Source organism: Gallinula chloropus (assembly GCF_964237585.1).
Source record: "Gallinula chloropus genome assembly, chromosome: 5".
NCBI classification, from domain to species: Eukaryota; Metazoa; Chordata; class Aves; order Gruiformes; family Rallidae; genus Gallinula; species Gallinula chloropus.
This window is the reverse complement of record NC_140090.1, coordinates 65282891-65427069: the sequence shown is the minus strand read 5'-3', so window position 1 is coordinate 65427069 and position 144179 is coordinate 65282891. Positions and strand designations below refer to the sequence as shown.

General features: G+C 38.9%; 2 protein-coding genes across 2 annotated transcripts; one reads left to right on the top strand and one right to left on the bottom strand.

Moving 5' to 3' along the window:
• Positions 1 to 70960: 70960 nt before the first annotated feature.
• BLNK (B cell linker) lies at positions 70961 to 118273 on the top strand. The gene is made up of 23 exons (XM_084265077.1): positions 70961 to 71085; positions 86037 to 86102; positions 91698 to 91754; positions 93646 to 93695; positions 94684 to 94724; positions 95546 to 95702; positions 96866 to 97035; positions 97554 to 97635; positions 98373 to 98453; positions 100062 to 100087; positions 101979 to 102010; positions 102337 to 102432; positions 103218 to 103260; positions 105496 to 105523; positions 105815 to 105887; positions 106441 to 106471; positions 107496 to 107538; positions 108282 to 108360; positions 108824 to 108855; positions 111562 to 111641; positions 115412 to 115495; positions 116477 to 116632; positions 117582 to 118273. The coding sequence occupies exons 1-23, from the start codon at positions 71039 to 71041 to the stop codon at positions 117699 to 117701; spliced, it is 1674 nt and encodes a 557-aa protein (XP_084121203.1). The 5' UTR covers positions 70961 to 71038; the 3' UTR covers positions 117702 to 118273.
• Positions 118274 to 122878: 4605 nt separating this feature from the next.
• ZNF518A (zinc finger protein 518A) lies at positions 122879 to 128381 on the bottom strand (the record flags this gene model as incomplete). The annotated part of the gene is made up of 1 exon (XM_084264870.1): positions 122879 to 128381. One exon carries the CDS (start codon positions 128379 to 128381, stop codon positions 123765 to 123767), a length of 4617 nt encoding a protein of 1538 aa, XP_084120996.1. The 3' UTR covers positions 122879 to 123764.
• Between the last annotated feature and the right edge of the window lie 15798 nt (positions 128382 to 144179).

Below are 144179 nucleotides of genomic sequence, written 5' to 3'. Positions count from 1 at the left end.
ATACTTGTGTATCGGTTTCAAAGGGGCCACCAGACAAGATTTAGTCTGGGCCAACAGCCTCCATTCACTATGGGTGATGCAGTTAACCCATAGCAACAGTCAGGTTAGGGTAAGTATAGGTATTTAGGAAAACAGACCACATTTGTCTGTGAATTAGTCTGGAAATGACAAAATTGAGCACTGACACCTGTAAGGGTCTGAAACCTGTGCTAGGGTTTTGTCTAAAGGAATCGTTTTTCAACATTAATAAACAGATTAAATCTTTAGAGTTCAGAATTCAGTAAGGTTAAGAGTTGAAGTCAAAAGGATCCTATGGCCTATGTCCAACAGGAATATTGGGCTAGCAGTTCTGGGCATGCAGACAATATTAGGGTAATAGGGGTCAGGAATGTTGGTATTATTTATCCACATTACCAAATGGGTTTATGGCTAATTAATTCTTGTGCAAATAAGGAAACTCTCCTGTTTTTAACAAGTGTGTTAGGTGTGGGGAAGGAACAGCTGTGTTTTGGGCTAACAGCATCTGACAGACTGGAGTCAGATCTGACTCAGAAGCAGCCACCTGGCTTGGTTTTGTGGTAACACAAGCAAAACTTTCACCTCTTCAGAACTCTCAGCTGAGCTTTTGCACCTCTTTTCTATTTAATCTAACTTTAACCCTTTTCTTCAACCTGTAAAATGACCATTAGGCCTCAAAGTAAATGTAGTTCTTGAGCAAATCAGTGTACTAAATGTTGGCAAGGGCTTTATACGGAATGCAAAAGAGCACACAATGTAGAAATGCAATCAGGTAAGGAAAGTGTTTTCAGTTCATTCGCTGGATAATTTCTGAAAGAAATATTTTATTGGAAAGAGGAAATGTTTTCCATAAAATGAACCCAAAATATTTCTCTATGATTGAAAGTCTTCATTGAACCAAAACAATGAAACTCCTTGTATCAATTATTCAAAAATATTCACATTCAGTTTAGGTTGAACAATGTATTTCGTTTTGTATGAATCCAAGCAGCCTAAAGCAGTTTCATAATACTCAGTTCCCTAATTCCTCATTTTTAAATTTAGGGCTATTATTCTTATTTTAGATTATTTTAAAGTAAGTAATGTATATATTTAAAAAATAAATCACAAATCTTAAACCAAAGTATTTAATCTGTTTCCAATTTTTTTCCAGTATTTTCTGTAACACAGCACTGGTTCCCATGCTCTGCAGATGCTGGTATTATTATGTACTTCAAGTTCACTAAAAAGAAATTGCACCATTCTTCAAAAGGTGACTAAAAGACAAGTCAACATAGAAGCCCGTCCTGATCAAACATCTCAGAGGTAATGCTGCTGAATTTAGCAGAACAGTAGCACTGCTGAAGAAATGGTAGCTAGATGCAATGCTAATAAGGATATGACCCCACTGCTTTATTTCACCTCATACTGCTGGTGACAACAATTTATTTACATAAATCGTAATTTCCTTTATGCAAAAGGTCACACTCTGTAGTGACTGCTCCTCACTTGTAAGCTTAACACCTATGAAATTATGAACCTCTATTTAAAGACGTAGTGAAAAAAGTGACAAAGATAAGTACTGTGATTTCTTCACTGAGTATTTTTCGTTTTCATGCCTGGTTTTAGACCAGCTTCTGGATTATTTCTGCTTCAGCTGGTATTCCTAAATTGAATACATAGCAAAAAACCCTCATGTTTCAATTCTTGATTACTTGTATGACCCTTATATGTATCACAGAAATGTTGGTACTGCCTATATATGTTTAATTTCTTTCTTCATGGGATTTTTCTAGATGTAAAGTCTTCTGAAACTAATCTCATACTTTTTAATTGAAGCTTGTAAACCAAGTCATTTTGTCCATGGAAATAAATCAAGCAAAAGATTTTCTCCTCTTAAAACCAGATTCCAGTGTTAGATCTAGCAATATTTTATCCAACATATGTCTGAACAGTAAACTGAAATGGAGGTATTTGTTCAGTAAACGATTTGGAGCAAATACTTTAAAACAAATGGATAATGTTCCTGTATTAGGACAATTCTATGCTAAGAACAGCTCAGCTAATTTCCCATACTTTTGTGATAACTGGTTTTGGTGGGAAAAAGAAGGAATGTCAAATACTCAAATAGTTTGCCTGAGAAAGGAGTATGAACTAATCACCCAACTGAGACACTCTCCCTATTTCCCCTAGACAGAAACTCACACGCAAGAAAATGTAATTCTTTTTTAAAATGCAACAATTGTCTATTGCTCATTGTTAAGAGAGAAACCTCTTTCAAGATTTTGGCCATTTTCAGAGACGACTTGACAGAGATTAAGGTATCATTTCCAATATAATGTTGACACACTTCTTTGAAATTCACTTACTGAAGCATGAAAACGTACGTGGAATGTCTGTGTTCGATATCACTTATTCCCAATTCTCTAACTCAGGAATCACTGTTTAATCAATCTAAAAGCAGAGAGAAAATCCATTAGGCTTACAATCAATGGCTATATATCATCTTCAAATAAAGCCTTCATTTAAGACCTCATTTCAAACTGAACAAATATTAAGTCCTAAAATGCTATCATCAGCAAACATCTATTCACTGGAAAGTGTATCAAAGCCAGAATTTGGCATATCATGATGTAGCTTCTATTTACAAGGTGATGTACCCACATTGGGAATATCAACCCTGGCAGACAAAGAAGAATGTGAAAATAAGCATTTTAATATTTCTCTCCCTTTTGTATGCTAGTTGCAATGAAGAGCCGATTTTGAAAATATCTTCTACAGTTAGCACAATATTTACCTATTAAGGCACAGTGAAAGATTGTTGCAGTTGTACAGAGCAAATATCTGATATTGCATTTGTTATATTTCCACTGCTAAATAATGAATAAATAAATGGGGGAATATTAAGGATCATCTCTAACTTTGGTAATTATGACCTTCTTAAATTGTATAAATAGCATTTAAGAAAAACATGAAGATTCCCAAATAAAATTCAAAGTCTAACACTTTCTTTTGAAAGTGTTATATTACTCTAGTATTGTCTTCAACATAGAATTTGCCAGGATAAACTAACAGTCAACTATCACGCTAAGCCCCCTTGATACCAACTGTCAGTTAGCAAAAGCAATACAATCCTATATCTTGTCATTAATCTGCAGTGGGTTTTATCCACAGATTTCAAAACAAGCCAATGAACTGCCAACTATCTGACAGCTGCAAATATCTCCTACATGAATACTGTGGGCTAGATTCCTATCTCAGTTACAGTAGTAACAAAAGCTCTCTTAGTAAACATCAACATAAAAGACACGCATCAACTATCTATGGTAAAATTACAGGTAGAACCTGTGTTTAGTGCATAAATACGGAAAAGAAAATTAAACAGTAATTTTATATGTGCAAATACCTTCAATTCCACACTTAAATTAACCATCCTTTCAAACAAATTGAGTTAAAATCCTTTCCAAGTGACCAAAAAAAGACCACTCCATTTTATAAAACTGCGTGTAACGGTTCTTCAGTAAGGCACTCACTATTTGATTTTATATACGTGTGGGGTGACATAATTATATTCTAAAGATCTGATGAAGTCTCCTTTTAGGAAATAAAATTTTCCTTGTCAAAATACATAGAGAGTTTACAACTACGTTCAGCCACCTTGAACCAAAGCTCCTGCTTTCAGTTTATTCCGAGCTCTACCGACTCAATGTAGTTGTTAAGTACTCCCCCTTACGGTCTGTTACAACACGGCATTACAATGCTTTGTATTTCTCTTAAACACTAGCATCTCATATATGCACTATATAAATATCAGAGGTAAGCGAGGCACACAGCATTGCAACTCATCTCTGAAACTGTTTCACTGAGTAAATCTGTGACAATGTTTCTTTTCAGCTGCAGGTTGCCTGCAACTGCAGATGGTTATTCATGGCTGTGAAATATGTTTTTGATCACAATTGTTATTTCAGAATAAATATATAGATTATATAGGAAAATAATGTATTAAGTCAGGGTTGGATGACAAGTTTTTTTGCTCTTATTGGGAATAACTCTGGGCTATAAATGCATCTATGTATTATTGATAGGTTTACTAATGAAGTGAATTATTGAAATCACATTTGTTAATTCTGTAGGAAAGAAATGTAGTGAAATGACATATAATTTAGACATTAGTGAAGGTATTTTCATGAATTGGAAAAAACAGTCCAATATGTGTATGTGGTCACTGCCACATTCACTCTGTTGCATGACAGTGTATTTGGTGAGAATAATTTCCACCTCTGAATTCATTACTCTTCCTTCAGATCAAGCAGTCTATTTCAAAATACTGATTTTGTAACATACATAGTAGATTTTCAACTTCATTGTGCTACTTTTTTAGAAGCAAGATTTGTAAGCTAGACATTACAAAAAAGATCAGCTGCACTGGATTAAAAACTGCTCAACATGAAATGCCTTACACCATTCAGAAAGTCTTCTGCTGTTCCTGTTTTTGCCCTAGTTCTGACTGAAAACACACAGGGCATCTTACCTGCTATAACCAGCTGTACAATCTTATTCCTCAGTGCAGTGTATGCTACTATACATTCCCTGTTCTCCTGTGTCCTCATCATGGGGGGCAAGTGAGAAGGATGTTGACATCCTTATCTGAAACATTATTCAAACAGTGAAATGCATGGTTTACATCAATCCACTTGTTTTTAGCTCTAACTCATCTTCCTTAAGTGATGTGGTTTCACCACCTTTGTGCTATGTCAGTCCAGCAAGATGCTCTGCTCTCTTGCAAAGTCTTCAGAATACATTTGGTAACTTCAAAGGCAGGCAAGCACTAACTTCTCCCAAAAGATTCTATAATGTTAAGCAAAGCACATTAAGGATTAAGATCCTCTCTGGAAATAAACAGCACTTCATTTGATTCAAGTACTTCTCCCTGAACTTTAACTGATAAAACAGTTTGCTAAAAGGCATCCTTTCTGATAGTGCTTTTATCTTTGCTTACACAGTTTGGCTTTATCTGTGATGGATTTGCAATTTAGATCTTTAAACAAAATAATCAGATTGACAATTTTCTGCAGTATATTTTGTGAGAATGATGTAAAAAATATTTCGAATATTTATTAGAACACTCAGTATGCAAACAGTCCAATGGATACAACCCACTGGGGAATTAGTCAAGAGCCTATTAAAATCACCTCACTAAAAATTAAGCCTCTATACTGACATTCCTATATAACATTTGATAAACAATTCCCAGTACTATTTTAATCTCCCCAGGAAAAGAAGAGAGAATCCAAAGATCCATTCTCTACAAAAGTATTAAAGGATGCACAAAAATCAAACAGTGGAGCGGATCAGCTACATTCAAGAAGCTCACTTGCTCTTACTGAGTTTCCAAAGTCATACCCACAAAATAAATTGTTCTCTCAGGTAAAAATTTTACAAGTAGGTCTTAAGAAGGAGTCCTGCCTTCTGAAGCATGGAGGGTTATTCCTGTCAACTTTGCTCTTAAATTCTTCTACTGCTATGAAACTATCAAGTATCACAGAGACATTTCAACTTTAGTCTCTGAGATTGCATTCAGACAGAGTCTAACTTTGCAGGATACATGTTCTAGAATTCTACAAGCAGCTGCACAGAAATACTTCTAAGAATTTCTAAAACTGGGATTAATAGTAGAAACTAATCGTGAAAGTATTTTCTTACTACTTACAGGCAGTGCACATGAGAATGGTTATGTTAGAAGATTAAATGGCATAAATACAAAAGCTCTGCCTTTCGGACAGGGTGAGCAATACACCTTTTTGCCCCCTCCTCTCCTTAGCAGCTTGTCCTCAATAGAATCGCCTTATCCTTGAGATGGCTCTAATCGCTCAAGAAGGGGACAACCCCAAACTGCCACAGACAATTTGCAATTGGAAGACAAAGTGAAAGACACTCAGAAAAAAAGAGGAAAGCAGAAAGTCAATCCTTATGAATCATCTCACATCTAACAGACGGGTCTCTTTTTTTTTTTTTTTGGGCTAGCTTTCTATCAGTAGCAGGGTGGAAGCCAAACCTTCAGAGAGCCAGCCAAAGTTGGCTGCCACATGCCTCTAAGGATGTTCCTTGCCCTCTTGGAGAATCACAACCACACCCATGCAGGAAAGATGTGTTTCAGCCTACTCTTATTTCAGGGAGCCTCTAAACAAGAATCTGTGCTCTCAAGTTTCCTGAGATACAAATAAGAAATATCCTAGAATACAGATAACAGATAAAAGTTTCTTTACTTTAAAAACAATATCATTACTTTGAAGGTGACTGTGCACTGGGACAGGCTGCCCAGAGAGGTGGTGAAATCTCCTTCTCTGGTGATATTCAAAACCCACCTGGATAGCCAAAAAGTAGGATAGCTACCCTAAATTATGGAACAGCTAACTTTGATCTCCTCTGAAATCTAATAGGAGCTGTCCCGTGGGCTACGCTGTTTGAAGGAATGGGAGCCTGTGAGAGCTGGCTAACATTCAAACAGCGCTTCTTCCAAGCACAGGAACGATGCATCCCTTTGAGTAAGAAATCGGGAAAGAGAGGCAAAAGATCTGCGTGGATGAGCAAGGAGCTAATGAGTAAACTCAAAGGGAAGCAGAAGGTCTATGAGCTGTGGAAAAAGGGTCTGAGCACCTGGGAAGAATACAGGAAAGTTGTCAGGACCTGTAGGGACACAACTAGGAAGGCTAAAGCCCACTTGGAAGTGAAGCTGGCAAGGGACATAAAGGGTAACAAAAAGGGTTTTTTTAGATATGTGAATAGTAAGAGGATGACCAGGGATAATGTAGGTCCCTTGCTGAATGAGGAGGGTGTCCTGGTAACGGGGGATGACAAGAAGGTGGAGATACTGAATGCCGCCTCTGCTTCGGTCTTCACTTCAAAGGCCCCCCGGGACCCACAGACACTGGATGAAAGAAGTAATGTTTGGGAAATGAAGAGCATCCCTCTGGTTGAGGTGGGGGTGGTCCAGGAGCATCTCAAAGGGATTAATGTACAGAAATCCATGGGTCCTGATGGGATGCATCCACGTGTGCTGAGGGAGCTGGTGGAAGTAATTGCTGAGCTGCTCTCTATCATCTTCGACAGGTCTTGGAGAACAGGAGAAGTGCCTGAAGACTGGAGGACAGCCAATGTCACTCCAGTCTTTTAAAAGGGCAAGGAGGAGGATCCGGGCAACTATAGGCCAGTCAGCCTCACCTCTGTCCCCGGAAAGGTAATGGAACAGCTTGTTCTGAATGCCATCTCCAAGCAATTGGAAGAGAAGAAGGTCATGAGGAGTAGTCAGCAAGGATTCACCAAGAGGAGATCGTGCTTGACCAATCTCATAGCCTTCTATGATGTCATCACCGGCTGGGTAGATGGAGGGAGAGCAGTGGATGTCATCTACCTTGACTTCAGCAAGGCTTTTGATACTGTCTCCCATGACATCCTGATAGCAAAGCTGAGAGAACATGGGATAGATGAGTGGACAGTGAGATGGATTGAGAATTGGCTGTCAGACCGAGCCCAGAGGGTGGTGATCAGTGGAGCAGAATCTGACTGGAGACGTGTAACTAGTGGTGTTCCCCAGGGCTCGGTGTTGGGTCCAGTCCTGTTTAATATCTTCATTGACGACCTTGATGAGGGAATAGCATCCACCCTCAGCAAGTACGCCGATGATACAAAGCTGGGAGGAGTGGCTGACACGCAGGAAAACTGCGCTGCCATTCAGAAAGACCTGGACAGGCTGGAGAGCTGGGCAGGGAGAAACCAGATGCAATTCAATAAAGGCAAGTGTAAAGTCTTGCATCTGTGAAGGAACAACCATTCATTTCAGTACAGGCTGGGGGATGACTTACTGGAGAAGAGCTCTATGGAGAAGGACCTGGGGGTCCTGGTTGATGACAGGTTGGCCATGAGCCAGCAATGTGCCCTGGTGGCTAAGAGAGCCGATGGGATCCTGGCGTATATCAGGAGTGTGGCCAGCAGGTCAAAGGAGGTGATCCTCCCCCTCTACTCTGCCCTGGTCAGACCCCACCTGGAGTATTGTGTCCAGTTCTGGGCTCCCTGGTATAAAAAGGACAGGGGTCTCCTTGAGAGCATCCAAAGAAGGGCTACGAAGATGATTAAGGGCCTGGAGCATTTCCCCTATGAGGAGAGGCTGAATAAGCTGGGGCTGTTCAGTCTTGAGAAGACTAAGGGGGGATTTAATTAACGTCTATAAGTATCTTAAGCATGGAATGCAGGGGAAATCAGCCAGCCCCTTTTCAGTGGTCTGTGGAGACAAGACAAGGGGCAATGGCTGCAAGTTGGAGCACAGGAAGTTCCGCACCAACATGCGGAAGAACTTTTTCACAGTGAGGGTGACAGAGCCCTGGGACAGGCTGCCCAGGGAGGTGGTGGAGTCTCCTTCACTGGAGATATTCAAGACCCGTCTGGACGCCTATCTGTGCAATATGAGCTGGGGAGCTGCTTTGGCAGGGGGGTTGGACCCGATGATCTCTCGAGGTCCCTTCCAACCCCTATAATTCTGTGATGCTGTGATTCTGTGATATGATCCTATGCAACCTGCTTTAGATGGTCCTACTTTGGCAGGAAGCTGTTCTAGATGATCTCCAGAGGTCCTTCCAACCCTTAGCATTCTGTGATTCTGTAAACACGGAGCCATCTGAAACAAACAAACAAACAAACAAACAAAACAAACCCCCAAACCCTCAAAAAGTCCACTAAGCTATTTCATTCTTTCTATTATCACCCTCCTGCTGTTCTGCTTTTACAGAGAGTGTTGACTCACAGGGTTTGCATGCTGTGGGAGAGATAAGAAGAGGTAAGAGAGCTGAGTAAATTTGTCTACTGTGAGAATAAGAAGGAAAATGAAAATAATATTTATAGCATCATGAACTTCCTGGGTTCAGTCCATCCAGAGCAAAACCTCTATTGACTCTTTATGCAAAGTAGTTTTTCAGCATTTAAGCCTTCCAATACCCCAGTTTAAGCATTGCTTAGAACTGCATTTATTCATCAGATCTTGCTAGATAAAGTTACAGGGAAAAAAGCAAGAAATATCCCCAGTAAGGAAAAAACTGTTTAATGAGTAAGCGATTGTGTGGTTTTCCAGATGTAATCTCAAAAACAACCCAGTAGTTACTGTTCCTTACACATTATTGAGCTTCCTTTAAAACAAGAAATGAAAGTGCAACTCTAGAAGCTAATGTAAGCACCTTGTAAGCTGTCAGTAGTAATCCAAAAAATGGACTGGCAGGGTAAGCAGCATTGGTAGCATCACTTCAGTGATGTAATAGGCAACACTATCAGAATACCTTCAAGTACAGAGTGCTAACTTTAAATGATAAAGTCATTTCTGTGCCTATAAATCAAACTAAACTAAGGTCAGCCACTCAAGACAACAGGAAAGAGGACAGGTGAACTACGGTTAAAAGCAATTCTTAAATTACATTAAGCAATCTGTAATCAGTTATAAACTCTGGACCATTCCATATCCTCTTGCTGATACAGGTATGTCAGTGCCAGTTTATGCTTCCATAGCTTTTGCACTCACGTGTGCCAATCACATAATATAGCACATTAAGTGCTTTGGTTATGAACTGGGGCACAACTAGGCAAAAGGTGGGAATTGCCAGAGAATTCAATTGACTGCTGTAATCTGATAATAATGGAGAGATGCAAATTTGCAAACAGAAGCAATAGATCACTCTGGACAGTGGAAAAGATGTGGCAAATGAGGCGTGGGATGCTATGCAGAATGTGTAGGTTGCAGAGGACTACAGTCATCACTGCATTATCCGATCCGTAACTTCTGACCTCAGAGGATAATCATAGAATAGTTAAATCTCACTGTTCTGAAGGTCAGTGATGAGGTTTTTTATCAGCCTGACATTTATTGTCAACAATTTTTTTTTATGTTTAAGTTCCCATTTCATTTCTTTTTAATAAGAAAGGAAGGACATAAAGGTTATGCATAAACAAGTCCCACTGACTTTCATAAAATATTTGAATCAAAATAGAGTTCAATTTATCAGGAACGTAGGTAACATTAGTAAGATTTCATTCAGATCATACACCCAATCAAGTTTTGAAAACAGGCATGGAATTTTAAGGCAGGGTTGCTTTTGAGATGTGTTCAAAAACATAAAACAAGCATATGAAAAAAAATACATCAGGGTGGCAAATGTTTATGTGTCTATTGTGTCTATTGCTTGTCTTTATTACCCCATGCGATTTATGGATCTCTTTTCTAGAACTAGTGAAAGTTAACTTCTTTTCACTTCTAGAGACAAGAACACTTCTTTAGAAATGAAGCAGTCACCACTGAAGGAAAACAGAAAGCTTCCATTTCCACGACCATTCATGTTTGTTGTCTTGCAAAGCCCAGTAATGCAGGACATGAGAAATCAAAAGCAAGTGAAAAATCTGGCTAAAAACAGTATGCACTTCAGTAGTAGTTCATCTTCCTTCATGTTATCTGATAAATCAGCATTCTTAAATATATCAACATTAAATAAATCAATTATACCGGACACTGAGGATAAAAATTTTGCAGTAAAAAGTCTTGTTGTAAATGAACTTTAGCCAGTGGGTTTCTTTCCCTCATTGCTTCAAAGTATAGTCATCCTTTCAGATGTATTATTCCCATGACAATGGGATCACACAGAATCATAGTTTAACAATGCTAGGCCAAGCAGACAGAGTGTCAGTAGTGTCAAACTGGCAAATATATCATTTAACCAGAGATCAAGAGAAAATCTGAAGGTCAGAAACACAATATTTGTAATACTGTCAGTAAATGGATGCATACTGAACACCTCATATCGAGATACTTTAAAAGTTTATCAGAGGAATGTTTACAACACATAAGAGCAGCTGTTACTGGAGTTTTGTCCATTAGGTTGCAACAGGCACAGATAATGAGTGCAGCATTCCCTAATATATTTCCTAAAATCAGCAAAAATACTGAGATACACTTTAACAGTACTGTATGTCATCCAAGACACACACTAGTAGTCAGCTACTACCCTTATACCTACTAATTCCAATCAGTACCACCTTTGATATATCCCATGTCATTATTCACCGTCTACTGAATTATATTTAGAAGCCCCAGTATTTTTCCAATAGGCAACACATATTTCTGTGGAAAAAAACAAACCTAACATGATTAGCATGACTTCTGCCTTTGGAAGAGAGGAGAAAATAAACTGAAACAACTCTATATATTCTCATGAATTCATACTGCAACAAGCAACTTTGGCAACATACAAAGAAAACACCTGTGATAATATCCTCAACTTTCCTTTACTATGACAATTGCACTGGAGATACTAAAGCTATGGAAAAGAAGTTAACAAAAAGAAAAGCTACGACACAGAAAAATGGACAGAGAATGGACATAATCATACTGAATTCTGACTGGATTCATCATATTACAGATAAAAGACTCCCTAGATTTGGAGTTGGGAAGAATCTGTCACAGTGTTAGTTCCTTCCAATCTTTCTTGTTATCATAAGATCATTTTACCTTGATCTAATTTCACTTAATACCATGCTGATAGAGAAGTTTGATGACATAACCATTACTTAAACCAGAAGCAAAAACAACTAGTAAAAAGGAGCTAGATTAAATCAATCTTAAGTTTTGTGACTTAATTAAGAAAAATTAAAACATACTTTTTGTGATTTTTCTCTCAATAATAAATTTTAAGTTAAAGAACTTTTATAAGCATTATATCTCTTGAAATAGCTTTGAGAACTCCACAAATAACCACAGTCAGAATAAAAAAAAATGAAACCTATAGATCTCCCAGCTCTTAAGGTCTTTCTTATTTATTGAGATTTTATCAAATTCTCTGCTGACTGTCAAATAAACTCTGATCGTAAAGTTTTATCTATGTCAGCAGGCTAAGGACACAAGACATGTAAAAGCTCTAGTTATGATTCCAAAAACCTTGAGAAACACTCTCTATTTATATAGCTTGTCTCCCCATAACCTCCTATCTCATTTTCTCTATTTTTTTGTACCCTTCCACTTCAGCACCCGCTCCCTTTGTCAATGTCTTCAATTTCTCTATCCATCTTCTAAGCTTCCCTTCCCCTTTTGAATTCACCCTTTCTTCTGTCTTTATTTAACTGGCTCAGAAGTTCATTTATCCAATTTTCAGGGGTCTGTTGACTGGAAGTAGGAAGGAGGTTTGCTTTATTTTTTTTTTTGTCATTGTCCAAACAACATTTGGATGCTGGCCAGCTGACATATGCTCCACCCCATTCTTCTTATCCGAAGGAGTGAATAATATGCTTCCCTGAACTCTTTGGGCTCCCCAAAACCATTGCTTTTTGCTTCCTTCCTAACATATTCTCTTTTTATGACAATAAGCTATAAACACCTTGTTCAAACAATTCTGTATTTCAGAATCTTTTTCTAGATCTTCCCTCCTTCATACAATTGACCACGGTTTCCCTCTGACCTTCTGCAGTCATACTGAAAGGTCCTAGATTTTGCAGTGCCCTGTTCCCCCATTCAGATATTTTCCCTGTTCAGTTTTATCTCAATCATCCTAAATCAATATAAGAACTAAAGCTATGACCTATGTAAACTCAGCTGGTACATGTTTACTAATGAAACCTGCCTGTCAGTAGCACAGCAACGCTGTATCATAATACTACACTGCTGTGTTATAATATTATGCTATAGTACTACACCAAACGGTATATATACACAGTATACATTATGTATACACTATAATACTGATGATGCTATAACAATGGTACGTTAAGGCTTCAGTACTGTCTTGATGCTTCTAAATTCCCCACCTCAGGAAGAACACAGCAGAAATGCCATCCTTCTCCAAACCTGAATGTTAAGCAGGAAGAAATACCTCTTCAAAGGAGAAGCAACAATGTTTTCCATGACATACTTTACATTTCTTGTTAACCATGCATCCTGACAACAAATATTTCAGTTATAGCTCTAACATCTGTTGTGTCTCAAGTTTTTCTGGTTCAAGCCTCTAGCAATTCAGCTAACTAAACACTGAGGAAATGAACAGAATTGCTGCTTGGTAGCTGAATGTACTGAAAGATCAAAGGCTGGTCCAAAGGTTACAAGTACTGTAAGGCATAAAATAGAAGTGTGATGCCAGTGGGCTATGGAAACATACCACTGTGCATACGCATAGAAGAAATTAATAGTATCAAAGAAATTAGTATCTGTAACACTTTCAATAAATACACATCTTTGTGCGTTTTTAAATCTAGCCCCTTTTTGGAAGTCATACTGAGTCAGATTTCTCAGAAATATAATTTAAAGTTTTCTCTATTATAGCTAGATTTGGCCAACTTCATTGCAACAACAGAGAACTCTGGACCTGGGAAGCAGATGCAGCAAACCCTGCTGCCACCGCTCTGGTTCTAATACTAACTTCATGGCAGTCCTCAACACCTACAGGGTCAAGCTTTTGTTGAGATCTTCCACCGTAAAATAACATGCAATGATGCATTAGTATACCCCCTGGGAGTTCAAGTACTAAATTAATATGTTTTCATTTATTTTATACCAAGAGCCATGTGCATAGTGAAAGACCTTCGCTTATCAATGTACAAACCTCAAAGAAATCAATAGTGTTTAACTAGGAACACATCATACTAAAAAGAGACACAAAACAAAACATCAAAAGAACATGTTATTTAAATGGTAAGGCAAGAGACTGAAATACTGTTTTGTAATATACTTGCCAGATTTTAATGCCTGTGTTTCCAGACTGAAATCTGTTCATTTTCCTGTATTTTATTGTAATATTCAACACACAGATGAATTTCAAAGTAGTAGAGGTTCGTTAAAGAAACAATATAAAATAAAAGTGCGAACTATACAAGCCAGCATAGGAATCGAGAGGAAGAGACAAGTCCTGCTAAGGTGTTGAAAAGAATAAAAATCAGAAAAGTGGCTCAGTTAAACTGCAAAGAATACTGAGTACTTGTGAAGAATATCTCCACCAAGCATTACAACATCAATTCCAACCTTCAAAAAAAAAATAATCAAAGAGAATTTCTAATGAACAGTGACACCTATGTAGTAGGTTAGGTTTTTAGTACTGTCATATTTTATTGTACTAGTTAAAATATGAATTTTTTAAAATATAAAGAAAACTAGGTGCAAAATTCAGGTTACAAGCAAATACATATGAGAATAAGTGTATTTTTAATGCATAGTTAGATATGGGAAAAATCTCTCTAGAATAAGGGCATAATATTTTGCTAGATTCAAAAAAAGGTCAAACTACCAAGCAAAAGCCATACAAAAAGTTTTTAGAAGGCTAATGATAACACAAAGAGCAGTTGAAATTAAGACAATGGGATTTGTGCTGTGTATCCAACCAATGTGACAAAACAAGCAAACAAAAAAAAAGCCCAAACCCTAACATTTGTCAATAAATAAAATTCTGCTCAACACACCCCAGGAATGGCTTGGTGAACAAGCAAAATAAAGAAGGCATATTTATGCAGCAAACTAGATATAGTGGAAGTGATTTAAAGTTGACAGGTTTCAAATTTGTGTACAACCACAGTCTCCTTGATACAGTAAAGGTGCTAACCATTCTAAGCAAGGCTTTTTCAGTCTAGTTTGTTTCATTGGTTTTCGTTCTCTTTCATTTTGTGGCTTCTTTGGGTCTGGGTCTTCTACATGCACAAAAAGGAAAGGCATTTTGGAGTTACTGCTTAGCACTACACAGAGAGAGACTTCAATTAAGTATTACAAATACATGGGGTTTGTTCCTTAGCATGAAAAGTTAGATTTTTCAGTTATATAATCTAGATGCCAGAATCCTCCAGTAAATTTTACACTGATTTCTGAGAACTGCTCAAAGAGGTTCTACAGATTATTGATCTGTATTACAACTTAAAACAGTGCACAAAAATAATGAATACAACATGCAGTTGGTAGAAATGGTAAGATACTATTAACTATCAACCCCCCCCCCCCCCGCCAGAACAGACATTACAAAACTCACATGCTCATTTTACAACATGAAAACTTTCGTAATATTTGGTCAGTCATTGATACAGTAAGACTTCCTATGGTTCTCCCTGCTACAGTACTAAATCTTCTCACAGAAACAGGGATGGAAGAAAACACCAGGACAGAAAATAAGGAGATTTGTAAAAACCCATGAAGTATTTAGATTTCCCTTTGACCGTTGAAAAACTCCCTAATTGACTTATGTAAATCAATAAAAAAAAAGCAGTCTACATCAGTCACAAAGAGAACTCAAGACTCCATTTTCATGCTTCATAATTGGCTGGCATAGTAGGGAAAAAATATGCATGAATCTACAGCTCTAAAAACAATAGAGCGTGCTGCCACTATTGGAGTATATGTTGTCATATGGAAGCACTTATAGCTCCTGATGTGCACTTCTCTTGTAAAACTGGGAAAATACCGTCGAGTCTGCTATGTTTTGAGTAATGCGACCTATCTCCTTAAGCTTTGAGATAGATCACACCATTACAGCAGTTTTTATGAATTTGGCATTACAGTTTTATTATTGTAAGAATAGATGCCAGTTTTATGTAATGCAGCACTGCATAAAAATAAGTTATTTTGAATACCTCCTTGTTTTGTGATTTTTAGAATTTCAACAAAAGCTTCCAAAAAGGAAATGTTAAAAACCAAAAAGCAATTTAATGATAAAGGCACATGCCAGAACACAATTAAACTAAACCATCATAAGTACACAATTGCTTTCTGCATATCCATTTTTGGAAGAAACTCCTTATATTAGTACTTACCTGTGACACCATTGGAAAAGCCTGTGACACTTTCCTCAAAGGTTTATCCAAAGTCCACACAAGTCATCGTGGCTCCTGAAACACTGGTGAGAGGAAAAACAGAGGGAATTACAGATCCACATCTTAGTTGGAAAGAGACTAAATAAATATGAAAGCAAACTAGAGTATTTAATTAGTCTTCACAGAAAATATCACAGCCAGATGCTTAATTTTGATAGCAGCCACAGCAGGATCGCAATATTTATTACTGATATTAAGGTGGATTCAAAATTTAAATAAGAACAGCATGATGAAATTCTCAATACAGATTATGTAAATAACTAGCTAAGGCATTACCCTTGAACTCGAGTGCTACAAATTCAGCACATGATGTAGGTCAGTAAAATGACACTAGCTAAAGAAGGGCAAACACTCATCCTTTAAGATGAAGAACAAGGAACTACAGAACAGTCACTTCAACTTTAATTCTCACAAATACACTAAAGCAAATGTTGTGTCTTAATATACTTATACATTTTTTTCTTTAATATTGCAGTAATAACTGACTTGTCTGGAACAAACTGTGTCAAAATCAGTCCCATTTCCTTCCTTGATATGATAACTACCTAGTACATCAGGGGCCCAAAGAACATATTGTCACTAATGCTTTTGCTGTGATCCCCCTTATAAAAATCACCACACACAAACTAGGGAAACGTGATGAAAGTATCATATATTTTAAGTGCTCATCTGACTCGTACTGAGACATTCTGTGAATCACTTTCAAACTCAGTGTATATTTCAAGTAGACTGTTCTGGAATTTGTTCTGGCCTTAAGTGTATTCAGTATTTTGTTAACAACAAGGATGTTGAATAATCGGCACAGTTCTAAAGGACACCCAGATATTGCTGAGACAGCAGCAGTTACCACAGGATAAATAGTACACTGGGCCCCCTGTTTTTCAATTAGCATGGAGCCAAATTGAAGAGAGTGCTGAGAACAAAAAGACTAAGTAAGACAATAATTACTTACAAAGAAATAGCAAGTAAACTGGGTTTACTTCCTCAGGAAAGAGAGGAAGTCCAGGTTCAGCCCATCTGGTTCATAAACAGCAGTTATCCTTACCTTACCTTTCTCATGTTCCCTTTAGCACAGAATTATTATAGATCTTCCTCCTGCTGTGCCACCCAAGGATGCAGCTGACCTGATGCTACCCCAAGAGGTTGCCAAATTGCCAAGAAGCCAATTTGCTCTAGTTGTATTTGATCCTGCCTTGCTGCTAAATTCCTGCCTAAATCTCCCGAGGTCCCTTACAGAGTACATGATTCTTATCTTTATTTCATGTTAAATAAAAAAATTAGCAAAATTTTATCAAGTTTCCAGATAAATAGCTGTAAGTAAGCCTTCACTTTCCAATGTCTTCTGCAAACTTATTCAGAGCATGACAATTCCAGCCTTTTACTTTAAGAAAGTTTTTCTCCCACCCACCATGAATGGCAAACCTGTCAATCACACTAATAACAACAAAATACATATGGGATAGTTTAAGAAGGAAGAGCAGACATGAGAAACTGCTCTTTTAACTTATTTGGAATCAACTCCAGTGTGTGCCTGGGAGAAAATAGTATATGGTAAGTCATGTTTCTTTGTTTTTCTGTAAACTGTCCAAAAAAAAGTTACTGGTTCATATTTCATACACAGTAATACTTCATTGAGATATTTTGCTCAATTATATTTTCCCTGAAAGCAGCATTCCAGTGTTAGATCCAGTAAAATCAGTGGCATGCAGCTGCTATGGGTTTTTGCAAAGCAAAACTTGATTTTGAAAGTTTTGAAATAATTTAACACATTTAGTGCTTATGTTCATGAAAGTGTGTAGTATTTAGTAAGACATGCCAGAGGTATAATCTAGGAACCAGTTTCTATACTGTTTCTTAACAATTTCTAAGAAATTGCAAACTAAAAACTTACTTTATGAAACTCTAGGGGTTGTAGTCTGTAAAAACATGCCTCTGACGTTGCTTGCACATTCCAGACAGTAGGAAAAATTAATTCAAATATATACTGTATCAATGTGTTAACTACACATGTACATAACTTACACAAGTTATGTACATGTGTATGACTTTCTGTTTAGAGATCAAATTACTTGGGGTATAAAACAAATCCAGTAACTAAGATTCCTCTGAAACTTACTTTCTCAAGTCCCAGATGTCACTTTTACTAAGGAGTCAAGAAAAATGAAATTTCTTAATATATAGGATCGGATTTCTACCTTTTTTGAGTGAAACTGTAAACACTACAGACGAAAAGTTTTAATGTACCCAATTAGACACAAGTTTAAAATAACAGATTACACTATATTTTGTAGCCTTACACATTTTTAAGGCTGCCAGTGTCCATAGCAGATCAAGATGCTCCAGGGAATATGCAACAACAAGTGAGCATGAGCTGCCCAGGGCTGGTGATGGTTCTCGCTCAAATTTTTACTATCTGCTTGAAGGTCACATGTAGGCAACCTGGTTGTTTGCCCATCTTTATCTGGAAGCCTCAATATTCTACTCAAGTATCCCCCCACCACAGCCCACAAAGCCAAAATGCATTCAAGTGCATCATTTACTTGGATTGCCATGGAAGGTGGTATTCTGTATAGTGTAAGTAGAAGTATGAGAGTACTAAGTAGAATTGGTAACTAACCAACCCAGCCAACAGTTCTTGAAACAATGCCCTTGAGGGTGGTGGAAAATAATATTCTCCATTTTTGCTACATGCACTTAAACTACAGCAGTGATCAAGCCAACATCAATATCAGCATCAAGAGATGAGCTGCAAGATCCCAGATGAGCCTCTCCATGTCCTGTTTTGTTAATCTGTGTTGTCACAATTTTTAATCTAAACCACAAATAGCAAAATATTTCCTGCAAGCTACAGTCCCTGTGGTTCAACCACCTCTGCTATAGCCCCTTTGGGAACACAAAGCTGAACTTGGTCTCCTTCAGTGGAAAGAGGTGAACTGCATAAAGATCAGCCTCTTGAGAGTACTCTTCTGAAAACAGAATACAAATTAAGGCAATGTCAACACAGGCAATGGTAGGAGAATTAGCCAAAAGTTACTGTTGGGGAGAGCAATCAGAGAGAAGCCAGGTGGGAGAAGTGAGAGGCCTGCTGAGCCAGCTGACAGGGCAGAGCTTCAGCTCACACTGCAGACTACCACGCATGTAGGAACATAACAGCAGAGGGAAGCAAGCATCTAGGAGCAGCTCCTTGCATGCCAGTATTTCTGAAAATGCTGGTGGCCTTCTGAACCATGGTGAGGAGCAGGTCCTGCTGGCAGCATGCACTGAATTGCAAAATCCTTAAAACACTATTTTTAATTTGCCTTTGAAATGTTCTGAACTAGAACTACTTACACCTACTCAGTAACCAAACAGCCTGTGCTGTAGAAATAACACCATTGCTGTGCTTCACTTTAGTCATGTTTCACACCTGATGCCATCTGTTATTTTGCTGTTTCCCCTAAGCAACTATTAAACCTGTAACTCACACATCTCCCACCCAGCTGCTTCCCACCTCCATCATACATGAAGATCCTACTACTGACATAATTACTCCTGCACTCAAACTAGGCCAATCAAACTTCTTAAGGAGTAGAAGCACCTCTCTCTTTTGTCCATGGACACAGCGGAAGCTGGTATCAGTCCCTCTCATCATCCAGGGAGAAGTTGCACCCCTTGGAACAACTCAGAAAAACACTATCAAATTCAACATAATTTTCCTTATAGCATATACAGCCAGGCACTCAGAGATTACTCCTAGGAGGCAAAGTTTAACTTGCAAAGAGCTTTCTATCTCAATTCTGCACTTCTGAAATTCCAGGATATGAGTTTGGCCAGATTGAATGTTCTGCAAAATCACAAGACAGTAAAGAGTTAATAGCATTCAGTGGTAACAGCTGACCTGTCAATCAATGTAACAGCAAAAATGCACACAGGAAAATCTGAAGAAGGATAGCAGATGAGACATTTCAACTTAGCTGAAATCCATTTTAATCTTTGAACATGTGCCCCAAATCCATTTTGCACTGGAAAGTAAAACAGGAAGAGTAATTGCAAAGCAGAATATAACATTCCTTGGTCTCCGTCCTTTTATGGAAGCTTTCATATTTCTCCTGCTGTGGTGACTCAGAACTGCTGAGTAAAATAATCTGGGTTTGTTTCTGCAGCTGCATCTTTGCAATTTTATTGCACATTCAACAAAGCAAAGGCTCTCAAACTTTTCCCCCTTGCTCCACTTTTGAGTATGGACCCCGCCTCCTTCTCCAATTTAAGAATTGCCTATGCTGCTCCTCTCAAACTGGAAGCATATTCTGTGCTAGAGGTGAAAAGGCAGGGAAGGGCCAAGAGTGGGGCAGGGATGCAGCTCAGAGGGATGGCGGACAGGGCCAGGGTTGGGGAGGGGCAAAATGCCCATCCTGAGCCCCTCGACTCTGTTAGTGTCCCAGCCTCTACCACACATCTGTCTTCCTCCTGCAGCCCAGGACTGACTCTCGGAATCTGTGCCTGCCCAGTCCAATCCATATCTGCCTCCTTAAGGATAATGGCCATACCCTCACATTAGGGAATCATTGGTTTAACATACAAGATACGTATGCGTGCAAGCATATATAGAAACCATATCCAGACCAGTAAGTGCCAGAGTTCAAAATGTCTGGAGACTGGAGAATACTATGAGAGTCTAACATGCTTGTCCTGTTTCTATACCGCTTCTAGGTAGCTCGCTTCTGACCATACTCAGAAAAGACGATGCAGGGCTGGATGAGCTTGGGGTGACTCAGTGCAAGCATTTTATGTTAGCCCTACTTTTTGAAAAGATAACACAGCACTGGAGTGAATTCCTTGACTTTAGCAATAGTAGTAATAACAGGGAGGTGGGGGAGAACAAACAAAAAAATCCCCAAAACTTTAGATAAGCTTTGGAGTAAGTGTATGATTTATTTAAGCCCAAAATTATGATGCCCAGACTTGATGTAAAGAATGAGATTGTATGATATGACAATATGAAAGTAAAAGTTCTACAACTGAGGTCTATGTTTTCTTTCTAAACATGACAGCCCAATACATCAAAACCCACGAGCAAGGCAAATGCAGTCTGAAGCAGATCCAAGCAACTGGATCAAGGAGTTCAAAGTAGACAAGAGACAGCTATCACGACTGGTTTTTGTAATAGATATGAAAAGCACCTTTAAGATGTTGATGACTCGGAAATATTTTATACACTAATTTTCATCAGAATGCAACCAATTTTGGTAATGACAGATATGTGCATGGGTTAGTATAACAACTTACAGTATCCTTATACTGGAAAGAGTCACTCATAGAACATTGGTACTTCCTAAATCACCCTTTACAGGCGTTCACTTTAAGTGAGCAAACAGGAAAAAAAGTTGCAAAAAGGACTTCCTCCTTGGATTTCTACAGCAGCTCAGTAAAAAACTGTGAAGCAACAGTTCAGTTTTATAGAGCCTTTCTCACTGGATAGCAACATGGCCACGAAACTACCATCTCAAGAAGAATTTGAGAACTGGACAGCTTTTCAAGTTGCAGAGCTCCTAAGACAGGTACTGAAAATACATGTAGCACTTCAGACAGCTCAGTGTATTCAGCTAGCAGAAACTCTTGCTGAATTTATCTTTGAAAATCAGATCTTACCCTAAATCTAGCACAGAATCAAAAGTACTGAAAATAGATTAATCAGCAATTTCCACCCCTGAGAACTTATTAATAGTATGTGAGTTTTTTGGTGCTCTCCTGGTTCATGGTAAAAGCTGCTAAAATCCCCTATATGGCAAATCATACAAAAATGTTTGCTCACAGTGATATTTCTTATAATAGACAAGGTATTTCATGTCCCAATTTATTTCCTGCTGGGAAGAAATAACCGTTTCACTGTAAGTGTGTCTAGATTTTATATTTTAATATGACTTCAAAATTTATAGCTTGTCCATAAGAATCTATTGGTCATCTTTTCTTCTCAATGCATATATACCCAGAGTAGTTGCGAGATGTTGCTTAAGTTTATAGTACTTGAGCTTTGGGGATTTTTTTTTTAAATAACTTCTTTGTCTGCTTGTACCTTTCCTAGTTCTGCAGCATCCTCTCTAGTATACATTAAATAACCTGAATTACTCAGAATATTATAAGCTTGTCTTCAGTCACCCTTTCACTACTGGAATAATCTCTTCCAAGATAGATAAAATATATCATCCACGATATATCCTTTCTTTGATATCAGACTTTTCTTTGTAACTTACTGAATAAGATGCAGGTTTTAGACTTCTACCTGTAACAACTCACACAATAAAGTCCATTCATTATATTTTAATATTTAATTATCATTTTAATTTTTTATGTAAGTTTCTGTATATAATTTTATACATAGGATTTTTCTATCTTCTGTTCATCTTAATTCTAACTGTAGAAGCACAATCTTTTCCAGTGCCTGCTTTACACCAACAATGGGAATTTGTCATTAAGGTCAACCTTTTCAATTGAAGGAGCATACAGTCTTTTTCAAGGAAAACAATACAGTGTTATGAAGTGTTTCTACTAAAGTTTCATTTGTAGCGATGTAAAAAGGACACCAAAGTTTAACACATTCATTTTTTTTTATTATTTTCCCATTGTGCCTTGCACATAAATACATATGCCTGTGCATGTATAATTTAAAAAAAAATCACAAGAATTTTACAGTACAGATGTATCACAGGGAGACCGTTGTCCCCATGTGGAAAAAGCTAACCTGTTCCATAGAATTAATTCATATCATAACAATAATGTATTAGCTAAACCATGAACTTGTTACTGTGAAGAGCTACTCAGAGGATTAATTAGCTCAAAGCCTTTCAGCTTAAAGGAAATCAGACTAATTAATAGAAGATATAATGATTTTAAAGTACCTTGCAATTCTACAGCAGAATACAAGACAGAAAATTAATAACAATTGTTCAACAACTCAGAGGCTTCCAAGGAAATTTCAGCAGGCACATCATAACATAACATTAAAAGTTCCATTATTAACCTGAATTTCCCCCTTTTACATACTTGCAACAATGAGCCTGTAGCTGACTCACATGCTACCTTCTCCATTCACAAAAACCTGCCTCTTTCAATGCATAGAAACCTGGATGTTTTATGCCCCACCCAGCATCATTACAGAAACGGCAGCGTGCACGAGGCCAGGGCTTGCAAAAAAAAAAAAACCACAAAAAGAAAAAAAGGAGAGAGAGAGAGAAAGAAAAAAAGAGGAATGAATGACTTCACAGTAATGTTGATCCCTTCATGGTAATGTTGATCCAATGCCACCTTGATCACCACCCCAGCTCAGCATTTTTACCGGAAGTCGTACAAATCAGAAGAAAAAAAAACTATAACAGATCCTGAGCGTTTGACTTTAAATTTCAGGCTCTGATTTGCAGAAGTAGTGAGAGTTGCAACCCCAGTGGCAGCATGTTCAGAAGGTGCCAAATATTGAATATTTTAATATACATGTATACCTCACAGATCCTAAACAATATATCAAACAGCAGTTCAGAAAGTCACATCAGCTTTTATACGCTGTGACTGAAGCTGGGTCTTCTAGAAGAGGCATGCTGAGGTTGGTGTCCTAATATATATGTACAAGGCATATGTAGAGTGTATTTTTAGCATGTCCTTAACTTTAACAGTATTGATATTTCCAAAACAGACTTGTGTGTCACAAGTACATAAATTATTAATTAGCCATTCTACAAAGTGCTTCTAGCCTCACAAATGGCATTTTATATAAACTCAGTAACTTCACTATTAAAAAATAATTAATCCTCCTGGCTTTGCTTTCTTCCTCATAAGCAAGTAAAGGTAATAATGGAAACCTGTTAGCCATGTGCACGTATTTCCCTGTTATCTTGCACCTACAGTATAATTTTAACAGCACTGACATATTTATGTTGCCTTCAGAGTTTCTCTCTTTGAATTCTATTTGCTATGTAGCCTCAGCCCTCTCCTCAGGACTAATCTTAATGCTATGGAGTTAACATATTTGTAAGAAAATGAAAGGTTCAGTGGTCATCCCTAGTCACCAATAGTTAGACGTCTACTTGTCTGACGAGATAATCATGTAAAAAGATCCAATTTTCTATCACACAAAAGTTATATGCTTGATGAACATCATAAGACAAAGGATGAAAGCAGCTCATCAGAGCCAACAACTGGAGACAGAGCCAATAACCAGAGGTAAATAGGCAAAAGCCAAAAGCAAAGTGTGCTTTACCTCATACTCTGCCTTTCCACTATCAGTGCAACTGGTGGCAAATCAACACCTACAGCACAGTAGAATCATGATCTATTCTCTACTGCAAACAAGCATCACAATATAAAAGAACAATTAAGAAAACTCAAGCATACTGGCTTATAGGCCAAACTGCCTGAACATATGAAATTTTAACATAAAAACTGGATAAAACACACTTTTTAACACAGTTTTAAGTAACCTAGAAATAAAGAATAACACTAGAAAAGACACATAAATATTGCTATGAGAATAATTTATTTTCACTAATGTTTCTCTGTTAGCATATGTTGGTCATTACTGCTACAGAGACTTACAGCTAAGCATTGCAAATACTAAAACTATTTTTAAGAGTGGTACATTCTTCAAGAAAAAAATTATTTTTTCCCCCACTTTCTCTGCATAACTAATTTCTTTGAAAAGACAGGCCAAACCATCCAACACAGAGTGAGAGTTTTAGGACACCATCAGCTCTGCTCCATCTGTTACTATTGTGTTAATGGAAATCCAATGTGTTCACTTTTTTTTTCTAAATTACTATTTAGTGTCTGTCATAAAGTGATACTACTTCTGGACATTCCTGTTTTGTTTTAATTTAGAGTCAGCACCAACATTCTTAAACACCACTAAAACATTCTGACAGAAAATAAATCCTGTTTCTGAACCTGAATTCTTTCCAGCAGTGCCCTGCTATCATGGCAACTACAAGACACACTCAGTTAAACATCTGCTGCTGAAGACAAGTAGCAGCCAGTGTGCACAAAGGGTTGATAACCAGGCATGTAACAGCAGGGGTTTCTCTTACATAGCCTTCATTTTCCAGCAGTCAGTGATACAACTCTTTTCTGACGTGATTGCAAAGCTACTGATGGACTTCTGTCACAAGCAACCTTTTAACCTCTTTCTGATACTGGCCTCCTCTTATCCCATAGCAATTAAAGTTCCACACTGTAGTTCTGTTAGGCTCCTTACTCCGTTTATGTTACATTTGCTGTTTCATAATTTCTTGTCTGCTCCATTCACAATTTTATCAGTCCTTATCCACTGCAATCTTTCTTCTTAAGCAAGCTGTAATACTGTGTCTTATCTCTTATCTGGAAGTCACTACCTATTTCTAAGCATTACTGTTATTCTGTCCACTATTCTTTTTCTAATTATCCGTGTCAAAAAGTATACAGATTTCCACAAGCCCACGTATTCAAGTACAGAAATATTGGTTTGTTTGCATATGTCAAGTTTCATTGTAATAATTCTGGTTTTCTCACCTCAGTTTGGAATGCCTGAATCTGCTGTGGTTGTAGAAAAACTGGGCATGAATGGATCTCATTTCTTGGTAAGCAAATATTTTGTAAGACCTAACATTTAAGTGTGTTTCAGCATGAGGCTTGTATTCCTTACAGTGCCAAGACATAAATTGGCATTGTCCTTATTCATACATGCTTCATCAATTGCTCTTATTTCCCATTCTAGCAGGAAAGGAACTGAGTCAAGGAATCCCACAGCATAATAGAAATCCCAGCCAGCCCTTCTCCTGCTCCAGAGAAAGCATACTTATGTAGAATCAGCCATTAGCTCACAACTGTGGCAGGGAATGTCTCATGAAATATGATTTAGAGGAGTCTGGTGTCTTGTTTTGTTTGGGGTTTGGGGTGGGGTTTTTTTAAACAAAGTATATATTCTAAAGCCATAGTTTATGTAAAAACTTTTGCATAAAACTTGTAAGACTAAGAACATTTACCAATTCAGAATTCTACATGAATTTCACAATAAGAGTTTACAGGTGCCAGGAATAAAGCAAAAAAAAAAAAATAAATTATAACTTCATTTCTTGACCTCTATAGAATTTTTTTGTGTGGTTAATTGATTGCAGTTAATTAGAGGAATAGAATACCTCCTTGAACTGGGGACATTCCTTTACCACTAATTCCTTTTGTGTAGCTACTGAAGTAAGAGACCTTTAAGATCTATTTTAAAGGTTAAATAGTTGTTATAATGTATTTCTGCACTATAAAGTAGTTACACTTTCTTGACACTTGATTGCTCAACAAAACTGTTTCCTGGATGCATCAGGAGTTGTATCTGCTGCCTATGTTAACAAGCACTTCCATCCTGCAAAGTGATGGATTAGACCACAGCTACACAGGTGCATGCCGGTTCACTTTGTTTAAAACTTCATGGCCACAGAGTAAAATTGGGTTTTATTAACAATTCACACTAGCATAGTAAGGCTAACAAAGCTGTCAAATAGGGATCGTTTCCTGTCCCATTCATGCATTATAAATTGAATCTCTAAAGGTGCTGTAATCTCCACTGCTGGAGGAGAAGTGAAGTTAAAGCTAAGGGCTAATATGTTGGCTTCTTGTGCCTTCTGCAAGTAAAGCTGTACAGCAGCAGTGGAAAAGGATATGAGAAATATTTTCAGACATTAGTGGTAACCTAATCAAAACACAAGTGAAAAAAGCAAGGGGAACAATGGATGACCTTTGGTGATGGTCTGTGATTAAAAAAAAAGCAGTATGATTAAAAATGAAAGCATTTGGTAGTATGTTCTCCAAACTATGTATTCTCTTTAACACATCTTTAATGATTGTTGTACACTGTAGGAAACATGGCAGTATGTGTGTCATACAATAAGCACCATCAATTTTTGATGTCATTGTAGAGCAAACTAGACAGGCATCACACGCCGGTAGTAACCTTCCTAAGCTTTCATGTGTTCTTTAATTGAATTGTTCAGGAGCACTGCCAACATGATATATCTGTAAGAAGGTATGCTTGAAAGAGAATTAATTATGACAATACTAAATAATAATATTCAAGTTTCAAGAACCTATATTTCGCTATCATTAATAGCAACATTTGAGCAACTATAAGATACTGTTCGCCTATGTACAAGTTTATAGGTGTCTTAACGTGTAAGCAATTAAATCAATTGCCCGCCTTTTTATTCACAGCTCTTAGCCTTGTATACAAGACATCTGTACTATTCCAGGATTGAAAAGTTCCCTCTGTTACAAGGTGTCTGATTTAGAAATAAATCCTTACTAAATCGACCTTAACAATGTGTGATGGAGTAACCAGATGGCTAAGGTACACGCCTCCATTCACACAGATCTGAATTTCTCTCTACACCACTTTAAGAACAACTCCCTAACCGGACCAACTGGTTTGTGTAGAGGTGTTTGGATATCCAAAATTCAAAAATCAGAATTCTCTTACAGTGTCCATTACCTCTGGCAATAACTTTAGGTTTGTAACTCAGTTTATCATTCAGTTATAAGGGGCATGTGATTTTACTTCACAAAGCTCTGCAAAGCCTTAACAGAAGGTTCAATATCACCTTTGGACATTGAGCTAAGAGCCACTAGAGAAAAGCTGGCTATGACTAGACAGCAGTGCAGAAAGAAAACAAATACATCCCCAAACCCATAAATCAGAAATCATTTGAGCAAGCCTGATGCCATCCACTTGGCAGGATACAGCAGGTTTACCTTCATATATTCATAATTTTCAAAACAGCAAATACAAGTTTGCCACTGTACATGTGTGCACAGAGACACTATGCACACACATAGATCTCATGAGGTATTTTCAACATTCCTATATGTCTACCCAATGTTAGATGGGTATTTAGACACAGATCTGGTTTTGTTATGGTATCTGTTAGATACCACTGGACTAAAAAGTCCTTCTATTCTGGCAGATAAAGAAAGCAACTCTGTGGTTCTTCCATGCAAATTCAGTGAACTACCCCCACTGGTTTTTTAGATAGGCATAATTTTCTGGTTTACCTTTGCACAGTCTGAAAACCTGACTTCCATCTATGGGTATTGCTGTAGAAAGCAAGGTGAGAGTGCATGTGAGGGCTGAGAGGACTGCTGGAGCAAAGCCAACTCAATGCCTATCAGCAGCCTTTCACAACTCATATAGGATCTTCTTGTCATCATAAAACTCCTCCAGCCTCCCCCAAACCTCTGCCATGGCACTGAAACCTTAAGCATATGCAGTGCAAGCTCTTTGTATTACTGAGATATTCCAAAATTGAGAGGTATTTTTCTGGACAGCAACACCTGCAGCCAGCATGCTGCATGTTTACCATACATATAACCACCAAAATACCTGAACGTGTCTCTCTTTCCTGTGTGGTTTCAGCAAGGACAATAATCTTTTTAATTTTTCTAAGGAAAGAACATTTTCAAAAGTTGGGAAATGCTGCAGAAAGTAATTGTCCCGAAGGTCACCAATCAAATAACACAAAACCTTTTAGAGAGTTTTCCTGCACAAAACATCCTTCATGTCCAATGCAAATTACAGTTTATTTGAAAGTGAATCAGATGGATTTATCAATAGTCAGATCTTTCTGAAGTTTAAAATGTTCAAAGAGAATTCATGCAGGCACTGTAACCATATGATATGTGATAAGTTGGCCACAACACCTCAAATCAATTTTGACTGGTTTCAGAATAGTGTAATCAACATTTATATGGTTGTTCCTTTGAATTTTTCTTGTCTTTGAGTGGCTAAAAGACAATCACCTTTAAAGCAGTATTATAGTCTGTTTTATAAACATACTGAGTATCCAACAGATCTTGTACAGGAAACAATTACATGCATTTTATAAAAATTTAGAAGTAATAGCTATCCCTTTGCACTTCTGTAGAATCTAAAAAACACAAAAGGGTGGTATATAAGATCTGAAGTACACTGCACAGTTTCGTTTTTTGTCAGTAGTACTATACTTGTGGTAGTTATTCAATATGCAGGTCACATCTGAATGATGCTAATCTAGTCCTAATGTGCAAATCAGCATTTAGCCACAGCTGTGCTGCACAGAGCATATTATATTTGCTCATGCTTTTTAATAATGTCTGAACTTACTACGCTGTACTCTGCTTTTCAGTTCCCTCTAGGAGTAGGTAACTTGTTTGATTTTTTTTTTTAATTCTGTTTTGAATTCCCAGTGACAGATTAAATAAGAGATAAAAACCCAGTGAATTCTGATTTGAACTTCAGAACTGAAAAAAAAAGGTAGACTTTCTTATTGGATTTGTATATAGAAATTTACTAAAAGAAACCTCAAATATAGCAAAATGGTCAGGCATTGACCCTAGGCAATTTTCATGTGTTTCTCCTCCTTCTTGCTATCAAGTGCCTTGGAGAAAACCAGACCTATTTTCTTCAACAATTGGGGAATTTGAAGTAGTATTTAGAGACAGGAACCTGTGACTTGCTGTGGGAGACATGTCTCCCTGCCAGGGCAGAACACTGTCCAAGCCTGCCAGGCTCAGCTCACCAAGGCTATACTTTGACATCTATTTATGTCAGCTACTGCTACTGAGAAAAAATAACTTAGAGTCGCACCTGGATGCTCCTTCCCATCCCTGCAGTGAAGAAGCAGCAGGCAGGAAAGGCAGGAACTGCACGTGCTTTGTCTAGTGACCATACCAAGAGCTCTGTTGCTATCTGAATGCTGCAGAGTCCCACAACAACTAAATCACTTCACTAGTTTCAGCTAAGAGTATTTCCCAATACTGTGAGTGGCATTTTAGCAGCATTGGGTAGAGGAATAGGTAGAAGGGAAGATTAAAATTGGTTTTGGCTGCTTGGATATCTGTTAGGAGAGAGCTGATCAGCATCAGGTTATGTTCAGTTGGATCCAACATGCATCTCAGAATACCTAGTTCTACAAATAAAATTTGGACCACTCATGCCTTGAGTTTAAAGACGAGAAAAAAGAAATATTTTTAGATCCTATGTAAACAACAGAAATAATAAAATAAAATTAAATAAAAGTAATTATAAACTTAAACAAAAGAAATAAGAGGCTTGCTAAGTTTTTATATATAATCTAAATCCTCTAGGAAGGGCCCAAAAACTCTTGCAGAGCTTTCCCTGGGTATCAAGCAAGCATAGAAACATTGCATATGGGTGAGAGAAACATGATGCAAGTTGCAAGTTGATCACAGTCAGGCTGATTCTTGACAACTACATGCCACAATTCCAGGGATTAATAGCATGCTGCTTATCTCAGAAATCCTTTTTTTAAAAAAAAAAAAAAGGGCAAAAAACCAAAGCTTTTTTCCATTCCCACAAAAAACCAGTACCCACTGAGTACCCACCATTCTGGGGTACTCAGGCATTGTTTGTCCTGCCTTTGACAAGCACATAACATCCTATGGCAAAAATCAAAACCTTCACCACAGAAAAGCAATGTTACAAGAATACAAATTTTCAGCTGCAAAACGCAATTAGGCCATGTAACTGCATTAATTTAATTGCCATTTTGATTAGTTTCTATTCCTCTGACACTCCCTGCTCCTGTTCACAGACATCTACCATCTGACATCCCTCTGCTCTCCCCATCGCTCATTGCAAGGACTGAAGCCCTCTGTTTCCCTCACTTTCACACATCCTTGCTTTTGGTGCCTTCCAGCACTTCAGCTGGCTGTTAGTCAGGCTCCTCCTTCCCTTTTCTTCTTAATGATGTCCTGTGGTTCCTGAAAGGAAATTTCTCCTGCTGACATTTCTCATTGATTTGCAGTCCTACAGGCTTTCCTCACTTCCATTCTTCTCAGCTCTAGATGCTCTTCCAGAGGCAGCTGAGCTGCCTCAGATATGAAAGGTATTTTTTTCAGACACACCTTCATTTCCAGGTGTTTTTACAGGCTCTGGACTCATTTTCTCAGCAAATAGCCTAAATGCTGGTAGGAGCCAGGCACTTAAAACGCTTGCTTGTCTTTGCCCCAAAGAATTCAAGCTCTGCATCTATCCCTATAATAAGTGCATTACAGATTTTGAAAGTGCTATTAAACACAACTTTTTAAAATGAAAGCTTCTCATGGTGTGTGAAAACTGAAAATAGTTTCTCCTTGTGGGAGATAGATGCAAAGTACTGAAATAGAGGGCAGAAAATGTAGCAAATAGCAGAGAAGTGTAAGCTTTGGCACTAAGCATTTTTTTCAGAGCAATGCAGGGGCCTGTCAGCAAAGGGGCAGTTAGTAACAGCTTCCTAGGTTACCCTGAACAAGCCGGGAGGGGTTTGGTTCTTTGGTTCTGTTTCTAATGAAATAGGAAATTGTTTCTAAATGCAGAATCACAGGTACTTAAAGTCATTTCAAAAAGAAAAAAATTGTAAGAACACACAGGAGGCAAATGTTGTTAAACATGTAAAGTAACTAGAATCAAAGAGTGACCTTTAAGAGACCAGGGCTAAAAAGGAGCAATTTTACAGTTTAGCACATCTGTTGCTTATCAATCATCTTCAGTTAAGTAGTAAAGTACAAAGGCATTACATATTCATCTATCTTCAACAAAGTATAAGGCATCTGTAAAGTAAAAGGAAAATGTGCATATTTATCCTCATTCTTAAAACACAACCCCCAAAAGATAAATACAAAGAAGTTACTGAATGTAGATGTAATTTATGAAATCTAGAGCACCGTGAAGTTAGGCATTATAGACACATAAAAAGACAAGTTATTTTAGCTATAAATTCACTGATTTCAAAATGTATTCATATTAGTAAAGAAAACACTCAAAAAATTATTAGACTAAGTTTCAAAGTCAAATATGTTCACCATATTCCCATGAATGTTATCTTAGAAACTGAATTTGTATCCAACTATTTTGAACTGTTTTCCTGCTAAGTATTTTCAAATATCTCAAAAGAAATTTAATAAAACTGTCTAATGTCATGATCTGGCAATGTAATCCTGTAGCAGAAAAATCCCAAACCAGTGCAAAAATATTCATTGCAGGAGTAGCCCCTTAATTTTTTTCTGTGACAGAATAATATTTCTATGTATATTCCAAATGCTGCTGCCAGAGTGATTTGAACATAAATTTGTTTGGTTTATGCAGTAGCTGTGAATGATGGGAAGTGCAAGTCTGCTTTCCCGTCTAAGCTCTAGCACAAAACAATTCAATCAAATTCTAAATGTCAAATTAGTCATAATTACATTAAATATGGATTAAAGGAATATCTTTTGATGCAGAACCCTTTGTTCTTAAAGTTTATAGATAATTTTAAATGTTGTTAAAAATATCCTTCAAGTTTAGTGGACCTTTCAAATTCAAGGAACATTAAAAAGAATGTGAGAAGTCATGGAAATTAATAAACCATTATGTCATAGTTTCCAACACTGAGTTTATAAGCCCTGAGCTGAAAAATAGGAAAAATCCACATGGCCTCAGTTTTTCCAGTTTTGAACTTCTTCCAGTTTGTGCTTTTTTCAAACATCTCAGTTGTACAAATGCACCCCCTCCAAGATCATTTTAGGAAATTGTCTTTAGAGACAATTGGTGATTTGAAGTATCTTCATTTTGGGTGCTTTTGTACTCTTTCCTTCCTGAAAAATCAAGAGCTTTTACAATGTGTGCAAGTTGGACTTCACAACACTAATGCCTAAAATCATTAGTCATTTTTAAAAGTCTAGCCAGAAACTATAATCACTCTCCCATTGTTAAATACCAGCTGCTAACCATTTCAGAAATCTTCTAGAGACCCTAAAATGTTAGTTTCGTCCTTCTGCTTTCATTTTAGCTGTTTCCAACACAGGGCTATAAATTCCTAATTCTCCACTATATCCTTGAAGAGGCAGGTGAATGTAGAAAACAAATACTAACATGCCAAGTTTATTTTATCATTGTTTACCTTCTATGCAAGACTGAAGTTGCCAAAAAAAAAAATCAGTAGCCAAAGACACATGTAAGTTACATGAAGCAGCAATTAGAAGTTTAGGTGAACAAGTGTCACAGGAAGTCATCCAAATATCTCAAGCAGAGGAGACAGCAGGTTTTCTCTTCTCACGAGAATTAATCTTATTAAAATTACTTACATGTATGTATGCATACACAAGAGTAAAACAAATCTATCATTTCATAGTGATAGCTGCAGCTCCAGCAGCTAGAAAGCTACCAAACTAGACAGTTGTAGACAGTTTTGCCTCTGTTTGAATGCCACTCAATCCACATAGCAGTCAAAAAGCAAAAAGCATTATCCAGCTGTGGCTTGTAGAAACATTTGAGGAAGTTACATTTGATGTTTTTCTGTTAATGAAGAACTAAGCTGGAACAATCAATGGGAATTTCCCAGACATACAAATTTAGACAAAGCCACGTGCATAAGATGGGTGTTCTACCTTTCTGGCAAAGTGGAAGAAAATAAAGCTTGGGAACACAAGTTTTGCAGGAGTGCTTAGATACTGTGAAGAAAGTTAGTTCTACCCCAACCAAAACCAGCACAACATGTCTGGACCTCACTGAGCAAACTAAATTCATAACTGTATCATTCCTTAACATTATGAAAATGAAACAAAGTTGATAATTATTTGGAAGTAGATCAAATCTCAATCTAACTAAACCAAGAGTTCCCAATGCTAATATACTCACACTGGTTTAACTGTCTAGTTGATGAGGGGAGACCACAGTACTCTTAGCCTGGAAGATATTTCTGAAGGCTTCTGGCAAAATACTTCTGCAGCAAAGACTAAAACCAGCTGAGTATTATTGATTCTCATGAGAAAGCAGGAACAAGGTTAAAATTAAAAAAAAAAATGTTTTAAAGTTTTTTTCTTAGAAAGTAACAACTCTTAGGGCTCTGTTGCTTTGGGATGGTGAATACATACATTTCCACTGAAAGCAAGGAAATCACATGAGGATGAGACAATGTAACAGGGAGAAAAGGCTCCTTGGGAACAGGCCAGCAAGAGTCTGAAGTTTTAAGTTGTTTATTTCCACTAGGGTCAGGAAAGTAGGATTTCATCCATTTTCTATGTAAATACAGGATTGTATTAAGTAATATAGTTGGATTTAGCGTGTCTATTCTAAACAGAGGGAAACTGGGAACACCCCCAGTATTAACTTGCTACTTGGCATGAGTATCATCCATCAGTGGGTGATGCTTGTGCCAAAATGAGATAAATTTCCAAGGACACACATCTTGAGCTGCTATTCTTGATGCATCAACGCAGAGCTAATTGGAGTCATGATTACAAAAGTGGAAAATGGCTAGAAATAATTTTAAAATAAATTAAAGCAACTGCAATTTACCAATAGAGGAGAGAAAAAAAAAAAAAGTCTATTTTTGTTTAAATACCTTCTAAGCCTGTCTGGATACGGCTACTACAAAGCTACTAAATGTCAAGTGACAGGAACTAAAGCAGAAAAAAGTACACTGTTACTCCCAACAAGACATCCACAGTGGCATTACATGAGGATGATTATGTCAGGACAGATCTGCTGGTAAATTTTTCACATAGACGTGCTTGTAGCCTGAGAGCTCGATATAACCCGCAATAACCTGAGCACATTTTCCTATTGCCAAGCGAGCGGTTGGGGCTGTAGTAAAGGGCTTAGCACAGCTAAAATGGAAATCCATGAAGTTTGCAATGCAAATTTATAGAAACAAGAGGCACAGCGACCGATAAAGACCAAGGTACCAAGTGTCAGGGGGTTTCCCTTAGTAAAATGAAGCAATCATATTTTCTTTTACATGATGCCATCTGCTCTGAATAAGCATGATGCTGGGGCCGGCAAGGGGGGTCAGGCAGGAACAGGAACAGCAAAAGAAGAACAGCAAACCTGTAGATTGCTACAAATGTAGTGACTGCTAAGTTTCCATGTAATATTGTCTTTAATTTAAAATGATCACCAGATGGTTGTACAACCTATCACTTACCAACATACTGTTAAGTGCAATAAAAGCTTGCAGCCTTTCCTAAGATGGCTAAGAGGACATCAAATATTTATCAGTTTTTCAATATATAAAAACTCATAGACAAAAAGCAAAACAAACAAAAACAACCTCAATATACAACTGCAGTTACAGAGATCTTCATCAGTGAGTTTTCCCAGTGCCAATTCTGTGTATAAGCACAGATAGAATTAGGGAATCTGACTTGAAATTTGGGTTGCATTCCTGGAAAACCACATCACATACTGGTTGCTCAGAAAGAGGCATGCTGAAAAGAAATCAGAATTCCCAGAGGTCCCACAAAAACAGTACTTAGAAGAATAAGAATTTCAATCATTCCATGTATTTCAGGCCTCTGGAATACTGCAGGGTAAAATCTATCTAAAATTCACATTAGCGTGGCAAATGCAGAAGCACAGCTTCTTGTAGGTTTCCTGTAGGTCCTTGGTTTCCTGTAAGTACTATTGTCTGAAGTATTTCATCTTGCATTAATAAACAAATAAGCACAAAATTTCTATGAAAGATATTTTACGCTATTAAGTCTTGAGACCTTCTGTAGAATGCTTTTATTTTGTTTCTGTGCTTTTCATTTCCTTCACCGTTCCTGTGTAGCTAGGCTTTTTCACTTAATTTAACTCTTCTGCCTCTTGCTACTTGAATGCATCTATATTTTTAAAAGGTATTATTGTCTGCATCCATTGCAATATATTCAAAAAAAAGCCTAAGATTGAGAACTAGTAAAGGCTTAAAAATGCCTGGGGTTGATTTCTCATGGTATAACCCTGATAGAGTAAAAAGATTTTCCATTAAACTTACTTAAAATCTCCTGTATTCTAAAACATCAGTATAACACAAGTAGGCAGGTTGCTTAACCATCTGAATATAGGATAAGATAGAAAGAAATAACTATACAGGCTGTACAAGTTTTGTTAAAGAATAAACAGATACTAGACAAAAAGTGTATTTGATATTTATAGCTGACAACTTATTTCACTTTCTCAGAACTACCCAAAGAAAATGTTGGTACTTGTCCTGAATCCCTAGTTTCCCCATGAAGGTGGGAATGCAGCACTTCATTTGTACATTAAATTGTCTGGGTCCTGTAGTACCTAAAAAGCAAGTTAGAAAAGTGTCCATATGTGCCAGCATCATTTTGTAAGTGAAGAGTCTTCTTCACTGTAACAAACTTTAAAAAACACCCTCAAAAACTCAACCTCTTACTGAATGCTTTTAATTCAGGTGGTTCACAGAGTGTCTGAAATGCATCCGTACAAACACAACACTCAATATTAAAAAAGGTCATAAGAAGAAAAGCAAATAAAATCTGTAAGGATGAGGGTATCATCCCCAAATTGCAGAGTTACATTTGGTCACAGCGTATACATTTTACCAACAGAAAGTCCTCTACCAAAAAAAAAAAAAAAAAAGCAAGCCATTTTTAGAACTCCACTTTGCATTATTTATCATGTTACTGCTTCTTCCCTTCCCTTGTCCAATTAAGTATTCTTGAACTTTACAGCATAGTGCTACATTTTCTGTTGGGTCTTGAAGGATTTTTGTGACCAGGCTTATGAATAAATTCAGAAACATAAGAAACTGAGGAGCCAAACAATTGGATCATAGGAGATTTTATTTTTTTTAATGTTTTCCTAATTTTTTTTCATCACAACACAAATCACCACATTGGTTCCAAACAGGAGAAATATTCATTTAAGCAGCTCAGATAGCGCAGGTATAACCTGACATTTGCAGACAATAGCTGGATTTCAACTAACTAACATGAAATATGGTTCCAAGGCCAAGAACTTCTTGAATACAATTTTGCCTTTGTCTAGCTTGAGTTTGAAGTAACCCATATTCATGAAATATAGGATATGAATTTTAATCAGCTACAGCCAAACAGAGATGCTTTTGTCATGGTAAACTGTACCCAGATCCACAAACACTCCACATAAGCATGGCCATCAGTCAGAAGGTCAACAGCTATCCCAACATCCATCATCTGAACGTGTGCATGCTCACATACACACCTGGATGAGCTGCACAGTCACTCTCTCACACACACACACAATAGCAGTATTCATTTCATAAACATGTTAGACTAAAATGCCAGGGTCATTTACTTAGCAAGTGATACAATGCAAGAACATGAGGAAAAATAAATAACAGTTTTTAAGTACTTTAGAAGGCATCTGGTTGTACTATACAGGTATGTTACATGACTGTGTAACTACAGTCATGTGTAAAAAACAGTATAGAGTTCTAAAGGAAAACAAAATGGACTTTTACTACCAAACGCTTTATTTCTCTGGAGTAAAAAGCCAATAGTTTTGGTTTTTTAAGAAGTACACAGTTATGGGTTATTTCATTAATTGATATTTACATATTCTGTAACCATTGATTTAAATATATTTTTATTTAAATTTTAATTGCACCAGAAATAGCTACAAGTAGTTGCATCCTACAATTGAAGTGCTAGTGGCTGATCATTGCTAGTACCTTTACTCACTAGTGTGAACAAATGTGAAAAGTCATACTGAAAAATAGTACTTACAATATTTATTGAAATATGAAGGAAACCTATTGACAGGATTTATCCAATTAAGTTACTTTATTTTGTCTATGGTCACTTGTACTGGATTCATGTTGATATAGAACTTATTACACACCATAGTGTCATGATTTAACCCCAACCAGTAACTGAGCAGCACTCAGCCACTTTGCTAATCCCTTCCCTCCAAGGGGATGTGGAGAAGAATGGAAAAAACCTCATGGATTGGGATAAAGACAGTTTAATAGGATAAAAAAAAGAATAGAATAACAGTAATAATAAAACAAGTGGTGCATAAATTCTTTAAAAATTAAAACAACTCAATGCCTAATCTGTTTCCAAGCAGTGAACCTCCTCCCAACTAGTTTCCACAGTTATCTAGTGAGAGTGACCTTACATGGTAGGAAACTATCCCTTTGGCCAGTCTGGGTCAGCTGTCCTGTCTGCGCTCTCCAGTTTCTTGAGTACCTGGCATGACATAGAAAGCTGAAAATCCTTGACTTGGTGTAGACACTGCAACTACCTAGCAACAGCTAAAGCCATCAGTGTGCTATCAACACTATTTTCATACAAAACCCAAAACATGGCACTGCACCCACTACTAGAAAGAGAACAATCTCAGCCAAATGGGACACAGCAGTGAATTAGTCTCCAACATACATCCAAAATTTGTCAGCATTTAATGTTTAATTGACCTATGTTGAAAAAACAAATATTTTACTTTGTGCCCTTTTCCTGTTTTATAAGTGCACATGCCCAGTCATAAGGATGGCTGTAATAGAATATGTAATCACTGTCCTTTATCACCTCTTGATTTTCACAAATCAGTTAGAAAGCAGCATATGATTTTTATATTAGCACTCAATGTTCAGTCAGTTTCTAGTTTGACAGTTACTCTGCACTAAGAAATGGTTTAAAACCTTGATTAAAGCATTTAAATGGCATGCAAGAAAAAAAATGGAAAAATTGACCATAAATTAAACTCAGTATTAGTCAATGGTTGGAGGGTGAGAAAGGGAAAGCAGTGTCAACCAACAGTGACTCTTTCTTAAAAAGAAACTACACACACACACACAAGGCAACTGCTGTTGGGAAACATTTAGAATTAACATATTGGCCTCTTTTGTGCTAGCATAAATATCAGTGGGTCTCAGATACCATTATGACAACAGACCAATATTGGAACTGTTTGCCAATGTGTATTGTATCCCTGGAATAATCTTTTTCAAACTACTTGAAGCTTCAGAGATTAGTAGAATATGAAAGGACATTTGCATGTGCAGTTTTGACCTCTCCTCTTGCTCTTTCCCAGTAATGCATCTCAGCTGGTTTGTCTCTTAACATTCCAAAGCTTTCAATAGCTTTCAAAGTGTAACTTTTCTCAAAGGAAACATGCTACTTCTCCCACTCAAAACTCTGCACAAGTTCACTAACAGATCTAAAGATATACTGTTCCTAAGCAGACAGATGAATGAAATGGTCCCTGGACTGCCAGGAAAGGAAACAGTATCTGTATCTCAGTGGAAATTTTTTATTTCTTGTAAGCATTTTATCTTGGTTGTTAACCACATGTTGGGTCATTGACTTGCAAAGCCAATTTAGATATTTTAAATATATATCCTACTACTTCTTTCACTGCAAGAACCACGCTTGGTAACTACTGTAATATTTAAGAATCGGTACAAACAATTTCTTTTCCTTAAAGAGATTCATGTATGCCTGTATATAATGGAACAATAATTTCAATGACACTTGGCATCATTTTTATAACCCACTTTATTTGCCTTGTTCACAAATAACTCTGGTCGCATCAAGAAAGAGCCAAAAGGTAGTCTGCTTTATTTCCATTGCTGAACAGTATCTAACACTATAAAAATCAACACAGAACATAGTAAGAGCAGAATTATACAGTCTGAATACTTACAGGCTTTGAGAACTTCAGATGTAGATATGGACTTCATCAGCTAACGTCAAGTATCAGGAGAGAAGACTGATATTTACAGTTTTGAAGATTCGTTGTGCTGAGATAGAAAGAAATGTGATAGATTGGGTGCTCCAGGATTTGAAAAAGTACTCAGATTCTATATTAAATCCAAGTAAGTGTTTGTACATAAAGACTAAGAAGCAATACAGAAGTAGGAAAAAAAAAGATGCCTACAGATACACATAACCAAGATCTTCACCATGGTGTGAATTAAAGAGTATTTATACCAGATAGCTAGAACCATTGTGACTATTAAAATGAAGCTAAACAGTGGAACTAAAGCACTACATCAAGAATATAAAAATATCAAAGAAGGAACAGCAAATCTATCCCACCATCCACAAGGTTCTTTCAAAGTTAAGGAGCTCAGTAGATTTCTGGGTGTGTGTATAAAATTATTTCTTCCATTTAAATGCACAAGGACCTTATGATGTGGTTTATTTCCAAATAGAAGGTGGCCAGCCATCAGAGAGTTTGGACCTGCCAGAGGTGTAGAGTCACACTTAGTGTCTGATTCAGCAAGGGCATTTATTCTTATCATTAAGATTAGCTACTTCCTTGATTAAATTTAATGTGCTTACAATTATGCAAATGAACTTACTCTTTCAAGAATATTCTCACATATAGGTTTTCCTTTTAAGTCTGCTATTGCAGTTTTGAGATTGTTAACTGCTTCCGCTATAGCGTTTGCTCCAAGAAGTGATACGATTCTCATACCCTGCCTACACAGCCTTCTCTCAGACCAGCTATTTCCCAGAACTTCTTGTTATAATTATTGGTTTTGTCCAGATGCATGAAAGCGGAAGGCAGCTGCTTCTGCAGTGTCAGCAGGGAGTACTTCTGCACAGTTCCCAGGCCCTTGGCCAGCAGGGGAGAGCTGAAGGCCTGAAGTCCCCCACTTTCTAGGATCCTCCAAGGTTGATCTGATTGCTTCCGAGACACCTGCAGAGTCTCTATTCAATTATTTGTCCCGTATAGCAGGATTTTAGTAGGATTATGATTTAACTTTCCCCAAGTAACAAGGGTCCTCGCTGGTCTCACCTATCAGTGACCTGAGAATTGATTCCTGCTACGCTATTTCTTCTTGTCATTTTCAGCTTGCCTCATGAGAGCAGAATGGAAACTTAATTGCCAGAAAAAGAGAGATAACTTTTGTTTCTCAATGCAGTGCAGAGAGCATCTTCCACTGAGACAGTCTTTGCCACTGTGCCAAGACAGTACTCCTGCTAAATCAATATTCAAACACTAAAAACACCACCACCACAATTTTAGCTCCTGCCTCCCTCTGTAAACAAATTAGATTAACTCAAGGGACAGTTTCATACCTGGGTAAAGGGCCAACGCTTCCCCTTTCACCTTTGCCACATGTTCCCATTCCACACACACTTTTGCCAGCACTAAATATCACTTGGCCACAAGGCAGCATATCAAGGTTTTATTCAGATTTTTGTTTCATGGTTATTTTTCAACCAGACCACATCCCTAATCTAGCTCACTACACAACTGCTGGTGACAGCATGGATGTGGTAGAGGAAGTACAGTGCCCAGGGAATACAAATTTACAGAATCACTAGGTTAGAAAAGACCTTTGAGATTTAGTCCAACAATATCTATCTTCTACTAAACCATATCCCTAGGCAACTCATCTACCCATCTTTTAAATATATCCAGGTATGTTGACTCAACCACCTTCCTGGGCAGCCTATTCCAATGCCTGATAAACCACCTCTCCAGGAGGTTTAAAGCAGCTTCATTGAGAGATTTCAAACTCAAACAACCAAAGAGGTTGCTGCCAGGGATAGGGGGGGGGGACCTCCCCAACCACAATTTTCTCTTCCATCCCTTTCTAGCCAGAAGCTTCCCTTGGTTCAGAGAAATTCCTTTGCTTCATTCACAAATGGTTCAAGTCACAAAAGGGTCAGAGAAACAGCAGAGTCAGCACAGACATAGGAGAACATCGCTCTAAGACAAGAGCTGATGGAGAAGAGAGGAAATGGGATTGGCCCTTTGGCAGCCACAAACCACCAGAACATTCAGGTGCCTTGTACAGCTTCCCCCCAAGCCCTTCCAGGTGACATCTCATTGGTGTCAGGGAATGAGTGAGCACCAGAAGGGCTCCATGCTAGCTGTGTTTTATCAAACACCCCCTCAGAGACAGGATATAAGGTAATTAGAAAAACAACTTGCTCAAGTTATTTAGGGGTGAGAGACTCTGCCAAAGGTAGGGAGGATACTGGAAGAACCCCCAAACTCCCATCTCAGCAAGAGCTTGGTACACAGGCTGTGCTGGAGAGGTCTGCTCATTTCAGAATATACCTGGTAGCAAAACCAGATTGTTTAAGTAGGAAGAAGTGAGCTAGGAAGAAATAGCACATAACACAGCCAAGAAAGAGTTGTCACAACAGTAGTTTTAATGAGCTAGAGACAAAGGGACACCACTTGACTAATCACCTGCACACAGTTATTGGAAAGGGAATCGGGTAGCTGGAAGCAGCAGCTGGCCTCAGACATGGTTCAGCCCTGTCAAAGGACAAGTTTATTAAAAGAAGATGACAACATAAGTCCCATTAGATGTCACTGTTAAACTGGATCCAAAACTGGTCAACAGACTAGTGCATGCCCACCTTGGTCTGAGACCTGAGGAAAGGTCAATTACTAAAGCAGATGTTCTGCTTCTAACAGACCCCCACGCTAAGGGCATTTCTGCAGCATGTCTCATATCTTGAGATCTCAGGTCACTGGTATCTTGACTACAGCTTGAAAATATTTTCAAAGCCATTACCTCTTAGATGTGGCCAAAACTGGAATTTCTGACACTTCAATATATCCCTTTGTTCTGAATCAGAATGAATGGCTGCAAGTTTCCTATAAAAGTCACAATAAAAATTTTTAGAACCAATAAGGCAGTATCATTTGCATGCCTCACTTGGGCTTTTTACCTTATATTAAAAGCAAGCATCAAATTAAATTGATTAAACTTTGCCATAATTTGTTTTTCAGGCCTCCTTTCACTTCATCAATGATTAAGATTGTATACAATGTGTTTCAATTGATGACGCATTTTTAGAGATAAATGCTTTTGCTAGAAGACTTTCAGCTGCCTCTTCTGAATTCTCTTTTCTCAAAAGAAAAAATAAAATAATCAGACTTCCTATTCTTGCAGCCCACAGCAGCAGCAGGCTCTGCTGCTTTTTGCTGAGACTCAATTTCTAGTGGTCATAGTTGTTATTTCTGTATGTGGTGACTTGCTTCCTTTTTCAAGCACTAAAACCCACTTTCATTTGCTTAAGCATATAGCAATGCATTACTATAAAGATATGGGAAGTGGTTTTACCTTCTATGTTCCAGTAAGTGTCCTTTCAATAAGGACATGCAAATGTAGAGCCCAGCTCACAGCATTAAACTGTTGGTGAGGAAGACGGATTCTTTTTAAACAACAAAAGCAAACAAAAAACCCAAAAACCTTGGAAACCTCTCATCTCTCTATCAGGTCAGCCTAAGACTAATGGGCACACAGAAATTCTAGGAAAACTAACATGAACTTTCCCATTGCGTGCACCAAAAATAAATATTTATGTTGCAGATCAAGCTTTGCTGTCTTAGACCAAGGCTATTTCCACAGCCAGCTTCCAGGAAGGGGAGCATTCATTCAGCATGTAAGATTGAATACGACCAGTTAAAAAAGCATTGGATAGTCAAGCATGAGCAAGCAGGTCCTGGAGTACAGAATGGTACAAGAACTGTAGGTCATAAATAAATCATAGGAAAACCCACGCATGGCATATGTGAGAACAAAGGATCAACCAGTTTAATCTTTCTCTGGAGCTCTTTCCAAGTAAAAATTAACAACCTTAAACATACACTTCAGGTACTACTGCAAAAGGCAGTTTGCTCAAAATAATGTAAACCACGGGGGTTCACTGAGTTACTTGTGCAGAAAAATATCCTCTCAAAGAAAAAAAACCACAAACAAGTTTCTAACATCAAGTTAAATAGATGTAGCATGGTATGCAGTACAGGCTTGTCAGCCTCGAAGCTCTTGAAAAACTATACAGTAGTTCTATGCATATTAAAAGTAACCAATTCATTCATAAATGCCCCTTGGTTTTCACTTGAAATGACAGAGTAGCAATACTACAAACGCATCTCCATCAATGGTGCTAAAGTAATCCTGATTGCCCTAAAAAATGCAAAGTACACCACTGTTCCTTCCAGCATGGCACACACCCAGACTTTGAACTCTCATAACATGTTGAACACAGCTCTTCCTAACACAACGTTAGATGAGCAGTTTTGTTTAACCGAAAACAAGCCTGAGAACAAAATACCAGTAGCACTGGCTGACAAATCCACAGTAGACCAAGAAATCCACCCCCCAGCAGTCCTATTTACAGCAAGCATTTCCTGCCTATATTCCTTGTTACTAACACTGCCACCAATGCAGCTTCATTCATTCTACGTGAGGTCTTCCAAAAGACAAATGCAGATATGGCTTCTGGGACATCTTAGAGGCGTCATGTATATCAACAGTTTTGTTGCTACTAGCATGAATTATCCTTAGGCTTTCACTACTTTGGAAAAGCACCAGTGTCCAAGCAGCTAGGAGAAACCCCAGTGAGCACAGAGAAAGCCAGAGTGACTCTGCACATAGCAATTGGCCTCATGTCATTGTAACCACTCCCATAGTCAGACCTGAAAGGTCAAAAATATATTAGAACTGTTAAGCACCTGCACTGGATTACCAACTAGGGAGAGATAAGACTGTATCGCCTAGCTCTGGCTGGCAATGACTGTTAACAACTAATCTTGTCCTTACAGGGCAGCTCTGCAACAAACAGGATTGCTTCTCATCTCTGCTTTCACATCAAAGCAGGAGGCTTGCCTATCTGAAATGACAGCAAGCTGTTTCTTATACCACTTCTCTAACTGTGACTTTAGTTTCATTGAAAATATCAACATTTGTGTTCACCAAATATAATTTACCGTACTTTAAAAGTAAGGGAGATGGACTGATAGAAGCAGCATAGTATGATTTACCTCAGACTTGAAACCACATGGAGTTGTGTTTCACTAGAATTATGCTACCAGCATTTATTACCACAGATTTTTGCAACAGTTATTATGAACTGAGAAGAGTGTAAAATACACATTTACAACCAAAAATTGACCATTTGTTTGACAACTCTTGCCACAGACTGCCCCTGAAAAAAAATAAACCATGTTTCTCTCCTTCCTTCTTCAGATTTGTATTTCTTCACCCAGCTTCTTGTTGCTGATAGCTTTCATTTTATTATCTGGAAGAAAGATTTGAATGGTGCTTTTAATTTTTTGTCATCATTACATTGTCCCCTTCATCTATAACTACAGCATCCCATAGCCATATTGTAAAATACTTTTTAAAGACTAATTTTTGCATAACTTCTTATTTGTCTCGATTATTACTTTATCCATTGTGTCTATAATAGCACTGGAAACAAAGTTAAAAAGCAAAGCAAAGCCCTATGCATGTAGGTATCACACAGTTTTAGCAAGTATGTTGGCTTTTTCTTCAAAGACACTAAAATCCAAATAAGCTAAACAAATATTTTTCTATTCCTCAACCTTTTGAGTGCTATCTGAATAAAATTATATGAGAAATGAGGTTATCAGCTACAACTCAGCAAAACACTTCTGCACAGAGCCCAGCAAGCAAACATCTCCTCTTCTCTTTAACAACAAAGATTTAAGCACATGCCTATGTACTCTGTTGATTCAGACCTCACACATTTTGCCTGAACTCACACGAGATCTGAGCCTTGGCCATAAAGCCCAGCTTCCCCTACCAGAGTTTATGCTTATGAGTAATGCCACACCTGAAGCATGCAGCACAGCTCCAAAACTTGACTTCTCTTGTTTATCCAAATCAGGTCTAAAAATTGGTAACTGCCAAAATATTTCCTCTCTGAGACTCTTTACCCCTATCCTCAACCTTTTGGATGGAAATATTTTAATCCTAGCATGTGTTCCAATCTTTTCCTCTCTAATGAAACTGTTAATCAGGATGATACTTCTGTTGTAGGAGTCAATGAATTCATAAACAGACACTAACACTTTGCCACACATAAGTGAGATATTACTAAATGGAAAGAGATTTAATTTGAAAAGCTCTCCAACACAAAGAAACCGGATTTGAATTAGGCTAAAGTACAGGGAACTGCAATTTCAGGGTGATACGGTTACAGCCTGTTAATGTGCTGTTGAAATTGGTCTCACTATAAAACCACTTCACACACAAAGTACTCTTGCTACCACTAGATGTCAGTTTTATACATTTCAAAATGGATAAACACACTCATTCTCCATTAATAAAGAAAAGATTCTATTATAAAGCCACTCTTTCAGGACTGACCTTTGAGTTTAAGAATTCCACATTATTTACCTTCTCTTTTACTCTTCCCTCCCTGCAGGGCACAGTTCTTTATTTAAGAAAAAAAAAAGGGATCTAAGAGTTTACACTATGCATTTAATCCATTATTTACTTAGTCTGAGACACTCTGACAGTTTTTGCCAGATATAACTCCTAAAAGCTACAGCTCAGGCTGTATTTCTAGAGAACAGCACCAAGATCTTAATTCTTACTTTATATTACATAGTGACATTTTTACTAAGACAAGCCATATCTTCTCTGACCAATCACTGATAGTTTACTATGCCAGTTAATAGAAAATATCATTAGCATGACATATGACAGCTCTATATTTTTCAGATTTTTACTCACATTGACTACCTAAACGCAGATCATTTTTATTTACACTCCAAAATCCTGTCAGTCAGAAGTGAGATTCCTCCTAACCCTGGCTTCTTTCGGGTTGTTTTATCAATATCAAACACATTCCATAAACATAAATAAGTCTTAACAAAGTTGATCATACCAAATGCAGAGCTTTTCTAATACAGTGTGCATTTACTTTGGCCTTTACTCCCCCCCTAGCTGAAGCAGCTTAGGAGGACAACAAATTAATTAGACCATATAATCTTTACATATATATATAAAGATAAATATACACACACACACAAAAAAAAAAAAGGCAGAAAATTGCTTTCACAGCAAGCATCTCCAAACTGGTCCATGCTCAGAACTGGCAATGTTACTGGATGTAACTGCATTATCATAAGGTAATGCTGATATTTACCTTACATGCAGCTTTATTACCCAGATATTGAAAGCATGCCTAGCAACACAGTATGTTTATCATAAAGGCAAAGGAATCCCATTATCTTCATTCACATAAAAGTTTGACCTTTTCAGACTCCTACTGAAACTTCAGGGCTCTCCTGGGTTGTTTAAGGTATTGTTTGCACCTGCAGCCATAACCATTTTATACAGGTGCTTACCTAGAAAGATGGGCTTAAAAGTAAGGAAGGGAAAGCAGATGTGCTGCTATGAACTTCAAAATACAGTTGAAAATACTCTTTCCTACAATCAACTGTATCAGCAGCCTTCTTCAAAGACACGTAAAAAACATTTTTGAGGCATTAACTCCATTGAATTATCTCTTAGCACAAGCTCAGCTAGGAGCTGCGAGAGCATGACCAAAAAAGTCTCCAAAGCAAACCTGGAGGTGAAAAAACATAAAGTCCCATGACTTCTAACAGCTGCATTAGTGACTTGGAAGCTTTCCTTAGAGAAATGCTAACCCTGTAGCAGATGAAGGTGCCATATACGTTACACACTGCATTACAGTGTTTCATCCATGTTAAGAACAAAGTCCCAAAATCTGCAAAATGTCTCAAGTCCCACCCAGCCAAGCCATACAAATCATCAACACATGCATATGGCTTACAAAACACGCTCAGAACAGAAGTGCCTCAGCTATGCCACTTCACTGTGTGCATACCACACCGTACACATGCATGAGTCGGTCTAAACTTGTCCAGACAAAAATGCATAAAACCTACCTACCAGTCTGCAGCTCCAGAGCATACAGAAATTTAACTTCTCTTTATTTCTGATGCAAGCCCTCCTCAGCCCCCATGCTGTTAGGCAGCTACAGCAGGATAGGCTCAAATCCAAGACATGCTTCTTGGAGAGACACACCTCAAATTGACACCACTACAGCATTTCTCCCCTTCCGTGATGCTATCTACAAAACAAAGCTGGCTGGCTTGATCTGTTAGCTAAGTTTTGGTTACGCTGACCTACTGGGAAAGTTGATATCAGTTAAATGAAACATCCAGCAGAAAAGAGGAAATCAATAGCAGGTTTGAAGAGAACATAATTTTTCTATACTTTCTAAACTGCACTCTAACACAAAACTGTAAGTATAGAAACCCCAAACACTCCAATCTGTCCCTTTAGTTCCTCATTGTATATTTGGCAACTCATATTCTTCCAGGAAACTTCTTTATCACACATACTCATTTGCAATATATTCCATTCATGCCAATATCAATCACTAACAATGGATATCATAAGCATCAACAGGAACAGTAGACAATTAAAACCTGGAAGAATTAGTCATCTTCTTACAGAAGCTACTACGTAATTACAGAAACATTGAGTTTTCCACATATTTTTGTACTCTTTCTTAAGACTAGAGTTTTGTTGCTAAATTGCAGCAGTAGCTCTTAGTTGTAATCAGTGGGGGGAGGGGGGCAGGAGGGAAGAACCTTACATGCATAAGCAAGCAAGAAAGGATATTTTTCAGCCAGACCCATAGATGCTAATCCCCTCATCCTTTAAGGAGGCTCATAGCTTAATTCTCTAACCCAATACTGCCTCAAACAAAAAAATTAATCAAGTTAAAACCCTCTATACAAAACATTCACTAGTATACAAAGGAGCTAGATACATAGCTTTCTCCTCTACCAAGCTCAATTGCTAGTTAAAAAGTATCTGATCTGACCACACACACAACACTTGCCTGGGTAAAAAGTGCTGCCTAAGCAGCACATCCCAGTGAACATCAGCTTGGAAGAGCAGTGAGAATCACACAAGCTATTCAGCTGCAATCACCAAGCAATTATACCCCAGCAATCTTAATACACTGAAGAAAAAGGTTTAAGCAACCTACTTTCTAAATAAAAGTGTTATTTAAAGAGTGCAATGACACAGGAGGAAGTGGCCCTAATATTGCTGGTCATTGATCTGCAGAGGCAATTTGGTGAGTCATCATTACAGCTGACAAAGTCTGAACGAGCCCAGATGGGCCCATGGTTCAATCAGACAGCTCAATACAGTTTTAAATTTCCTCAGGAATTTGGTGATTTCTAGATCTGCTAGATCATCTGCTAATTACCATATGCACTACATGTAGATGTGCAGCTGCTTTTTGTTACAATATAATTACAGGCTAAGTATTAAGTGTACGGGGTTCTCTAGTGTCTGAAATGGCATATTTTCACAACAAATATATCAAAGAACTTAAAGAAATTCAGAGATTCACTTGAATTTAAATAGACTGAGGAAATATGTTTTCCCTGAGCACTTAGATGTTCTCCACTTGATCTCCCTGTCTCATAGACTTGCTATTAGTGTCTCATTTTGTACGCCTGATACAAACTCATCTATCATGCTGATGAGACAGCAAGAGAAAAGGCAAAACAGCATGGAATGGAACTGATGGCTGGGGATTATTCAGAAAAACAGATAAGGCTGAGCAAATGTCAATTGTATTACAATGAACTCAGTATCACTGAAGTCATTGTCAGAGATTTCACAAACATCATAGGTGAGCCGAGGAACTCTGACACAGAAACAGAAGGAGAATTACAATTGTACCTACTAAATGAACATGATTACAGCCTGACCTATCCCCTGTTGAAATCTATGCTGAGAAAAAGGGCATTTTAGCATTAGCAGGCTTCTGGACTGAAACCATGCAATTGCACACTTCGTCTGGTGAAATCCAGAGATTTTACCAGAAATTTTGTACCAAAGAAAAAATCAAACATAAAAAAAGGTTTAAGCAAGACTATCTTAAAACTCTGACTTAAGAAGTTTGGCTGCAAGCTGCATGCTTGAACATTAGATGTACTTCCACTAGTACTGCACACCGACTCTTTGGCACATTGAGGTGAAAGGTATATGGAGCTAAACAAACTACTGAGACTATTTGGCAAACCTGCTTCCTGTACCCAAATCAGCTTGCGCAGCACCAGAATGGGCACTGTATGTGCCAAGGTGGCACACTAAAAATTTGGTTTCTTTTTCAGACCCAGTTTTTCATACAGTGAGGAGTCATACAGAAGCCTAGCACAAGAGCAGAACCAACCAGGACTTAACAGTCTACAAACATTGCTAATCTTCCACTCAGATATTGTTATACTAATCTGCTGATTTCATAACAAACCCCAAAGAAATTCTGTGGTAGAGTTGGAAAGAGACGATATAAAATGGCTCGCTTATCGCTTTTTGAATGATTCATTAACCAGCATAATTTAGCCTTCCACATGCCCAGTTAAATTCCAGTTTAACCATGTAGCATGTGCTACCAGCTTTCCAGAAATGTTACAACAGGCCAGTAATAATAAGTTAAGCATTAACCAAGACGAAACAACCATGTAGCTACAAAACTAAAACCTATCGCTTAGCTTTTTGCTTAGTTCACTGTTTAAAATGTGATGTGAATCACTTAACAGATTAGTCTTGATTAAATCATCTTAAAATAAAAAACCTGTTTTCTGTCTTTTCAGAATGTATCAGATTATGAACTGAGCCGATTCAAAATAATGCACCGTCCGTAAGTTTTCCATTAATTTCTGCTTCCACATTAAATAACTACTGCTGTGTTGTACTCTGCAAGTTTCTCTGTAAATAAAGAAAGAAAACTGAAATAATTGAACCCACCTGCCCATGTGAAGGGCATTAATTAATGTGGGTGGAACTTCCTCAGGATTAGGATGCTGGGAGTTTGATGAGAACTGTGGTTCAGGTGACAAGAAAGTTTCTTTTCTACAAGCTGCTGAGTGACACTCTTCCTTAGAAAAGACAAGACAGCCTTTATATTATGAAAAATACAACTTCACCTTCTTCCAGTATACAAAAGTTTTTTACTTGTATAGTGTATCTGCTTCTTAGGAATGATTAGATTAATAAAGTTTTATGTTGAAATTGATTTATAAATCAAATACTGAACAAGCAAATATAATTATAATGCTTAGGAAAATTCCTTCTTTTAATTTGTGACAAATCAAGTTTGTCTATAAGGATATTCTTAATGTTCAAGTATATTATTTTTCCTGTACTGCAGCACAGAAACATCAGGGAGTTTTCACTATGAGTCAATGAAACACAGGAGAGTTCAGTTTAATATGGAGTGAGTTGATCTGCATCAAATGGTTGTTATTATTCTATGTAGTTTTTTTATTTTCCCTAGCTGGAATCAGAATTGTTTTTTAAATCCCACTCTACTGGTAAGAAACCAGAGGAACTTGAAGGCATTTTTACCCATTAAAATCCTACTCCTATTGATAAGAATTTGATGAGAGCATAAATTAGTATTCTTCTGGGTTGGTTTTAATAATTAATAGATGAGTAAGGAAAGAACTTTCTTGAAAAATAATTAAGTCTAATGGGAGATCGTTTTCAGAGAAAATGTAGAGTTCATGAACGTAAAGTTAACCAATGGCATGCTCTCTTTCTGAATGAATACATGAATCTGATCTACTGCAGTACTGGGGCAAACAGAAGTCTACTGAATGAAGACCAAGAGCTGCAGTTCTACTCATGTTCATATTCAACCTTTGGATTCTCAATTTGTAAATTAGAATAACAAATGTGTTTTGCAATATGAATTCTCTTGTCAAGTATAATAGAAAGACAGGAGTAGATTAAGTCCAAAGTGATGAAACTCTTGAAATTCACAGTGTGCATGTCATGTCCCTAGCACCAACTTTCATTCTAAACTCTGTTGCTGTTACATCTTCCTACTTGTTGTTTCCTGTGTTTGTAGCACTCATTTTGTGTGTTTTAACTAGGAAAGTTCTACAATGATCCATCTAAGCCACATGAATGTGCCTGTTCAGGCCTGTTCATACAGCAGGTAATCCCCAATGCGCTAAGGATAGATAAAGAGAAAAAAGTAATTACCAGACAAGCTGAGTCCAAAGTCCCGATTTTCTCCTACTAGTGACCTGTTAGCAAAGTTTCTTCATGGGACTTCATTAAACAGAAGCTAGGTCATCAGACATGCCCTCATCAAAAGTTCTTTGTCTTTCCCATTCTAGTTCTCACTAGTGCAACACTTGGTGTTCTTTTCCATAACAAAGATTTTGACCTTAGAAAGCTATAAACGCTCTGTGAACTAAACCATGGTGTTACTCTACATTCTGCTAGGAAATCCCATCACAGATGTACCAGGAGCAATCTGCAGCCAGATATACTTCCCTGACTTCTGCACCAAATACCTCCTCTGACTTAATGAAAGGCTCTTTTCCCTCTAGTCAATAATATACCGGGTCTCTGAGGTGAAAAAAAGAAAATTCTGTTTTGATACTCTGAAATAAACTTCTTTTGCACTACACTTTCCATGATGACTCATTATATTTGGTTAAGTCAATTAGCATTGGCTTTGACAGCCTAACAACAGTCTGATGTGACTGAATATAGTAGTGAATTTACCAAGATGCAATCTCTACTAGTGTCCTACCCCACCCCTGAAATGCAATAATGAGAGAGTCCTTCCTCACTCCCCAAAACAGTAAGAGATGAAAGGTGCTGATTTCAGACATGGGACAGCAGAATACTGAGGCACTAGTCCAAATGTTCTCTGGACCTGGGCTCATTCATTCAGCATTAAAATTTATGCCAGGAAGAACACTGAATAGAACACCACACCACATTCAGGAGCACTCTTTTAAGAGAGCACACATGTCAAAATCAACCTCACATCACCGGTATTTCAAAATACTGGAATGTAAGTGCTTTCAAACATGCTGTCTTGCTATTTCAACATTTTATTAAGCAGTGTGAATAAGATTGGTATTTATAACTGTATTCAGCAAAATTGGCACATAAGCTATAATTCAGTTAAACATCCATAACTTGAAAGCACATCCTGAGAAGGAAACGTAATTACAGTTCAATCACCTGAGTGTAGATAGTACAAGATTTATAGTATCAGATGTTTATGCAGGAGTTATTTCACAATGCTTTCAGCCTACTCAAGTTTCACTTTCCCAGGGACCGTGAAATTAAAAGGCCTTCTTTATAGCTAATGTGATTAGAAATTCATCCCAAATGAAACTCAGAATAAATTTTGCTCTCAACTCATGAGCTCTGGTGACTGTTTTACAAAATCAGTACTGCAATCTTTCATCACAAAATCAGTGCAAATTCAGACTATTCTGGCCATCACATTAGGAGGTAAATCTTCATCCACAAAGCAGGTATGAGATGTCAAGCCTTGAGTTTATCATTTTTATATAGTAACACCCAGTTATGAAAGATCCTGGATAATAAGTGAGCAAAGAAACACATAATTACAAACTTGATTTAATTATCGTGTGGGCAGCATTTGATCTCCTTTTCTTGAAATAAACATCTACCAATTTTCACTGCTATGAAAAATTTTACTAGTTTGTTTTACCAGGAATTTATAGTACATGCAGAAGAAGTCACTATTCATAAATCATGTAAGTGTTCAGCAATTAAGATTGTCTTCTAGATTAGTTTCTAATTTGTTTTTCAATTGTCCATGATTTTTAATGACTCCAGACTGAATTTTTTCATCCTTGGCTTCCAAGCAAAGGAGATGCCTTTCCCTGTAAGAGTTGTTACATATCAGGAAATTGTCTTTGTAACGCTGACATGTTCCACTTGAAATGTCTGAACTTGTATAATTCAAACTGCAAGAACCAGAAACATTACACATTAACTGCTTTTTTGTCCCACTCCCTCCACTCACATTTTTTTTATTTCTCCATTAAGTAAGGTAAACATTGAAAATTCCCTTTTCAGCCTTTTTTTGCAGCTATCAACATTTATATCCGTGAACAAGTTCTCCATACACCAGGTGCAAAGACCTTGGTACCCACTTTGCACCTTTGTAGCTCAGTCTGTAAACAGTTTTTAAAGCAAAATCTTTTGGAGTGATGGTGCCCAGTAATCACTAGACCTGGATTTCATAAATGTGGATTTGAGAGCTTGCTTTCCCTAACTAAACTCAGCTAAATTATTTTTGCATTCCCTGCTTCCTTTCCCCACCTGCAGTGTGAAAATAATATTATCTCCTTATCTCACAGGGTGCTATAATGGAAAAGCATCAGGAATTGCGATGTCTTAACTTAAAATAGTAAGGAAAGCTGTGCAAAGGTATTGCAGGTGAAAGCCATAACTTACTGTGAAGGTCCCGTTCACCAGCTTTGATGCCAAAGGGCCACAATAGTTACATGCATGGGGGACATCTGAACACTGCAGAGACTAACGGCCAAGCAGTGGTCAATACTGCCATCGCAGCAGCTGCCAGAAAGATGGCTCTGCTGTCAAGGGTTACCCCAGGCTTGCAGGCAACAAAAGAGGGTTATGGTTCAATTGGCTAACATGGCTCCACTGACAAAATTAATTCTAGTCTGCTCCTGACAGAGATTTACACCTATTTTCTCTCAGCAATTTAGTTAAATACGCAGTGCATTTTAACTCATTGTCCATGCTTGTAGTGAGAATTGTTGTCTCAAATACTCGCATGCATAATGTATTTTCTTCCACTACTTTTTTATTTCCCATTAAAAAGACAAGAAAATTGAAGGCATAAACACTAAGACAATAGTTACAATTAATAATAAAGTAAAAGAAGTCAAGATATAAATCAGTATACTTCTAACAGGCTATAATGACATTCATATTTCACATGTAAATAATTTTGTAATCCTGTTACAATCCTGGGATTACATAGGCATTTACATAGGCATTATTATAAAAATTTATTCATAGCTACTAAATGTAGGGTGTGCAACTTTGTCTAACCAAAGAAAAATCCTAATAAAAATACTAATAAAGTCAATGAGATTTCTATGAGAATTAGACCATTTCCTTAAGAAACAATAAAACCAAAGTACTTTTGCTGTCTCTTTAAGCAAGATACAAGAGTAAAGAAATCTTGTGAGAGTCTGGATTTGGACTTTTCCCACTCTAGACAAAGCTCCAAGCTGGAAAAGCAAAGGTAGTAGATGACTTCTATCCCAATATTTAGTAAGTAGGAAGGGTATTCCCTTCTCCTTGTGATATACCATAATGCATTCTTAATTACCCTGTATCCTTTAAATACCAGTGCTGACTCAGGTTGAATGTTTTATGTCTAAATATGTAGATATAGTTCCTTGCTTTCCTAAGGTTTTGATGTAGCTTAAATGCCACTTTAAAAATCTCCACTTACTCCTGAAACTGGAAAATTCCAGGACTGCAAATTCAGAAGATAACTCTTCATATAGGGATGTTCCAATAAAAATGATACCTAAAAGAGACCAAAAGAGGTTTCCAGTATATAACCACTCTAGTCTTACAGAAACATACTACAGGACCCTTCCTTTTTAGCTATACACTTAAAGGGGGGAAAAAAAGTATTTTAATTTTACTTTAAATCACATTTCTATATATTATTTACTCATTTTCAGCATAGAAAATGTTCACAGGGGGATCTAGGAAATATTTCCTCAGCAAAGCAACACCATTTTGTCTCCTTTTACAATAGCAGAGAATATTACATACACTCCTGCAGCAGAAAGGGGGCAACAGTCACTTGCATTAAAGCAGTTCCTCTTCCATCCTGCCATGAGCAATCAAAAGTTTTGCAACAGCAGTTACTTGAGAAGAAGGAAAGACCCCCTCACAGTTCCGGAGCATACTGTGTTCCAAGTTCTTCTAGGAAGCTCACTTCTGCCTTTGTAACTAGACTGTTCACCATGCTGTCTTGGATCTAAAGCCAGGCAAAACTGATGTTCTGAAATAATTTTTGAACTGCTTTTGAAGAATTTTTTCAGAGCTTAACAATGAAAGAATGGAAAGATTAAAAGCCTTGAGGCACCACCATGGACCACAGGGATTTGAACCCAAGACCACAGTTTAATCATAGTACCTTCCCCATCTCAGCTCCATGTCAAAAGAAGTACCTAGTCAGGTGAAGAGAGACACACACATTCCAGTACTAGGAATCTATAACTGGGCATTTCTCTCAGTACTAAGGAAATCCAAACTTTGCCACAGTTTTTGAGATTTGCCAAAAATTTATGGTAGTGTATCTCAGTAAAATATGCTGTCCACTATTTAAGTCAAATAACATTTGATACATTTCCATAGATAAACAGGGAACTTGTATTTTATACATTGGTTTATATTGAAACTAATGTATAAAGAAAATTGTACAAGGGAGAAGCTATTTCTGTACATCACTAAAACTGCAACCATGCAGAAGACTTTTTCCAACAATCTTTCTAAACTGGACATGGAGATGCAAGCTGGAATTACATTAATGGTGTTCTAAGTGGGATGAAAATTAAACCCTATACAGAAGTAATTCAGGTTAGCAGTATGTTCAGCTGAAGAGCAGTGTATGTCACCTTATGTTTAGTCCTGTGCAGTATGGCTTTTACATCATGAGCAACTCACCTCCTGTCAGCCCACCATCTGCTTTTAATTAACAAGACAGACTCAAATATTCAGTATTGGGCAACAGTCTTACCTGTCTTGCAGCATCCCTTAAAATTTTAAATGAAGGGTACTTTATTTAAACAAACACAAGGTCTTAAAAGTGGCCTTTCTCACTAAAAAATTTCTTCAATTACAGTTGTTTGAAGATACCAAGTAAAGTTGACAGGAAGTAACCATGACTATAAGCCTGTCTTTGTTACCAAAAATAAAGATGTAGCTAAAAACTACATTTGGCAGGGCTTATACAGAGAAACCAGACACATGTATACACGAATCGGTGGAAGTCTTTAAATAAATCCACATTCCACCTCTGAAAAAGAAACTACAAATATTAACACTACAATTCTCTGAAAAGTTGAAAATATACAAAAATATACAAAATATACAAGTTTGTATTTTCTGATCAAGTCCCAATATCCAGGTATATTCTGGGGTCTTACTACTTTTCAAGTAGCAATGGTGGCAGTTCAGATGTTACCATGCTATAGTACTGCAGCTGGGGTGAAAGTGGTAACTAACTCAGCAATGTTGTAGTTCTTGTGGTTCTGTGGACTATATTCCTGCTCCTGGGCTGAATAGAAAGGATATACAACAAAAGACTTTCTTTATGCACATACTACTGTTTGAATTATCACTGTTGCAATGGTGAGGAATGCCTTGGGGTTACAGATATACTGTCCAATCCTAGAACTGTCTCAAGTCTCCTCCTCCCCTTCAGCCCCATGATTTTCCATTACTCTCAGTTCTGGAGTCTGTTCAGGACAACTTCCAAATTAGAAAACTTTAGAAGTATCCAAACTTGCCACTGTTCAGGACAACTTCCAAATTAGAAAACTTTAGAAGTATCCAAACTTGCCAATCTCCTTCCACAGTACCATACCATACTGAGCCATCAATGGGATGCCATTTGGGGTGGGTTTGACAGTATAATTAATATTGGAGACACTATGCTCATTTTTAGGGACATTAAGCAAGATAAATCACAGACTCTTTTTGACAACAGTGTGACAAACCAGTGGTAAATAAATAGATGTCTATTAACCCTCTCTGAAGAGCAAGAGTGGATCAGCCTTGGTGAAAAAAGCATATGTTGGTCCAGCTGTAGGGAGAGCCAGGTCTGTAACAGTTAGCTTAATCTCACTCCATTTTAGCAAAAGAAGAAACACTTATCCTTGCTAGTACTCTAGACCAGCCTAAATAGCAATAGAATATCAGCTGCACAGCAACTCAAGATGGGTACCAAAAATCAAATTAAAAAGTCACCTTCTTAAGACAGAGACCCAAATGACCTGCTTATGTTACACAAAGCCACAAGCAGAACCAGAAATGGTTGCACAAATAACAAACTGGTTCTTCGTATGTCTGGACAGGATCTTTTTCCTCCACCCTGTCAGTTGATGTGCTTTCCTTTTCTCTATCAGACCACAGAGAAGAGGTTGTTGTAGTTTCAATTCACTCATCTTTCTTCCCTTTTAGAAAATCATATTTGGTAGTCAGAAAGTGCTGCACCTGGGACTCAAAACTCAGAAGAAAATAACTTCTGGCTCATTCAAGCAGTGAAGTGTGAAGGACTATTAATTTATAATCTCATTTGAGCAGAGTTCCACATGTGCTCCAGCTCAAGTACATACTGGGCAGAAAACGGAGCAGATGTCTTGGCTCATTTTGCTCCAAGTCTCCAAACTGGAGCCCTCTCAGTTTTTGAATGAAATACAATATTTAATTTACAGTGTGTTATCAGTACATATTTATGCTCTCTGCATGATACACATTTCACTCTTCTTGCTTTAGACTAGCCTCTGTGAAAATGAGTAAAAACAACCTCTTTTTGCTTGTGTTTTAGAATGCATTACTTCATACACTTGTGCTGTGATGGTAGGCGGCTTCCGCAGTATTTCTAAGATAATGAAGGAAAGTACTAAACCATTCAGACTCTCTTGGATTCGGAAATGAGAGCAGGTAAAAGGTTGAGATAAGATACTAAGCCATGAAAACTGCAGAGCTTAAAAATGGGGTCAGCTAGACAAGCAGGGTAGAGAAGTTCTGCAAGAAGGTAAGGGTCTGCAGCAGGAGGGCCCGTTGCAGCTGCAAGTCAGACGGTGCTGTAGCAACCAGTCACTTGGAACGGCTTCAGGAGAGGCTGTTCAGCACAGCTGCCCTGACAAAAGATTAAGAACAGTTGGTAGGAATGCCACAACAGCCCTTTGCACAACAGAATTTAAGACCTGAAACCCCACTGCCTGAGCAGTTACAGGTGTCAACACACAAATTAATAAATTTGCCAAAAATATATATTTCAAAGATTTGCCCCAAACAAATGCAGAAATTGTATTCAGCATGCAAATAAATATTTCTTTACTAGCCCCTTCCTCAAAACTCCCTCTTCAAGAGCAACACCAAGGTGAGGAATATAGAGCTACCTTAGTTACACCATGGGCACTGGAATGATGGTACTTGTGCATATCTACTTGACTGATGGTATTAACACTTGTCAACACATGATGCAGAGCATCAGAGAGCCTCTCTGGATAGATCATCTGTAACCATCTAAATACAGAGAGTATCATAACGCACACATCTATGAAATTAAGACTCACAGGTAACCACCATGCAAACTCTGACTTTCAGTGCCTCAGAACATATCTACACTTGCAGTGAGTGAAGCATAGGGACTGAGAAGCTAGCACCAGAGTAGCTGCTCAGCTGCCAGAAGCAGGAAAGATGTGCTACTGAATGCTATACGTGTCTCAAGGTGCAGCTCCTCTACATTTTGTTCCAGAGACTGTTCAGTTGTCACCAGCTCTGGCACCATGTTCCACCACACAGTGTAAACACACTTTGACTTTACAATCTTGATGGTTGCTTACAATTCTTAGAAATAAAAATCAGATATGCTCTGAATTCTTGAAGAGGTGTTTTCAGGCCAAACTGTGGCCAATCTCTTCCTACACTAACAGTGGTATATGCAGCTTCTCTGCAGCATGTTACAGTTTAGGACTACTAACCGGTCACAGTTTATTTTATCAACGCTCTGGTGGACAGAGGGAGGAAAGGACTTTCTGCCGAGTAGGGAGGTAGTTCAGCCTTGATGCCCAAAGCTGTCTTGGTTTGGGCTTACTGCAGTTAAAAATTATAATAGAACAGTATTGCCTGATCTGTTTTTTAAAACATTTTATTCTTCCACAAGTCAAGCCTGATTTTTCAAAGTCTGACAATCTCCTTCAATTCCAAATAGTCAAGAGTTCTAAGGGGAAAAAGAGATTTTAGATGTTTTACAGTTCTTTTACTAGCTTTCCTGTTTTCCACTCTCCTCCACCCACCGCTGTTGTACATTTTAGGTACCCTCCAATGATATCCTTGACAGAGCATTAAGTCTCGGTTTCTTCTTCACAATTCTGACACTTCAGTTTCCCCAGACACCTGCTACCACAGCTCTGTCATTTCTCCTATTTAGTTCCTTACTGACCAGTTTCATGGCTCTCTATTATTTTGCAAAGCGTTCAGAATGCGGACAATAGCCTAAAAATATCCTACCATTTCAGCTAATTTGCCTTACCATACATTTTGTAAAAATAATCAGATCATTTTCTAAATCCCTGATCTGGCTGCTATCATTAGTTACCTATATCAGCATATATCTCCTTTATCTCATTCCTCTGGCCCAAGCAATAATTTTCTGAAGAAATACATATGAATAGAAGGCACATCCATGCTGTTGCTTTAATGAATAGATACTACAGTTCAAGATCACAGAAGTAAAAGAATTGTTTGTAGTGCTTGAAATGTCAGCATGAACTACCAACTATATTCTTTTTATAGTACTGGTACAAATAATGTTTTAGAAATTATTCATAAGTAGATAGGTTTTGTCCACGTATAGACCACAAATAGATTTAAATATACTCTGAAGAAATTTCTAAATTCAGACATTTCCTGTCATCATTTTGTCTTTTTAAAGAAATAGAAGTGTGATGTAGAACTACAGTTTTACAGGTATTTTCTGCTAACCTATCTCTTTCCAGGAACATATTGAAAATTCAGGTAAAACCCAAATTTCAACAATTTCAGGGTTTAATCAAAAGCAATACTAAACACATATTATATACTTCCAGCACAATGGTACTTTATTGGGGTTTAGCTTAAAAAAAAAAGTGGCTCTAATAAAACACTGTAAAATAAAAAACATTGCTAATTACAAATCACAGACCAGAGGCCTTACAGATGATGATGTCTTTCCAGCAACACTTCTCTACCATCATCAAGGTGAATATCATATCAGATCCTTTTTTAACCACAAAGAATAATGGGAATAAATTCTTCAGGATTAAAGAAGTAAATAGTTTAGAACCAGCCTAAGTCAAAAATAACATAATGGTATATATTTATGCCTATCATGTACCTTGCAGAGTCCACAGGGTGGAAAGCCAGTTTCTGGGAAAGCCCCAGTTGATGTGTTTGTCATTCACAACAAACGCAGGAAGAACATTTTCTGAAACACAGCCCCATGGCATCGCTCCAGCAGATACCCAGGCAGGCTTAGAATGTATTTCATACCGAGCTCAAAATGTTGATAATTTATTATGACATTTCTTTCATTTCTTTCTACTCTAATATTCTTGAGTAATGGCTTGCTTACAGTAAAGCAACCCTGCATTGGTTCAAAGATCTAATTCATACGACATTTGTGACATTAGCCTGCATCATGTGCCTGATGCAAGAACCAGCAAATGGATGTGAGTGGGTGTTTCCATATGCACATCAGCACGTCACCCCTTGAGCTGGTGTAACACCCCAATGGACCATGCTGAAACACATAAATTTACACTGTGAACTTTGATTCAGGAAAGTGTTGGTGGTATCAGTTTCACCAGGAATAAAAAGTAATAATAGAAATCTATAAATTCTTCAGAAGTTCATGATACTTTGAGGGTTTCTCGTAAAAGTTGAAATTCATGTGAACAGAATGATGAGTGTTAACAAACCTCAAGGAAGGCTTAACTTGAAAGATACCACAACTTTTAAGGCAGAGATACCTTAAAAACCCAATAATTTCTCCCTGGAAGACACTATTTGATCACTGTTGTCTTCCAATTCGCTACCTAATATGAATATTTTATAGGAAGAGCTATACAAATATACTTTGTCTAGAGTTTCAAACTACATATAGTACATAGCAATCTAGTCTTCACTCATCAGTATGTTTATAAAGATATTCCTGACTCACCATTACTCTGGAAATAATAAACAGGACAATTTCAAGCGTGTAACATAACCCCAAGAAGATCTCTACAGCATGGAAAAGGTTTAAGTATCCAATTCCATGCTGCAGATGCTGGTAAAATCTACTCAGGTCCAGAAATTAAAAATCTTGTAAGACTATATATGTTATTTCTAAACTACCAGACAGAAATTTTCTTTAATCCCAGAATATTTTAGATTGCAATTTTCTCAATGCAGCAAACTTCTTCTTCTTCTCTATTAGAACAACATATAATGGAAAGGGATAATTGTTTATGAATGACTGCAATGTGCTACTGGGATACAATGAATACTCCAATTTACATATATAATGTTTCTTTACATAGAATCATGGAATCATAGAATCATAGGGGTTGAAAGGGACCTCAAGAGATCATTGAGTCCAACCCCCCTGCAAAAGCAGCTCCCTAGCTCATATCACACAGATAGGCGTCCAGACAGGTCTTGAATATCTCCAGAGTTGGAGACTCCGCCACCTCCCTGGGCAGCCTATTCCAGTGCTATTTCGCCCTCACTGACATGTAGACTCATATCAAATTTTCTTTCTTCTTTCACTTCTCTTCATATTCCTTTATATTTTAAATCTGAAGTGATGACAGAAAAAGTAGAAACAGTTATTCTGAAAAGCAGTGTTTGATAATATATGTAGTAATTTATTTCTTCCTATATACTCTGAGAGTAGAAAAATGCAGGCTCTTATGACCACAAACTTATGAAATAACTCTTTCAAATGCTGTACTATAGCAATCGATGCTTCAAAATAGAAATACAATACGTAGAAAAATAGCAACCCATTCTGATACAGTGTGGCACTCCTATTCAGCTGCTACAGTTTAGTAGTCTTAATGCAATTAAATTTACCAACTGTGTAAGCATCTTCATTGCAAACAATTCAGAAAATTTGCAGTCTTGAACAACAGAAAACTTTCATATTTATAGTTATAAGTCTGAGCAAATTTTCTCCACAGAAGACAATTTTAGAGCCATATAGCAACTCAGGTTATAAAATGTTATCTTGCTATTATTTCAAATAGTATTTTGCTACGTTTTTATTAGCAAGATAAAATCTTAGAATCACAGAACGGCATGGGTTGGAAGGGACCACAAGGATCACAGAGCTCCAACCCCCCTGCCACAGGCAGGGCCACCAGCCTCCAGGGCTGGATCTACACAAGGTTGCCAAGGGCCCCATCCAACCTGGCCTTGAACACTTCTAGGGATGGGGCATCCACCACCTCTCTGGGCAGCCTGTTCCAGCACCTCACCACTCTCTCTGTAAAAAACTCCCCCCTAATATCTAATTTAAACCTTCCTTCCTTTAGTTTTAATCCATTCCCCCTTGTCCTGCCATTGTCTACCGTTTTAAAATAATTTATTTCTTTAGAAAATCCACCATCTCTGTGATAGCTTCACTATTTCTTTTTGAAGGCAGTATTTCAAGTCCACTGTGCTTTGGGGTGAGAGAGACTTTCAGAACTTTTCCCATTCAGTCACATTTCTGCTCCCAGGGCATAGTTTTGTGGAATTCTAGCCATCCAAGAAATGGAAGAGAGTAGTCTTAAGAAAATGGAAACACATGAAAACAGAAAAGACTACAACAAAAGTATTTTTCCTGGTCCTAAACAGGAACAGGAAAATGCTCAGACAGCAATTATTATGATCAGTGAAGCAGTGCAGATTACCAAACTGTGCCAGAAGAAAGATGCGCCAACCCTTTTCCTTGGCTATCTGAATTACAGGCCAGTGCAGGAAAGAAGTTGACATACTTTTGGGTTTTTCCGAATTTTCCAGGTTCTGAAGACATCACGATGTATGTAAACAGGATCAAAGCTATACAAAAATAACCTTATTTTTAGATATCCTTTTCATTTTGAAATGTGAAAACTTTATGCAACCTTTTGTCTGTGTGAGTGTACACAGTGATTTTGTCTGCAGGGACACAAACATGTTTACGATCTATGTCTGTATGCTGGCTGGATCTCAGCAGGCACACAGAAAGGAAGGACACAAAGCACTTCTCCTTTCCCATGCTCTTCTGCCCCATGCATTCTCATTCTTAATGCCAGGGTAAATCCACACTCCAAACAGAAGGATGGATGGGGAAACAAATTTGTCCAAGGTTTAATCCAGTTGCAGCAAGAGATGAGGAGGAAGGAGAGCAGGGTTTACGAGCCCTGTAGAAAAGTCAGAAACAAGAGTGGCTTGCCAGTCAGTAAAGAAGCCTGTGCCCCTGGGCCCTCCCTTGCATGGTTAGGATCAGAGCCTGATGAAGCTGGCCAGTTACAAGCATCCCCGTTGCAGCTGCTTGTGACTGCTGGAAGGGGATTAATATTTGCAGACCAAGTAGCAGAACTATTCTTCAGAGTCACTGTAGCTGTTGGTTGGCTCCAACACTGGTCACTGCCTCCAAGGCAACTTGACCTTAAATGCCTTCGGTTTAACATTAAATAATTCATCTGTCTGAAGAAGCAAATTTTGTGTTTCTGTGTGCCTGTGGAACAGATGACAGTAAAACTGAAAAGCAGAAGTGCAGCTTTTTACACAGTGGGTTTGTCCCCAGAGAAATAAAACACATTTTCTCCACAGGTGCTAAAATGAGTTTACTCAGAAGCCCCTTCATGAGAAAGTACTACTAAATTTACTGTTCTCACATCTTTGCCTACCCTACGGTACATGCCTACACATACAGCCTGTTTCCTCCGGTGAGCCTCAAGGCAAACCCAAATCCCGTTCAACTAAATGTAGAGATGCATTTTCAAGTGCACCTCTATTGCTAAATGAAAAACTTTGAACACACCATTTAGTATCCAAAGTGATAACAGGTTGAAGTTTAAGATTTCTACTGCAGTTGTGAGGATTCTGTGGCATTGACACATTTGACCCACAGGGAGGAGACTAGAACTTCTGAAAAATTAGTATTATTTAAAAATCCTTTTGGCAGAAAAGTACCTTGCCCTCATCTGCTAGGATACAACTAAACATCTACTTGTAGCTTTTCTTGTACAAGTAGTGTTTTCTAGTTTAAAACATCTCATATGCATCCTGGAAATGGAAACAAAATCCATCCAAATAGACCAGTTAATGTGAATCTGGAAGCATTGCTTGGAGGGGGAGGGCGGACAGAGAGCTTGTATTGTTTTAAACATGAAGGGGCAGTGTTTCACCTGTTTATAGCAATCTGTAAGTAATAAAAACAGAGAATGCCATGAAATATCATGTTCCATAACCTCATGGTATGGGACACTGAATGGTAAGTTAAGTAGGCAGTGTATCAACTGAAATAGAAATTGAAGGGAAACAAAACTATATCTAAATTTGCAGTTTTAAACAATAGAGTTTGAGTGCTCTTTTGGCCTAGTACCAAGTCCCACACATTTGCATTTAGACCCATATGATGAAGCACAAAACCCTCCCAGGCAGCATGTGACAGTCTAGTACTAACCCTCTGTTTCCCCTCCGCTCTTCATCCCCACAGTGTATTGCTGGCACATCTTCCTACAGATATTCTGAAAGCGGAAGAGATTAAATACATACAAAACACTCTAAAAGAGTAGGCCTTTAGGAAAAATTCAAGCCTGCAACATGGCTACAGGTTCCAGTTCAGATTTGGGTGGTGTGAATTTGGGCTGCTTTCCAATTCAGATGTATGTGGTATAAGTTTGAGCTATTTTCACTAAACTTCCACAGCCTTGAAAAACAGAACTGTAGCAATCATTTCCTGACTTTCATGTGAACACAGACTGATCAAGCCAGATTCCTGCTACTGGCCGACATTTACATTCGCATTACACTGCTTCCACGGTTGGGGGTCTCACTTTTAGTGCTATCCCAAATTAGTAGCACAAAGTCAGAACTCAAGCAGTAGACTCAAATTTTAAAGAGCGAGCTTTACACAAGAATATATGCTGGCTTTGAAGCAATTATCAAAAACTGAAAGAGATTTAAGACAGCATGTAGATATAGGCAGGGAGATCTATCTCTGAGCTAGGTGAAATACTGTGACCTCAAGATAGTAAAATCAGACATATATTTTGAAGTGAATTTTCAATCGTTTTACATATTGTTCAGGAGAGTTTCGTTGCTGCTTTTTTGTCAGGACTTCCTGAAGGAAAAGCCAAGGAAAAGCTCACAAAAGCTCACAAAGTGAAAGCCACTTGAAGAATTCTTTCCTGTAAAGAACCACTTTATCCTTGACTCCTGAGTACTTCTAAGAAAAAAAATTTGGGGCAATCTCCTCTGTTAATGCTGGAGACAAAGTTTGGGTAATTGAGAAGTTGTCACAAAAATGTGTTTTCTAGCATGACTGAGAGAAAAAGTAAGTCTTATATGGTCATGTTATGAGTAAAATTGAAACCTGGTTATCAAATTGATTGCTTACTTCAAATCAGGTTTCTCAGCTGTTTTATACGTATTGAAGGCACTAGACTGTATCCATGAGCAATGTAATCTGTAAAAAAATAGCTTCCTCTTGAAATAGTCATGCATAGTTCATTGAGATCCTTTGATGCAGCACTGTCTCCTCAAAGCATTAAAAACAAAAAAATAAAATTAAAAAAGTTTACTGTAAATTTATGTGTTAAACTAATCTATTTACAGCTCTTTTTATTCACCTTCTCATTGCTAAATTTTTATGTTACATGATACAGTTTACAATTCTTTTTTATTTCAACTATTTGAAATCTGAAACATTCAGAAATGGCAACTGAGAGCCAGAACTCTCTATACACTGGCTTGGACTTTTCATACTGTTTCCTGAAGATTGATTGTACATCTCTCCTGCGTGCCAGAGTCCTTTCCTGGGACATACATTCTTCGGATTTCCGGTCATGCTGAGGAGGATACAGGCTGATGCTGTTGCATCACTGAGTCTCACCCCACTACACTGTCAGGATGTGGCTTCTTCAGCTGCCAATCCAGATCAGTAACTCCAATAGCCCCTAGGCTCCCCTAGGTTCATAATCTGCTGCCCACATTAAGACAATGGCATGAATGATCTCCATAAAAAGGCGTTAGCATCAAAGTTTATGAATTTAAAAGGAAAACATGCCCAGCTGAAATTGTATATAATATTTAACACTGTAATATGAATATCAGCAATATTAGTAGCTTCAGCAGGAATCCCTGACAAACCAACATCATTGTACAAACTATGTACTGAACAGTATTAAACTAGAGAGCATTAATTTCATTGGAAATCAGAAAAAGTAGTCATCAAATGAATCAGACAGAAACCCTTGGCCAAGAAGAAACATCAGTCTTGTAAGCAAATTCTGGATTTTATCTAACGGTTTCCCTACAATTGGTTCTGTATGAAAATACTTTTTCTGATCTAGAAAAAACACTTTCCAAGGACTAAAATGCTTCAGACACGCCTTCTGATACCTTGGTTTTGTGCTACAGGAGTTTTCTATCTACTCAGAGAAGCAAGGTCAAACCATAAATTACCTTAACAATAGGGTATAGAATACTGGAGCCTTGAGTAAACAGGAAATATCTGGCAATTCACAGCAAAATTTGACCAAATGAAGGTAGGATACTCACTGTCTTGAACAGAGTTTGTTCCACCAAGTCTGGTTTTACTATGCTTCGACGACCTCACAGCTCTTAAGTAGAAACCAGAACATGCTGCCAGAGCAAGGCAGCAGGTACAAAGAATGAGCTGTTGGGAAATGGCAGAAAATAGCAGAGGGGTAAAAAATCATGTTATTTTCTGAACATACAAGACAAAAGAAGTTACTTTTTAAAATCATTTTTTCTTACGTCCATAAATGGAGAATTACACAGTCATATTGGGAGAGGATCAGAAAGACAAACCCAGACTAAGCCACAACACTTGCAGTGATGAGGAAATTATGTTGCAACAGTCAGTGACATTTAGAAAATCTGCCTAAACATTTAGAAAAAAGCATGCATATGCTGTGAACCTTGCTGCCAAGGGAATTCACTGCCAAATCCTGCATTACCTGTGTTAAGTAATGGTGTCAGGAATTTATCCTGTATCTTTTGTATCCATATACAGGAATATAAAGCTAGTGCCTATCTACATAACAAAAAAAAATGGCAGAATGTGTGGGTTCTTAAAACATTAGATAAGAAAGTACCCTTTAGATAAAGGGTTTAAACAGTGATGCTCCAGAAGATCTGTACTGTGGGAACACCTTTGCAAATACTTCATGCATGATCTCAAAACATAATTGGGACATCATTATGCCCCAAACTCCTGGGGCCTGTCCCTCAGCTGGGTGGCACAGGCTGATCCAAGTTGCCGGGCCATGTCTCAGCAGGCAGTAGCACTTGCCAGCTGGTGACCATGCATCCCACACTGTCCCCATTGGCCCAGAAGTGGCATGGAGCACAGAGGTGGCATAGGCATCCCTCGAAACAAATCCTCCTCTGCCAAAAATAGCACTCTGGAGTGTGGCTGGAGCAGAGGGTTACATGTGAACCATTGCTATGGTCAAGATGTCGCCCACATGGTAAAACAAATCCCAGTTCCTCTTTGGCGTTCTCCAAATTAGCATGTTAGGTCAGAGAGAGACAGTTGCTGGGGTTACAACTACAAACATAGCATGACATTATATTCGACACACAGCTCAAACCTGTCACCACCTCCAGGCCCTCCTGGGGCTCATGAAAAAAGAGGCAGGATATTGGCTGGAACAGGAGTTAGTGAGGCCCTGGTTCCCCCTCCAGACAGGGCCCCTGAAGATAGCCTTTTGGGGTGATGAGTAACACTGGAAAGATGGAGGAAGTGCTGCCGCTCACCTGCCCTGTCCCCAGTGCAGGTTTGCAGGGCCCTCCTTGTCAGCTGTAACTGTGATTTGCCCCTCTGTATGAACTAGTAAAAAACTGTCTTGACCACAGACAGGATCAGTCCAAAACAGACCAGAAGACTGGACTCTGAAATCACCTGCTGGGCACAAAAAAAAATGAGGCTTGGGGCTGTTTGGTCGGGATTGTGTGTGTTCTTTATATAAGTTTTTTATCTAGCAGTTGTCCTAACTTGTAGCATCCAACCAAGCTTTACTCAGCACCAGGGTAGGCTGATTTGGAGGCAGGCCAGAAAGAGCTAAGTGGGCTGTAGTCATTTTTTGACAAGGCTATACTGTTTATATCCAGATATTTTTGTTGTACATACACATTCAAAATGGGGAAGAGGAGGATTTTCACTGCAACTAGAAAATCTTCATTTGACATTTGGGGAAGGGTGGCTTCCTTCTCTTAATTTCAGGACACTACCTGCATTTGACTGTCGATTAGTTTCTCAGGAACAGTATATTCCAAGGTGGCTATGAGAAACCACTCTCTTAGATGCCTTGGGTTTAAGATAACTGTGGGATACTGGAACCTGTATGTGCTTTTTGTGGGAAGATGCAAACTTATTTTTTGCATGAGAAAAGACAGGGCCAGGGTTGTAAGGACAAGCATTTACTTCCTTTCCCTCTACTGCTTTCCAGACAGGTAAAAACAAAACTGATGAGTAGTAGGAAAGGTTTATTTGGCTACAAACTGCTCATAGATATTAAAGTAAAGCAGGGCTGTGTATTAGGCCATGCATGTGCATGGAAGAAGCAAGCAGGCTGAGTTATGACCACTGGACAGACCCCACAGCAGATGGCACAAAATGTCATTAACAGCCCTAGTGTAATGGAGACTTTCATAGGAGTAACTTCTTGGCAGCAATACCAGTCTAGGCAGTCACACACCATATAGCTCCCATCCCATGCTACACCCTCACAGACATCCATACACCAAAGCAAAACAAGAATCCAATGCAGTTAAAACCCTCTTTTCTGTTACTTTTTGCTGGATGGTTTGTATTGGACTCCTCCCATCCACTTCACTGCACGGCTATACGAACATTTGTCCCAGCATCACGGGGATGAGATACCCTGTATGAGCCACACTATCACTGAGCCCTAAGCACAGGGGACTTGGGAACTGCCCTGGGCATGAGGCACCAGCAGCGGCACCTTGGAACCTTGGTGAGGATAGGCACAAAATCCCTCTGCACCAGGCACTGCAGAGCATTAAAACTAACCCTGTAAACTGTTAAGTCAAGAAGAAACAAGGTGAAGCCAGCAGGACAGTGCAAATCACAGGCTGCCACCAAAGATCTCAAAGGGTGACAGTGCGTGATTTCTGGGGCAGTCAGGCAGGAGGCAGTTGTTGCCTGAGAGGAACCTCTGCATGAGCCTGCGGAGTGAATCCCATACCCTGATACATGCTTAGGTGTAGTGGGAAGGTTATGCAAGGAAAAAGCAAAGTGATATTGCATTTTATTTATGCCCACTTCTTCACATTTCCAGAGTGTTAATTTTAACTACCTCAAAATTAATCCAATTTTTTAAAAAACTTCTAGGTAGTAAACTTGCTAAGGCATCTCCAGTTCATAACCAGATACATTGCAGGGAGGATTTCCAAAGGTTTGAGTAGTAAATGGCATTCAGCATTATTATGTTATTCCTTAAAACCCACAAATGTCATAAGATATCCCAAAAGGGGCAATTTGTTCACTTTGGGCCCCTCCCTAAAGCAACAGCATATGCAAATACCCACTCGTTGCCACATTGAAAGCTCAGAGGCCAAAAACGTCAACCATGCTCAGATCAGAGCAATACTGTTATCAAAGACATAAATCTCGTGGCAGGATCTTTCCCCACAGTCATCTGCACTAACCAAGAAAGTCTGTTTTCCCACTACATTTCCAAAAGAAAAAAACTACAGCCAGTACAAACTGGGGAAGAGACACATCATGTGAAAATCTAGCCTAAGTGGCAATGAGAATCTCCCCAAGAAATAACTTTGGGTCCTCAAAAGATACTGTACTTATCAAAAAATATTAACATGGTGCAGATGAATATTTTTTAAAAAAGAATGAGTGGGATTCCTGCCTAGAGCAGCCTTAGCTTCTAAACTAAGATACATAGACAAGACAGAGAGCAACAAAAGATGTCCACCAAAGGTGCAGAATTATACCAGGTTCAGTGATACCAGAGCCATAAACACAGGTCAGCTACCTACATCTGGGGTAGGAGTGACCTCACCCTGTGTACCTGCGAGGATGTGGGTTTGCTGCTGCCGTAGTTAACAGGGTGGGGACTTTTTTATCCTGGCAATGATAACATGGTGATTTTCTCTGATTTTGCTGGAAAACCTCTGGGAAAGGGAAATTCCCACAGTAGCATGTTGCTGCCTGGCGCACCTTCACTGGGAAGTGCGGAGGGGCGGGGATAAGGGCGCCAACACCTGCACGAATCCCTACAGCCTGCAAAGCCACCCGGAGCCACAGGCAGCCGAGGGCGGGTTATTTGCCACAGTCCGTTGAGGTTTACCGAAGTCTGACCCGCGGTAAAAACAGGGGGCCGAATTGCTGGGTCACCGTCCTCTAAAATCAAGTCAGGGCTTCCCAGAGGCACATCAAAAGGTCTAAAGGGAGGAGCGGATTACCGAAGCCTTGCGTTTCCACTTCCAAAGGCTCCACCTCAGCTCCCGGTTCCGCAGACACCTGTGCGCGCCGCCGGACGGGGCGGAGGCGGGCGGCGGGGCCAGGCAGGGCGCCCCGAGTATCGGGTCCCTCCTCTGCCTCTGCTAGTGCCCGTGAGGAGGGCAGAGACAGGCTTCAGCAGCCCGGCACGTCACAGGCTGGGATTAAGCCCAGCGGAGTCTTTACTGGCACGCAAGTTTCCGTCGCCCCCCGAGTCGCGGTGTCAGGAGGGAGCCCAGCCCAGCGCAGCCCAGCAGGAGGAGGCGGCCGCGCCGGCAGGTGCCGGGTCGGACGAGCACAGCGCGTCCCGGCAGGAGCCGGCGCAGCGCGGAGCATGGACAAGCTGAACAAGCTGACCGTGCCGGCCGGGGAGAAGTTCAGGTAGGGTCTGATCCACTCTCGGTCTCATCCGCGAGCGGGGTTGCCTGGGGGCTCCCGCCGGTGCGGAGCTCGGCGGGGTCCGGGCCGGGAGAGGTGGCTGGGAGCGCTCTCCGCGCTTGAGTTAGGGGGATTGGGAGTCCGTGAGGCACAAGGAAGTTGGCAGAAGTTTTAGTGTAAAACGAAGTTGTTACCGGTCGCCAGGGCGGTACAGGGAAGTGCGGAAGGTAAACGCAGATCTGGAGTGATCAGTTGGACACAGATTTAAAAGGAAAATGCGCGTGTGCTTCATCTGCAGTGAGAAGCGTGGGGTTTAAGTGCCTGTTTTCAGAGCTGTAAGGATTTAGTCTTTGGCTCAGATATATAAGCCTTACATAAATTAGGAAAATGTAATTAATTGTGTAGTGGTTTAATCATTGCCCTATGAAGATGGCTTTTGCAGATAAATTCTGTAATATTTCCTAATCTTCGAAAGAAGTGGCAGGAATAGAGGGAACTGGAAAACGGGAAATGTTCCTAAGTGAAGGAGAACAATGTTAAACACAGGGTTTGAGAGGAAATAAAGCAGCAGCTGACCGTTACTGAAGTATTTTTAGAATGACTGAATTGGTGTGCTAGTGGAGTTGGCACTTCAAGGAAGGCTCTTTCATCACAACTTTTTTTTTGTCTGAATAGTTGCTGTTTCAGATTGAAGTAGCATAGAAGCTTCCTCACAATAATAAGTATGAAAGACCGAAAAATGTATTTTTCCTAAAATAACCCATACTCAAGTACTAATTTATAAACTCTTAAGTCTTTCTCCCTCTCCCCAAAAGCCTTCATGCAAATCAGAACTGTCCCTTGCAAAGTTAATTTTGATGAAATGGCATTTCTTGATATCTCCTCTTTCCACACTATTGAAATATTGGCCAGGGGGTATGCATATTTGAAAAGCTTCAATGACCTTAATATTCCTCAGCCGGGCGTACATAATAAAGAGTTTCAGGCTGCATCCTACAGCCCAGGCAAGAACTCTCTGGAAGGCTCAGTGAACGGGGAAGAGGCAGTGAATTTCCTCATTGTCCACAATTTATCACCTTAAATAGTCTCAAATGGCCTAATAGGTGTTAGGGCTCAATGTTGGCCTGAACTATCTCAAGGTGATAGGTGATAGATGGAAAGCCTAATGCCATCAAGACAGTTACTGATACATAAAGAAATAAGACATGCACTCTCCCCTGTGATAAAATGTTAGCTGGGACGAATCTTGTGCACCACTGCAAATGATTAAAGCAGGGTTACTTTATGGGGGAGGGGCGTGGAGTGTCTTCATGTGGCATTTATAATGGTTTACAACTGGTTTGTGAATCAGTTCAAAAGCTCTAAATCGGAAATGCAGCCGTTGCATCCCTTCTGCATCCTTACACTTGCTGACACTTTTCATCTTGACCAGAGTTTAACTATTGCTGCAAAATAAGGAACAGGAGGAGGTAGCTCTGCTTTCTGTATTAAAAGCTACCTAGTTGTGTAAGGAATGCAGAAGCACATGTTTCACAAACATATGAGTGTTCTCACTACATGCGGTGGAAATGCATGCATGCTTTGATTTGAGCATGTTGAAGTACCTCCTTGGATGGAAACCTGGGTATTTGGCTACATGGTCTTACTATCTTACTATGGTATCAGGATTTTTAAAACTTAGGGCGGAACTTCTCCTGAGTACATACTCATAGTATAAATTTAGGACAGATGTGCAAGTATAGGAAGCGATCAGCATAACATGGCGGCAGCCTTTCCTTCTTGAAGCAGCTGCATACCCCCTTGTGCTACATGGCTTGTTGACAGTGTGGCTGGCTTCCCAGTATAGGCTATTGTATACATGAAAAACACATAAATGGTTCAGAGTTTGTACTGAATGTTGTATGAACTAAATGGTAACTAAAAAAACTACCTTCCTCCATATGCCAAGATGCAACACTGTGAAAAACTCCTACCAAACATAGTTTTAATTGGTGTAATTATAGTTCACATTTTTCTAAAGACAGCTTTCTTAAAATTTCTGCTTTGTAGCAGCAAACATTAAAGTAATGCTGCTGTTGAGTCAGTGTCTGAGAGTAGAGCTTTTGATTTTTTTAAGTGTAGACCTTGAAAACTAGATATTATGTGGTTTTGCTAAGCTCATCTATTCTCCATGGATATATTTGAATCTACCAGGCCTAGCTTTTTGTTGCATTAGGGACTCTTTTATGTCAGATCTGAATTCTTAACATACTCCATTTGTTTGTTCATTGCAACACTAAGAATTGCAAGTGTTCTTATGTTCCTCTGACTACCGTGTTGCAGTATGGATGTTGTTTGCAGTTAAGCCACCCAATTAATATTAGTTGCAGAGGAATGCTGGAACTTCACGGAATTCCAGTATTACTTTTAGCAAATGTTTGTTGTAAGGTGTGCACAGTATTATACCAGTGTTCTCTCAGAGCATATTGTGTGTTCTAATTGCTTCCATGCATTCAGGAAAAATTAATCCCAAGGCCTGATTATTCACCATGAGATAGATTAATTTGTGGTGCTTACAAATAAATGCGTACTTTGAATGGTTTTCTACAGTGTGGAGTGAATACATCAGCAATAGCCATGTTGCCATGGCAGGCTCTGGTGTACCTTGACTTCAGCCTGAAAAAAAATAATGCAGCAGGCAAACATACATAAATAGATGCACTCATTGGGAATGGTAGGCAGGAAAGATAATGGGAAGTTAGCAACTCAAAAGACACAACACCGAAATTGGAGATTATTTCTGGTTCAATTTCCTTAGACTACAAGCCTGTGATTCCTGGTCTTTAAAGAATTTCTAGCTGCTATATATGATTCTGTTACAGCATCTCTTCAGACACTTCTTTTTTTGATTATGACCACAAACCTTGGTAATGACCCTCTGCTCACAGCTGTCTTTAGCTGTGTATCACAAAGTCCTTTCCAAAGGCGGCATTACCACTGCAGTGATGGGCAAACCATGGCACAAACCAGAAGTGTACCACATGCTTTCACTTGCCTAAGGTCATGCAACCAATAACTTCCAGATTGCAGAGACTTTTCCAAGAGTGTGATTTCATGTTAATTTCAGATGACTTGCAGCAGTTCTTCCCCAAAAAATTAAAAAAAAAATCAACCACTATCTCCAACCATAGCTCTAAAAGGAAAATCATGTCAAAAAAACCCAACTGGCTTTTTTTCTCAAGGTAGACAAGTGTGTCAATCTATTTGCAATATTTTGTTTTAATCCCTTGACATACAGGATGATTTGAGTTCTAATTCTATAAAATTCAAGAGGAGTTTCCTTAAGGTCTGGAAATCTGTTAGTTGTCTATCAAGTTTAAAGGTATTTATGGCCCTCTCTAATTTTTTACTGATAAAGATAGCCTGACTCTAACTACTCAGCCTTTACCAAAGGATTTTCTGGTACTGTTTCATTTTGAAAGTGTGTAAGCAGAAAATTAATGCATTTGAGAGTGAAATAATATTTAACTGAAACCGATACCTTCTAGGTATAGGATGTTGTATCATAGGAAATATTTATTTTTTTGGAAAATGAATGAGGAATATCTGAACAGTAGTTTGGTACTGTTAGAAAATATTACAGTAGTTCTAATAATTCCTGTTAATAGTGAATTGCAGTAAACAGACTTAGAAGCTTAATATGTTGGATTTTTTTCAAGTCAAATTTAACAGTTTATTACATCAATAAAAAGACAAAAGAAGAAAAACCTCAGGCAGGAAAGTAACTGGAGTTTCTAATTAAGCTAGAGAGTGTTCCCCATGACAGAACTGGGGACCAAAGTCCACATCCAACTTTAACTTCTGTTCCCCCTGCTACTTATATAGACTTTGGAGGAAAGGCTATCCAAATGCCCAGTTATTTGTCACAGCTCAGTGGTCTAAAGACCCAAATTGTCACTGTTTCACATAGGAGATATTTCCAGACCAACCCTTCCTAGTTACTCATCACTATCTGTTCTTCACAAGCCTGCTCACTTATGCTCTTATACCTGCTCTGTTCCTCTTGTTCTAGCAGAAGTCTCATCTGCATCCGACCTCAGGTCCTAAGGGTATAAAAGCCATGAAGGTCCTCTGAACACCACAGGTCACCACCTCCAGCAGCCTTCTGTCTCAGCTTCCTGTTTCTCCTGACAACTCTGCACTGCACAGTAACACTGCCACAACAGCAGCTTTTGTGGCACACCCACATCTTAGCCCAAAAAATACAGGCTGAATGTGAAGTCATATTAAATGACAGTGTTGACTGTCTGCAGTCTTTTAAGCCAAATCTCACATACATGGGGGAAAGGAGGTCACTAGCTGACGAGTAGAAACAAAAGTTCTTCCTATAGAATTATTAGGTCCAGTTTGCTATACAAAGCATGGAACTGTGGATAAATGATGAAGTTGTTATATCTGTATTTACTCTAGCTTTCTGTTAGTTTAAACAGTTCATTAATCTGTCTCACCTCTGGACTTTGGAATGGAATGAGATAGAAAATGCAAACTTCCCCAAATACCACTGTAAAAATCCCTTCTTTCACCCACACAGCATGACTTCTCCATCTACCCTTGTTTCAGCATGGCACAGCTTCCATCCCATCTATATTTATCCTCCTTTCTTTTCTCCACACAGGCATTTAATGATAAAAATCCCTCTAAAGTTTGGTTTGTTTGGGGTTTTTTTTTCTCACTTATCATTCTTCTTTTCAGCTATGTCATCCTGCCTGGACTAATCTCCAAGGTGAACTCTTCATTAAAAATTAATAAAAAGATAAAAAACAATTTCAGTCCCCCTCACAAAAACCCACCCACAAACAAAAACTTTTTTTTTTTAAAACCTAAATTACTACATGTACCACATACTAAATTATTCTGATACAGGACTTCCTGCCTATGATGCTGTTTATAGAAAAGTGTGTTTGAGTGTGATCTACCTATGTTTTGAATGAAAATATGGCAATGTGGATAAAAAGTTGTGGTGTGATATTGAAATTATGGTGAAGAGCCCTGGCTTAACCTCTGCATGTACGTAGCAGTGTAGTATTATAGTCTGTTCACAAGATCATCTGTGCTTATTTAGTATCTATAGCTTCATTCTGCTTGTGTTGGCAAAGTTCTGTTACTGGCATAACTTACTCCACCACTGCCTTGTATATGTACTATTCCAAATAAGATTAGGTCTTCTGTGACATTGTTGTTTGGCCACAGTAGAAGCATTTGCCAACTAAAGCAATGACAAATTACATCATGTTAAGCCCACGACTGACAGTTATTCAGCAAAAACTAGTACTATCGATTGAAAATTCTGTTAGTATCTCTGTTCCTAGTGTGTTAGTATATATACGTTGGAGGAGTTCATTTTCCAGATGTAAGCAAAGCCAGACATGCAATACTACAGGTTTATGAGCTCAACATAAATGATGTACTACACAGTAAATACTTTCAAAAGAATTAAAATAATGCAACCCAAGGCAATAATATGGAATAATATGAAAAGTCAAGCTTAATGCAGGGGCAACTGGATAAAGTAGGCTATTAATGCAAGTGGTTATACTAATGTCTCCTTCATGATTTAAAATACAGACACTGTAGGCATCTCTGCAAGAAGCAGAGTGGCAGCTAAGTGTTACTGAAGCTGTAGTTATGTGGCCAGCTTAACTTGGCATAAATCTGAGTTGCTGCCAAAAGAGTAGGTCCCTTTCTTCCACCATTTCTTCCAGTGCCTCTGCTGGCCCTGCCACTCGTCTCTGCCGTCATGCTGGCACAAGGGTTCCCATCCCCATGTGATGAAGCTGAATCTGATCCTGATGATATCTAAATTGGCTAAAGAAAAAAGAAGTTAGTTTCCCAGCTTCAAGTTCCATGATTCATCATGGCTGGGTAAGCACCAACAGCAAAGAAGAGAATTTCCCCTTTCGATGGCAGACCATGCACACTCCCTTAAAGTGGCCTTATAACCCTAGGGACCAAAATACTTCTCCAAAGTTCTAAGAAAATTTGATAGACCTCAGTACAAAAGAAACAAAACTGATAGATCCATGAATAGCCTCTATTAGATCCTCCCAGTACTACCCCACATCTAAGGTAGATATAATGCTTCTGTAGCTTGAGCAAAACCAATTTCAGCCCAAATGCAGCTGTGCTCATTAGTCTTCATCAGTTGTGTCAAAAATGCGTCCATTATCCTGTATCCCCATTATTTTGATTCTAAAAAGGTGGTAAAATCACTTCAGCTAAAGGGAATTCAATGCTAAAGGCATTCAGTTTAATAGTTTGCTAAAGCTATAAAATACATCTGCATTTTTTGCCATACACCTTACATGAGTTGAACAAAGATACCCAGAGGAAATTAGTTGAGAAGCTTCAGTTGCTAACAGGTAAGAAAAAAATGGAAGTAAAAAAAAAAAGTTGTTTTAGAGAAGAACAAGAGAGTTCCTCTCTCCTTACAACTTGGACATTCCTGTAGAGAAATGCTTTAGAGGAGGAAGAAGTCTTTTGAGAGAACGGAAAAGGAAGTACTGGGATGTAAAGGGTAGTTTAAAAAAAATCTGAAAGTCTACCCACGAGGATTTTTCCTTTGCTCTTATTCACGCTGAACAATTATGAAGAGAACCAATAATACAATACATTTTTAAGAAAAAACTTGTCTCTACAAAAAGCAATATAAGTTCATAAAAATCCTAAAATTAGTGATTAACTTCTAGCACCTACTCAATGTATACATAAAAGTTACTGTCTTGGAACCAATGTTAGACACTTGTGAATATTGGGCAGCAATGAGATACCTGGGCTTATTTTGTCTCCAGGAGTACGCTAATGTGAGTGTTTAAAGTTTAAGGCCAGATCTAGAAGCTCTGCTCTGTTTTATTTGGCTGTCAAAGCACCATTTGGTAGAGCAAATGCAGACTGTTATGCATATAAATGCACTTTTGATTTAAAGAAGAGTTAAGAGGCTGTTTAGAAAAGCCTCCCTTTTCTTAATGCACTCAGCACCTTGCCTTCAAAGTATTAACACCACAAAGTTTTCTAACCCATGGAAAAATCATACCTTTTTTTTTATAATCCTTTCACAGTCCATGAACTCACTGGATTAAAATTACTACATTAGACTGCTAGGAATATAAATTTCTTAAATGGCATGATGATACTGATAAGACTGCACTAAGATCATGAAGTAAATTTATTCATCTCTTGTCAGTGCTTATGTGCCCATGTTAGAAAGACCTTACCACAAAGCTTTAGTTGTCTCAGCTCTGCTGATAAACCTGCATAGGTTCTTTCAATGCATACAATTCCAAGTCACTGCAAAGTAATTACACTGTTTAATTTAGTGTTAGGACCAATTTGTGTCAAAAATGTATTATGCCTTTACATACTATATATTTTCATTTACATAGTCTATGTTACTGTGTGCTAGTACAAGGGAGATCAATAGCTTCTTTGTGAAGATTAGGTAGAGGGTATATGAAGTTGAAAAAGTATAATCAATATTTAGCCTTTCTGTGCTTTTTTGTGTATGATGTAAACACCCACCTGCTCTTATGGGTTTTGCCTTTAGACAAAGTAGCGGATGATTGAAAAATGAGCAGGATAGGATGTTATTCAGACTTCTAAAAAAAACCAAACACTCGACAAAACTAAACTATTTACGGTCATTTTCTCTTGTGCATCTCATGAACAGACGACTCAGGTTCCCTTTGTCTCAGGTGTAATTGACTTCTCCCCATAAGCAAACTTCTTTCAACTTTTCAGCTTTAAGATACCTTTACAGATAAAGATCAAAGCCTTGTTCCTTTGAAATGATGGTTTGGTGTCACAGGTTACCGCCTCCAACTCCACTCTTCCTCCTCTACCATTAGGAAAGGCATTGTGGGGTGCATAAGAGTGGATATGGGGCAGTAACTCCCTACCCTAAACCAGCAGCAGCTGAAGCAGTTTATCTGTTTGCACCTCAAGAATTCAGATATGTCTTTATGCATTATGCCCACATAACAGCCATTGAAAGCACCAGCTCCAAAGCAGCCAGCCTGCATTCCTTACAAATGGAAACTGCAACATTTCCCCTGACGTTCCAGGTAGCACATGATTTAGAGATGCATGCATGAGGACATCTGAAGTACCTAAGGGAGGCCCAACCATTGGAACTAGATGCTTTCTGTATTTGGGAATTTTCTTTTGCTTTCTACTGAGCAACTAGGAAGGAGGTGAAGGGGGGTGGAGTTGTATAATTAATTGTGTTGGTTTAAGTGCATAAAACTGGCAAGTTACATGAAAATAGACCTTACAAAGACACTAACCAAGTTCATGAGTTCCCTGTTCTTCCACAAAGACCATGCATGTCAGGAGCACTGTGTTAATGGAAGCCTGTTCTAAGGAAGGATTTCTTGGTCATTAATTTAGTTTCAGAAGATAGTTCAAGATAATAGCTTCAAGCTTTTAAAAAAATCTCAAGTGGTACTTTTACAAATCCCTGTCTAGATGAGCAGGTTCCTGCCCCAAGCAAACAGGAGTCTCCCCTTTGTCCAGAAACATTAAGTTTCATTCTTAAATTGGTCACCCGAAGATCTGTTTATAAAACAAAAGGCTGAGAGAAACACAAAATAAAGTGCAGCTGGGGACAAGGTGTGTGAGAAGCAGTAAAGGAGGGGCCTGGGTGCACTTGTCCTTCTGTAGTTTCATGTTTTAATATATTTATTTTTTTTTAAATAACAGAGGTAGTCATTTTGAATTTTCTGCTTTTAAGTTTTGGGTTGTATCTTCTAATAATTCAGCTTTTATTCTCCAAATTCCATTATACTCTTCCTCCTTTTCTGTCTTCTTTTTTGTAACTTTTTATAGCTGAAGCAGGTGGGATTTGGCGGGGGGGAGTGGGGGTGCACTTCTAAAATGCCATTCAAGGTTTCCAATGCTAAGAGTTTGAATTTGCCTGAAAAACAAAAAATAACTGCACTTTGGTTTTATGTGATCTGTTATGTTTTCCTCAAGACAAAACTGAGGGCTATACCTACCTACAGTCTTACTTTAAATGAATGGAGGACATAATGGTCTTCAGCAAATGGGACTTTCTAGACACAGAACTACAGGGTGCCCTGTGAGCGAGAAACAGATGTACTCAAAAAGGTATAAGAACTGAAACTGAAGTGCAAACTGACTGACTTGTTGTTATTATTAGTATTTTGAAATCAATTCTACTTTATCAGGTAAAGATGTAACTGACATTAGAAGGAGGAGAAGGAACATGCAATCACTTAATACTGAATGTGTCTATATTGCTTAAAAGCGTTCCCTTGCAGACCTGTCTGAACATATCCTGTCAAAAATTCTTGCCCTTTTTTAAGTAGGAGCACTGTGGCCATCAGGAGTAGGGAAGTGATCCTTCCCCTGTACTCAGTGCTGGTGAGGCAGCACCTGGAGTATTGTGTTCAGTTTTGGGCTACTCACTACAGGAAGGACATTGAGATGCTTGAATGTATCCAGTGAAGGGCTACAAAGCTGGTGAAGGGTTTATTTAAAAGACAAGTCTTATGAGGAGCGGCTGAGGGAGCTGGGATTGTTTAGTCTGGAGAAAAGGAGACTAAGGGGAGACCTAATTGCTCTTAACAAATACCTAAAAGGTGGTTGTACTGAGGTGGGGGTCAGTGTCTTCTCCCTGGTAGCTAGTGACAGGACAAGGGGAAACAGCCTAAAGTTGCATCAGGGAAAGTTTAGGTTGGATATTAGGAAAAATTTCTTTACTGAAAGGGTTGTCAGATGTTGGAATAGGCTGCCCAGGGAGGTGGTTAAGTCACCATCCCTGGTGGTGCTTAAAAGAAGCGTAGATGTTATATTTGGTGAGATGGTCTAGTATTGCACCTAGAAGGGCTGTATAGATGGTTGGACTCAATGATCTTGAAGGTCTCTTCCAACTGAAACCATTCTATGATTCTAAGTAAGGAAACTGGCCTGTGAGTGCAGATGGGGATTTTTCAAGAGGCTCAACAAATAATTCAGACAGTCCTGTAAGTGCTGGAAATTTAAGGACGTATAATTTTAGTTCTCCAGATAAACAGAAATAAGCATGCTTGCAATATAGGAAACTTCCTGTGATTCATTTAAAACTGGTTCTTGTTTTGCCACCACTCCCTACTGACACTGCAGTCAGCCCTGTTTCCAAAACCATTATCAGCACCACTCCCAGCTGCAAGTCCAGACATCTGTGCTCACCCCCAGATGCACTGAAACAACCATGTCCAGTCTTCCCACCCCAGAGATCGTGTTTTCTTACAGCAGAGGGGTGTCACTTGCTACAGGCTGTCCTTCACCACATGATGTAGGCAGCTTTACAGGTAAAATACTGACAAGTAGAGTGTATATCAAAGATTTCCAAAGTACTGGATTTGCTATGCGTGGGTTGATGCCCAGGGCTGTTCCTGCACACAGGAGATCCTTCTCTGCTCCCAGGAGTGAGGGGAGGCCACTGAGACCATGCCAACTGCTCTGAGCCATGATAGGCATATTTACATAATACGGATTTGTAAATGTTTTCACAGATTTATAATTCTGATAAATACCAATTTCTCAAAAATTAGTCTACATGGTAGGACAATTCCTTATTACATGTCTCTCTGAACTTAAGACAGACTCCTCTTTCTCAAGTCTGGGGACTCTGCACCTCATCTCACATCTGAGTTGAAAGCTTGTTAGACACTTTATTCTTCATGTTATTTATATTTTTCTCTTTTAAAAATTATTGTAACTTTGGAAAGTGTTTGTGGGATAGCCTGTATGCAAAAGAGTCAAAAGCTTCCAGCAAATGTTTGAGAGTGAGGATGTGTCACAGGCCAGGTCCACCCATTGCCCTTCACTTGACACACATTTCTCATATGCTGAGCTGTGACCAGATCAAAGAGAAGAGTGGTTTTGTTTCATTTTGGTTTATCTCAAGGCAGCTCTGCCAGTCCTTGAGCACAGCGAAGTACTTTGTGACATAGCAAATCCTTCTTTCAGGGTATATTGTATTTGCAATATCAAACCTTTCCACCTTCCTTTACATCTGTATCCCAGATAGTGAGCCCTTTGTCAGTACATCTGATAATCCTGAATTGCTGGAGGTCAAAATTGATAAGATACGGAAAACAGCAACACAGGCCTAAAAAGTGTTTTCTTTTAGGATTCATTCAAGAGTTGTATTTGTTATTTGCTCCAACATGCAGAATTTCTTATGTATTTGTTAGAAATTTAAAATGTTGTAGAAGCACCTGAAACCAAGACTTCCAAAAGGTCTGAAAATCTGCAGTGTGCAGAGTTCCTGATCAAAGGGTCCCATCCAGTCTATACCTGTCACAAATTGGATCTCAAAATAGCTGTGAATTGCTGAAAAGTGTTTTCAGAGATTAACAGTGGCACAGAATGCACCTTTATCTGCAAGTGGGGTTTTACATAAAAAGCTCTCAACTAAGCTGAGTAAAGAGTTGGTAGTTAAGAAACAACTCTTTGACCTCTTAATTATCTTTAACTGCAACGCAAGGTAAAACTAGCACTGCTTATTATTTTCATTTACAGTATTAGCTTATTGAGGTCCTTGAATGTTTCTAGTATCTGCTCATCCCAAGAGAGCAACTAGAGAATAACCATTAGTTGGTAACGAGGTACTGACTCAAACATGTTTTGAAGAATGAAGGTTGTAGTTATGTACCTGAAGCAAGGGCTCTCTGGATTGGGCCATGGTTGCCTCTGTTTCCTAGACACTCTCAGGGCTGCTGCTCTGCTAAATTCCTTCCACAATGAAACTCTACTTGCAGTATTTTCTTAAGTAAAGAAAAGTTTTGAGAGCTAGTCAGATGTGTAGATCCAGGCAAAATGTTGTGTTTAAATGCCCTTCTGTGCTTCACTTTCCTCATTGCTCTGGAATGGCCTTTGAGCTTGGGTTTGAGATGCCAAAGATTTGGGGAACCCTCTTGCTTTGCTACCTGCCTCTCATCCTTTCGAACATTTCTCTAAAATCACAAGTCAAACAGACAGCTCTTAGTAGAACTTGTCAGTTGTAGCCCATTATATCGGCTGGCACCTCAAACCTCAGCCTCTAGCTAACTGGACAGACTGGTTTTTGCAGCTGGTTCGACTTTATGAGTCAAAGGAGATTTCACTTGAACTAGAGATCATCAGTGCTTGATGACTTCATACACTCACTACTGTACAGTGCACTGGTTATCTACTTACTCTCACAGGCTTGACGCAATTTAAGTTGGTCAGAGACAACAAACTAAATATTCCAGCAACTCCTACAAGAGCTATGTAACTTTAAAAACTCTTTTCTTCCACACAAATACATTAGATACTCCCTAATTTATCACACTTCGTAATTAGAAATGGCTCCAGAAAAAGAATGAGGACTAAGAGGTAGAGATTTTTAGGAAATTTGGTTATGCAAAAATGGGAATATTTCAGCCTATATGCATGAGAAAAATAACTTATCAAGCCAGTAAAGGCAAATGTGATTATCTCTACATTAAATGTAGCTTCTTTATTTTCATGAAAATATGTACTAAAATGTTCTTTTAAACTACAGCTTTATTCACTGCACATGAAAGACGTGTGATAGTCTAATCAGGTCACCTAAATATTATCAAATGAAAAGCAAATGATTCCAGTTACTTATAGTCATAAATTTTGGGGTAGGTTGGTGTTTTCTTTTTTTTTTGGGGGGGGGGGGGGAGGGGGGCAGAGGGGAGAAATGTGGGTTTAGAGACCAAAGTAACAATGCAAATTAAAGTCAGTTTTATGAAAAATGAAACACCTTTTTTCAAAATAAAGCCACAAGTTTCCCATTGTAAAGACACATGAAGGTCACAGATGACCAATAAACAACATTCAGATCTAAATCTACAGTTACATATTTTTCTTTTGTTTTGTTTGGGTTCTATCTCTATCAAACAATAAATATTGAAAGAAAAATAACTGATGCTTACATGTATTTCTAATTAAAGGCTGACAAGCTTTTTTGAAAATTAAAAAAAACACATACAACCAACCATCTCCCCAAACTAGAAGTAAATTATTTAAATCTCCTCTCATTCTTTTCATTCCACATTACTTATCATTTATAGACGCTGCCAGGTGCCAGCTGGGGCACAAGACAGAAACACTAAACTGCAGAAGGTGGCTATTTATGATGTTTCGGGCATAACCAGAAGCCGAATCTATTGAGGCGGGGGACAGGGATGGGACACGACCAAAACGAACCAAAAGTCAAACACCACAGAAAAGCAGAAGTTGTTCTGAGATCTTCATGCTAAATCTGCAGATCTGGGCTATCTGGTTAGCTTTGATAATAATTCAAACTGTTCTCATAGTTGTAATGTACTGGTGCAGGAAACCTTTTTGCTGTGTGCCTCTTTCTCACACATACAAGTACTTTATTTTTTTATATCAGCAGGTAACACTATATATTTTTGCTATAACAGGATGAGTTTTAAACAAAAAGATGCACTTGTGAATTATTTGTCAGTTAATCTCATGATGCTATTTTTGCTGTGTTGAGAACCTAAAAAGAATAGGTTGAATTGTTTTTTAAGTAAAATTGGGCAAAGATTTAGGGTCTAGAAATATCAGACCCGTGGCCTAGCCTGTCAGAGCAGCATACTACATGTTGTTGTATTACAGAGCTGCTAAAATGTGGGATATCCTTCAATTCCTGCCAGAATCACAGAATGACTAGGTTGGAAAAGACCTTTAAGACCAAGTCCAACCATTCCTGTCCTCTAGTAAACCGTATCTCTAAGTACTTCATCTAATGAAAGGATCAGATTTTTCTGTTATGTTAATAAATATTGTGAAGATTAAAATTAAGCTTCAGTGTTTACTTCAGGATTCCAAAAACTTACAAGTATACAGTTATTTAACTTTCTATTTAAAGGCAAGGCATTGTCACTAACTACCAAAGTTGCTCTAAGATCAGTAGAAGAGGTAGGAAGTTCCCTCTCAGTGTAATTCTCACTCTGCCAGGCTACCGGATGCCCTGAGTGGCTGCATGTCTGCTCAGCCTAAACCAAGGATTGCAGACAAATAATCACATAATGTTACTACAGTTATTTCCTGATTTTGTTTAGCTAATTCTCATCTAATTCCAATTTCCTTTGAAAAAGCTATTTTAATTTTTAAGAGGCAGCTGTAATTGCTAATGATGAAGCTGGAAGGCAGTTTCCTTTTAGTGAAGCTCTATACATTGCTCAGCTTTCTGCATAATAATGTTTAAAGAAAATTTTTAAAAATGGAAAGAATAATTTGTGTGTACTTATCTTCATAAACAAAGCTTCCAAGAGTCTTTTCATAGCCTGAACAAGCATCAGAGATGAGGTAGGCAAAACAAAAACAGCATAATGACATAGACAACTTACAATGAAGAATGGAAGGCAAGTTTTGTTAATCCCTTTTAGAAAAAAAAATGTTTACTTTTATTGGCTGTGATAAAATCTTCAGCTCAGGTCTAAGAAAAGATATTTCATTTAGACGAACGGGAATACAAGCTGTGTGAAGAAACTAAAAATATGGATTCTACAGAAGTTTCTAGTATGATCAGACTTCCAACAGTTTTCACTATAAAAATCAGTCTTTTGCAGAAAGTTGTACCCGTGTTCCTGAAAGTGACTTGATTTTAGTGGTGTGGGTTTCTTAAATGAGAAACGAGGCAGGATTCTATATCATACATGCTGAGTAAAAAATGAGATATTTAACTTAAATTGCCTTGATTACAAGTAAAGCCAAAGAGCTCTGTTGAAAAGGGAGGGAAACTTCATACATAAACACTTTAGCAAGTAATGTATTGAACATACTTTAAGCATTTTTGATGTGTGAAATATTACAGGAAATGCATTTCCTGTATTTTTCTTAATTTGTATAAATGGGTGTTCAACCACATGCTAATTTTAATGCTGGCTTTGTTTAATATCTTACAGGAAACTTCAAAAGATGGTGCATGACATAAAGAAAAATGACAGTGGGATAATAAACAAGTTCAAAAAGTAAGTTTGAACCATTCTTAGTTTAATCTATTTGGAGAAGTTCAGATTGCTGAAATTATAATTCAGTGTATAGTGTAGTACTTTAGTGTATAGGAAATTAGTGATGGGTGCACGTTATTCCAGAAGGATGTACTTCAGTGTGCAGAATGAGCTTCAGTTCACACTACGACATGCAAAATTGTCATTAGTATTAAGGGTATCACAAAGCAGTTGCGGAACTGGCCTCCAACAGGAGGTTGTGTTTGTAGCCATGAAAAACAGAATTTGGATAAAATGCGTTTTTCTTACAGATTTTCTTAGGAATGATCATCACTTGTTGTTTAGGTGTGTGCATTTGTCTTCAGGCCACTGCTTGGGCTACCTGCCTTATCAAATTTGAGCTCCACCTTGAAAAAACTGGTTAGACATCACAGTTAGAATTCCCATAAAAATGCTCAGTTCACCTGTGTTTCAGTGCTATAAAACAAAACTCAGCATTACCTAACATCCTTATTCCAGTAAGAAGTATTATAAAATATCCATGTGTATTTATACATCCAATGTAATTCCAGTAATTCTGCACTTGTCAAATGAATACACCATTCACTGCTTCCAGTCAAACATCTGTTTAAACCAATTAGCTATTTAGCACACTTTTTCTTAATGCAGTAGCTCATTTGCAATGAACTTCTATTTGGATGTGATTTTTCTCATTCAGATGTCTTTCTTTACATGGGCCATTGACAACAGAAGTCCTAAGTACTTTTAAAAGTGAACTAGTACACAGTATCTGTAGTGTTTCCAGGACAACCATATTTCACTCCAGAAATACAGCTCTCATACATAAAAGACACATGCAGACATTGGTTAAAATTGTTCTTAGTGGCCATCATGGCCATCAAGAAAAAGAAAAACTATGGTTTTAACAAGAGCTAATTGTAGGTATACACATAACAGTCAGTTGGCTGGTGGGAGACGCTCTGCTTGGGAAAGCTGGGCTGGCTACAGCTACTGCCTCAGCTGCCAGCTCAGGTGGGGCTGGTGTCTGTGGGGCAGCCGCTCTCCCTAGCAGAGAAAATGGAAATGGAAAAGGACGTCTTCCTGAGAGCAGCACTGACCACCTGGGTCACCCGTGCCCTAGGCAGAGGGATGCAAGCCTTCTTTTGTAGCCTGTTTAGTACAGCTGTGTTTATGCCCACAAACCCTGAGCAGGCTCTGAGGGTAACACCTGGTACAGCAGATAGATGCTTGTAGATCACTTTTTAGTTTATTCATCCTCTTTCGCACTATCACCACTGACATTTGCAGTAAATCACAGTAACATTGTATATGTACTTGTTATTTCCACACAGGCAAAAAAGCAAATTTTCCCTTAAAATGACCATCTTTCAACTACTTGGATTTTTAATTTTATCTAAGTGTGGTCTTGTTTTTAACACAGAGTGTATTTAACCAGACCACTGTATGTAGATGTCTGTGTGCAAAAATGATTTCACCTGGGTCCTGCTCACAGGGAAGAGCTCCCAGGCTATCAAAGCCTTTGGTGGGTTTTTGAGAGGATGGGGATTGTGGAGGTTTGTGTTGCCTTTTAATAGGTGGTTGCCTACTTCACAGTAGTAGTTTAAGTGTAGTTAATGTTAACAATGTTGTGATGAGTTTAGTTCAAATGCTTCAGATGGCAAGAAACAAGAGTCATCTCAGACATCTGAGATAACAAATTGTCTCCCATAGTTGCCTGGACATGAATTCTGCTGTTAATCAGTATTACTCTGTGTGTCCTTCCCTGAGTAAGAGAGGAAGGACAGACAAGGGAAGAATAACAAGAACTAAATGTAGCTGGAGCTGGGAGGGTCAGAGGTGCCACTATCATTAAATGTCACATAGAAGATTGCTGCTACAATGCTGCAATTCTTTGTTTCTCTCAAGATTAAAAATAAAAAAGTTCACAAAAGAGAGTAGGCTCATAAAAACTCTCTTAATGTACAACTGCAGCACAAAAAGCACATTTCACCTCCCCCAGCTATAAGGGTACAAATTCAGATGTAAAAAAAAGAATCTTTCTGATACTTCCATGGTTGATTTGTTACATTAATTTCTTCTGCAATTATAAAGATCAGAAACTTACTGTCTTTAAAAAAAAAATTGAAGAGAAATTTCTCACACTTGCACAACTCCAGAAAAATCTTAAACTAAGCACCCAGCGAGACACGCAATAAAAGCATTGAGTTGGCAATACTGATATGTACAAGAGATGCCAAGCATTGTAGAGATAGAACTGTTTGTATTCCTCTATATGATTGGAGGGCTTTTTATGTGATTTTTAGTAGATGCTTTTTCTGAAAAATTAGGTTATCGAATTGATCAATTCTTCCATTTCATTTATAGAATTATTTTATTAAATGTCAAGGATCTAGACATGAACAAATCAGGGAAAATTGTGTTTAAAAAATTGCATTATGAAGCACAGATTTAGAATTTGTCTACATGCTGGAAAAAAACATAATTTTGTTTCAAATTCAAACCTATTATAAGTAGAAATAATTCTAAAGAAGTCAAACTGGGTACTTGCTTATTCCAAGTCTACAGTTGTCACACATGTATCTTGCTACTGAATCTGAAAGAATGATCAAATACTCATGAAATATGTTTGACTTACTACCAGCATTTTTAAGACACTTCTAAATCTGGATTGGCTCTTCATTATGCAGAAAAGAGAAGTTCTTGCATCATGTGCCTTGCTCATCAATCTGTGGGGTGCAGGTGGTGAGGGGTACACCTGCTATCCATGTGTGTCTTAAAGGTCTGCAGAAAGCAGCCTGAGCAGTGGTGGTAATGGGAAAGAAAACTACAGACTGACTCTTTATTGCTTACAAATTCATGTTGTTTATTTCCCATCCTGACTAAAAATTTTCTGACAGTAAAAATGATTGCCCACTGCATGCTACCATTCACCTGCTTGCCCTTACTTGCATGCAAACCCCTTTATAGTACTGGAGTCCTACCTGCTTTGCAGACCATGATCTCAAGAAGGATTATGTACTCAGGTGTAGAAGCAATTGCTATAGCCTATTGCATAAACAATGAGAGCTGGGGACATTTTTTCATATTCACATTCATGGTAGCACAGAACAGAAGTAAAAGAGAATTCACAGGTTTCACTCAGCAGAATGGTTACCTATGCCTGAAAGACACCACTCATCTGTAAATCATCAGCTGTAAACCTCTAGGCTGTGCTGAGTGGAATCCTAGCTCCATTGAAGTTGATGCTAAAAGTCATACTGCACATACAGCAGGGTTTCACCCCAAAGTTTTGGTAAATGCTGACCTACTGTACTGAATAAGAAACTGGAAGTTCGGGTTACTCACTTCGTTGCAATATCCCATCCTATCAAAATTTCTTTTGCAAAGCCATAGGAAGTCACGCACTTCTAGTTATTCATCCAACTGCTCCAACTGCACACCAGCCAAATATGTCCGTTTCTTGAAATCACGTTTGCCATGTGACCTGAAAAATGGAAAGATGATGCTTCTTCCTCTCATCTGCTCTACCCAGCTTTTTAGTTGGGTAGGTTTTTACTTCAGATTTGTCTGGACCACTCTCCTATATAATTTATAACTTGGGTGGTAACTTCAGGCAAAAAATGGACTTGTGTCACTAATGTCTCTTGATCAGACATCTGGAAGAAGGAAAAGTGGTATTTTATGGACTAAATCAGAGAAAAGTACTAAAATCAAACTGGTCCACACTTAGAAAAGGGTAAAATATCTAATTTTAGCTGCTTTCCGAAGAAACATGAATTTCAGCATGTTGCTGAATAGCGTGTTTAGAATGTTTTAAGTGCCAGGATTTTTATTAATACAACATTTCATCAAAGTGAAGATAAATAAATAACAGCTACGTGTCATTTCACAGCACACTGTAACAAAAATGTGTGTAAGATTAGTAGTAGCCCTTTAAAAAGACAGAAAAAAGTTTCAGATTAATTTTATTTTGTACACTCATCAGATGCTTCTAAAGTTATAACAGACTATTTCATTAGATCATGAGAATACAGTTCAGGAAAAGTTTATCTGTGAGCTGGATTGCACCTGTCAGGGATTCTGAAAACAATTTTGGCAAAATTCAATAAATTTATCTTTTCATCACAAGCATAGTGATCTAAGGCACTTAGGACTAATGCATACTACAAATACTTGACTTAATGCAGATGACAATGTCATTTTTGTACACCCTGTTAAGCAAATATGGTTTCCAAGAAGGGAATGGACTCTGTACAGGGTTAACAACAGAATGTAAAGGGCTCTTGAAAACAAAGACCTTTCAGGCACACTTTATATGCTGGAGGAGTTAGCAGAAATGCTAGTGAGGAAATGCATCTGTGGGAGAACTAAGTACTACATGTAAAGGGCAACTACTATGTATGTTCAGTTGCCTTTCCAGATGCAGCCTGTTTAAAAACAAAAAGTGTTGCTAGAACAGAAAATCCAGTTCTCTGCTGCAGTTTGTTTTAAAATTCTTCACATAGTGCAGGAAAACACAAAAATGTGATATGAACTTTAAGTATGTGATTCATATTTGCTGTTCCTATAGGACGCCTTGCAGGAGTAAAGATAAACACATGCTTAAATGCTTTGCTGGACCAGCTTCAGCATGCTGCAAAAGGAAATTCTCACAATATATTGGGGTTTTTGTAATTAAATAGTTTATTCTGCTAGCAGTTACTATGAGGTTTGGTACATTGCATTCTGTTCTTGTGTGAGCAGCACCTAGACCCCACTACCTGAAACATCTCAAATGTTACCTGGTTATTTGCTGAAGCTAAAATGTATATACTAAGATGTATTACAATATTTTTAAAACCTGTAAACATATCCCTTAAAAATGTACTTATTTTATTGAGTCCTTTAGAACTGAAATTTCTCAGGTTTATTTTAAAATCTCCAGAAAACTACTTATTTTCTACTAAACCTAAGAAAAAATGCTGGCTTCCATTAAGGTAAATGGAAACTTTAATTATTTAACTGTGTTCTATCACAGCTAACACAGAGATACTTCACCACCTGTAACTTAAATCCAGAGCAGAGTACCACTAGAATATTCTATGTGGCAATTGCGTTTCCTATAATTTTCTGTAACTCTGTTAAAGAATACATTAAGAAATAATTCTGTCTTCCACTCAAATATATATGATCGGTTGGATGGCTTTGTAATTCTTTCAGTCCCTTGTTGTTAACTTGACAGGAGTCAGTTGTCACTCTGCAAGCATCTATGTGTATGACAACAGGATCTGAAACAGCTAGGTAACCACTCCTTGGATAGGGGTTGTGTCTTTTAGCTTGCATTATGGTTTGTACACTGGGTAAGTTCTGGCTCTCGCAAAGTGATGCTGACTTCAAAATACTGGATTTCACTTCTGGCACTCAGTGAATCGTACCATCACAGCGAGAATTCATTTGGTTTGTGGGGTTTTTTGTTTTGGTTTGGTTTTTTGTTAATGGATTTGAATTTTTGAATAACTAAAATATTTGAAGAGATTCTAGAAAATATAGGTGTGGCCGCAAACTGTTTCAGCTCTGTGATAGACCCATTATTTCTTTTCTTCTATTGATATTCAGGTTCCAAAATGAACAAGTGGCCTTAATTTGCAAAACTGGGAAAGATACTTGGGACCGGTATGCTATTTCAGAGCTGCACAATGGCATGATAGGCTGCTTTGGACACAGACCTCTGTTCTGTGCTTCGTATTCTTTTGTTATAACATATTTACATTTTCTGTCGGGGCCACTGCCAGGATTCACAGGGCCTGGGACAAAGTGTTGAAGTCTTCTGTTAAGCAACTTGGAAGTGTGTAATGTGGCTTAAGCCACGTGCTTTACACTGTGACCCAGACAGCCCCTTGCTATTGTCTCAGTTCTACTATTTTCCAAGTCTCCACCATCTCTGAACACTCACAATAGACACGTTGCAAAGTACGTTAATAGAATTTGGTCTGTCTTCCCTAAGACCTGATATCTACCCTGGCAGTGGCCCTGTTTTTTTTCTTTCTAACATGCCTGTGCTAACCTGGACAGCAGATGACAGAAGGGCTGTTGAGGATGCTTCTACACTGTTGTACGCTATGTTATGTTACACTGCAGGAAGTTAAAGGCTCAGAGGAGGCAGCTATCCATCGCTAGTGTTGTTAGTAAGGAACAAGGCAAGTAAACACTTCAGAAGAAATTATTGAACAATTCATTCATTCAATTTATTCTTTGATTCATGCATGTGCGTATTTTTGTGACTATCTGTACAAGAGAATTCCATGAGTTCAACTCACAAGTAGCCATAGCATTTTCCCAAAGAGATGGCAAAAGTTTGTGAATTGATGTGTTAGCAGCTGCATGCCACCACCCTGAGTTACACTGGTATGAGAACAGAGACACCTAAGCAGCATGCTCAGGACCTAAATACTGAATGTCAAAGTGGACTTTTTCTTTTTTTTTTTTAAACAATTTGCTTATTTTTGCGAATGAATTTGTTAGGACCTGATTGAAGAATGAGTGAAGCCATCAATTCAGTGAACAAAGGTTCAGGTCCATGCTGAGATCTCATCAGTGCTACAGGGTAACTGTCAGACAGTGTTCAAAAATCACTGAAAAAACCCTCTTACAATGCTTCAGTCTGGTCTGATGTCTCACATGCACCATTCCTTCTGACTTTAAACCCAAAATCTTCTTTCTGTGATGTGTTTGGTAGGGGGGTGTTGTTTTTCGGGGGGGGGGGGGGGGGGGGCGGGGTTCAGGGTAGTGAAATTATTAGTATAGCAGCTGACTGTAACTCAGTGTCTTCTCTGAACAGCTGCAATTTAGCAAGCAGAAGTATGTGTATATACATACACACGCATGTAAGAAGAGAAGTACACCTGTGTATACATATGTTACATATATGCATACTCCTGTTTGCTGAATAATATCTATATGCACATACGTATTGTATGTATAGCCACAAAGATCCTTGCAGTATTTCATTTGATTCACTTGTTATAATGGTATTTGTAATGCCAGTAAAAAAGGTGTAACAACATAAAATAATAGTAAATGTAAACAGAACTTGGCTCTGAGAGACCTGGAATACATTTAAACATTAATCAGAAAATAAATTGCATGTAAAGATGATAGTTATAAAAATAGGACTGGAGAGTACTGCACCACTTTCTTATTCCATAATCTTAGCAAAGCCTCTGTGAGCCTGAACAGATTTTCATCTTCAGATAAATGTGCATTTGTCTCTAAGTCCTATGTTATCTGATTCTGCATTGGAAATGAGGAGCAGTGTGGGTGGGCAAGCAAGCTGTTCTTTCAAAATATGTTCTTAGTGCAAAAAAAAATTAAAATCTCAGATTAGATTCTGATTTCTTATCTGTTTCTAGCTGTTCAAAATATTCTCCTGCAGCTATTTGCTAAGCATCTGTGACAGTAATCTGTATTTCTTCAGCTGTAGGTATCTTATGTTACCAGCTTTTTTGTGTGTCTTCCAGTGAACGTTAACTTGCTAGATAATAAATATAATAATTATTGTTTACAGGCTAAAAAAAAAGCCTCCACCAAGTCTACCACAAAGGGATTATGCTTCAGGTAAGGCTGTAGTTATGTAAATTTAAACTGCATGTCTCTATATTTGATACCTATATGCCTAACAGTATTTCAGTTGTATGTTTTCTCTTAATTTTGTTTTAATGGGAGAAGAGTAAACCGTTATCAACAACTCAGAAGGTAGCTCACACCTCTGAAATGAGAGGCAAGCAAAACCTGGCAAGTTGTCCCAGTATGAAGAAAGAGTGGCATATAGCTGCTCCTCCAAAATCAGTATTTAACCAGGATTCTGCATGTAAGCTGCTTTAAACATGGAGAATTTGCATCCAGTCCCTGTCTGCCAGAAACTGTGATGTGAAAGTAAATAGGGGAAAAAATTTAACAGATCTGTCATCACGGATTTAGAATCTTAATACTATTACTGTGACAGTGATGTCATGAATTACCTTAGGTAGAATTATATTTGCTTATCATAGAGCGCTGCCCAGAACCTAGTTCATGCCTATTCTTACAAGTTAACAGCTATCTTGTTAAGGAAACAATACGAAAACTTCTACAAAGAGGACCAAGTTTGGAAGTTATTAGGTAATTGTTGCATGTTTGCATGCTTAACGTAAACACTTGTAATTAATAAACATTTCAATTGCCTTCAAGCTTTAACCAAGAAACAAGAAACTGTAGGGCCCAGAGATCAGCAACAGTTCCATAATGTAGAAACTGTTACTCCGACTTAAAAATAAGATGCATTAGCAGGACATTCTGGGTAAAGTGCACACTCTGCTGTTAGACCTTGTGCAGTTTGTCATAGTCTAATGCTTTTCTGACAGTTCTGAAGCAATCTATGAAAAACAAACAGGCATTTAATTTACTATTCTGTCCAATCCAGATGTGTTGGTCTAAACAGTTTAGGAAATTTTGACCACACTTCCTTAACTGAATATGATAAGTATAAATTGGGGAGAAAAAAATCTAAAGTAAAAAAACATGTTCAATATTCCATCTCCTTAAATAACTCTGATTTTTGCTTTAGAACATGCAGACAATGAAGACGAACAATGGTCGGATGATTTTGTAAGTACATATTTTTCGGTAATTGGTTACTATAGCAACAAGTTTGTACATGCAACAATAAAAGATCATTTTTTAGTCATCTACTTGTAGTTGAATCTAATACTACTGAGATCTTACTTGTTATATAAGAACTATTTACAAATAGCCACTGAGTTTTTGCTACCTCTACTTTTTTGCATGCAACTTAAAAGTACACTCAGAAGCACTGTCAGAGGTAGCTATGGATGCTAAGCTTTTTACATCAGTAAGCACATGGCATCCATTTGAGGGACTTCTTACTAGTTTCTGAAATTATTGTCAGTAGGGGAAAGACACTTCTTACTAAAAATGAAAAATTTCTGCTAACATTTTGGAGAAGACTAGAATGAAACAAGTCATGGTCATCAGCCATGTAAAGTAGTGGTACAATCATCAGCCTGAAGTGACTAGTTTTCTCATGGAGTAAGATTCTGAGTACCCTTTTAGTAGGAAAGGGAGAGGAAGTGAAAGGACAGTTCAAGAGTCACAGCTGGAGCTAGGAAGGAACTGTGTCATAAGGGAAAGAAACTGTTGGTCCACAATTTGAAGGCTGAGTTTTTGCGTGAGACTCTTGGAGGTAGCAAGAAGACAAGGAAGCAGGAAGCTTCTGGGAGAAGCAGAAGGGGAGGCAGATGGGAGTGTCAATTTGTTTAGAGGAGACGACTTAAATTGACCGTAATGTGTCCTTTCAAGGATACATTCTTTTAATTTGGTTAAATATTCTTGCAAGAATACAATTGTGTCATAGACTGCTATGAAGCTGTATGTTGTGAGATGAGAAATGGGAAGTTCTGTCTTTCTAGGACAGTGATTATGAAAATCCAGATGACCACTCAGACTCTGAGATGTATGTGGTCCCCAGTGAGGAGAATCCTGATGACAGCTATGAGCCACCTCCAAGTGAGCAGGAGAAAAAGAAGATTTCCTCTGCATTCCCTATTTCTAGGGGTGAATACGCAGGTAGTTATGGAACAGTTGACCATGTCAATTTCATAATTGCCTTTTTATCAGTGCCAAAAGAGAAGTGGCCCCAAATGGGCTAACCTGTCCTTTCCTCAAGAATTTGCTTTTAATTCTGACAATCGGTTCTTCAGCTTTCAGGGGTATGATTGTTATTACAGTGTGAAACAGGTTAGTATTGCTGGTAGCAATGTTTAGAATTTCTGTATAAAATGTTATACAAAAATTACTTTGATAGACATCTACTAACTACAAAATTCAGGCAAAAGTGTGGAAAATACCGCTAACTTGGCTCCAGATTCATCCACGTATTTTAATGCACAAATTCATATTGAAGACTAAGCACATAAGACTAGACAGCTCCCTCCTTAATCCTTTCTGACAAAAGGACAGAGGACAAAGCAGCCCAAATATTCTCTCCATACTGTCCTTCAAGACTGGTACTGAAGAGGATAAATATCCTGACTATTTCATTTATATCAGTCCAATGTAAAGGCATGTTTTCTTTCTGTTTTGATATTTTTTAATCATGGTAGATCACACTGAAGTGAATGAAAGTTAGTTTCAGATAGATGAAAATTAGAGCCATGGAAGGAAAAAACATTTGCAGATGCCTGCTTTCATTTTTCTATCATATAAGACTGTTACGATTTATAGAATAATAGTCAAAGAACTAAAATGACACATGTGTACACATAGAAGATGTTCAGCACTTCACCTACATGTTCTTTGAAAAGAGGAGGAATTTACCCAGAGAACCTGGCATAATTTGTCTTCTAGTCCCATCCTTTGTGCTGTGTAACAGTGTTTCTCCTCAGGTCAGATGTGTTCACTTCCTGTCACCATTGGCACAGGGTGTACTAACTAATGGACTGCACCACCTAGCCACCACATTTTCCCCAAGGAGATAAACAGTTGCTTCATACAACATTCAGTGTCTAGGCACCCTCTTCAGCCTAATACAGATGACTAGATTGCTACCCTGAGCAATGGAATCTAACCAGTCTGCACACAAGTCTCAACATCAGGACCAGCATATACTCTGGTCTGCCTTTTCACGTGAGCTGCAGCCACAGAAAAGCCTTGATTGCACAGGTAGTAGAAGACTGTCCACAGGCTACTGTTTAATATTTACTAAAATTGTTGTTTTATTCCATATTCAGACAGTCGCACCAGTCACCAGCAGCTTCCTCCCATCAACAAACCTCTCCCAAGTACACCCAGTCCAGCCATGTCCAGACCAAAGAAACCATCCATGCCATCCCTGCCACAGCCATCTCCTGCTGCAAAACCAAAAGTACCCCGGAAGCCTAAGGAGTGTAGTGATGATGAGGTAATAACTATAGATACACTTGTTTTGACAGTTTAAATGACTGATGACCCTGCACCAATCATAAAATAGACTGTACAGTGACGCCAGACCACAGCAGTGGTCTCTTTCTTAGCCCCTATGGTACAAATCATTCTGTACGTCACAAGCAGTGACCTGCGAGTACTGTGCTGATTCCTAGGGGATATCTGCCCACTTCAAGTGTCAAGGAGGCTCCTTACACCGCAGAATAGTTTCTGATCATCCATAAGAAGCTGCAGACAGTGGGGAGAGAGCAACCTCAAAGGCTACCCCAGCGCTGAAGGGAGGGGAGGGCTTTTATCTACCAGTCTAGAACTGCAGTAACTTGGTAAAGGGATTTCAGTCCTTGGGAATCCCATCTGCAGAGGATGATAAATGCTTGAAACAACAGCTACTGTGAAACAGCAACTATTGTAAACTGTTGCCAGGGCTTCGATCCTAACAGTTTGTTGATATGATGGAGGTTTAACTTAATTTTTTTTCTCCTGTATTTCTCATAGGATAATTACATTGTTCCAGTGGACAATGATGATGATAATTATATTGAACCCACAGAAAGCAGCACGTCGCTACCGACAAAATGTGAGTTTTAGTCACTTAAATTATTGCCTGATTAGGAACAACAGTGGAAAAAATGGATCAAATTCATGTCTATTTCTAGTGTTAAGAGTGGCAGTGCAGCTATTAGAGACACAGCCTGCAAACAGGCAGTTGGCTCCTTTAGCCCATGACAAGGCCAAACAAAATTATTTTTAACTTTTTTTGGAAGCCATGTTTAATTCCTATCTCTCTTGCTCAGCTGTTTCAAAGTCCAGCCCTCAAACAACCAGGAAGCTTTCCCTGGTACATGACCTCCTTTCTAATCCAAGGGAGTCACAGCATTAAAATACTCTCTTAGCTAAAGTGCCTTAGGAGAAGAACAAGCCTTTTTAGATTTTCAGTAGATAAAGACAGACTTTGACTCTTTTTTAGTTTGGGGGTTTTTGGTTGTTGGGTTTTTTTTTTACCCTCACTATTCGAAGTACATTTGCTGGAGAGTGAAACTACTACAGTCCAAAGGTGAAAAGTGAACAGAAGAGTATTTAGTTCTGCTCTCTGGCATTACTGACAGTATCAATCCTATTCAGCAAGGCATGAACAGTGAATAATGTTTCCCTTTTAACATGAGAGCTGCTTTCTGCCTCAGTTGATTTGTTCAGGGTCATACAAAAAGGCTATCAATATTTCTCCTTAATGAGTAAGGGTTAGATTGTTATTTCAATATATATATATGTGCATATGCACAAGTATACATATATATGAATAATATATATTTTTAGCTTCTGTGAACAGATTTATGAAAACAACAAAGACAGGCCCTCCTACTTCTCCAAAGCCTTCTCTTCCTTCTGATATGCAAGGTATGTGGAGTTTGTATCACTGTTAAAATAAAACAATTGAAGACTGAGGAATATTTTATTCTTTTTGATGTATTCACAACACAAACCACATGACATACTTCAGTAAAACTAAAATGTTCCCCTTTAGGTTTTCCTGTGTTGTAGCAGTTGGCTTGCCTAGTAAATCTGTTTTAAGCATGAATAAAACGAGAAGTAATTTGTCCCAAGCTAATTTATTCTTTTGCTCTGGCAGAAGAACGCAAATGGATCAATACAGCAAAACCAGCTCTAGGACTCAGTATGTTAGTAATTCCATTTCACCGCCGGAATCAAGATTCAGTACTTAAAAGCCCCTCAAGATTCAACCTTATAGAAATTCCATACAGGCCGATGTTTTACATGTCCTGCAATACCCATGCTCCCACTCAAGTCCCTTGTAGAACAAATTATTTGGAAGAAAAAAAAATCAGAAGCAAATAAGAAGAATCATATTTGCTTTTGTAAGTGCAGATACACTTGCTTAACCGTCCTTAGATGTGCTAACTCGGAGTTGTTTTGAATCCTCGAAATCTCATTAATTGCTTGGAACGTAACCTCTACAGACCCACCACACGGTCCTTCACAGGGCTTTGCATGCTCATTAGCAATGGGTTTAGCTTTCAAGCCATAAAGTGTCTTTTCTGAGCGACTTCGGATTTTGTGAGCTCCTTCCCAGGCATTTCCAAAACGCCCTTTGGGGCCCTAAGCCGTTCTGCCAGCCGGCGCCGAGCAGCAGCCGGCTCCCGAGGGGTGCTGCGGGGGAAGCAAACGTAACACCGCCCCCTGGTGGGCGCGCGGGCGCCCTCCGGCGCGGGAAAGCGGCGCAGCCCGCCCGGGCGTTTCTTCAGATGTAGTTCAGTGGCCGCTGAAGAAACCGGTGGCTCTGGGTTGTCGTGCCCGTGACTTGCAATGCAGCTGTGGGGCAGCACAGCACGAGCGTTCATTTCACTTCGGAAAATAAGAAAACCAACAAAACAAAACAAAAAAAAAAGCAGGGGGCTAACTAACCCAGTGACTGTTACCAGAAGACTAAGGGGGCATCTAATTAATGTCTATAAGTACCTTAAGCAGGGGATGCAGGGGGAATTAGCCAGCCCCTTTTCAGTGGTCTGTGGAGACAGGACAAGGGGCAATGGCTGCAAGTTGGAGCACAGGAAGTTCCGCACCAACATGCAGAAGAACATTTTCACAGTGAGGGTGACAGAGCCCTGGGACAGGCTGCCCAGGGAGGTGGTGGTGTCTCCATCTCAGGAGATATTCAAGACCCCTCTGGACACCTATCTGTGCAATATGAGCTGGGGAGCTGCTTTGGCAGGGGGGTTGGACCCAATGATCTCTCGAGGTCCCTTCCAACACCTATGATTCTGTGATTCTGTGACCTCCTGGGACTGTTCCTGAAATTCCCACTACAAGACGAGGGATGTAGCTACCTCCAGGTTTTGGTTGCAGAATGAAGCTGTGAGCAGACTCTCCAAGTTATTTTTCCAGAGTCAGAAGTATAATTGATAGAAATCCTGAGCCATTTTTCTGGTAACACACAGTATGCTCTTGTTAACCAAAGAACATGTTTTTTTCTTCCCTGTCCTACAGAAGTCTACGAGGTTCCTGAAGAAGAGGTAAGGCCTTTCTATAGCTTATGACTTGCAGTGCCCTCAGGCAGAGCACAAATGTGATGGTGAAAAAGGGTGATTAAAGGAGAAAAATGGGAACAAATTTATGTCTGCACTTGTGTGGTGGTTTAGCCCTGGCTGGAGGCCAGATGCCCCCCAAAGTCAGTCTACGACTCCCCTTCTTAGTTGGACAGGGGAGAAAATATATATTAAGAGGCTCAGGAGTCAAAATAAGGACAGGGAGAGATCATCCTGTCATCGAATGATGTGGGCAAAACAGACTCAACACAGAATGAAGAAGAAACTACCTAATTTATTACACTACACTACAAAGAACAGTAAAACCGGAGTCAGGAGTGTGACCAGATCTTAAAACAAACACAACCAGATCTTAAAACACTTTCCTCCCACCACTCCCTTCTTAGCAGACTTTAGAATTTTGCTCCCTTCTTTCCCCCTGTTCACAGCACAGGGGGGGCAGGGACTGGGGAAAATGGGGTTCTTGGTAGCACCTTCCCCCCACCCCTCCATTCTAAGCAAACTTCCCTTTAGTCATGATTTTGCTTCCTTCTTTCCCCCTTCTTTGCAGTACAGGGGGGCAGGGACAGGAAAGAAAAAATGGGGCTCTCAGTTACTTCTTCATGAGCTGTTTTCCAGATCTTAAAACACCTCTAACCTCCCCTCCCCAGCTCCCTTCTTCGCAGACTTCACTCTAGTCAGGATTTCACTCCCTTCTTCCCCCCAGTCGCAGCACAGGGGGGCAGGGACTGGGAGATGGGGGCTTTGGTCAGTCCCTTGCAAGTTGGTTTCCTGCTCAGCCAGGGTGGGAGGGATGTCATTCATTCCACACCCTCCCCCTGCTGCACCGTGGGGTCTCACCCACAGGAGACACTCCTCCATGAACAACTCCAACGTGAATCTTTTACCACAGGGCATTATCTCTTTATCACAATGTCTCTCAGTCCCAGTCCTCCACAGGATTCCAAACCTCCCCCAGCAAACCTGTTCTGACGCAAATATTTCTCTCTTATCTCTGTGTCTCTGATTCTCCTCATGGCTGCAAGTGCTGGCAGGGGCTTATCCCAACGTAGGGTCACAGCATCTTCTCTATGTCTCCACCTGTTCCATCCAGCGTGGAGCCCCTCCACGGGCTGCAGGTGGGGTCTCGGCCTTTTCCATGGGTTTCTCCACAGGCTGCAGGGGCATCTTTCTCTCTGGCACCTGGGCTGTCTCCTACCCCTGCCCTTTCCAGCCTTGGTGTCTGCACAGCTCGTTGCCTCTTCTCACTCACTTCTCCAGTGGCAAAATGCAGCTGCTTCCAGGTTGTTTTGTCCTATATGTGATTCTCAGAGACACTATGACTATCTCTCGGGCCGCGACTTTGGCCTTGAATTGCTCGTTGTTTATAGTTTAGGCTGGCAGAAAACTGTAACTGCTGATTACAAACCCCTCTCAGCAGCACAGCCTCACAAAACTGCAGAAAAGCAGGCAAACCAATTCAAAAAGTCTGCAGAACAGAGCAAGTGGGAAGGGCCTGAATTTTCCCAGTCCTATATGATAGTAATCAGGTCTGGGCAGCAGCAGCCTGAGGGCTGCTTTCCAGAAGCAGAACTGCAGCAAAGGAGCAATGACAGTTCTGACACAGTAATTTTCTTCCCATTTGCTGGTACTGACATGACATACGGCCAAAGCAGTGTGCTCAGGGCTCTGCAGATTTACTAGCAGTGAGTACTTGCCTCTCCTATGCTAGTACAGATTACCAGACAGAGCCTTACTAGAAATCTGTACCACATTGCAAAAATAAGATAACATATGTGATAACATAAATAGAATCATACAAATGTATTTTATGAAATAAAAAAGTGACAAAAAAATTTGGTGCATTTTTCTCCTACAGGAAAAACCATCACCTCCACCACCAGTACCCAGGTAACCCATTGCTATGAAAGGTTGTGTATTATTTAAAACTTGCCAGAAAATATATTTCCTCATCTAGATACTATATGTTTGATAATTCTCTCTCCAAAAGATATGCATATAGTAATTCTCTTTAGATAAGCTACACAAGATTGTTGTACACTTCCATGTTAATCTCAATAACCCAAAATCAACATGTATTAAAAAGAATATCTCTTAAGGGTACTTTTTTAGAAAAGTACGGGAGTAGAAGATTAGGGGGAAAGGAGAAAGGTTACCTTTGTATTTACTGTTGTTAAATATCATTTTCCTTTCTTAATTCATGTTTTTATTGCCAGGTTCACTAAGCCACTTCCATCTACGCCTGCTCAGAACACAGAGCATTCTCACATGCACAACGTGACCAGGGAGTCACCTAAGCTGGATACTTCCAGGTGAGTCAACAGCAGTTTATATCAGTAGGAAATATTAGCATAGACAAAATTTTCTCCTCTCATTGTGTAGCCTTCAGACAATAGGCAATTGCCAGGACACACAAAGAGCTAGGGATGTTGGGACAAGGTAAGATTTAAAAGTACTCATTAGCTTGTGAACTTCAGGGTTCAAGCCAGTTTACCAAATGGATACTATTTTCTTGAATATCCCTTTAGGGATCCAGTGTAGGGGTAAACCATCTCTGGGAGCCAGTTTAAAAGTCCTATTACCCATCTCTGCACCCTTGCAAACAAGATGTTATTGCAGGTGATGAGTCACGGGATTGCTTGTAAAATAACTGGACACGGTAGCTCCATGATTTATATTCCATGTCTCAGGAGGAAAAGAGGCAAAGTAAACTTGAGTATACAGCCTGTTTCACTCCAGTATCCCCAACAATGTAGGAAGCTGCTTTGTAACCACTGTCTCATCTATAGGACATCACTTTACAAAATAGGCGGTATGCCCCAGGAGGAGCGGGTAGCATCCACAACACTGTGTGTTACAGCATCTGGTGAGGTCCTGTGCACAGTTACAGCACACCTGAGGTCCAGGATGGAAGCTGTCCTAGAGAAGTTCCACACTAAAGGCACAGCGTAATTATGACAATTGCAGTGATAGATAGCTGCAATTAAATCCATTTAATGTAGACCTGTTCCTCTCTAGATCTTGAAACTTGTATCTGAGCCAAGCAATTAAATAAGTAAATGCTACTCAATCTTAACACACTGTGTATATTTTCCAGAAATGTTTTGCCTCTTCCCAGAAGTCGTCTCCATCCAAAAGCAGTGAGTAATTAATATGCCACTATAAAAGACCGTGTTAAACTGTTCTGCGTTTTATGTACATATATAAATAAATGGGTGCTTTTTATTATCTAGATGAAATAACAGAAGCACATGACTCTGAATGTCAGATTGATCTAACATTGTAATTGTGACTATTAATCTTTTGGATTAAAATATGTACATTGGACATCTGTATTGATCCAAGAAAAACTTCAAATGTGTTAAGGGATATACGTCTCTGTCCACAAAAATTATTTTTTCTACTAAAAAATGCCAGTTGAGTTCTACAAACCTTATTTTCAGTCATAATGAGAAATTCTGCCCAATAAAAAGTACCTTCTTCAAGCTTCATTCTTCTCAGATTATGAACGGCTAATACTTCATGAAAATGGAGTTCTTCTAAAATGTCAGACTGCATAATCTAAATAACTAGTTTCACTAGAAAATGCAGTCCATGAAGGAGTAATTACAAGGTTTGGGTTCCCAAGGCTGTGTTTCAGTCATTCCTCCTCTTTCTCTACTCTTGTACCCAGTCTGTCTCTTCCACCGTGTTGGAACAAAGGTTTTCTAAAGTAAACTGGTTGAAAACTTGTCTAACTGCATCAAATGAGCAGAAATATATGGATAAAAGGTTCTTACTAGTTCCGTAAATTGTTCTGCACACAAGGACCAAACTATCAGCACCTGTGCCAAAAGCTATGTGCATCAAGCTCCATCTCAGTCCAATGCTCTCAATTATCCTTAAGAAATAATCAGTCTACCAATAACTACATAGAGAAATTAGACACATAAAATCAGGAGTTTGGGGTCATGCCATAGCACTGGATGTTACTGTAACATAATGCAGGTGGTATAAGTACATCTTATAGTCTAACTATCAGTCCTTAAATTTCTAAATATACCAAAACTTTTGGAGAAGATGTTGGGATGTTGCACATTTCTACATGTAACAGCAGCAGAATTTTAGTTTCCCTTCCATCTCATCACAACATTCTTCCAATTTACATCTGTATCCTCTAAGATGCTGAACAATTCCTGAGTGCTGCCAAGTCCAGGATTTCTTTCTTATGAAATGGTTTCAATTTCTCAGCTTTTTGTACTAGTATAAGATTAGGGAAAAAGAGGAGAATGCTGGACAGAAATTCCACTCTGATAGCTATAGTGCGCCTGAAACCTTTCCATTCATTCTCAGGGCTTACCTCTGAGGGGGATATCATCCTAGCTTTGCAGACAACCAAGAGAGACTATCATTTTGCTGGTGCCACAGAGTTAAAGCCCCAGGGATGGAGCTCCCAGACAAACACTCACCTGTACGATGGGTGTATGCGGCTCCAGTTATACAGTTTAGTCCAAGAGTCAGCCTAGGAAAGAATTACTTGGTGTAGTCCAAATTATTAAGTCTTTGCTTGTTGTGTAAGTGGTCAGCCCTTACAGTTTTAAAGACAAACACAGTGTTTGTCCAGTGCTGTGCTGTGCCTTTCCACTCCTGACTATGCACACTGACAAAGTAAAACAGCAAGTAAAACATCTGCTCGCTGCTCTCATTCAGTCCATTCTCAACACTGAGCAGCACAGAACTGCAATAGTTACTCCTCTCAAAGGCCTGAGCTGACTGGGAGAAAAATTTCTCTACATCTCACTTCCTCAACTGTTGGATGATGGATTATTTGTCACCATCGTTAGTGAAAAGCAATTAACCTGGTGGATGAAGATGGACAAATTAATAACTGGTCCCTCTTTGAAAGGTACTTACCATATGTGAGTCTGATTCCTTAAAAGACAAGAAATAGGAGTCAAAAGAGTCTCCAAAAGAAGCTGAGAAGTGAGTTGGATCACTTAAATTTTAGCACTGTGAAAAGACAGTCTACTCAGTACCCTCCATTCAGTGGAAGATGTGTTCCTAGTATGTTCGCATCTGCTGTAAAATTCCTGCTTTCGAGCTCAGAAACGAACCAGAAGGTGTTGCTGCAAAACTCAGGGCTAATTTTCTCGATACTACAGGCAATCTCATGGTTATTAGAATGTTCAAAATTAGATGTCTGCTAAAATTTTTCAAATGCAATCATAAAAGCTGATGAAAAGTATATTTCTACAGAATGCATGTAATACATAGAATTTCTTTAAATATTACTACATATTACCAAGAAGCAGGTCATTCATTTATCTACTTCCCACTTAATGATACTTCCTTTCTCAATTGCATCTTATCAAATATAACATATTTTTCCATTACAGGACCATGAAGCAAAGAATAGTGATGAAAGTAAGTATTCCGTACCGAAAACATGGCAATATGAGATGGATTTGTTGTCAATATATCAACCTTAATATCGCGTGTAGTGGAGCACGTCAGTCTAAGTTTTATCTGTACCAGTCAGCAATAAGCCAAAAATGTTACTGAACTGTGTTTGAGAATAATCAGGGCGAAAACATATTTAGACAAAAATTAAACCAATTAATATTTTCCACTTTTAGTACATTAACCCTGAAATGGCATTGAGGAATGTTCAGATACAGCTAATTTGCATACTAAATATGTCTTTTGCATCTCTAGATCATAGCTTCAGTAACATACAAGAATCCAGATTTCCCACTGGAGCAGCTCCATCTCCATTACCAAGGGGCCTGTGAGTAAAAAAATAATAAAACTACTTCTTCAATGGGGATGGAGTTAATAGGTTTACTAGGAGCTAACTGCCTAAGGCAATCAGAATTCAGGAGTAATTTTTATTACTGTTCATGAAAAATACCCTGACTAGGTAAAGGCAAGCTATTATTTTGTTATTTCTGGAGGAATAGTATTTGTATGCCAGTGGCATTGCCCTTCACTGCCTGCCACTGACGGCTGATGCTGGCTGGCTTGCTTAATTCAGGCACGTACTGCAGCAATAGCAACTTCCCACCTATAAACACAAAGTTGTGGTTTTCTTTAAAATTCTTCAGCCCCACCCAAGTTGTCATCTTAAGTATTGGATAGAGTGGAGCTTCTGGAGTACCCACATTACATCAAAATCCTTTAAGGGTTTTTTTCTTCTATTTTTCTCCCCCACCCCTAGCTGCTACAGCTATCCAATAAGGAGATGCATTGTATCTTGGGAATCAATGAACTCCATGCGTAGTTGCTAAATGAATTAATATATCTAAGTAACTGTACTCTTCTTTTTTCCCTCCAATCTACAGAAAGAAAACTTCTAATGCAGTAAATTCACCAGTAAGTTGACTTGTAATTGCATATTTAAATTACAGTTTTAGAGGCAATTTCAAATTTTCTTCCAAAATTCAATTAGATCACAAATTTGTGTATGACACGAAGACATAAAAAGGTAGGAGAAGAAAGAAAGGAAATATTTGAGTGCCATTAGATGAAATCAGTAACAGTGAGAAAGCTCAAATAGAAGGGATTAAAAGGATGTTTGTAATCAGTGCTTTAGGAGGTAACAAACACAGCACAAGGTCTGAATAAAATGAGAAATAAATGGGAAAATGGGCCATTCAGAAGTATTCTCTCAAATACATAGGACTGCATATAGGGAACATGGATTTCTTGTAAGAGCAATAGCTTAGAAGGATGCAGGATTTAACTAGAATTTTTCAGAATTTTTTCAGTAAGTATTTCATCATTTAAAAAATATCCCAAAGTGTCTTTTGGGACACAGTGAGAGAACTGGTTGAAAATCTCAAATAACTTAATCTGAAAAATGTTTCCAAAGTAACAGTTTATTAACATTGTTTCAGAACAAAAAAAAATTGAAACTGGAAGGCTGGGCAAGATTTTTCTGTCAGCTAAACTGACAGTTTAATTTTCAGTAAAAGGAAGTGTGTTCAGACATTTGTCAGCATAGCTTGACAAAGATGAAAATACTCAGATATTGTTTCATGAGTATTTGGGATGGACTCCTCATTTTTGGACTTAAGAATGAAGCACTTTTCACACCATAAACTTACTCATGTGAGTTAAAAAAACAATAAAGAAGCATGCATCTCTAGATTTTACTTTTGCCTATCTATTTATACACACTAACTGGGATTCTTTCCAAATCTACTTTCCAAAATCCCAAGCTTCAAGGTCAAACAACTAGAGGTGTCTTCACAAAGTGTCCATGTCCCTACCTCCTGTATGCCTCCAGGATACTGTCAATTCTAAATGTAAACTATTTCACAAAAAGTATAAGATAAACATCTACTGTAAAAGTGACATGCCACTTAATACTTTATTTCCTTCTGTTTTATTGCAGAAACCATCTTTACCTTCCAGAGAGCCCTTAACTGCAAATGAAGGTAAATTATCTCCACTACTATGCAAGAGTTTTTATTTATCAGAATTTCTTTTTATTAAAAAAATGAAATAAACAATACTACATTCAGTTTATTCTAGGTTCTGGGGGTGGGCTGGTTTTGGCAGTTTTGAACTGGATCTGGCCAGCCTTAGTTGCACTATCATTGTTCTCTCAAAGCACTCACAGTGAAACTATTGAGGTTACTGGCAGGGTAACGTATGACATTATGGCACACTGCTGGTCCATTTACTCAAAGCAGAGAAGGAGGAAATGAAGGCAAAGCACGAGCACATGGTTCTAAACTCAGCAAGAAACACCTCACAGGGAGCAGACTCCTGGCAAGAGCTGGTCCCATGCACAGGCAGAAAACGCCTTTCGCCTCTGTGCAGGGCAGCAGCTCCTCCAGGCAAGAACTCAGCAGGAGCTACTGTCTGACACAAGGATAAGATGCAGCCAGCCTGCCCCAGCATCCTCCCCTGTGTCATACAGCTTGTGCTTCAGAAGGCAAAGTTCCCACTGAGCTTCTACAGGCATTCACACCACAGCTATTTGCCTAGATACTTGGTGGTGTGCCACTACTCAATAAAGCGAGCAGCAGGATGGCAACCTGCCATGTAAGGGAAACAAAACCCCCAAATTATGACGATCATAAGAAACCCTCCTTCAATTACTGGAACTCTCTTATCTGGGACAATGTATTTTTGAAGAAATCTTGACTCTGTAATTTGTTTTCCCAAACCACAGAAAAACCTACGGCAGCAGAACGACGGCGAGGTTCCAGCCAAGAGCTTCCGCTTCCACTCCTTCCAAGTAGTGCCCAAAAGTAAAATCCCTTTTCATCATCTCTTGAATATTTCAGTGCACCAGCTCCTACTGCTCAGTCTGAACACAGCTGTGGGAAGTTCAAAGGGAAGCACTGTTTTCTCTGTAGCTTTCTGTTGATTTTTGAAAGTCATCTTCCTTGAAGCCTCACAGGCTTTTATAAAAAAAAAAAACACAAACCAACCATGGCAAATGCATCCATATACTATTACCACCACCAAAAAGAAAGGGAGATTATAATCTGTAATTAGTTGATGGAGATTTAGATCTGATGTTTAAATTCCTAATTGTTGGTACTAATGGGATATGATTTAAAAACCTGTACCTCGCCCTTATTTCTCAATGGACAAATGGGTGAGATGGAATACATACCACCAGTGCATGCTTCAAATACACAGCTTTAATATTTTAAGAATGAGGTAGAACTCCTCAAGCTTTCCATAATCTCTTGATTTTTATTTCAGGTCTTTGCTCCAGAAGTCCTCAATTCTGCCAAGTAAGTATAATTCGGATATTGAATTAAGATGTGATTAACTTGTCATTTCAAGTTAATCTTTGAATTAAGATTACTTCAAAATACCACACATTTTTTTGTAATTAATATTTGTCTCTGTAATGCATACAAGGAGGAGATCAAGTATCCAGGGTCTTAGCTCAGATAGTAAATTAAGGGATTATGTTGAGGTTATTGTGTAAATCGATAGAAATTGGGTGCTTCTGTCCCATTTGAGACTACTGGAAATTTCTACCAAAAGCAGTTTGGGTCAGTTCCCATCATTATAAAGTTAACATCCACGTTCCTTGACACAGAAGAACCCTAAACATGACATTTTTGGGCTGGGCCAGGCTTCTATTGCTTAGAAACCAGACAGATTTGTAAGTAATACTTTTAAAGAGCGGCTTAGTGTCGGTTCACAGTTTAAGCAAATTGGGCAGTATGTATATGAACTCTGTTTGCACAGAAGTGTAAATTAGATCTAACATTTTTCTAGTCTCATTAGCAGGCATTTGTCTGACACTCCTATAAACTCTCTTCTGCTGTAGTTCAATCTCAATGGATCTTTTACCCTGTAAATGGTTGAGAATTGCACATAGGAATCGGCACATGTTGTAGCTTAAACTTTGTATTCTATTATTAGTACTTCTTTCTCTTTCCTGGAAATGTTAGCTTGATATATGTTGCAAGTACACATCCTGTGCTGTGGAAATATAAAATGGGTTCATGTTCATGCTACAGACTGATGCCCTCAAGTTTTTGTGCTGCTGTTACAATACTGATGCACTTCAACTTGCAGCATAAATTCTTACTATACCTCAAATGTAACTCTATTCTTTGAGGTTATCTGTTGCTCAATGGTGCTCTGATTAGTAAACTTTCTTTAACACACTTACTTTGTGTCGGGTCCAATAACAACTTAATCACACAAACAATTGTCCCTTGAGCATAACCTGCCATCTTTTCCTTGTCTCCATAAAAGCCTAAGTGCTAACTTCCATCTTCTTCATAAAAAGTACTGACTTCCCATATGGCACAGTATCATATGTTCTACTGAAGTCCAGAGTGCCTTATTCCCTCTTTGTAGAATTCAGTTATTTTATGAAAGAGTGGTAACGTTTTACCTACTTGGGTAAATTTCAGGTTTTTTCTTTCTGTACATCTTAATGTTCTTCCCTTCAAATTCTCTCCTAACAAGAATTGTGTTTTTTGGAGTCAGCCAAAAAGCCCTGTAGTTGCTCAGGTCACTTTTTTCCACTGGAGTATAGCAATTATGTTTGGTATTCTTTAATCTGACTTGAAATTTATTTAAAATAATTGTTACCAGCCCTGTAATTTCACGTCCCTATTTTTAAGATTACTGGGATAAAGATTACCCAGGCCCACCAGTTCAACTGGACTAAGCTGGTTTGAGTTTTGCTTCCAATTTGGTTGTGGAAATTTCCATTTCTGTAGCAGAGCTCCCACTGATTTAGTACCTAGATTATCTTCAAAATCAATAAAATTCTTACTGCAAACAGCCCTGTTTCTCTTTTCCTTTTTTTACACAGCTAAAGAATTTCTTATTTATTTTCCTTTTGTAAAGTCTAATTCAGCCTGACTTCTGGCAATTCTTACTTTTTTCATACCACGTATTTTCCAGCTGTAGCTTTTGTAGCTGGTCAGTCAAAATTTGACAGAAAAAAGACCCCAAAATTCTTAATATTGAGTTGCTTCCTTCAGGTGATTTATTCATTCATTGAGAGCCGGAACTGCTCCTTGAAATGTCTCCCCTGTATTTGGAAGGCAGTTTTATCTTCACTAGAAAGAAGTTCAAAGTTGCATGTCCAAGACTAGGTGAGAGCTAACAATCCTAGTAACTTTTTTTTTTTCTCAATAACGAAAACAAACAAGAGCTAAAACTTCACAGCAACATAATAAGTTACACTCAGCTTTCTACAATCACCTTCTCTTGTACAATGATGTTGATCTGTACCCAACTCTGATCACAAGTAACTAGAGTGGAAACCTATGCCATCTTTGGCCGAGGTTCCGTTTTATCAGAAAACTTATCTATACTTATATCCCATATCTCTATTATATCAATACTATGCATTACTACTCAACCATTTTCCTTCTAATTTCTTAAACTCTTCAACATCTGTATTTCAGCCCAAACAGCTATTTTTTATTATGCTTTGTCACTGTTATAATTATGCTTCATATTCCTCCTTACTAGCTCTGCCTCACTTATTAATAGTGTTGCCTAGACTTCTTGCACACATATACAAACATTTCTGTTGGATTAGATTTAGTGAAAAATTATCTCTGAGCTATGTTTGTTTTCCTGAGTCCCTCATCTATATGATTACCTCTCGTACCGGTCTGGGTGTGTTTTGCATTGTGTTCCTGCATTTGCTTTATCCATTGCACCACTGATTCACCCAGGTAGTGGTGTCCTTTTTTATTGTATGTTAAGTCTAGGTCTGGCTGTTAACCAAGATGTTAACCAAACTGTTCCTCTCTTTATAAGCAAAGTTTCTCTTGTGAGCATGTAGGTATCCCAGGCACCTACGTAAGGCTCATACAATAACAGCAGATAGCATTCCTTGTGATATCAACAGTCCAGCGCTTCCAGATCTTCCAAAGTCCTCATAACAAACTGATTTCTTACAGCATAAGAAAACTTATTTTGAAAACTTATAAATGTTGTTCTCTCTTTTATAGAAGTGCCAGAAGCTGCAAACCGTTCCCTGGGTACTTCCACTCTCAGCAACATTTCATCCATTTCAAGTACTGCAGACCAGGTAAAACATTAGCTAAATTCACATTACAGAAATTTTCTTAGCCTTTACTTTAATGTAGTATTTCTACACCCCTTTCTGAATAAAATTCATATTCCTTTGTGGAGGAGGGCATCTCACATCCATTTGCAGTGAGCAGGAGAGCTTTAAAAACCTGTAGAAAACTATGTAAATAGCATTATACCAAATCTCAGCATTCTACCAGTCACTTTAAATAAAACCCAAAAAAAAGTTCCTTATTTCAGGTCTTCCAAACTCCCCAGTTAATACTACTTTGACATCCTTTGAAACAAGGGAATCTGTAATGATGTGCTTCAGTCTAGTCCTTGATATAGATGGCTATAAAGAGCCTTTTAATCATCTAATTTTTACTGATTTATAACTTCACCTCCTGTGTCCTGAATAAAGTGCACGAAGCAGATACAATGAAGCTGTTTGCAGCTATTAGCATTAGCCTGCGCTGATGGGATTGTGCTAAGAAATATCCCAAAAACTTGTAGAAGGAAACAGGGATGCCCTGCTGACTGGACCAACACAACCAGATGTAGTGGGCAGAATCACTTTTATCAACATAGCTTTATTTATTGTGGCTTGGAGTGTCTTCAGAACCAAGAACGTCATTACTACTGTCCCCTTGGAGGACAGTGTGATGGTGTCTCTTGCCCATGTTTTAGTTTCTCTCAAGTTCTACTCCCTTCTGTTTCTTTAAACAGGCATCTTCAAGTCAGTGCTGTCAGTTTTATGAGCAATTTTTTCCTGCATTTCATTACAACATTGAGCTTCGAATAATTTAAGCAAATGCAGTTATTTCTGTTTCATTGCCATTCCCCCTACTCTCATTTTGGATCAAGGGAGATTACAAAGTGTAGGAAGCCATTCTTGCTAGCCTAGTACTCACAAACAAGGTAAAAATAGTTCTGTTGAGTGCAAGACAAAGGCTCCGTTATGCAGAGCCAATAACATTAAATGTTCTAAAGCCTGACATGACAAGGATAATACAAAGTGAACAACACAAAGGACTCGGTTCTGGAAGAACTTGAGCGGTATGTCATACTGGATATTTATTATAAAATTTGCTTTCAAGTAAACAATCCAGCAGACACTAAATAAACAGCTTGTAACAATTACATTTGCAGCTTTTTTGTAACAGCCATGGGCAAAACCAGAGCTTAATAAGACATCCATTTTGTTTTAAAAAAAAAAGATATATAAACTGTTAGTGATATTTGCCCACCAATTAGATACAGTGATACCCTTGCTGTAGCATCCTGCACAACACAGGTGCTAGCAGACATGATTCATGCCCATAAGGTTCATTAATTGTTTGGTGCCCATCCAAACTTCAGCAGCAGTTGTTTGCTTCCAGATTATAGGCCACAGATAGTACCAGAAGAAAGGTCTGGGGGCAGCTGATTCTTTGTTCTGTTGAACAAAGTTTGGATTACTGAACCCATTCTCTAAGTAATTCAGCCACTTCATACTTGCAATTCCTCTCATCCAATCTTATTTGCAATTAATAGTGTGACTGGAGAAATACACAGAAGGACTTTGGAGGTAAAGTTCTATGTCATAGCTTGAGCCAACCGAAGAACTTAGTATAATGCCCCCAAAATGGAGGCTGTGTTCTCTCCTCACTCTCAACTCCCCTCTCAGCCATGGGCTTTCTCTGGGGTTTCTCTGATCCTGCAATGGGCTGAGCCAGCTCAGTAAACTGACAGAAAATCATCCTGGCAAACACAAAACAAGACAAAAAAAAAAAACCAAACAAAAAAAAAAAACCTTTTTTTTTTTTTCTGTGATATTGCCCAAGCGAATTATCTCACTGTGGGATCAGATGAGCAACAAAATCAGCACAAGGGAAAAGCAATTACATTCCCTTTTTTTGGCAGCCAGTTAGACCAGCTCAGCCATAACTTGCAATTTCATCTTTAATCTGTTGTGAAGAAATATGACAAAGCTTATGTGAAAATAAATTTTATCTTTATAGTAACAAGCTTAAAGTTGGAGTAAAACTGTTCAAAATACCAGGAAGGTTAATACCCAGACATACTCATTAGGAAAGACTATTAGGACTATTTCTATAGCCTCTCCTCTGTAGTTAGCTTCTTGCATCAACCTGCTCCACAGGAGCTCACTTTTTGATTGCTAGTTATTCTAGCTATTTATGTCTGATAATACTTAGGTCTCATGTTGCTCCCAGTCCCTCATCCTGTCCTTCCCTTGAGTATCAATGCTTTGCATACTTTTCTAAAATCCCCCATACCTTTCCTCAATTGACTCATGTCCCCAAGTGTGGACACAGTCCTGTCATCATCTTACTACCCAGTTTTCTATCACTTCTCCTCTTACTCAAATTACAATCTTGTACCTCTAACTCCCAACCGCCATCACTTCCTCACATCTTTTTATCTTTACACTTCCTTTGGTATGAGAGCTTTTAACTTTCTACAAGAGAATCCACTTATCCTTGGGATGCCAATCTTTCTACCTTGTACCTTCAGGTCTGCACCTATGCCCCCATCCGCAAAGTCCTTTGTCCCATGTTTTCCTCTGGAAGAACAGGTTACATTCTTTACAGCACACTGCCAACCGTTTAAGAGAATGGAGAGAGGAAGGGTGACCTTGGTGAGGTGTTCACAGTGGATAACATACAGAAATGAGGCACCCAAGAGATTCAGTAAAAGCTACTCTTCTTGTGTTCTGCCACACATAGAATTTTTGTCCATAGTAAACATAGAATCAAAGAATCATAGAATGTGTTAGGTTGAGAGAGACCTTTAAAGGTCATCTAGTCCAACCCCCCTGCAGCAAGCAGGGACGTCTTCACTAGATCAGGTTGCTCAGTGCCCCATTGAACCCGGGGATGGGGCCTCCACTACCTCTCTGGGCAATCTGTTCCAGTGATCTGCCAGCCTCACATTCAAGATTTTTTTCCTAATATCCAACCTAAATCTGCCCTTTCTGAGTTTAAAACTATTACCCCTATTGCTACATGCCCTTGTGAACAGCTCTTCCCCAGCTTTCTTACAGGCACATGGTTTGTGCCTTTTAGATAAGAGCACCGTTTCATACACTCAAACCAACAGAGAACTGGAACTGAACCCATCTCTCATGTTTCAGATGAAAGCACTGGGGACCAAACTGCTGTATTAGTTAAGACACTAATTATTCTACTGTTTTATAGCATTCCACCCATTTATCCTTACGTAATAACAAAGTGCCAATGATGGACTTACCCAACCTCCATGCTATCCAGATGGAGGCAATCCTGATCATGTTCACAAATAGCATTTAGTATATGGGAAACTTCATAGCCAAAGCTTAGACACCTATCAAATTTGGACACTTTATGGGCTAGCCCACATCTGACAGGCATTTAAATTGTTAATGGTAAATTTATTTCTCATTGTTTCCCAGGTGCTCTCATCAAAACCTACAACAGATTCCTGATTTTAAAATGCCAAAATATCCTCCAGTTATTCTGACTTTCCTCAGGATATCTTTCTCTCTTTTGTTACATATCAGCCTTGTATCATACATCTGTTACCACTGTTCTGACACACTTCTTGTTCTTTGTCCAATCTCCATCCAACAAAAACAGTGAGTTCCTGGCAGAGTTTTCTAAATTCCATGTTTCTGAAGTGTTCTGCATTAAGTTTTTCACAGTGGTCATGACTTAGTAGAAAATTCCCTACAGGCCATATTCTTTACTACTGTCATTATTATCATCATTACTATTTTACAGGTGAAATACTGTTTCTCTCTTTTTCTAGGATGCTGGTGTTCACAGTAAGGCATGGTATGCTGCTACCTGTGATCGGAAAACAGCAGAAGATGCATTGTACCGCTCAAACAAGGTAGGTCACTTTTAAAGAATGGCTGTTTTATGAGAAATCCAAAAGACAACCAGAAGTATTTTAAGAGCATCAGTTGTATTCTGAACACATCAGAACATTGTGCCACGCAAATAATGTCAAACACAAAAGTATTGTAGTGAAATTATTTAACTATAGTATCCATCCCAAGACAACATTGCATTAGTTTAGCTCAAAGACTAGTCCAAAGAGTTAAAGAGAAAGCTGTTACAGACTAGAGAGCTGAGGAAGATCTGATAGTTCATGTGCACCTATTAAAATGGAAGGTAGTCTTGTGACTCTTACACAATCTCCACCAATGTTCTGTCCAGTGGTTCATGTAAAACCAGTTACTATTTGGAAAGGCTGATGCTGTTACCATTTTGAAATAGCAACAGTATGCATTTTGGTATTTGGAGAATTTCTCTCAGCTATTCTGCGTACAAAACCTAGTGTCCTAGTAGGGAACTAACATGTTGAGTTGTATCCTTGGCATAAGCTACATTTCCACCCTTGCCTAACTCCACAAAGCAAGATAAAGGGGTAGAGCACTGGGGTAATCACCAGTATAGGCTACTACAAGGTAGTGAATGCTGGGCTTCAGTGTCAGTAGCTACAGGTGCTGGTCTCTTATCAAGAGTGCTTTTTACAGCTCTGGAGAAACAGTATCTCCACTTCTCATTGCTTTCTCACCTATCTACTGCCACAGACAGTAACTTCATTTCCTAATAATCTGTGGATCCCAGCAGCCTGCTGCCACTGTGTGATTATTCTCTGGTTGAGAGAGAACAGCCATCCACAAAGGTGACTCTTGTATGACACCTGGACAGCAGGAATATATGCTAGCTCCCATCTCCTGCTGTGGTTTTCCTAATGGGAGAAAAGGGTTTAATGCTAATACAGATTGAAATATTAAAACTAAAAACTAACTAAAGTGTTGGGGAAAAAATAAACTGAATGCACTTACTACTCTTCTCTTTTTAGGATGGATCTTTTCTAATAAGAAGGAGTTCTGGACAGGATTCACGGCAACCATACACACTGGTTGTGTTTTACAACAGAAGAGTATACAACATTCCTATACGGTTTATTGAATCAACAAGACAATATGCACTGGGCAGAGAAAAGAGTGGTGAAGAGGTAAGATGTGGTTTCTTGGTTTTCTTCTAACAGCTTTCAATTATATACCTTTAGTAAGCAAGGATTAAGAGATATTGCACTATGACCAAAAGGATTCTTCATGTCTCAAGATAAAAGTATACCATATATAATGACGAATCTATCCAAATGAAGAAAGCAGTGTAAAATCAGCTCCTGCATAGTGTGAGTAATAAAAACAACAGATAAAGTTTAAAACATAGACCTGTTTTGAAAAGTTATCAGGATCTAAACTGCGGCTGCTAGATAATTCTATAGCTGTTTGCAGTCCTCTGGTCACCTTCTACCTAAGACTACTAAGGCTAGTTAAGTTTCTTGGCTGTTCTTCCTTTATGATTTTCCGTGCTCAAAAAAAAACCCCAACCAACCCTACAACAAACAAAACCACACCCAACCTCCCCCTCCCCCCCCCCCCCCCCAAAAAAAAACTATCTGTGAGAAACATTAAAATCATAACTAAAACAGATCTCATTGATGGGTGTCTGTACCATATTACTCCTGGGGATTGCCTTCTCTTTAACTGAAGTGGCTGAACCACAGATGAAACAGCTTCCAAACTGCCACAGTTCACAGCCAGGGATATACTTAGGTAAACTGAAAGGGGTGTCAGTTTAATATGCCATGTATATATATGCTCTGTGGTTCAGTTCGTGCAGGCGGTAATCACAAATGGAAAGGAGCATGAGCTAAGACAGACAGCTAGCAGCCACAGTATCTTCCACTGTCCAAATTTAATCTGTTTATGACTAGAATCAAGACTAAGAACAGAGTCAGTGCTCTTACTAAAAGGCAGAGCATCTCATTTGGTAACAGTCATAGCTCCACTCTTCATCAGTGGAAGAAGCAAAGAAAAAGATGATGCTCTCATTACTGTCAGTGTTAGAGCATCAAAGGAAGCCAGCACTAATTAACTTTTGTTTTCTCTATCCAGCGCTTTGACAGTGTTGCTGAAATAGTAGAAAATCATCAGCGCACCTCCCTGGTTCTAATTGACAGCCAGAACAACACAAAAGACTCAACAAAACTGAAACACATTGTAAGAGTTTCTTAATCCAACTGAACTGCTAACATGAAGACCTTTTAAATAATTTCTTTCAACCTCTCAAAACATGTGGATTGGGTATTGTACTAAACGACATCCAAACAGTAATTCGACCCCACATCACTTGGAGAAAAGCACTCATGTCTAGCACAAGAAGCCAAAGCAGACACACTTTTTTATGTGAATCCATCTGTGACAACACCAGTATTCCAAGCCACGTGAAGAATAATTGTATTCCACAGCCTGGACATTTGACTGTTATTTAAAGATAAGATTTTCTGTAGGATTTTTACTTTAAAACCAAGAATACACCCAGTGATCTATTCTTTCCACTTATTTACCACAGATCACTGCTTTCAGCAACTTCTTTGTAAAGTACACAGCCTCAGAAGTTAGAGCAACTTGACCCAATGCACCTCTGTGTACAAACAAAATATGTGACTCTACTTCATGTGATTAGTGGCAATAAAGCTGTCTATGTTGTCCTTTTCCTTGGCTTTACTCTGTTTCGTAATTATTTTTGTTTGTATTTTAAAATGTACAAATAAAATTTAAAATATTAAAGTCTATAGTGTATGGAAGCATTGCTGGATCATACTTTGTAGCATCCTTCCACCAAGAAAGCATGGATTCACTGTCAACTTTTTAATGCACATATTTGTATGTGTTCATTCACAAGTTCCTTCACTTCCTACACCTTTAGAACATGTATTTGAACTGACTGCTCCCAAATCTTTAGTCTTCAAATTGCCTGGTGTTTGTGACTCAAGCACACTGCTTCACACTAAACCAACTACTCAGTTCTTACAGGATTACTGTTTACAGACACCCACAGAAACTGACCTTTGAAGAACCAACCACTGTGTTCTATGACAGTGGTTTGCTTACTGTATTAGAGCAAACAAAGTAATTTCCACAAAGGGTAAAATGGTGAAAATTAAATGGATTAATGTATAAATAGCACCAATTAAAAACTTTCAGGAACAGGAACACCTCTAATTAGTTAGAGGTGTTTGATTTCAGTGGACCTGAAAACTCCTCTATCTTAAAGGTAAAAGAAAAACTGAAACCCTATACACACATACTTTGTTATTTTTGTTCCAGATTAGTCAGTGTTTTCTAGGATTATCTGCAAAGCATTTGAGCAGAGATTTGCAAAGTCTCAGCAAGTCACTTAAAACTATGCTGAAGCTATATCCTGCAATTGCTTCCTTATGGTTTATATCAATTACTTCTACAGGTAATGCACCTGTCTTCTAGAAAGAACCGATTACTAATATGATGAAGACATTTTGCACATGGCTAGCCACCTTACTGCATCTCAGTTTCTTCCCTCTGCAGCACAGAAAATATTTACCCCTGAAGTGAAGCACTGGCAAGTTAAGAATGTATACAGATGACACACAGGCCTACTTACACTACACTGTTCAGAGTACTATGTAAATGCTGTTTAGTATATTGCTCACTTGTTATTAACTAGTATTACACTAATACTACACTTAGTGTGATGTTTAAAATGTTGTCAAAGCCTCAAAAAAAGTAATTAGTCTCTGCAAGCTTAATTTACTCCTGTATGTGTACTCTCGTATTATTTAGTTACATGAAACTTTACTTTAGAAGGTTACTATTTCAAGCAATACTTACAATGGAAAATACTCCATGAAAAAGCATTTGGCTTTCTTTGCATTCCTGTGGAGTCCTTGCCTTATTCACTCATCTACTGCACCATATTTAAACTTTGTTCTTAACACAACTCTTTCTTGTTAACCTTTGTATGGGGTTCCTCACAGAAGCATCTAGGTTCTTCAAACATTTCTGAGTTAAATATGTAGTACCACCATCATTCTAGAACTGGGAAGAAAAAGGTAGGAGAAAGTCAAACTTGAGTGTAACTATAAGCTTCCGGTTGAGAGACAAAGTATTGGGTTTTTTACCCTAGTGAGCAATACTGGGCCCTCTCCAAACTCAAAGCACTGCTGCTGCTCCTGTCCCTCAGTGTTACATGTAACTTTCTGGCTGATCGACAAATAACAAATATGGTCTTGATTGAACCACTTTCATCCTCAAGCCCTTTCCTTTTTAGCCATGTTCTACATCATTACCTGGGTGCCTTACGGTTTTGACAAGAAAACAAGGCAGGGATTTGACAGGCAACAAACCCGTCCACAAAACGATCTGTTCCTTCTGAGATGAGAACATCCTAGGCACAAAGTAAGGCTTGGGGGAAGGTGAAACCAACAAACCACAAACAAACAAAAACCACCAGTACGTGATCACAGCAACTGTGATTACTATACTCACAGTTTTACACAGGAAGCAGACTAGTTACTCTGCTTTCCATACACAAGTTACACCTTCTATAGCTAAGGCAGACTGGGGTATAGACAATTTTTTCAAACACAATTTCAGCTGGAGAAGAGAAAGGTTTGAGCAAGGGAAAAACATGAGTTTACATTTTGCAAGGATATAAAATAAATTGAGACTCAGAATGGAGCACGAAAAGTTAAAAATCCTGATGCTATTGATTCAGCAGACAATACAGTAACTAGGAAATGGCAACGTAGTGAAATCCTATACTTGAAACAGTTACAGAGCCAGCAGCTGCCACTACTTACGTTGTCAGGTGTTTCAACAGGGAGCAGGTATGTTGAGTCTGACTTCTGACAGACACAAACAACACACCTCTCCCCCCATATTCTGATAGTTAGTTCAATTTCTCTTCCGTATAATTGTTATCAATGGAATAGTGAATAAATAAGGGAAAGGAGGAGAAGGGGGGAAAAAAAGACATGAAACTAGACTAAAAAATTGTGTTTAAAATGAAGTAAATGTTTTGCATGAGAACTCAGGGCAAAGTAACATATTTACTAATGTACAAAGAAGCAGAAGTGCTCTCTGCCTACCTTACACAGAAAGGAAAGTACAATGAGTACTGCAAATCATTCCTGACAATGTAATTCCATGAAAGGAGTAAGAACTTGCCTTCTCAAAAATCCAAGTGTTCAGACATGCAAGTTACAAAACTACATTCCTCCTTCAATCTAAACCACCAGCAGCAGGCAGAGATTCTTAGCAAGTATTGTAAAAGAACCAACCAACCAAATGTCTTGCATGACAACAGCCCTGGAACAAATACTGAACACGAGTTTTTTGTTAAAACATTGGAATTACTGAGGAAAAGAATCCATGACTTATTGAAAAATACACATTTGCAAAGAATACACAACAAACAGGATGGCAGGCCTTTAAGGCCACTTTACACATAGAATGCTGCATAAATAAGGCTTAGGCCAAGTATGTATCTACAAAGTATTTTCTCAGAGGAAAAACACTTGTTGACCCTGCACTTCCACCTATTTCTCTGTGTCCCACAACACTATAACCAAGTTAAGGCTTTTCTTATCTTGCTGTGTGCACAATGTTAGAAGCTATCTTATAGTGTATGGTTGCCAAGTCAAGCACAAAATCGTGCAACCTTAATTTGTCACGCTGGGCATATCCATTACAATGCAAGCATTAAACATAGGATCATTTAGTATTTTTCCCTAGGGATTTACATATTTCACTTGATTCACATGATACTTCAGAAATAAATTGTAGCTGTGTAATGAAAGACAGTTGTTAGTAGGGTATTTGCATGATACCTTTGCATTCTACTGAAGTTGCTGGGGGATGTGCATACGTTGCAGGAGCCAGATAGTAAAAAGGTAGCCTTGTATTGTAAAAGCTGTTGAACATTTCAGTGAAGAACTGTATACTGTCACTGCACCTTCTACTGCACTGTCCACAGTGATGCTGGTCAGATTGCTTAAAACAAACTTTCTCCTGATGATCATTAATTGCTATATGAATTTCATGGAAGTCTCACTTGAAATTCTTTGAAATGCCATCTGCAGAATTGCCAAGCTCTTAGAACCTCAAACAAAGCTTTACTGAGTGGGCTTTACCAACAAACTTCACAGGTATTTCTACCAAAGGTAGTAACAACAATGTCCTGAAACCAGGGGTTCGATTTCAGCGTTTATAGAAGAGCAAGCTGAGGCAGCCAAGAGATCCTTCCAGTCAAAAAATCTTTGGTCCTTTCCTAATGCTGCTTCTTTCACAATCCACTTCCTTGCCACTAGGTTAGGTTTTGACACTTCCAGTCAAATTTATGTCTGAGGTCAAGTTCATTGTACAGCACAAAACACTCAGATTTTGATATAGAGCACACATCAACTGTGCATTAATTCACCCGGACTATGCTGCCTTGACCATCTCAGATACACCCACACATAACTTTCCAGGTACAAGACTAGCATGCAAATTTCTGCTGATAAATCAAATTTTTAAAAATTTAGCTACTGAAGAATTGTTTTTAAAATCATTTTCATGTAAGTCAAATTTTGTTACCAGTAACAGCCCTGTGGTGTCTACAGACTTCTAATCGTTTCACTGGTAGCAAGTCAATCTTCAGTTCTATTTTATGAAAAAAATGAGAGACTGACTCCTGGGCTTGCATACAATGTAAAACCTCAGAGATTTAAATGCCCCAGTCCTCTCCAAGTCCAATATTCAATTTTGATGTTTTTTCCACCAATACTCCGGGAAGTTGACTGATACAACTAAGATGTAATCTTCCAGCACTTGGACAAAAGGTGCCATATAGCAAGGGCACTCCCACTGAAGACTGGATCTAGCCTCTGGGTTAAGAATCTGGAGGACAAAACCTCTAAACATAGTAATTACTGTGGATAATAAGGACCTTCATTTGTATACTCTCAGTCACTGTGGATAAGATAAAGTCTTTTGCTTACATACCCTCACATAAACATTAGAAAATGTGAAGCATATTCTCCCTTCATTGTTATCCCTAAACTGTAAGCAGGAAGCAAGCTGGCCCCCAGGAATATTACCCCGCTGGCCAGTGAAATGAAGGAGGAATAACTCCAGCCTTGGTTTTGCCAATCTCCCAGTAGTCTAAATGGCAGTTTATCTGAATAAACAGTAGACAACACTCTTTAGCCACTACATCCACCTGGAATTAAACTATAACACAGTTACAGGCCTGAAATGGTGCTTCACACTTCACCATATCCTGGCCTTCCTACAGGGTTTGTGGCAGACATATAGACCAAACAGACCAAGAGAGACATCTTTTCTATAAATGCTCACAGTCATATTCTGTAAAGACAAGTTATAGCAAATTTAATAGTGACAGAGTCAATACAGATTAGGAATGTTCACCATTCTTAAACACCATATACATTATGAATATATATAACTGTTTATTTTCAACCGATTCCATCCTCAGACTCACCATATTAACACAATCGTAACGTTTTATTAATTTATATGAAAAATACTTCACTAAGAAAGTAGACAAAATGCACAGAAATAGTACAAGTGTCATGTGCATAGCAATATAGCTTAAAGCATTCACATATGGCTTTGTTTAAACGAACCTATTGGGGAAACGGCCCTACACAGACCGATGGTTACACAGTTGACATAATGTAAACTGCTTCACATCTTTTAGGCACTTGCTAACAATAGTGTTCAATCCCTGAAAAAACAAAATCAAGAGCTAACAAATGAAAATAAAAATCCCAGGATAACAGCTGTACGGAGCTGAAAAAGATTTTAAAATCTGTTTTAGTAGTGCATGCACAGAACTGAAAAATAAGTGGGGAGGCAATTTCTGTGCAAGAATTATACCAAATAACTGAAAAGTATAAAAATATTTACATGTTCAGATTCTTTTAAATATGTACAGAACAAAAGCCCTGAATACTCATTCTATTGAATAAAAATATAGGACATGATAGTAGTAACAAAAAATAATGTATATATTTCATGGAATTGTATTTGCAATTAGTTACAAGTTATCTAAACCACAAAACTTGACCTGTCCCAAAGTTTGATGGCAACAGAGAATCTCTTCCTTTTAAAGTACAAGCACTTTGCATCATTTTTAAACTTCAGTTACAATACTGAAATACAAAACAATTCATGTATCCTAATTCAATTGATTCTCTTTTTAGAAAACTGTAATGTATGATATTAAAGTCTTTTCTTCTTCACTGGTCGTTATTACACCAATGAATTCCAATCTCGAGTAGCCTCCATCAGATGCCTCTGTCCATGTCCTACCCAATTATCCTGATTGTCAAATATTCTACCGCAAAACCAGCAGCTAAACTTGGCTTTCAAGGTGTTATCAGAGGTAGTTTTCACAATCTGGTAATTGTTTTTGCTAGTCTTTTTCAGTGTCAATTTTAAGACAAACCTTTCTTTTACAGGGCTAATAGGTTTTATTGTCCTGTACCTCTTTTGAGAAAGATCATCAGTAGTTACGTTCAAAGGATTGCAGAAGGTTGGCTGCAGAAGTGCTTCAATAGTTCTTTTTGACAAAGAAACCTTAAGAACATGTCCCTTAAATTTAGCAATTGTTTTCATTACATTTACAACTTCTGGAACATCTGCATCAGGATGGTTAAGCACAACAACTGGCTGATTTCTCCGAGGGCATTTTACAAGCTGCTTAGAATTAAAAGGAAGTAATTTCAAAGTCCTCACAGTTTCTTTTGATGCCCTAGGTTTGTGAAGGCCACCTGATTCACTAACAACTTCAGCTTGATTCTTCTTACACTTTCTGTGCAACATCACTTTCTTTCTTGGAGGTTCTGACCAATTATCCTTACGTTTCCGTTTGAAATTTTTGTTTCTTTGCACCACCACAGTTTCTGAGCTCTTAGACCCAGCTTGTTTTAAACAAGGTTTGACTTTTGCACTTCTGTTTCGGGTACTCCATTTGGTCTTCTGACTACCAAAGTTATTCCTGCTGTTAGCAGTTACTACTTGTGTACTCTCAACAGAACTTTTTTGCGACCGTGTCCCTGAAGACTTAGTAGAATAAACAGGTTCTACATGAGGAACACAATGTGCTGGATTAGAGCTTGCCAAAGAGGCATTTGCTGGCATTAACCTACCTGGTAAGATTAAGGCATCATTAGAAGTAAGATTAGTTTGTTTCTGTGCTAGTGCAGGAGTAAGGGACTGCAAGGTATCCAGCTGTATCGAGGGCACTGAGTTGCTTACTGGCTGAGTGGTATCAACCAGCATATCTGAAGTCTTAATTTTCAGCAAAAGCTTTTGTTGCATGGCTCCAGTTTTCTTTGGTTGACAGTTTTGATAATGAGCATTATCCTGAAAAACACTATGGTTATGAACTACAGGCTTGTTTGGTGTCATACATTTCAGAAAAACTGCCTTCTGTCCATCAGGCAAAAGTGCATAAACACGTTGCTTCTGTTTCATTTCCTGTTGGTCTACTGACTCCAAGGAATCAAAGACTACATCCTGATGCTCTGGTAACACCTTCACAGAAGAAATTCCTTTCACAGAGGAGTCCGATGAGTTTGTAATTACTAGAGGTCCTTTGAATGGCATGCTATTCAAGGAGTCATTTGCTATACTGCAAGCTCTCCTACTACAGGAACTTCTGAAACTGTCCTTTTCCCCCTCCACTTTTGAAGCTGGTATGGTTATTTTAGCATATTCTGTTGAGGCAACTCTCCCTAAAACCTGAGAATTATCAGTAGGGACATTTGCGACTGTTCCAACCCCCCCACTGAAAGTCAAAATCATTCCAGGTCCTTTATTTAAAACAAAGGATGCAGGTACACCTTTAGCTGTCACACGCCCATCTGATGAACCTGCTGATGGAAGAGATTTTCCTGAAACCACCTGTAGCCTCTGCTGGTTAGCAAGGTGCACAGGAACAAAATATGGAGGGGACTGAACTAGAAGGGGTTTCTTCTGTTCCTGAAGCATGGGCGAAAAGCTACTAGGATTCTGGGTTGTAGGCAGTATTTTATCTTTCACTAATTGCTGTGTTATGACTGTATCTTTATGATTTTTTAGTAACGTACCAACACCTGGAATACTGGATAATTTATCCATTCCCTGCAAATCAAACGATGTTCTAGGTATCTGTCTTTCACTCCCACAACATGTACCTTCGTTTGTGCTACATCTTGCATTCACTTCTGTCTTCAATAAATGAAAGCCTAGAGTAGTAGGCCTCTGCAAACCACATTCAGTTGCTGAGCTTTTCAAATGTGTAAAGGCTTTATTCCCAGTCTCCTGCCCAGAAAGCGGCTTGTCAGAATGAAGTTTGACACAGTTATTTGACTTGCTGTGGGATTCTTGATGCGTAGTTTTCACCTTTAACATATCTTGCAGTAACTGGTTTATTTCAGGTGATAAATAATGAGCTGCCTGTTCACTCCCCAGTGAGAAAACAGATGTGATTTTAGGCATTAGGACTGAGTTAACACAATCAGAAGCATCTTCTTGGAATTTCTCAGCTACATTCTCAAAGCCTTGATGTACATTAGCATCCAAATACTGCTGGCCATTACGCTGGTCCTCCATAAAACACTCACTGTCAACAACACATTTAGATTGGGTTTTGGAAGACCCAAAGTTATTTTTGTTGTATGTGTGTCCGTAAGTTTTATTAATATTTGATTGGGCTGATACAATTTTCTCTGGTTTTAAGCCTTGAATCGACTCTGAATATGATGCAGATTCAGTTCTTCTACTGTTTTGAAAAGAAAGGGCTTTGCTAGACAAGAATCCTTTATATCTGTCATCTGTTGACATCCAAATGCTATATGGATTATCCAAAGTGTTCATTTTGGAATAGTTATGAAAAGACAACAACCCTTCATTAGAAGAATCCAGTGATGTTGAGTAATAGAGATTATTGGTTCCATTACTATTATTCAGGCCACCATTTTGTATTTTCAGTTCAGGAAAGAAGGGCATTTTCACAGGGTCATAGTGAAGCGTATTTGTAATAGTGGGTGGTAATACCTGAGGATGAGGTGGAGGACTACAGCTTCTCCATGAGATGTTATTTCCAACTTTTGTCACCTCCTCACATGGAGGTACAGTTGAGTCCAACTTCATTGGCAAATAATTCAAACTTTTTCCTACAGCTACATTAGAAGGTGCTACAGTTTGAGAAACACTCCTACCATACACTGAGGAGTCATTTTGCTTTTCCACTTTTGTTTTTCCTGAATGAGGAGCAGAACAAGAAAACGGAGGGGAGGTTAATGAGTGAACAGAATTGTTCTTTAAGGTTAACTGATCGGTTACATGTGGTATAGCAGCCGAAGACAAACCACAGGGATCAGCAGTCTGTAGCAAAGAAGTTGCAGAACCATCTTTAACAGGATCGGCTTTCTGACCCAGAAACAGTAAGTTTTGCTTTCTTGTAGGTAGCAATTTTATAACAATATGTTGTTTTCCATCTACCATTTTAAATCCCGTAAATTTAGCGCTGTAATTTGCTGGAACAGATATTTTATTGTTTTTGACCATCAATACTGTTGGCCCATGAACAGCATTTTTCAGTAGTCCCAGGCCATAACCTGCTCCATCATCTGCTTTATTGTATTGTGCAGTAGTAGCAGAGAGCATTCCATCTGTGCAATTATGCTTTTCTGGGTATGTAATTTGATCTTTTTCTTCATTTGCTTCCACATCTCCCTTAGACTGGTTCAGCTCCTCAGGTTTTACTTGCATTTTATTCACACTTCTTAGTACTTGTACACATTTTTCTCCAGTTTTTTCACTTCCACTGTTTATTTTTTTCCGTCTCCAGAGTGCTTTTTTTGATGCTCCCATTTTGTACCTTCTTAACACAAGCTTCAGTCCTGCTGGAGTCTTCACTACGCTTTTTTCCAATTTATCCTTTTCCAGTTTTTCTTTTGAATATAAATGGTCTCTATGCAAAGCTATAATGTGTCTTAAAAGATAATCTTTCCGTGGTGCGCTGTAACTGCAATATTGACAACCATAAGGAAACATACTGGCATGAACAAGATGATGTTTCTGAAACTCCTCTTTTGTAAAGCTTACATGATGGCATTTTCCACATTTATATGGAATCTCATTATGTCTGTGAATGTGCTGAACAAATGTGCCCACATCCTGGGTGGAAAAAACACATTTTTCGCATTCAAAGTGACCATTTACACAATGCTTTGATGTGAAGTGTTTTGTCAAATCCAACAAAGTGTACATATGCTCGTCGTTACAGAGCTCACATTTTACTAAAGTGCTACGATGGGTGCGTCTATGCTGTTTGAAAGACTGAAAGTCATTAGCTGAGAAGTTGCACATCTCACAAGGATACAAAGGCAACTCACCATAGTGTAACAGCTGAAAATGTTTCTGCAGATCATTTGGGCTGTATCTAACGTTATCTATGCACTTCGTACAAGTGAAATTCAGTATCTTTGCTGTAGTTTTCAACCCTTCTTCAAACTGCACTTCTGGTTTATTTTGCGAGTGGCTTCCCTCTGAACAAATGGGATTGCTTCCATGTATTTTCTCTAGACTTAAGGACTTTCTTGCAGTTTGCTGTTTACACTGAAAGAGTTTTCTAAATCTATCAACTTCATCTTTCATTAATACTTCATTTGGAATATTCACCTTGGGTAAATCAATTTTCACATTTTTTAGTTCATAAGAAAGATTGACATCTAAAACTGCTGGTCGAGTCATACTTAAAGGATCATTCCCCAGTGCTTTTTCCAAAGTAGTATTTGTAGAAAAAGTCTTTGCAGCATTTTGTTTTAAAAAATTAATTTGCTTTTTGTCAGGAAAACACTGTTCCTTTTCAAATGGCATGATTTTAAGTTTTTCTTTTGCTTTAAGTAAATTCTTGATCTAGTCTTAATTCCTGCAGCAAACAAGCACCAAGTTATTCTCAAGGTTCTAGAACTTGCCCATTTTATTCTCCTGAAATCAGAAAACAAACAAAGCAAATATTACATTTTAAACTAATGCAATTAGACCACTCATTACAATTCATTAATAAATACATGCTAATCTTGCAAGTTGGTGATTTTTATAAAAGTTTGAGAGAAAAAGGCAAAAAAAAATGAACCCCAAAGATGTTACACTGTAACCTTTTTTGTTTGTATTTGGTTGGTTCATAGTGTGAGTGGGTTTTTTTCCCCCCATAAAATACCCATAAAACTTGAAACATAAGCCTTAAAGGACATCTACAGAAAGATGACAACATTGGCATTCCAAGCCATCAACTTTTAGTTGTCTCCCACCACAAAAGTCTGTAAGCATGAGAAATCCCAAGAGCTGCTATTTTAAAATGAAGCTAGCACTTATTCAGTATTTCAAGCAAATGTAGACACAGCACCTCCTCTGTGACATGGATCACTAACTGAACCTAGCTGAAGTACCAAAAGTAAGTCAAATTCAGTGGGGGTTGGTATTTTTATTACTCTGTTACTCTTTCAGCAGCCAACTATTATGCTTGAAAGAAAAAATACCAAAAATCTAACAAAAGATCTACTTCACCAAAGCAGATGTTACTTTTATCAACAACAAAAAACCCAACACACATCTACCCTTAACTTTTTGCATGCCCATCTTTAGTATCACACAAGTCTTAAGTAGTCAGAAGATAAAAGTTAACTTTGGTTTCTCACTATATGTCCCTAGGTATAGGTTAATCTCTCCACAAAAAGAACATGACTGACAATAGTACTCCTCTATGGACTATAAGGCTCAAATAAGTATGGCCATCATCTTCTTGCTCAGACTTCATGTCAGCATTTCCATAACAGGCTGCACTGACAGTCTGTAACAGCTCAAGTCTGTGCTCAAACAGCACTCCCACGTGCCAACATAAAACCAGCAGAAATGGAATAGCAGTGAAAGTCATTTGGATTTTGAAAAGTGAAACTAAAAAGGAACAAACACTGTTTCACTAGAATAGAACATTTTTTACTAAGAACTTTCCCATAGCAGAAGTCATAGCATCACTTTCTTCTTTACTACCAAAAGTTAGCGAAGTGTTGGCTGAAATCTGATCAGCAGCTGGCTCTCCACTATTCCCCTGCCCACCCTGAAGCAGACTTGGAACTCATTAGATCATCCTATTTATTCACAAACTGAAAGAATGATCACATCCCCTCCTTCATTGTGATGAAGTACAAGAGCTGCTTCTAGAGCTCCAGGCCATTGTAAGAACCATAGCTAAGGTCTTCCAAATATTATGCCATAGTCCTGTGAGAAGGAAGCAGCTAGCACTGAACATGTAAATACCTGACAAAGAAAACGGAGACTGAAAAATTTCCAAGGCCATGTTCATGTAGCAAGAAAAGCTAAACTTTTTTTTTTGTAAAGCATATGCTTTATTGCATTCCATTGGTAAAGACATTAGCATTTCTGCTAAATTCTTGAAAATAATAAACAAACGAGACTTTGACATTTTATGCAGACTCTGGTATCAAATAAATTCAATTAAGTGTGTTCTTCAGCTATGACACCTGCATGATTTCAACTATTTGACATTTAAAAACCACAAACCTAAAAACCCACAAACCAGACACACACATACATACACGCTTCTCCTTGGGAGACTCCCAACTACAACACCTTAGGTACAGGACTTTCTTTATTTAATCTTTTTTGTTAACCTCAAAGATACATTTCCCATCTTCTACAGAGAGATAAATGCGTGAGATACTGCTCTACCTTAAGGCTTCAGAAAAGAACGATCCATCTACATTACACTCCATTTTCATCAATAGAGTACTGCATCATAATGCCTTCTCTTGTCAATGGTAAATCCCTTATTTGAACAGGAACAAACTGAACACTGAGATAAAGAATAAGCAACTGAAAGCCCAAGTGACTTGGACTTGTTTGCTGAAGAACTTTTTTAATGCACAGATGCAACCATGAAGATTACAGGTTGCATGATGCAATACATCATCCTGATGGTAGCTGCCTATTATTCAGATTAAAGTGTTATACTGTCAAATACCAAAACCTGAAATGTATTTGCAATTAACACACTAAAAAAATCAATGTGCTTCAGAGAACAAACCTCGGGCTTTTAACACATGGCCAATGCAGTCCTCAGTTGGGTATCACTTCACTAATTGGGCATCATTTCACTAACTGGGCAAAACATTTACGGTTCACGAAGAGTCTCAGTTGGGTATATTCAATCCTGAGTTGAGCTCTCCTTTAGCCAATTAACCACACAAATTACAATTACTTTATTATTATTGGGTAACATGCAGCTATTGACCAGCACCTGCATGACAAATGAAAGTATTTACTAGAAACAACCAACTAATAAACAAATAATCCCAGCAATATTTAAATGTGCTTTATGAAGTTAAAAAGTTAGACTTACACATTAAAAGAGTTTGACTTCAATTCTCCAACAGCCTTTTTAACTTTTCTCCACACACATGGAAGAGGTAAATATGTGAGACTCAGAAAAGGCCACAGTCAGGAGGAAAACTGAAAAGGAGTCTGGAAAGAAAAGGAAAAATATTTTTTAAAGGGTAATTACAAGTATAACTGGAAGAATAAACTGAAAAAGCACAAATCCTTCACAGCTTTAAATTATCTGCATTTTATTGTGTTGAAGGAAGAAAACCTGTACATATATATACATACTATGTTCTCTCCCAAAGAACATGAAATACAATATGAATTCTAAATTAATTCATGGGATTAAAAAACACTAGTGAACTTCTCCTCACAAGGCCTATTTTAACCTTAGTTTTGCCGCTAGTTCTCAAGCTTTCTAGATAAACAAAGGATAACTTAAAAGCAAGACAGAAACCAGTAACTGGTACCCTAGACCATCAAATTTTAACTTAAGAAAATATAAGTTTCTTTTGAGTTCAAGTTAAAATTGTAACAAATTCTACAGCAAAGACCTAATAATTTTCCAGAAAGTTTTGCAAAAGCCCAGGTAGAAAGGGGGTCGAATATTACATTCATAGTTTTTGAAACGAGTTAATTATAAAGCTGATATAATTAATACAAACTCTGGAAATACCTCTGCATGTGCCAAAGTGAGCTCTCATTTAAAAAAAAAGCCAAAACAAAACCAAAAACAACTAAGCACAAGTAACCACTTGAAGCTCCAAGCTTTAATTTCCTTCCCACAGGAGTGCTCCAATATGTGAGTATTTTTAAAGAGAGTACACACGCAGGAAAAAATAAAAAAAAACAGTTTTAGTTCTATTCTTCAGTGAGAAAGGCAGAGAGGAGCAAGACACAACCAAGTTCACTACCTTTAAGAGTTTTCTCCATTTATTGAAAGTCTAGGCAGGTCTTATTTTCAGGATTTCCGTAAAAAAATGCTTACACTCACTTAAATTTTATTATTAGAAAAAAAGACAACAAACAGCAATACTGAAGCACGTCCCGTGCCTGGCCCCATCCTACACGCGCCAGAGCAGTCGGTGGCCTCATCGCCACAGAGGTCCGGGCACACGCAGCACTTACACAACTAGATCTTCAAGAGCTTCTGGCGCTCAGGTACAGTCCCACACAGCAAAACGCCGCCTCGTAAAAATGAAATACAGAATAAATCACCAAGTCCCCCTCAAAGCCGACCAACACGGTCGCCCATGCCACACAGCAAAGGTGCCGCTCAACGCTGCGCCGACAGGGGCCCCTGCCACGGTACCTGCAACCGGCCGCTTCCCCACCCTACACTTGCGATGTCCGGGGGACGCTCCCCGCTCAGCGCTCCCCGGCCCCGCCGTTAAGCGGCAGCGGTACCACCGGGCGCTGCCGGGCCTTACCGAGGAGCGGGGCCGGGGCGCGGACTATCCCCCCGTCCACGGGACGAGGAAGCCGGGCAGAGCGCTGACAAACCACGATGCGGCCGCTGACACCGCCCCAGCGGGGGTCGGGGGAGCCCCCGTAGCTGCCGCTGCCTCGAGGCCGAGCCGCGCCGCGGGCTCCACCCGGCCGCGGCGGCAGCGCCGGGCGCTCCCCGAAATTGAGGTGGGGGCGAGTGGGGACTCCTCCCTTCCCCACCTCCTCCTGGGGAGCCAGCCGGTTCCTCGGGAGACACCGGCCGGCAGCGTTGCCCACGCCCCGCCGGGACGCCCGCCGCGGGGCGCCCGCACGGTCCCGGGGGGCGCCACGCTGCCCGCGATGCCTCGCCTGGCCCCTCATAACCCGGCGGCGGGATGCGGAGGGATACGGCGTCGCAGGCGGCCCCGATGACAGCCATGAGGCATACTCGCCTGCCCCACTGCGCGGCCAAGCGCTACCTACAAGCCCCCAAAAGCCCGGCCGCCCCATCGCCATCCGAAGAACGAACTTCCCGCGACCAGGGGGCGGGGGGCGCGGAACTATTTAACGGCTCAGCCCTACCAGAGGGCAGCTTCCTGTCCCGCCGCGGCTCACACCTCCTGCCCGCTCCGAGCCGCCGCGGGCCGCGCCAAGCCGTCCCCTCCCGCACCGCGCAGAGGAAACCCCCCTCCCCGCTTCTCCGCGCCGCGCCCCTGGCGGAGTTACCTTGCCTCTCTCCATAGCCCGGCGAGCTGCTGTTGGCGGCCATAACAGTTTCCATCCGGGGACTGTGGAGCTGCGAGCCCAGCGGTAGGGGCGGCCACGGCGGAGGGATACGCGTTCACCTAGGGAGACGGACGGCGGCCGACGAGGCCCAGGGTGGGGGAGTGCGCAGGCCGGGGGAGGGGTTGGGCGCCGCCCCCCTGCGGGACGGTCAGGAGCCTCAGGGGCAGGTCCGCGGTGGGAGTGAGGCGGCGGCTCCGAGAGCCTCAGCTGCTTTACTGCGCTGTGGTCGAGGAGATTGGCGAGGGAAGTGAAGCACGATGCTGGGCCGCCCGGCGGAAGGGCCTCAGGCCTCCGGCACCCTTTCCTTGGGGCCGCTGCGGCCTGGCGCCGGCCGGAGACTCTTAACGCCGGGTGGCCCCGCCAGGCCTAGTGCAGGGCGCGGCCGTAGGTGCATCCTGGCCACGCGGCCCGCCGTTACCTGCCAGCGGCCGTGCGCTTCCACCCGCCTAAGGGTGTGTGAGGGACAATGGCACTGGGCAGGGAGAGCTGGTGACACGCCATGAGGCCCCCAGAAAGAAAGGCTGGCAGCTGCCCAGGTGAAAATTGGCTGAGCTGCATAGGTACAGAGGGGTGTCTGTAGAAGACGGCAGCAGTGAAACTGCTCAGAACACCGTACATCAGTTAGATGCGTTGATGCGTTTTCATACGCTTCAAATTCAACGCTGAAAATCACTGTTAATGTTTGCCTCGTTAGACCTACGGATCTTTGCTGCTTAGGAGAGGGGTAGATGTGCTTGTTAGTAGCGTGCTCTAAACATTTGTTCTCAGTTTTAATTCTCTTTGAAGATCACCGAAAGTAAAATCAGAGTGTGAAGGCACATCTGAAACATGAAATTCAGATGCACTGTGGCCAAAAAGTGGCAAGCAGCCATGGCAGAAATAGACTGTAAAGGTGAATTATGAGTGAAGAAGTCACGGAAGAGGGAAGTATGTCTTCACTTATGAAATAGCATTCAAAGAAAAGAGGAGAAAGGTTTATGTTCCCAAAGGAAAAAGCTTAAACCAACTCCTGAGCAATTCAGCTAAATTTTTCTCCAGAAATCTAATCACATCTTACTGATTGAAACAAATTTTAAGTAATACACTTTTTACTCAGGACTAAATTTGAGAACAAGGAGGAATGTTGCTGTCTTTGAGTGCATATGTGGATGTAAAATCGATGCTTTTGACATGATCATATTTTTAATTTCTCATTCAAACTGACATCACTTAGTTCCTTTGTGTGCTAGACTGTAAAAGAAAACTGCCAGAAGCCATTTTGTGGTGGGAGGGGTTTGTCCTTAAAGTAGATGTTCAGCAATAGAGTTCATGACTACAGGCGAATTAAACAATCTGTGACAAAAGCAAGCAAAGAAATATACTGGTGATTTGCATGCAAATCTTCACATACTTCTGGCCTTTTAATTTATTTTTCTAATTAAAAAAAAAGGAGATTGTTCATGTGTGCCCATAGTGTACTGGAAGGTCTGAAAATTACAACTGAAGAAAAAAACAACCAGCATAGTTCTGACTGCAGCCTTAAAGAAAAAAAAAGATAACAGAAAAGAATTCTCCATTAAGATTGTCCATCTAACAAGCAGCTACTGTATGTGTGTTAGAAAGCTAGTATTCCTAATTTGGTATTAAAGCCTACGTCATATTGTCCACGGTTCATCCCAACAATTTCACATACAATGATAGAAACAACTGTTTTATCTGTAATGTATTGCTTCTTTATTTAAATTTACAGCATGTGGATGTCAAGCACTAGAGAGAAAAAAAAAAACAGTGAGATCACACCGACAGGAGAAAGAAAAGGAGTGTAGACATCTAATTTACCATATACGTTGAGATTCTTTGCAGCACAGGAGGAATCAAAAAAGTTTTCATCAAACCACATGCTTCTGACATTAAATCACACTGGGATTAAGATTTGTGTAGAAATACATGGGAAAAAGGGTGGCAATCCAATGAAAACTGACCAAGGGCAAAACTGCCAAAAGATTGAAACTGTCTAATAGGTTCTCCCCAAAATAATGAAGGAGCTCTTTAGTCATAAGAGTCAGCATGCACCAACATTTCTAAGTAATAGCTCTATGACCTTCCCGTCTTGTGGGAGCACTGGGACCCCCTGTTAAACCACAAGATCTTTTTGAATCCACGCACTCGCTGCTGCAGACGTGACCGATGAATGCCACAACTGCCATCCTACCATGCTCAGAGTAGAAACCAATCTGAAAGCCATCAAGGAAATCCAAGTGAGACCAAAGTCTGGTGAAGTGTTTCAGTGTGCAGAACCAGAGAGCACATGCCTTTTCCGAGTATCCTGACACTGGCAGTTGAACCACGTATGACATCAGGCATGAATTGTGACAATGTGTGAATGCAAACTTAGCTACTTTTAAGAGCTTTTCCCTTGTCCTGAGAACATGATTTCTTTAAAGTAGCATCAAGCACTGTGCTATTTCAAGGATCAATGAATGCTGAATGAGGACTAGAATATCTTTGTATTCTTTTCTCAAAGATAGAAACCACAGATGATGCATCTGAATAGGTGTGATATGTACACAGCACTATTACCTGTCCAAATTCTTAAAAAGCAAAGACTGAATATTTGACTCCGTTCTTTTTCAGAATCATAGAATCATAGAATCGTAGGGGTTGGAAGGGACCTTGAGAGATCATTGGGTCCAACCCCCCTGCCAAAGCAGCTCCCTAGGACATATCACTCAGAGAGGCGTCCAGACGGGTCTTGAATATCTCCAGAGCAGGAGACTCCACCACCTCCCTGGGCAGCCTGTCCCAGGGCTCTGTCACCCTCACTGTGAAAAAGTTCTTCCGCATGTTGGTGCGGAACTTCCTGTGCTCCAACTTGCAGCCATTGCCCCTTGTCCTATCCCCACAGACCACTGAAAAGGGGCTGGCTGATTCCCTCTGCATCCCCTGCTTCAGATAATTATAGACTTTAATTAGGTCCCCCCTTAGTCTTCTCTTCTCAAGGCTGAACAGTCCCAACTTACTCAGCCTTTCCTCATAGGGGAGATGCTCCAGGCCCTTAATCATCTTCATAGCCCTTCTCTGGACTCTCTCCAGGAGATCCCGGTCCTTTTTATACAAAGGAGCCCAGAACTGGATACATTGAATTTGGTTCAATTTAGGATGTGGGATCCCATGAAGAAGTTGTTCAACCTACGAGTGTCTGTATTCTGTGAAGCATGAAATAGCCCACAGCAGTTATCACCAGTGCTACTACTAGTGTGGTTCATATTTGAATTACGAAGTGGAAATACCTGACTAAAATTGAAAACTATTCAGATTTTCACATTTGTTGGCACGTGTATGAAAATAGTCAAGTATCAAAAAGTTTTTTGATCTGTAACAATTAGGTTTGGTGCTTTCCTTTTTTTTTCTTCAATCTAACATGCATTTAAATTAGTTTTTGTTTCTGCAGACATTACCAACCCTATAGTTCTTTTATTCCTGCAGTTTTAACAAGTATTATTTGGCTAGCTCTAAGACCGATTGGCACTGTGAAACCCCAAAAGAAAGCTAGGTTATTTATTTCTTTCACTATTACAACGTCACTGTAGTTGTGCAGGTAAACCCATAATGAGAATTCAGCAATGTTCTGATACTAATAGTGATACCATTAGGTGTCAGCATTAATACTGCTGTGTCTATAAGTTAATGAATCATGAAAAGGAAGCCTTGCCATTATGTTTTTCTGCTGTTTTAACCAAAGAAACAAAACATTAAAAAAGAGATAAAATAAAAATGTTTATTTTACTTACTGATGTTTAAATATAGGCAAGTGTACACTGCAAAATATTTGATGATGAAAACCAATAATTTAGTATATCAGAAACCAGTTTCTCCTAAAAAGTCAGTTTTCTTATTTTCACTGTTACTTTATCTCAGAGAATGATACATGGAACTTCTCTTACAGTCATCAAGTGGTTCATTCATACAACCAGTGTTTCAAGTACAGTATACTTTACAAAAAAAAAAACCCAAAAAAACCTCTGCCTAGACAATGTATTATTTATTTCAGTGACAAGCACAGTTTGTATCTTTTTCTGGGCAGATCAGTGTGGAAACAACACATTTGAAGAATTAACTCAAAAGACACTACCACCAAAAAGCTTTTATGAAGATTACATTAATAAAAAAAATAATTACAGGAAAGTTAAGTTAGCTGCTTTTACAGTGAACTGGCACAGAACAGATGGATGTATTTTCTTTGAGCCCTCCATTTACACTATCTCATTTATCTGTCAGATTACACTTTCTATTTACAAGTCATTACAAGAATTTGAAACAACCATCTAGCAGTAAGATTACTTGACTCAGACTTTTTGTTGATGTCAGAACAGATCTTTTCTAAGATCTTTTCACCTCTGTGAAGTAAATATTCTTTTTAAAAATAGCAGAGGCATCTCTCTTTTTTTTTTATTTTTGCATTTACTTCAAAGACTGTCCTCCAGTTGGCCTATCAGTGCTAACCAAAGGCTGTCAATTCCTAATCATATTTTTCCTTCATCTAAGAATGTTTAATCCATGGTTTATCCTCCATCAATTTCCAGCCTCTGCTACCTATGTTATTGCTCACCCAGTTGTACCACACAGACAGATGTATTTTTTTTACATACTCCTCATGAATACATTTTACCTGTTGGAGCAGGTCCAAAGGAGGCCATGATCAGAGGGCTGGAGCACCTCTCCTGTGAACAGGTTGAAAGAGTAGGGCTTTTTGGCCTGGAGAAGACAAGCCTCCAAGGAGATCTTATTGCAGCCTTCCAGTACCTAAAGGGGCCTGCAGGAAAGCTGTAGAGGAACTGTTTGCAAGGGCATGGAATGATAGAACAAGGGGAGATGGCCTTAAGATGAAGGAGAGGAGATTTAGATTAGGTATTAGGGAGAAATTCTTCCCTATGAGGGGTGGTGAGGGGCTGGGACAGGTTGCCCAGAGAAGCTGTTGCTGACCCCTCCCTGGCAGTGTTCAAGGCCAGGTTGGATTGGGCTTTGGGCAGCCTGGCCTAGTGGAGGGTGTCTCTGCCCATGGCAGGGGGGTGGAACGAGATGATATTTTAAGGCCCCTTCTAACCCAAACCATTCTGTGATTCTGTGTTACTCAGAAATGGCTGTCCTGTGGAAAAACAGGTAATCATTTGAGCTGTTCTGACAGTACGAAGTAGTAGCTGTAGCTGCCAAACAGTACATGAGAATATGGTTTATAATCTCGTTACAGACAAGCCAGGAAAAAATATCAATTAATTACTTTTTATAAAGTGTATATTTAATAAATATATTAAATGCTTAAACTGACAAATGTATGTGATTAAGTTTTACTTACTGTTACTAAAAGCCACAAAGTGGTTCAGAATTTTATTTGCTATAAATAAGCAATGATGTAGCCCACAACATAAAAAAAATAGCAGAAACAGGAACTCTTCCAGAAAATCTGTACAGCCATAGATGAGCAAGGTATAAAATGAGCACTCAGAAGATAAAACCACAGGACAAAATTTGAAATTAATTATTTGCATCTGTAAGAACAGACTTGTGGAGGTTTCTGCATTAGAACTCTTCTTTATGGACTATGTGTGAAAGACGGTCTTCAGTTGCCCCCAGGTGTCAGTAGAAAAGGTTATAGAGAACAAAATGAATGGTGGGATATTCAGTAAGACCAGTGTAATAAAGGATGAAATGGCTGCACAATTATGTTTGTGGTGTAACTTTTCACTTAAAACGGATGAGGTGCTAAAAGAATGAAGAAGAAAGAAGATGGCATAAAGGACCCAATTTTTTACAGGATTTATGAGGTGAACTAAAGAGCTATTAACTAAGATGTCTTATGTATATATAGAGCAAACTGATAGAAACCTTAAAGAAATCATAGCATTTTGGAATTTAAAGTTGATGTTCTTGGAAGTTACCAGAAAGTGCCACAAGGGTCTCTGTTAAGGCCTGTGCTGCTCAGTGTATTCATGGAGCAGGAGGGTGAATAGCACCATGCCAAAGTTTGATGATGACAATACATTTTTAAGTTACAGTTTTCTTCAGAGACCTGTAGACAGCATTTGTGGTGTTGAAGAACGGCAATGAACTGGAAGATTAGATTCAGTACCATATCAGGAATAGCAATCATAATTTTGTACAGAAAATTATGGGCTCCAAAATGGCTAAAACCACCCAGAAGTGCTGTCTTTGAGATGTGATTGACGCTGATACGAAAGCAGTGTCTACATGCTCAGTAATAATCGTAAAAGCCGTAGAAAAGGAGTAGAGAACAAAGCACTAACCATCCCAGTGCTGCTACATAAATCCTTGCTATGGGTGTGTCCTCCAAACAATATTCAGTTCTGGGTTCCCTTTCTCAATCTGGATGTTACAAAACCAGGAGGGTTACAAAGAAGCAACCCAAACATGGAATCACGTTAGGACAAGAATGAAGAAACTCAGACTTTTCAGTCTATCAGAAGGGATAGCTGAAGACCCGACACAATAGAAGTGATATGGAGGCAGGAAAGGATGGCTGTTCACCATTTCTTATAGGAAAGGAATTCGTGGACATAAAATTAAGTTAGTAAGATGCCAGTTCAGAAGAAATAAATGAGGTGCTGTGTACTATAAAATGTTAAATTAGGGAATGTACTCTCACAAGAACTGAAGGCTACCAATAATTTACATGAGTTTGAACATCTAGGAGACAAGTTCACAGAAGAAAAACCAAATCATTAAAATGAAAGTAAGGTATCTGTATCAAGATGACTCTGAGCCTCAGATTGCTGTGTACTGAGAGAACAAGGTAGAAAAATATCAGCATTTGAACTCCTTTTCTACAGTTCTATTGGAATCTGCACTTGGCAAGATGATACTCTGCTAAATAGATTCTACATCAGTTCCCCATGCTAATTATTTTTAATACACCTACCAGATGAACATGCCCAGTTAGGAGGCCTTACTAGAACTGGATATCCTACATACCCTTACTCTAAGCATACCATTTTCACACACGATTTCTGATCACTTGTATACAAAGAGACTGTACTACAAGTGAGGCAACATTCTTAGGACATTACCAAGGCTTCTTTTGAAACTTCTAGGGAAAGCATCTCGCTGCCTTCCCATTATGTGAAGTGAGAAAGAGTCATTTTTTATTATCATTTGGGGGGTGTTGTTGCCAGACAGCAAATGGAAGAGGCATTCTTAGAAATGTGCAAACAAAATTTTTAATAAGTTTGTCACTGTATTTATGGCTCAACCACATGTAACTCAATCAGTAATAATCTGCTTAAAGATGAGATTGACCTTCATGAGTAGCTTGCAGTGGTACCAGAACAAGAATTTCTACATATCTCTTTCTTGGTTAGACAATACTAAAGCCACTGTCCTCATAGTATCTTTAAGTCTCATGAAAACTAAAGTTTGCATGGTTAAGTGAAGAGCAGATTGGCCTTATTGTAATTTTAGTCTCAACGTAAGCAAGTGTCTTCAGCACCAGGAGTAGTCATAGCTGAAACAAGGCCAGGAAAGTTAACTTAAAGCAGAAATTAGGGTTGGAAAAGAAAGAAGCAAGAGCTAGGAACTGTTGCAGTTTTGTGAGACTGTGCTGCTGAGATGGTTTTTGTAATCAGCAGTTACAGTTTTCTGCCAGCCTAAACTATAAACAATGAGCAATTCAAGGCCAAAGTCGCGGCCTGAGAGATAGTCAAGCGTCTCTGAGAATCACATAATAGGACAAAACAACCCAGAAGCAGCTGCATTTTGCCACCGGAGAAGGGAGCAAGAAGATGTAACGAGCTGTGCAGACACCAAGGCCAGAAAGGGCGAGGGAGGAGGCAGCCCAGGTGCCAGAGAGAAAGATGCCCCTTGCAGCCCACGGAGAAACCCATGGAAAAGGCTGAGACCCCACCTGCAGCCCGTGGAGGGGCTCCACGCAATGGACTGACCGAAGCCCCCATCTCCCAGTCCCTGCCCCCCTGTGCTACAGTCAGGAGGGAAGAAAGGAGTGAAAGTGTTTTAAGATCTGGTTGCGTTTGTTTTAAGATCTGGTCGTGCTCCCAACTCTGGTTTTCACTGTTCTTTGTAGTGTAGTGTAATAAATTAGGTAGTTTCTCTCTTCTTCACTGTGTTGAGTCTGTTTTGCTCACATCATTGATGACAGAATGTCCCTGTCCTTATTTTGACTCCTGAACCTCTTAATATATATTTTCTCCACTGTCCAACTAAGAAGGGGAGTAATAGACTGACTTTGGGGAGCGTCTGGCCTCCAGCCATGGCTAAACCACCACAGGAACCAAGGCTTAACAGAACAAGAGCAGGATTAGGAACCAGGACAGGGTCTAGAAGCAGAAAATCGGATCAGGAATTTAGGCAGAAACCAACCCTCGAGCAAGAACCTAGAGCACAGTTACAACTAACCAGCATTAAACCATCCCAGGACATCGTGTCCCATTTCCTATACATCAAGACAGGTTACACTAGTCATCTGGCTCAGAGGTGAGCCTTTTTCCTTTAGAAAACTAATTAAGGCCAGTGGAAGGATCTTTTGGCTCAGAGTTCTTAAACAGGTTTTAGTAACATCTAGTGCACTAGGAGATTCACAGGATGAGGGGAGGAGGGGAGTTTTAAAAGAGACTTAGCCTTGGATTGCCTTGAGGCAATCTCTACATATAACCCATGGGGTGTAGATACCTCAGACTTGAGTTGTCTTGTAGACTAAACAGGACAGTGTTGCATAATTCAAAGAACTGAAACCTGGGTTGAGCCTTCAATTCCTTCAACAAATAGTATGCCCTGAGTCCAAATCAAACCCCTTTTCAGATGCCTAAAAGTAAGATAAAGGTGAACTGGAGGGTTTCCCTTTGGTTTCAGCTGCATCCAGATACAAAGATATGCAAAAGAGAGAGCATACAGAAGTGGACCTCACCCATTAATAAACAAAGATAAGGGGCAACACTGCTAATGACAAACACCCCAGGTGGTATTATCCACTCAGGCACAGTTCAAGGAATAAAACTCCTACAATATGAGATAAGAATTGGGAGTTGCTTCTCCAACTCTGCAGCTGGCAGGCAAGGAGACACTCCCCCCTTGACCATGATGTTGGCTAAGGAAATGTATTGAGACTCCTTATCTGGGGGGGTAAGTGAATATTTGGTGTACTTTATGTTTGTAGTCGCAGGTGATCAACTAACACATGTGTAGTACTTAGTGTCCTTGTGAGTTGTGATAGAGTGTTTCAGGAATCTCCTGTGGGTTGTAATAGCGAATTCTGTGAATTGCCTGCAGGCAGTAACAGTGAGGTTTGTGACTTTTGTGGGTCGTAATAGTGCATTTTTTTGACTCTGCTGTGGTTGCAGTAGTGCATTTCATGACTCCCTTCTGCTTGTAATTGTATAGTCTTGCTTTTAAACTGTATTTCTCCATTGTATCCATAAAACCTGCAACAGTGACATATTGGATCTGCATGTGGTGTTCAAATAAATTATTTATTTGAACCTAGCAATCCAGTGTCTTTTCATCACAGCCAGATGACTGAGAGAGATCTCCAAGCTGACTGTGGGAGACATCTTGACTTTGCAGCTTTCAGTGACTGCTGAGCTAACAGGATGTGTTGGGTGACACAAGCATCTTCCTCATCAGCAGGTACTAATGGAGGACCTCCTATTTTATCAGTAGTGAAGCCACATGTGAGCAGCAAGCTGGATAGAACACAATTGCCCAGATGAGATGAGAGTTACTGGCAAAGTTTCAATCAAAGCAAATTGCATTAAATGGTTAATGCACAGAACGCTGAAAAAACAAGTCAATCCTCAAGCCTTTCTCAAAATGGGGAAGATACTACTCTTGGTGGCAAACAAACTGGAAACCACACACCATTGCACATACAGTCTTTCTGATGCAACATTACAAAATACATCCTGACTACTGGTCTGGTTTTCTTTAGCAAGGCGAGTGCTAATTTCCTTTTCAGAAGGTACAGATACTGAAATATTTAAAATCGCAAAGTTCTGCTGTGCCCTAACATAAGGCACGGCTTTATATATTCTATAATGCCCTAACTTCTGTCCACTAATTTCTGTTAGTTCTGCATCTTTGTCAGTAGAGCCCTCTCATGAGTTTTTGCCACCTAGATGCATATGTCCATACCCGCACACTTCAGGTCAGGCTGTTTCACCTCCCTGCCTCAGTTTAGCAATCAGTTGGAGGGAAGGTGTACACTCATGGGTCTTAAAAGAATTAGTTCTTTATCAAATTAATTTATTCCACAGTGAATGCCATTAAATAAGCTTAAAGTAGTTCTTTGTCTTACCCCACAGACCAAAAGCTTTGTACCTTCTTTGGTATCTATTAGGAAATTCTTGAGGGCTTTTTCTTTTCAACAACTGAGTGGCATTTCTAATATATATGTTTTTTTGTCATTAATATCAACATGACTTCCTGCATTCTAACCATAGATATATACATATGCACGCTTCAAACCAAAAATTTCATGGGAGAAGTAAACAATACTCAGGTGTGAGAGTTTGCTTCCTGTTGAATTCTGTGGAAGCACCTTTGTAGAGAATTGGACAGGACTTGTTTCCTCCCTGCTGCTTGAACAATGATGACTTACATTCCAGTCACTGCTGATAAAACTCTCTTAATGAATACTTTCCAACCATTAATCTAATGGGAAACTAAATTCCTTTCTTCTACTCAGATACCTTTGTGCTTTTTTGCTATATCACCACATTTGAGTTTTACCTGGGTCTTCTGGAAATTGCTCTGAAAAAGTCTCTAGCTGATCCAGTATCCCAGCATGGTTAGCCATTGACTGCAATCTCTCTAGTTTTGTCTAGTTTTAAACTGTTTCAGGTTTTGAATGGACTTAAAAGCATTATTCTTAGAATAACATCTAATAATATGTTGGTTTAATATAGTCAAAGATTCTTAAATTTTGAGTCATCTTCCATTCTCAGTGTTTACCTAGTGGATCCTCTACTGCACTTCAGGTCTGGCAAAGGCAGCAGCACAAGAGAAGTTTCTCTGTAGTGCCACAACTATGTGATTGCACGAAAGCATCTGTAATCACAC

What these genes read in the sequence shown, in the direction of transcription:
- BLNK (XM_084265077.1), top strand. Translation starts at nt 71,039, where the DNA reads ATGGACAAGCTGAACAAGCTGACCGTGCCGGCCGGGGAGAAGTTCAG. An exon ending in CCGGCCGGGGAGAAGTTCAG is followed by an intron (nt 71,086 to 86,036) that starts GTAGGGTCTGAT and finishes AATATCTTACAG; the next exon opens with GAAACTTCAAAAGATGGTGC. An exon ending in ACAAAGGGATTATGCTTCAG is followed by an intron (nt 93,696 to 94,683) that starts GTAAGGCTGTAG and finishes TTTTTGCTTTAG; the next exon opens with AACATGCAGACAATGAAGAC.